This window comes from Lolium perenne, chromosome 5 (genome assembly GCF_019359855.2).
Source record: "Lolium perenne isolate Kyuss_39 chromosome 5, Kyuss_2.0, whole genome shotgun sequence".
Lineage (NCBI taxonomy): Eukaryota > Viridiplantae > Streptophyta > Magnoliopsida > Poales > Poaceae > Lolium > Lolium perenne.
Genome location: NC_067248.2, coordinates 118,069,904 through 118,214,082, shown reverse-complemented (window position 1 = coordinate 118,214,082; position 144,179 = coordinate 118,069,904). Strand labels below are relative to the sequence as shown.

The 144,179-nt window shown below is 44.0% G+C and overlaps 1 pseudogene; it reads right to left on the bottom strand.

Annotated features, from left to right (window-relative positions):
- Positions 1 to 30,647: 30,647 nt before the first annotated feature.
- Positions 30,648 to 116,073, bottom strand: LOC127303520 (pyruvate decarboxylase 2-like; annotated as a pseudogene).
- Positions 116,074 to 144,179: the final 28,106 nt, after the last annotated feature.

Genomic DNA, 144,179 nt, shown 5'->3' with positions numbered 1-144,179 from the left:
AAGAACATGCGCGCGGCACAAGCCGCCACAGAAGAGCTGAACCGCCTCGAAGGCGAAGAGTTACGCCGCCAGACCAAGCGGGTGACTGAGCTGCTCAACGCAGCCACCAGGCAGGCGGCCGACCCCAGGTATGTCAATGCCCCCAGAGCTTCTCACGCTCGTGGAGCTGTAGGCAACGACAGGGAAGGCGCCAGGGACACGGCCGAGTCCGCCTCCCCAGCACCAAGCCGGCACCGTGACTCCCGGGCCACGCACGCAAGCTCGAGCCGGCCGAGCCACCAGCCGGGCGGCAGCAGCCGCAGCCGGCCTCCTCCAAGCCGGAACCAGGAGCAAGATTCCGAGCCCCGCCGCCAGCACCGGCCGGCTCCAGAAGCAAGCGGCGCACGCCAGCCGGCACGCTCCCGGCTGGGCCCGCGCATCGAGCCCGACGACGCCCGAGATCGCCTCGACCGGCTGGTCGAATCCCGCATTGCGGAAGAAGAAGCTCCAGCCGGCCCAAAGTGCTTCGGGCCCCGCATCGCCAACGAGCCCATGCTCGACGGCTTCGTGCTCCCCCGCGACACCCCCAAGTACGATGGCACTGCCAAGCCGGAGGACTGGCTGCAGGACTACTCCACCGCACTCGGCATCGCCAAAGGCAACAAGCACTGGGCTGTGCGCTACTCCCCCCTCATGCTGGTCGGCTCCGCCCGCACATGGCTCAACAACCTGCCAGCCGGCAGCATAAACGGCTGGCTGGACTTCGAAGCGGCCTTCATCAGCAACTTCACCGGCACCTACCGCCGGCCGGGTCGACCCCAACAGCTTGAGATGTGTAAGCAGGGCCCCGACGAGACGGATCGCACGTACCTAACGCGCTGGTGCGAGATGTGCAACTCCTGCGAGGGCGTGCACGAGATCCAGGCCATCAGCTTCTTCATGGGAGGCTGTCGGCCCAACACCATGCTGTGGCACAAGTTGCGCCGCAGTGACCCCAAGTCGATCGCCGCCTTGATGGCCATCGCCGACAAGTACGCGCTGGCTGAGGAAGCCGGCAAGGCGCCGGCTGACATTTCGCCGGCCCCCGCCAGGCGGGACAACAACAAGCCGGCCGAGGGCGCCTCTCATGGCAGCCGGCGTGTCGTCGTGGTGAACAGACAGATGCCATAGGATGGCTTAGATTGGGGCCGAATGGATGCTAGAGGATTCGGGGGAGGGTTTGCGATTAGATGGGAAGAACTTCCGGATGCTTTCCTCAAGAACACAACCAAAGGCCGGTATGCAAGAAGAGAGACAAGAGGAAGAACACTTTACTAGATCGCTAGCTTCATTGATCTGAACATGGTTACAGGTGCTTGCTTACAAGTTCTATCGTCTAATCTCCTCTGTGGACTCGCACCTGTAAGAGGCAGTACCCCCTCTCCTTATATAGGGAAGAGGGTGGCTTACAGAACAAGAAACCCTAATGGCATCTTTGACTGGACAAACTACTTTACAAAGCTACTTTAATCATAGATGACGCCGGGGTCCTCTTTAATCAGGACTGCTGATGTCCTCCGGCTTCTTTTAGCGTCATTCCTCTCTTTGGTGCCAGGGCTCTGATTAAAGCCACTTTGCTTAGCTCATCCTTGTCTTCTTGCTCTGAAGAGAATCTTTGACCAGTCCCGCCGACAGGCCCTTCTTTCCGGTAACTTCTTTACCGGGTTCCGGCATGCCCCCTTGGGGATGCCGGCTTAGCTTCACTTAGCCCAAACTCCTACCTTTGTTTCCGGTAAGAATATTAAACCGGTATCTCGATGGCTCAAACCATCCGGATTGGCATGCCTTTGGCATACCGGGGGTTATCCCCCCAACATTAGTCCCCGAAGCTGGTATAGTCTGGCGGATTCTATCCTACAGACCATGCCAGGTTTTCATCTTTTCAGGATACCGGTTTAATCTCTCCGGCCTGAGCTTGGATCCGGCATCTTTGCCCTTTTTTGTCTTTTCTCTCTTTGCAAGGCCTCTTCCGGCATCTCTTTTCTCCGGCATCATTCGCATTTACTCTTTCCTCGGCGAAGTCGAGAATATTTTGGGCCCCGCGCCTGTCAGTGACATGCGCACTGTTAACTGTCACGCCAGTGTCAGTTGTCACTTCGCTTCGACTCCCGCGCGGTCATTATATGCACCACTGCGGATCCAACTAGCCACTTGGGATCCTGTGTGCGCTCCCGTGTGGCCTCCCATTTCTCGCGTGTTCCTCTTCGCCACGTGGCGGCCCATGGTGTGAACCGTCGCGGGCCGCGAGGCGAACCGCCGCGGCCCAGCGGTTTTCGGCCCACCTCCTCTCTCCTTTATAAGGACAACTGCCTCTTCTTCTTCCTCTTCTCGCATTCCCCAACCTTCGCGTACAGTGCTCCTCGCCTCTGCGCCTTCGCCGCTCTCCGTTCGCCGTCGCTTGCTTGAGCTCCGTCGCCCGGCGAACTTACGCCGTGCTTCCGCCGGACCTCGTCGTGCGGGAATCTTTCGCAGCACCTTCTTCGAGCGCGCTGCATTCTTGCTTCTTCGTGACCTTTTCCGCCTCACCGTCGACGGTGCTCGTCGGCGACCGCAGGTCCTCTCCTTCGCCGGCGAAGGTCTTCCTCAGTGACTGCGCCGCTCAAGGTTAGTACCAATCTTACTTTGCTCGCCATCTGCTTGCTTTTCAGATCTTGGGTCTACGGTGTTCTTATTTCCTCTTTTCCTTTGGTTTTCTTCTTACTCGTAGATCTTCACGCGGGGTTCAAGTGTGGGATTTCTGTTTTTTCGCCTACCCATCCAATGTCTGACGAGGAATCTTCCTCCGCATCTTCTTCTTCCCTTTCCGTTAAGCGTCGTAGACAATCTCCCGGCGAATCCACGGCTTCAGATCCGATGGACACCGATTCCGGCAACCAGCAGGAATCCGGTTGCCACCAAGAGTCCGGCGGTCATCTAGAATCCGGTAGCTTTAACCAAGCATCCGGTAGCCACCTTGAAACGAGTAGCTCTGGCAAAGCATCCAGTAGCTCCAGCCAATCATCCGGCGTGGAGCCTTCCCCAATCACCCGCGGAGCCTGGATGGGCTCCCATGTCACTGAATACGAGATCGATTGGTTATACCGGTCCCGCAGGATTCCGGAAGGAGTAATCTGCCGGATTCCTGGTGACGAAATCGAACCGGACCCCGAGCCCGGTGAATATGTTGTCTTTCTTGCTCATTTTGAGCGTGGCTTCGGCCTTCCTGCCTCTCCTTTTTTCCGGGAGTTCTTAGATTTTTATAAACTCCAACCTCACCACCTTCCTAGCAATGCCATCTTCTACCTTTCTTGCTACGCCACCTTCATGGAGGCCTACATCGGCATTCGTCCCACTCGTGAGACGTTTGCCCGCTTCTTTTGTCTGCGGATTAACTCTGTCCAGGGCAAGGAAATCCCTAAGCCCAAGCCGCCTGTGGAGTGCGGATCTTGCATCGTTGGCTCCCGCCAAGGGAGCACTTTCCTTAAGTTTGCCGGCCTCGAGTCCTGCCGCGCCTGGCAAGGAACCTTTTTCTATGTGAAGAACGACGGCCGCGCCAATCTTATCGATCTTCCTCCGTTCCAAGCGGGGCCTCCTAGCAGAGCCAATTGGAGCTACAACCCGAAGACGGATCACGCCGAAACCAACCGGGTGGTACGCTTCTTGGCCTCTTTGAAGAAGGAGACCAACATCTGCTCGGATGATATCATCCGCACCTTTATATCGCGCCGGGTGCTTCCTCTGAAGCGCCGCGTGCATAGGATGAGCGAGATGTACGGCCCTGGTGATCCTACCAAGATCACAAGCCGTCCTCTTAGCAAGAAGGATGTTGTTCGCAAGGCTAAGCAGATTTGCCAAACTGCTATGCCTTTTGAATGGGAATGGGGCCTCCTTCCCCTCAGCACTACTAACCCTCCGACCCAAGAAGTAAGGGATTACGCAATTGGGGTTGTCTTTGCCGGTAACTTTCTGCTCTTGTTAACCCTCTTTTTTTGTGTTTCGGGCCAAGGACCGCTTCCCCCTCATCCAAGCAGAGCGACGCGGGATCTGCGTGAAGCGCGCCCTTGATTCCTTCGACCCAGACCCCTACATCTTTTGGAAAGATCTGAAGATGGGCAAGACTCCGGCTGCGCGCCTTGGCCGGTCTCCGCCGGAGCCAACCGGGTCCTCCGATGACCTGACTATGCTTGAGGTACTTTCTTTTCCGGTTTCTTGTACTTTACCATTATTGCTTTGTTGCGAATTTTCTCTTAGCTATGTTTAACTTGTAGATCCACGAGCACGCGCCACCCCTGCGCGCTGAGGCCGGCCATGAGTTTGTGGACAAACTCATGGCCCAAGGCCAAAAGAACAAGCTGCCGGCATCTGATGCCGGTCCCAGCCAGGCCCCTCCCTCCAAGCGCTTCCGGACTGAGCCCTTGGGGGAGAAGCAAGTGGGCGTGCGCCGCTACGGGCGCAAGCAGATGCCGACTGCTTCCGGGTAAGTTTTTCATTTTCTTGCTTGCCTCTTTTTGCCAAGTTCTTTTTCCGGTTGCTTTTCTTCAACTATCTTTCTTTCTTTTTCTCAGCCCTGCGCTCAAGCTTGGCCCAAGGCCATCGGGCTCTGAAGGTTCCGCAAGGACCTCAACCTCTCCTCCTCGCTCAAGCCCGGCACCATCTGGTGCCGGCAACACCTCTGCCTCCCTTTCGGGGGGGCACAACAAATTCGGGGCGTGCGGCCCCTTCATCATCAGATCACCGCACGGAGGAGGATCTTTCCTTTCTCCCAGAGAACCAAGACACCGGTGCCAGCAACATTGGCGCCGAAGAAGAAGAAGCTGCCGGGCGGGCGGAGCCTTCGGCTCCTCCCGTCCTTGAAAAGATGACAACTTCCACGCCGGAAGGCTCCAACCTGGGTGACGCGCCTAGCGCTCCCCCTTCTCCACGAACCTTTCTCATGCCACCTCCAGATGCTCCTTGCACCAAGCCCTCCAGGGCTGCTCCGACTGCGCCGCCGCCCGAGGCCTCCAAGCTCATCAAGGGGAAGGCGACGGCCTCCAGCGCCCCTTCCGGCGGCCAGCAGCCCCTGGTGCTGCACGTCGCCAAGGCCGTCAAGGATACCGCCACGAAGGCCACCAGCCTCCTTGGCCGTATTACTGAGTTCCAGCGCAAAGGCCGGGACTTGGGGCATCTTCTGCCCTACGCCCAAAAGTGGAACGCCGTGGACATGACTCCGGCGACCCGCGGTTTGGGCAAGGACAGGCTGCCGGCGCCTGACCCTGTTGGGGACCGGTCTTCCGAGGAGCACTTCATGCGGCTTCGCAGCGCCGTGAAGGAGCTCGACAATGCGTGGTACGATGCCACGAACAACTTGATGGTACGCTTTGCTGACTGTTCTCAACTTTTACCGGTTTCCTTGCTTCCGGATTTTTCTTTAGTTTCATGCCGGTTTCTCTATTGTCTATCTTCCCAGTCCCCGAGTTTTGTGGTGAGAGCGCAGCTTTTAGCACAAAACTTTAACTTAAAAACTTAGCGCGAAACCGGCACTGCCAGTCCCCGAGTTTCGGGTTAAGAACTCTGTTCTTAGTGCAAAACTTATCTTAGAAATGCGCGAAACTGGCACTGCCAGTCCCCGAGTTTCGGGTTAAGAACTCTGTTCTTAGCGCAAAACTTAACTTAGCTCTTTTTCTTGAACAGCTCACGGCTGACGCTCGGAAGGTCCTCTTTGAGGAGCTTCTGTGGGAGCGTCGGGACCTCGCTGAGGCACATGATAAGTGCCAAGGTAAGTTTTTGTACCACCGGCATCTTCTTACCGGAAACCTTTTTTCCTCCTAACATTTATAATCTTTTCTTAACAGTGATCCCAGAAGCTTCCGTCGAGGCTCTCAAGGAGCAGCTCGCTGCCGCCCAACGTACAACTTTTTCTTTTCTCCTGCTAACTTGGTTTCGTTTTCATCTTTACCAACAGAATCTTGTTAACATCTTCTTTTCTGGGTTTCAGGGGAGAAGGACCAGCTCATCCGGCGGCATCAGGAAGAGCTGAGCGCCCAGAAAACCAGCTACCAGGAGCTCAAGTCCCAGCTCATCCAGCTGGGGCTTGACCATGCCAAGGCCCTCAAAGCCGCTGAAGCTGATGCAGCGGCCAAGATGGATGAGGCTCTGGAAGATGCCAGCAATGCCACCGTGGTATTGCGAGCTGAGCTGGAGGAGCTGGCCAAGGCCCAGAAGGGTGCCGAGGAGAAAGCTGCGCAGCTGGAGGAGGAGCATAAGTAGTGCAACCAGCTGATCCTGCAAACTGATACACTTGCCTACCGTAAGTCCTTTCCTTTTGCATTCTTTGACTACTGCATACGAGCCTTTTTTCTTGCAACCCCATTTTCTTTTCGTTATCTTTCCTTCCGGTCTCCTTTTCTTCCGGATTCTTTTCCTTAGCCTTTTTCTTTCTTTACACAGGCCTCTTTCCGGACTCTCAGAGGTATGCTGTCAAGAAAGTTGATGAGCGCCGCACTGCCCAAGGCCAAGCGAATCTTGCCGTGCCATGGACGCCCTATGACCATCTGGTCGCGCTGAACGCGCGGGTGTCTCACATGCGCGCGATAGATCGCAACTTATCTGACATTCCTGATGTAGCTACCCAGCTCTTCAGGACTTTGTGGCCTAGCGAGGAGGTGCCGGATACTTTTTCCCTCATCAGCGACCGTCTCAAGGGCGCCGGCAGGAGGATCCGCGAGTGGCAGTGCTCTGCTGCCCGCGCTGGAGCGGACTCTGCCCTCCGCGTTGCTTGCTCCTGGTACCCGGAGCTTAACCTGGATGCCCTCACCGGAGTGCGCGAAGGCGCGGAAACCGATCTGGACCCGATTCTTACCGCTAAGCGGCAGGATCGCGCGTACCACATCGCGGAGTACGCCGACATGCGCACCTTCATCCCTCCCCCTCCTGACGTCAAAGATTATCTTGATGAGGAGGAGGATGAAGCCGAGGAGGAGCCTCTGGGCGACGCTGGTGCTGGCGATGCCCCTCCTGAAGCTCCCGCTGCCTGATTACCTGCCTTAAGATTTACCTCTGTCGTGCTGTTTGGCCCTGTGTGCCTTAAAACAGTGTCCTGTTAAATTCTACCCCGGTATGCCGGGGTCTATGATGTAAAACTTTAAATTTGCTTTTGGTTGTGGCACAACAGTTTATGCCGGTATGTCATACCGGTGTTAATTATCTTATGTTTGCCTTAGCATACTTGCTCATGGTTTTGCTTTTATCCTGCACTGCAAAGATTTCCAAATTGTTTCCGCATCCAATTCGATGCACACTTGGTTCTTTTGCCTTGGCTCTGCCTGCCTTCTCTGGGCGTTCTTTGGCGTATGAGCACAAGGTTCTTTCACCAAACAAGCATTTTCTTGAACTTAGAAATAACTTCAAAATTTTGCAAAAAACCGGTTTAACCGGGGTTAGTTAAATTTTTCCGGATTGCTTGTTCCCACTCTCTCTTCTCGCAGTTCGCGTGCTTAGTTGCTACCGGTTTATCTTGCTTGCCATGAAGCCGGTTTGCAGACAGCAGCAGAGTCGAAGACTCCGGTAGGTTTAGCACGCTACTAAACTGGAAAGAAAAAATGTTCACTAAGCAACCGGTGAACTGAAAAAATAAACATATTGCATGCAACTTTAGGGGTAATCCCCGAGATTCATTCAAGGTTCCGACATCTTTTATTCATAGCATGTAAGGTACAAAAAGGAACTTCTTACACCACAACTTCAAGAGTAGAAAGGACGCAGCAGAGCTACGTTCCATGGACGCTTGCTCTCCTCTCCGGACCTGTCCGCCTTTCCTTTTTTCCACTCCTGTGCATCGATCAAGTAATATGCATCATTGTGAAGCACTTTGCTTACAATGAAGGGACCTTCCCATGGTGGTAAGAGCTTATGCCGGCCTTCAGTGCGCTGCACTAGGCATAGCACCAGATCTCCTTCCCGGAAAACTCTCGGGTTAACCTTCCGGCTATGATAGCGTCCGAGGTTCTGCTGGTAAATGGCTGTTCTTGCCAAAGCCAGCTCTCTTGCTTCTTCTAGCAAGTCCACATCATTTTCTCTGGCCTCTTTGACCTCTTGCTCAGTATAGAGCTGTACCCTTGGTGAATCATCAATGATGTCGGTTGGTATGACCGCTTCTGCTCCATAAACCATGAAGAACGGAGTGTATCCGGTAGACCGGTTTGGAGTTGTTCTTATACTCCACAGTACTGATGGTAGCTCATCGAGCCAACATCCCGGTGACTTTTCCACAGCATCAATGAGTCTTGGTTTGATACCGGAAAGTACCAAAGCATTCATTCTTTCCACTTGGCCATTGCCTTGTGGGTGTGCCACTGAGCACAAATCCAACCGGATGTTGTTGTCCTCACAGAACCTTTTGAACTCAGCTTGAGCAAAGTTGGTTCCATTGTCAGTGATGATGTTGTGTGGGTATCCATACCGCAAAATGACATCTTTCAAGAACTTCACCGCTGTCCGCCCATCACATTTTGTGATAGGTTTCACTTCTAGCCATTTGGTGAATTTATCCACCATAACCAAGATGTGAGTCATGCTGCTCCTTGCAGTTTTGAATGGGCCAACCATATCGAGGCACCAAACGGCAAACGGCCATGTTAATGGTATTGTCTTCAAACCGGACGCTGGGGTATGATTTTGCTTGGCGTACCTCTGGCACCCGTTGCATTTTCTTACCAGATCCTCGGCGTTTTCCAAAGCAGTGGGCCAATAAAACCCATGCCGGAATACTTTTGCTACCAGCGCCCTTGATGAAGCATGATGCCCACATTCTCCTTGGTGAATTTCCTCAAGCATTTATTTCCCTTCTTTCGGTTCCACACATCTTTGAAGGACACCGGTAACGCTTCTCTTGTACACCTCACCATTGATGAATGTATATGCTTTGGACCTTCTTTGTATTCTCCTTGACTCATTTTCGTCATCTGCCGTTGATTAGGAATTCCTTAATAGGTTTAACCCACGACGGTGTCTCTCGAACCAAAAACACCGGTGCATCTATCTCCATGCTATCTACCAGCATCATTTCTTCCGGTATGGGTACAGCAGTCCCCGAGCTTGCCGGAGCAGTCCCCGGGTTTACCGGTGCAGTCCCCGGGTTTACCGGCGCAGTCCCCGGGTTTCCTTCATCAATATCCATGGGTACTATATGCGATTCCGGTACAAAAATTGATTCCGATTCCGGGCTTGGTTTGATCGATGGTGCTCTTAAGTGAGCTAGAGCTATTCCGGGAGGAATTTCTTGCCTGGATGAGCCCAGCTTGGACAAAGCTTCCGTGGCTTCATTTTCTGCGCGCGGCACATGGTGAAACTCACACCCTTCGAAGAATCCGGCAATCTTTTGCACGTGAAACCGGTATGAGGCCATGTTGGCATCTTTTGCATCCCAATCCCCGGAACACTGCTGTACCACAAGATCTGAATCTCCATAGCAAATGATCCGGTGTGCACCGATTTCTTTTGCGACCTTAAGCCCATGGATCAAAGCTTCGTATTCAGCGACATTATTCGATGCCCTGAAATGTACTTGCAAAACGTACCGGAGGTGATCTCCTTTTGGTGAGGTGAGCACCACACCGGCACCTAGACCCTCTTTGAGTTTGGATCCATCAAAATGCATTTTCCAGTATTCTATCCTCTGATCTGGCGGTTTGTATTGCATCTCCGCCCAATCAACGAGGAAATCAGCCAAAGCCTGTGATTTTGTGGCATCCCTTCTTTCGTATGCTGGTACATATGGTGATATTTGGATTGCCCATTTTGCAATCCTTCCGCTAGCGTCCTTGTTGCACATGATATCGGAGATTGGTGCTTCACTCACCACCTTCATAGGATGCTCTTCAAAGTAGTGCTTGAGTTTTGTGGCGGCCATGTACACGCCATAAGTCATCTTTTGGAAATGAGGGTAGTTTTGTTTTGAGAGGGAGAGCACCTCGCTCAGGTAGTATACCGGCCTCTGGACGGTTTTTCCTTCCTCTTCTCTTTCAACCACAACCACTACGCTCACAACCCGGTTTGTTGCTGCTATGTATAATAGCATAGGTTCTCTCTCTAGCGGTGAAGCCAGTATAGGTGCTGTGGCCAGCATTGCTTTCAGTTCTTTAAACGCTGCGTCTGCCTGAGGGGTCCAGACGAACTTGTCGGATTTTTTCATCAGAGCATAGAGTGGCAGAGCTTTTTCTCCCAACCTGCTTACGAACCGGCTTAGCGATGCCAATCTTCCGGTAAACTTTTGCACATCCTTTAGCTCTCGAGGGACAGTCATTCTTTCTATTGCCCGGATTTTTACCGGATTGACTTCTATGCCCCGGCTTGATACCAGGAAACTGAGCAGCTTGCCGGCAGGGACACCGAAGGTGCATTTTGCCGGATTAAGTTTCATCCGGAACCGTCTTAGGTTATCGAATGTTTGCCGGATGTCATCGATTAAGGTGTTCTTTACCTTAGTTTTTATCACAATGTCGTCTACATAGACTTGCACATTCTTTCCGATTTGATCAAACAAGCATTTTTGCATACAGCGCTGGTACGTTGCACCAGCGTTGCGCAAACCAAAGGGCATAGTAACATAGCAATAAGCCCCATGCGGGGTAATGAACGCAGTTTTTATTTGATCTTCCTTTTTCAAGGGAATTTGGTGGAAACCGGAATACGCATCCAGGAAGGACAACAACTCACACCCAGCAGTTGAATCAATCACTTGATCGATCCGTGGTAAAGGAAAAGGGTCTCTTGGGCAAGCCTTGTTTAGGTTGGTGTAGTCGATGCACATGCGCCACACCTTCGGAGCTTTTGCCTCCAGGTTCTCATCTTTTTTCTTTTCGACCATTACCGGGTTAGCCAGCCACTCTGTGTGCGTGACCTCCACAATGAATCCGGCAACAAGCAGTTTGGTTACCTCTTCTCCTATGATTTTCCTTCTATCTTCAGCGAACCTGCGCAAGGGTTGTCGCACCGGCTTGGCATCCTTCCGGACGTTCAAAGAGTGCTCAGCCAGCTCCCTCGGAACACCTACCAAATCATCAGTTGACCAGGCAAAGATATTCCGATTCTCACGGAGGAAGCTGACGAGTGCGCTTTCCTATGCTTGATCAAGTCCGGCACCGATGCGAACGGTGCGCTCTGGGTAAGCCGGGTCCAGCACAATGTCCTTTGTTTCATTTGTTGGCTTGAATGCCGGTGAGCCCAAGTTTCCACTCATTGCCGCTAAGCTCAGCTGTGAGGACTGAGCCAGCGCAACCGCTGTTTGCATCCTTTTCTTTTCCTCCGCGATCACCAGCGATTCCGCTAGGTTCGATCCGGCAGATGCAGTTTCCAGTGAGACTTTATAGTTCCCCACCACAGTTAAGGGTCCACGAGGTGCCGGCATCTTCATTTTGAGGTAAGCCGTATGAGTGGTAGCCATGAAAGCTGCCAGTGCTGGTCTTCTCAACAACGCATGGTAAGGACTGTCTAGATCCACCACCTCAAACTCAACATTTTCAACCCGGCAATTATCACGTCCTCCAAATGCTACGTCCACCCGAACTTTTCCTATCGGGGCACAGGACAAGCCCGGAACGATTCCGTGGAATGTCGTACGCGTGGGCTGAAGCATGTTTTCTGTTATGCCCAGCGTATGCATGGTATGCTTGTACATGATGTTTATGCTGCTGCCGTTATCTATCAGCACCTTACTGAACTTTACTCGAGTTTGTGGCCCTTTCATGATTGGGTCCACAACAAGAGCGTATCCACCCGGATTTGGCATGATCTTAGGGTGATCCTTAAATGACCAGGTAATTTCCTGATCTGACCACAGCATGTACTTGGGGACTGCCGGCATCACGGCATTGACCTCCATGGAGCGGCGGTGTACACTTTGCCTATCTGTTGGCTCAGTGACAAAGACAACACAGCACATATGCGGACCCTCGTAAACATTCCGGCCTAAAGGTGCCGGTGGAGGTGGTTGATCATCATTTTGCTCCACCTGGTTAACTTGCTGGTACTGCTGCCGGTTTGGCTGCACCGGTAAGGCGTTTGCCCCGGTAAGCGGCGGTGGTGGCGGTAGCTGTTGTTGCCGCGGCATGTCTTTTGGTGGTTGTGCATCTTTTACTGTTCCCTTTTGCATCAAGTACTTGGTCCAGGTACAATCCTTCGTCAGGTGGTTTGACGGGTGTGCCGGATTTGGTGTGTGCCACCGGCAAGGTTGGTCCATGGCAGCTTCCATGGTGTACTTTGCGGGTTCTTGCCAGTTTCTTTTCTGGACCCAGGGTTTCTTTTCCACCCATTGTTTCTTAGGACCTGCCCACGGCTGCGATCCGGTTCTTTGCCTCTCGATCGCCACCGGCCTCGAGTTTTCCCGCACAAAGACAACTTGCTGTGGACCGTACCTTCGATCCGGAAAATCTTCTCTTCTTTTGTTATTCCGGTTATCCCGGTGTTGTTCGTGGCGCAGCTGTTCCGGCTCAGGTTGCACTGCCGGCTGCGTTGGGTCTCCCAACGCATAGCTATCCGCCACACGTATCATCTCTGCCAACGTTGTCGGCATGTTCCGCTGCAGCTTTTGCCACAACGGTGAACCTCTTCTGCACCCACTGCTAAACCAAGCAATGGCCTGTGCCTCGATTACCCCTTCACAGGAGTTCCTTGTAGTGTTCCACCGGGCCAGATAATCCCGGTCTGTTTCGTTTGTGCGCTGTATGCACAGAGCGAGTTGCTGCGGCCTATTTGGCCTTTGATACGTGCTGCTGAAATTGCTCACAAAAGCCTCCTCAAAATCCAGCCAGCCATTTATGCTTCCTGCCGGCAAGTTGTTTAACCAGATTCTTGCCGGTCCAACCAAAAATGATGGTATGATTCTCACGGCCCAACGCCGATTTCCTCCTCCTGCTACGGTTCCTCCACCGCCTGCGACGTATACCGCGGTCACGTAATCCGCGAGCCAGTCTTCCGGCTTCGTAGTGCCATCGTATGTTTTTGTGTCACGGGGCAACATAAAGTTGCACACTGGTGGTCTTTCTTTCATGATCCTTGGGCCAAAGCATTTTGGGCCTGGGGGACCTTCCTCCTCGATCATTTCCGACAAGTACACTCTATCCAGACGGTGCCTCGCATCCCGTTCCGGTAAGTATCTCTCTCCCAGGCGTTCTCCCAATGGATTCCGGAAAGCTGCCGGTCTTGCAGAATCAGCTTCATCATAACATTCCGGTACCGCGGCCCTTGCCTGCCGGTACCTTGGGGGATCTATTTCCTCCTCACCATACGCTGCCCTTGCAGCTCGATAATTTTGCCCGGTTTCGTATCTTGCGGCATGATTGTTTCCGGCATAGCCTCCTCTGGCGTAGCCTCGTTCTGCCCCTTGGCTTTTTCTACCGGCATCATGTTGCCCGGCTTGTTGTTTTCCGGCAAGAACCGGATCATACACAGTCATCTGCTGTGCGTTCATTTCTTTTTCTCTTCTTCTGTCCGGATGGGGGGACGACGCCTGCCCATGGGACTTGCTTCCGGCATGCTTTGTTGAACGCGCGGATTTTGAGGCCGCGGCCTTGTTTAGCTTAGCCAGCTGCTCAGCATTCTGCTGCTCAATAGTTTCCAGCAGCTCTCTAACACGCTCTTGCTGTTTTGCCAAAGCATCTCCGGAAAGCGACTCGCACAACTCTACTGCAGCTTTAGCAGCTTTTATAGTTTTATCCGGGCTACTGTACTTAGGTTTTTCCACGATGCTAACAGATGCAGAGGTACTTTTGCCGGCATGAATTTCTTTACGCAAATCCTGATCTAGGTTGCGAGCCTTTAGCCGGTTCTCCGGTATCCTAGCAGCATGCGCGCTAACAGAGGCAAAGCCATGGGCAGCGTTATACTCACGTAGGGTTAGGTTCAGCTCGCGCTGCGCCCGGATGATGTCCTTGCCGCTCTCGAGCACCTTTTGGCGCTGCGCCTCCAGCTCCGCCTGAGCCGCTGCCGAATCGATGTTCTGCATGATGGGGGTGGCGAGGACGTTCATCGCCGCTTGGAGCGGTGTTTCCGGTGGCGCGGATGATGCTCCCGCTGCGCCTGCGTCGCGCTCCAGCGGTGGCTTGGCCGCACGGGTCGAAACCGCATGACCAGCACCTTCACCCACAGCTTCTTTTCCTGCACCAACCACGCCGGTCATCATTACCTCGACGCTGCCGGTGGCGCGGCCAGCACAGAGCCATCTTGGCGGGTCCGGTGCCACCAGCACCGGCGAGAGGCGCTGGCGGACAGGGACGGTGCCGAAGTAGACGCGGTGGCTGCCAAACTCGATGATGCGGCCATTCTTGGGGAAGATGCCGCCGTTGGCGAAGCAGCCCGCGTTGTCGTTGATGAAGTCCATGGCGTAGATGCGCTGCACGAGCGCGGACACCGTACGCTCGCCGGAGATCTCGAGGACGCTCGCCCGAATGTGAACTCCTTCAAGCGCCACTTCATGCCCCACGGTGGGCGCCAACTGTCGTCGTGGTGAACAGACAGATGCCATAGGATGGCTTAGATTGGGGCCGAATGGACGCTAGAGGATTCGGGGGAGAGTTTGCGATTAGATGGGAAGAACTTCCGGATGCTTTCCTCAAAAACACAACCAAAGGCCGGTATGCAAGAAGAGAGACAAGAGGAAGAACTCTTTACTAGATCGCTAGCTTCATTGATCTGAACATGGTTACAGGTGCTTGCTTACAAGTTCTATCGTCTAATCTCCTCTGTGGACTCGCACCTGTAAGAGGCAGTACCCCCTCTCCTTATATAGGGAAGAGGGTGGCTTACAGAACAAGAAACCCTAATGGCATCTTTGACTGGACAAACTACTTTACAAAGCTACTTTAATCATAGATGACGCCGGGGTCCTCTTTAATCAGGACTGCTGATGTCCTCCGGCTTCTTTTAGCGTCATTCCTCTCTTTGGCGCCAGGGCTCTGATTAAAGCCACTTTGCTTAGCTCATCCTTGTCTTCTTGCTCTGAAGAGAATCTTTGACCAGTCCCGCCGACAGGCCCTTCTTTCCGGTAACTTCTTTACCGGGTTCCGGCATGCCCCCTTGGGGATGCCAGCTTAGCTTCACTTAGCCCAAACTCCTACCTTTGTTTCCGGTAAGAATATTAAACCGGTATCTCGATGGCTCAAACCATCCGGATTGGCATGCCTTTGGCATACCGGGGGTTATCCCCCCAACACGGCGAGACAACTACCGCGGCAAGCGTCACAGCGACCAGCCGGACCGCCGGTACGGCTCCGCCCACGTAGCCGCCGTGGCAGGCAACGCGGCAGGCGGCAGCCGCCGCCAGAAGCAAGACCGGCAGTGGAAGCCGAAGTACACCTTCGAGCAGATGCTCGACTCGCCGTGCAAGTACCACAGCGGCAAGAACCCCTCCAACCACACCACCCGCGACTGCCACTTCATGAAGCGGCTGACAAGCGGTGAACCTCTCCCGCCTCCACCCCCGCCTCCACCAGCCGGCGGGCCGGGTGGCCAAGCCGGCGCAGAGAACGCCAACCTCGAGCACAACGAGGCTAACCAAGTGCACCATGGCGGCCGATATCTGGCCGAAGATGCTACCTACATCATCTTCACCTCCGAGCCCGAGGACAAGACGAGCCAGCAGAGCCGTTCCCTCGAGGTCAACGCGGTCATACCGCCGGTCCCCCAGTACCTAAACTGGTCAGAGCAGGCCATCACTTTTGATCACCGTGACACACCGGCTGTCCTGCCGAAGCCGGGCAGCTACGCCATGGTCCTCGACCCCACCATCGGCACAACCCGGCGCAGCGTGCGTTTTTCGCGCGTCCTCATCGACGGCTGCAGCAGCATCAACATCCTCTACCATGACACCGCCCGCAAGCTGGGCATCCAGGAGGCCGAGTTGCGCCCCACCCCCACCGTCTTCCATGGCATCGTGCCAGGCCACTGCTGCCAGCCGATCGGCCGGATCACGCTGGAGGTGATGTTCGGGAAGCCGGACCACTTCCGCACCGAGAGAATCGAGTTCAAGGTGGTGGACCTCGTGAGTCCCTACCACGCGCTCCTGGGCAGGCCGGCCCTGACCAAGTTCATGGCGGTGCCCCACTACGGGTACCTGAAGATGAAGCTACCTGGCCCCAAGGGGGTCATCACCATAGCCGGTGACTATCGCCGCTCCATGGACTGCGCCACGCAGAGCTCCAAGATGGCCCAGACGCTGGTCATCGCCACCGAGAAGCAGCTCATCCACGACGCCGTCGCCCTCGCCAAGGCCGCGCATACAGACATGTTGGCTGCAGGCAACCCGGCTGGGACGACTCACTTCCAGCCGGCCGACAACACCAAGAAGATCCTGCTGGACCCGGCGCAGTCGGACAAGTACGTCACCATCGGTGCCGGCTTGAGCAAGAAATAGGAAAGCGAGCTCACCAGCTTCCTCCGTGAGAATCGGGACATCTTCGCATGGACTCCAAGAGACATGCCGGGTGTGCCGAGGGAGTTGGCTGAGCACCACCTCCACGTCCGGCCTGAAGCCAAGCCGGTGAAGCAGCCTCTCAGGCGCTTCGCCGAAGAACGAAGGAAGGCCATCGGTGAAGAAATCGCCCGGCTGCTAGCAGCCTGCTTCATCATGGAAGTGCTGCACCCGGACTGGTTGGCGAACCCGGTCCTGGTTTTGAAGAAGAACGGCTCCTGGCGCATGTGTATCGACTACACCAGCCTGAACAAGGCGTGCCCGAAGGACCCCTTCCCCCTGCCGCGCATAGATCAAGTTATAGACTCGACTACCGGCTGTGAACTGTTGTCTTTCCTAGATGCCTATTCAGGCTACCACCAGATTCCTTTGAATCCGGCTGATCAAATAAAGACTTCGTTCATTACCCCGTATGGGGCTTATTGCTACACGACTATGCCGTTCGGCTTGAAAAATGCAGGCGCCACCTACCAAAGGTGCATGCAAAAGTGCTTGCAGGATCAAATCAGCAGAAACGTTCACGCATATGTGGATGATGTCGTTGTAAAGACCAAGGAGACGGCTACCCTCCTTGATGACCTGAGAGAAACCTTCACCAATCTGAGAAGATTTCGGATGAAGCTCAACCCGGCCAAGTGCACATTCGGCGTGCCGTCTGGCCAGCTCCTCGGCTACCTCGTCTCTCAGCGAGGGATCGAAGCCAACCCGGAGAAGATCAGTGCCCTGGAGAAGATGGAACTGCCGCAGTGCCTCAAGGACGTCCAGAAGTTCGCTGGCTGCCTGGCTTCCTTGAGCCGCTTCGTCAGCCGGCTGGGGGAGAAGGCACTGCCCCTGTATCAATTGATGAAGAAGGCGGACAAATTCGTCTGGTCACCGCAGGCGGATGAAGCTTTCCGTGACTTGAAGCGCGTGCTCTCAACCGCGCCAATCCTTGCAACGCCGGCTTCAATGGAGCCGATGCTGTTGTACATCGCAGCCACCAACCGAGTGGTTAGCGTTGTCCTGGTGGTGGAGCGCAAAGAAGACGGCAGGGAGCAGCTGGTCCAGCGCCCAGTCTATTACCTTAGCGAAGTGCTCTCCCAGTCGAAGCAAAACTACCCCCACTACCAGAAGGTCACCTACGGCGTCTACATGGCGGCCAAGAAGCTCAAGCACTACTTCCAAGAGCACCCCATCAAGGTGGTTGCCACAGCGCCCTTGGCGGAAATCATCGGCAGCAAGGATGCCAACGGCCGGGTTGCCAAGTGGGCCCTGGAGCTAGCCGCCCACACCATCCTCTACGAGCCACGCACAGCCATCAAGTCACAGATCCTCGTGGATTTCTTCGTCGACTGGGCTGAGATGCAGTACCTGCCGCCTGTGCCGGATTCCACACACTGGAAGATGCACTTCGACGGCTCGAAGATGCGCAACGGCTTGGGAGCCGGCATCATCATCACCTCTCCCAAGGGAGACCGGCTGGACTATGTCCTGCAGATCCACTTCGCCGCATCCAACAATGTGGCGGAGTACGAAGCGCTCATTCATGGGCTGAAGCTGGCCAAGGAGATTGGCGTGCGTCGCATACTCTGCTTCGGCGACTCCGACTTGGTCATACAACAAGCATCTGGCGACTGGGACGCGAAGGACGCCAACATGGCCTCATACCGCTTCCATGTCCAGCAGCTATCCGGCTTCTTCGATGGCTGCGAATTCCACCACGTGCCACGAGCAAACAACGAGGCGGCTGACGCCTTGTCCAAGATTAGCTCAACCCGGCAAGCCATTCCGCCGGGCATCGCCTTGGCGGTTCTCAAGAAGCCGTCCATCATACCGTCACCGGACTCGGATTCAATATTCGAGCCGGCTGACCCGGGGGCTGCTCAGCCGAACCCGGGGGCTTCATCGCCCAAGTCGGGGGCTTCAAAGCCAAACCCGCCGGCTACCACGCCGAACCCGGGGACTTCTCAGTCCAACCCGGGGGCTTCATCGCCAAACTCGGGGGCTAGCAAGCCGAACCCGCCGGCTAGCAAGCCGAACCCGGCGACCATGCAGTCGAATCCGGAAGCTCCCACGCAGGAGGCCCTGTTGGTCAGCATATTCGAGATAAGATGCGTACCTTCATGGGCACAAGAATTCCTCTCCTACCTCACCGACGGTGTGCTGCCTGATGACAGAGTCCAGGCCAGGCAGATTGAGAGAAGGGCCAAGGCCTACACAATCATCAACCACCAGCTGTACAAACGCAGCGTAAGTGGGGTGTTCCAGCGGTGCGTCGAGCCGACTGAAGGGATTGAACTCCTACGGGAAATCCATCAAGGAGAGTGCGGACATCACGCCTCATCCAGAGCCATAGTGGCCAAAGCCTTCCGGCACGGTTTCTACTAGCCGACTGCGCTCAGAGACGCAGAAGAGTTGGTGAAGAAGTGCAACGGCTGTCAGCGCTTCGCAAAGAAGAGACACCAGCCGGCTTCCGCCTTGAAGGCCATCCCCATCACATGGCCATTTGCCGTGTGGGGCTTGGATATGGTGGGTCCGTTCAAAACAGCGCGAGGCGGCATGACACATCTCTTGGTGATGATTGACAAATTAACCAAGTGGATCGAAGCCAAGCCAATCAAGAAGCTGGATGGCTCCACAGCCGTCACATTCCTCAAGGAAATCATTGTGAGATTCGGCTACCCCCACAGCATCATCACCGACAACGGCAGCAACTTCTCCCAAGGCATCTTCTCTCGCTATTGCGGGGAAATGGGGATCCGGATGGCCCTAGCCTCTGTGGCGCATCCAAAGTCCAACGGACAAGTGGAAAAGGCTAACGGCTTAGTCCTAGCCGGCATTCGGCCCCGGCTGGTGGAGCCGCTTGAGCGAGCAGCCGGCTGCTGGATTGAAGAATTGCCCAATGTGCTATGGAGCCTGCGCACAATGACAAACCGCTCAGTCGGCTTCACACCATTTTTCCTCGTATACGGGGCCGAAGCCATCCTGCCGACTGATATCGAGCACGACGCGCCAAGGATCAAGCTCTACACAGAAGCCGAAGCCAAAGAAGCTCGCGAAGATGGAGTTGACCTGGTCGAAGAGGCCCGGCTGCTGGCTGCGTCCAGATCTACTATCTACCAGCAGAGCCTCCGACGCTATCACAGCCGGAAGGTCCAGCCCTTAGCATTCCGAGAAGGAGACCTAGTGCTCCGGCTGATCCAGCGGACAGCCGGACAGCATAAACTGTCATCCCCATGGGAGGGTCCCTTCATCGTGAGCAAGGCAGTAGGCAACGATTCCTACTATCTCATAGATGCCCAAGAGGCTAAGAAAAACAAGCCGGACAAGGCTGACGAGGAGACTAAACGTCCCTGGAATGTCAACTTACTCCGCCCATTTTACACATGAGAGCAAGAATGTATGTATCCCTTGTATCCCTTTTGTAAGCTATGAAAAAGCACGCGCCAAGAGCGCCATTTCCGACAAGTTTTTCGCGTACTCTACTTTGTTTCGCCAATTGGCTTGAACCCTCTCACGCGGTCGGCTCAGTAACGTGATCCGGTTTCCGACAGCCGGCTTCCGATCCAGCTACAGACCGCAACCCGGCTGTCCGGCTGGCGGGAGTAAGGCCTAGGGAACCGGCACGCGAAAAACGACTAAGGGAAAGAGTAAAAGCGAGTTGACTTGCAACTTTTCATAAAAGTGCCGGATTGCCGAATTCAGCTCGTTCGACCGAAATACTGTCGGCCTCACCCAGCGGCCCGCTCTTGATCCGGCGACGGATCGCAAGTCGGACGTACGACCGGCAAGAGCACAGCCAAAGAGTGGGGCGGATGGGAAAAAGCGAACGAGTCGAAAGAAAGCAACTCGGCACACAAATGATTAACAAACACATTAAAATGTGACATAACGAAAGGACGATAATATTCATACATATGCACCCGGCATCCCGGGGATTTAATAAATTGTCTTGCATGAGCAACAAAAGAAGCAGGTAAACTAAGCCGGAGGGGCGTCAGCGGAGCCGGCTGCCGGGTCGTCCTCGGGCGCGTCTTCCGCCTCCTCATCTTCCATATAGTCCTCATCGGATGGAGGGTTCGGGTCCGCGATGAAGACGCCCTTGTCGACGAAGTCGGCGATGGCGCTGGCTCGGGCAAGCCGGGCGGTCTTGTGTTCGGCTGGGAGCTTGTCCTCCACGCCGGCTCGCCGGAACTCGAGCTGCCCCAGGTCCACCTCGTTGTACCAGGAGAGGACAAAGGACAGCGCCATGTCGGCACTAGCGCGCGTGGCCGACTCCTTCCAGTCGAGGAAGCGATCCGGCGCCCGTTCCATCAAGGAGGTGAGGCTGGAGATATCTTGCGGCACCGCCTCCGCGGGCCACAGCATCGGGACCAGCTCCTCAGCCGCCTTCCGGAGCTCCCAGCCAAGCTTGGTGATGGGCTCGACGTGGGCAGCCATGGACGCCATGTAGTCCTCCATGGTGAAGTACTCCGAGCTGCCCTCGTCAGTCGCCCGCCTCCTGGACTTGCGCGCAACGCCAACGGCTGCCAACGCCGCATCCTGCGTTTCCGGGAAGGCCGCTGCAAGAAGAAGCAAGTCAGAAATCATCGAAGCCGAAATAAGCTGAAAAATGCAAATTTTTGAAGTCCTAAGACAAAAGGAAAAGCCTGGCGGCAGCCGGCAAGAACCGACTGCCCCCAGCCCAAAGATGAGATAGCGAAGAAATCAGAGTTTCAGCCGCCGGCTGCCAACGAAAGCCGGCAGCCGACAGCCGAAAGCCGGCAAAGGGAAAGGAGCAAAGAAGCGCACTCACCCGACAAGCCACGGTCAAGCGCGCCAATCTCGTCCGTCCAGCGCTTGGCAGTAGCCGTCAACTCCGTAGACTTGGTGGTGACCTCCTCCTGAAGCGCAAGCCGCTGCTTCTCCACCTCAGTCAGCCGCCGGCTCAGATCCTCCACCTTCTCCTTCTCCGCCGTCCTAAGGGAGGCGAGCTCAGTGAGATGGTTCGGCTCCAGCAGGCGCAGCCGCACCAGCTCCCCCTCAGCCACCTTGAGCTTGGCGGGTGCAGATCGGCCCGCCTCCTCGCTCTCGGCGCACTGGGCGTGAGCAGCCCGGAGATCCGCCTCCAGCCGCGGAACCTTGGCGGCTTCAACTGCAAGGCAGCCGGAAAGAAACGTCAGCCAACGAAGACTAAAAAGAGAGAAGACATCGAGTCGAAAGAAGCAAGATCCTACCCTTGACGGCCTCCAGCTCGCGAGCCAAGTCGGCCCGGTCCAGCTTGGCCTTGTGGTAGTGGGTCACGGCGCGGTTGTACAGAGTGGTGCGCCGATCCATCACAGCCTAAGGAAAAAAGAAAATCAGTCAGCTAGGCAAAACCCGGGCCGGCTCCAAGCAGCCGGCCCATGCCTCGGAGGGCTACCAGGATGATAACCAAATCAAAAAACAGATGAAGCTTACCTTGCCGGCCTCCTCCACCTTGGCGACGTTGGCCGCGGCCTCAGCAGCCCTGGCCTTGAGGTTGGCCTGCAGGCTGGAGAAGAACATCTCCACCGATGCTTGGCCGGGGTTCCCCTCCCGGCTGGTCACCTCGTAGGAGTCGGAGCGGAGCCACGCCTGCTCCATAGTGCCAGCCGAGCCAAGGCTGGAGTCGGAGGCGGATGGCACATGCAGAAGCATGGCACCCTTGGCCACGTGCAGGCCCTGCTGCGGCGCCGATGGGGCTCCCGTCCTCACCAGCACGCGCGAGTCGGCGCCCTCTGGGCGCGCCGGCTCATCCCTTGCCGGCTCCTGCCTGGCCGGCTCCCTCGTCGTCGGCTCCGGTGGTGGCGGCGCTCCGGGCAAAGCAGATGGCCCAGTCGGCGCAGCCGTCTCCGGCGCCTGAGGTGCCCCCTCCGGGCTCTCATCCAGCACCACCACGCTTGGCCTGGCTCCAGCTCCGGTCGCGGGCGGCGCAGCCCGCCAGCTCACGGCTCCGGTCGCGGGCGGTGCAGCCCTGCCGGCTCCAGCTCCGGTTGAAGGCGGCATGCCCGGCCGGCCCTGCCGGCTGGGTCCGGAAGACGAGTCCGGCGCGGGAACATGTCGTCCAGCGTCGGCTGCCGCGTCGGCTTGGCCCGCGTGCCGCGATCAGGCGCGGAGGCCAGCGGCACGGCGAAGGAAGGCGCCCCTGCGGGAGGCGGAGTACCCGCAGGCGGCGGCGGCGTAGGAGCGCGCGATGGAGGCTGCGGCGTCGGCTCCCTCCTTTGGCGCGGAGGCGGCGACATGACGTGCGGAGTCTGCCAGGAGCCGCCGCCCTGGGCAAACTTGATGGGGGCCCTAGCCGGACAAACAAGGAGAAGATAAGCATAAAGAGTAAGGAAAGAAAAGGAATCAAACAAGAGAAAAGAAGAGAGCTCACCCGGCCTGCTCCGGAACCTTCTTCGGCTGCTGCCGGCGGAGCTTCTTCGCCTTCGCCTCCAAGGCGGCAGTAGAGCGAGGCTCGCTGGCCCGCTTCTTCCCCTTGGGCGCCGAAGTCGCCGTGGTGCTTGGCGGCCTCGCGCGCAGAGGCACGGCGGGGATTGGCCCCGTGGCGGACGTCGCCGGCTCCTCGTCCTCCTGCTGCTCCGGTGAAGGGGGCGGATTGTGCTCCCCCTGGCCGCCTAGATCAGGCGCCTGCAGCAGGTCGTCGTCGCCGGCCTGGTCGCCAGCTTGGTCAGCCGGATCGACATGATCCGGCGTCCACCTCCTCGTCGCCGGGTCGCCGTCCTCGACGTTCTGGCGCTCAAAGAGCTAGAAAAACAGAAAACATGAGCAAACAACAAGCCGGAAGTCGGCAGAAGCAAAAGGAAGTCGGCCTCACAGTCGCAAGCCGGAAGCCGGCGAAAACACAAAGCTTACCCGCTCGGGTTGGTGGTCCCTGTCGTGGGACGCCAGCCCGTAGTTCCATTCGTCCGGCATATTCGCCTTGGTGATGTTATTCACCCGGCTGGCCACCTGGGCCTTGGAGAGCAGCGCCTTGGACGTCCGGTTCGGGTCGAACCGGCCGGACATATGCCCTATTTTGTGGGTGCGCATTTGGAGCGGCAGCACCCGGCGCTCGGCGATGGTGCAGAGGAGGTCCTCGGTGGTCAGCCCGTTCGCGACGGCCGCCCCCAGGAAGTCCCAGAGCTGATTCACTTCAGCGTCCGGGTCCGCCGTGCGGGCGTTGTAGCTCCAGTTGATCCGGCCGACTGGAGGAGCCAGGTTGAACTCCGGCAAGTTGATCCGGTCGACGAGTTGGCCCTCGTTGCGCACGTAGAAGAACGACATCTGCCAGTTCTTCACCGAGTCAACGGTGGGGATTTTGGGGAAAGGCGTACCAGGCCGGGTGTAGATCGAGGCGGCGCCGCAGGCCCGCAGGCGGCCCTCGGTGGTTTGCGCCTTGAGGTAGAACAGCCGGCTCCAGAAGTCGATATCCGGCCACAAGCCGGCGTAGGACTCCATGAAAGCCACATAGCAGCTGAGGAGGATGCAGGCGTTGGCCGGCAGGTGGTGCGGCTGCAGGCCAAAGTTGTCGAGGAACTGCCGGAAGAAGGTGGAGGCCGGCAGGCCCAGCCCGCGATCGAGATGCGAGCCGAAGACGATGCGCTCGCCGGGCTCCGTCTCCTCGCTGGGCACCCGCGTGACCACCGACCGCGGGATCCTGCGGAGGCGCACCAGCCGCTCGATGTCGTCCTCCCGCATGTACGAGCCCCTCCACGATCCGCTGGCGGAGGCCATCGTCGAGGAAGAAGAAGAAGATGACCACGAAAGGCGAAAAGGCGAGGAAGAACCTTGCGACGGCGGCGGCGACGACGGCAGCGGAGGACGCTCCGTTGAAACGCGGGGCCCCGTGGCGCCGGCTCGACGGAGTAGCGGCGGCGGATCGGTGGAGATTCGCTCGCCGGAGTTCGCCAGCGGGAGGCGTTCGCCGGAGCAGCAGCGGGCTCGAGCGCGAAGAAGAGAGCGAGGGGAGCGGGAGCGCGAGGAAGACGAAGTGAGGCAAGTGGCCGCCTTGATGCCCTCCCCCGTGGCATTTATAGCCGACCGCGGCGGACGGTTAGCCTCCAAGTGGCGATCGTGGCCACGTCGCCCGGATCTTCTGCGCATTAACTCCCCCCACGACCGCTACCGTTACCAGAAACTGCCACACCACGTCGCCCACGACCGCATCGAATCCGGAGGGGACATTGATGTGACCAGACGAACCGGCGGCAGAGCCCAGGCGTCAGACCGGTCAAGTCGGGTGCAGGACCCGAGGCGGCGGAGACTCCGGCGCGCCGCAAGCCGGAGCCGGACAATAAGTTCAACTCGGACCAAAAGTCATCCAGCAAGGCGGAGACATCACTAAAACTTGCGAGAAAGCAAAAGCTGCATAAGTGTAAATAGCGGCCGGCTAGAGGCAGCCGGCAGGAACGAGCCGGATGAGGGCGCAGCCGGCTGAATGGAAATTCTCAGTCGGCCCCTCCAAGTGCCGTCAAATATATTCGAGAAGCCAGGAAAACCTGCCTAGGTCCTTCTAAACGCAGGACCTTGCCAGCTTCGGGGGCTAATGTCGGGGGGAAGACCCCGGGTAGGGCAATGGACGCGGAGCAGCCGGCTGGCCACTGGCCGGCTCGCGGCAAAGGCCGGCTGAGGAGCAGCCGGCTGGCGTCGTGGCCGGCTGGTCCGGAAGCCGGCTGGCTCTAGGTCCTAGTCGGCCTGGCTACGGCCACCGATGCTGTAGCTGGGCCGGCTTCTACAAGCCATATCCGACTGGGGGTTTGTACCTCAGACCGACTCGAGGCTGGCGAGTCTTGCACCGGAAGGAACCGGGTTGGTGATCCGGGTTCCCAAAGTCCACGCTGACTTCATCCTCCGTAAAGCGCGGGGCACTGTGGAGCAATAGTGCCATGCGCCAGACAGGCCATCATGGTCTACGACGATCCGTACTGGCTACAGTGGCTGACGGCGACAGGGACACCTCCTCTCCATACCGCTGACCTTGGCAGCCGGATGGGACAGGCCATGATGCCGCAACGGCTCCTGACGTCACCGCCTCGGGAAGGAGCGGAAGCCGGAGCCGGCCAAGCCGGCCAGTAGACTATAGGGTCTTATATGTAAAGTGCCGGCGCCTATATAAGCCGCACTACCCCCTCTTGTGCAGGGGATCGATCATTCTCACTTCACTCCACCCTTAGCGCTGCCCTGTGAGAGAGACCATCGTCTCCCTTAGCCTCCCAGGAGCAGCCGGACACAGCTCTAGGAGCACCATTGTATTGTGTGATCATCATATACACTCTAGCAGGAGTAGAGGTTTTACCTCCATCGGAGGGCCTCGAACCTGGGTACGTCGCCGTGTCGCTCGTCCCCATACCCGCATCCGGATACCGCCGTGAGATCTCTCAGGAACCACTTCGATTAGCCACCCTATGGCATATGCCGTGACGATACCACGACATTGATTGCTATATTTGTGCTAGAGCTTTGATTTTAAAAACAAGAAACAATTTTGTCAACGGTAGTAATAAAGCATATGTATCATGTAAATTCTATCCTACAAGTTGCAAGCCTCATGCATAGTATACCAATAGTTCCCGCACCTTGTCCTAATTAGTTCGGATTACCTGGATTATCATCGCAATACATATGTTTTAACCAAGTGTCACAAAGGGGTACCTCTATGCCGCATGTACAAAGGTCTAAGGAGAAAGCTCGCATTGGATTTCTCGCTTTTGATTATTCTCAACTTAGACATCCATACCGGGACAACATAGACAACATATAATGGACTCCTCTTTAATGCATAAGCATTTAGCAACAATTAATATTCTCATATGAGGTTGAGGATATTTGTCCAAAACTGAAACTTCCACCATGAATCATGGCTTTAGTTAGCGGCCCAATGTTCTTCTCTAACAATATGCATGCTCAAACCATTCAACTCATGGTAAATCGCCCTTACTTCAGACAAGACGAACATGCATAGCAACTCACATGATATTCAACAAAGTTAGTTGATGGCGTCCCCAGGAACATGGTTATCGCTCAACAAGCAACTTATAAGAGATAAGATGCATAAGTACATATTCAATACCACAATAGTTTTTAGGCTATTTGTCCCATGAGCTATATATTGCAAAGACAAAGAATGGAAATTTTAAAGGTAGCACTCAAGCAATTTACTTTGGAATGGCGGAGAAATACCATGTAGTAGGTAGGTATGGTGGACACAAATGGCATAGTGTTTGGCTCAAGGATTTGGATATATGAGAAGTATTCCCTCTCAATACAAGGCTTAGGCTAGCAAGGTTATTTGAAACAAACACAAGTATGAACTAGTACAGCAAAACTTACATAAAAGACATATTGCAAGCATTATAAGACTCTACACTGTCTTCCTTGTTGTTTAAACCCTTACTAGAAAATATCTAGACTTTAGAGAGACCAATCATGCAAACCAAATTTTAACCAGATCTATGTATTTCTTCACTAATAGGTGCAAAGTATATGATGCAAGAGCTTAATCATGAGCACAACAATTGCCAAGTATCAAGTTATTCAAGACATCATACCAATTACTACATGTAGCATTTCCCGTTTCCAACCATATAACCATGAACGAAGCAGTTTCAACCTTCGCCATGAACACTAAAAGTAAAGCTAAGAACACATGTGTTCATATGAACAAGCGGAGCGTGTCTCTCTCCCACACAAGCATTTATTCAAACAAAAACAAAAAAACAAAAACATATAGACGCTCCAAGTAAAATACATAAGATGTGACCGAATAAAAATATAGTTTCAAGGGAGGAACCTGATAACGTTGTCGATGAAGAAGGGGATGCCTTGGGCATCCCCAAGCTTAGATGCTTGAGTCTTCTTGAAATATGCAGGGATGAACCACCGGGGCATCCCCAAGCTTAGAGCTTTCACTCTCCTTGATCATATTGTATCATCCTCCTCTCTTGACCCTTGAAAACTTCCTCCACACCAAACTCAAAACAACTCATTGGAGGGTTAGTGCATAATCAAAATTCACATGTTCAGAGGTGACATAATCATTCTTAACACTTCTGGATATTGCACAAAGCTACTGAAAGTTAATGGAATAGAAAAATCCATCAAGCATAGCAAAACAGGCAATGCGAAATAAAAGGCAGAATCTGTCAAAACAGAACAGTTCGTAAAGATGAATTTCTAAGAGGCACCAGACTTGCTCAAATGAAAATTCTCAAATTGAATGAAAGTTGCATACATATCTGAGGATCACTCACGTAAATTGGCAGAATTTTCTGAGTTACCTACAGAGAATTCTGCCCAAATTCGTGACAGACAGAAATCTGTTTCTGCGCAGTAATCCAAATCTAGTATGAACCTTACTATCAAAGACTTTACTTGGCACAACAATGCAATAAAATAAAGATAAAGAGAGGTTGCTACAGTAGTAACAAATTCCAATACTCAAATATAAAATAGAGGTACTGTAGCAAAATAAACACATGGGTTATCTCCCAAGAAGTTCTTTCTTTATAGCCATTAAGATGGGCTCAGCAGTTTTAATGATGCACTCGCAAGAAATAGTATTTGAAGCAAAAGAGAGCATCAAGAGGCAAATTCAAAACAAATTTAAGCCTAACATGCTTCCTATGAAAAGGAATCTTGTAAATAAACAAGTTATGTAGGCATAATGCAACAAGCATAGGAAAACTAGACAAGCACAATTTCAAAATTTTAAGCATATAGAGAGGTGTTTTAGTAACATGAAAATTTCTACAACCATATTTTCCTCTCTCATAATAACTTTCAGTAGTATCACGAGCAAACTCAACAATATAACTATCACATAAAGCATTCTTATCATGAGTCTCATGCATAAAATTATTACTCTCCACATAAGCATAATCAATTTTATTAGTAATAGTGGGAGAAAATTCAACAAAGTAGCTATCATTATTATTCTCATCATCAAATATAGGAGGCATATTGTAATCATAATCAAATTTATCCTCCATAACAGGCGGCACCAAAAGACTACTATCATTATAATCATCATAAATAGGAGGCAAAGTATCATCAAAGAAAATTTTCTCCTCAATGCTTGGGGGACTAAAAATATCATGCTCATCAAAGCCAGCTTCCCCAAGCTTAGAATTTTCCATATCATTAGCAACAATGGTGTTCAAAGTATTCATACTAATATGTTCCATGGGTTTTTTAATTTTCGCATCAAACCATCCATGTCTTAACTCAGGAAATAATTTTAAAAGCTCACTGTTGCTTTCCATTATGCCAAACTAGTGATAAACAAGAAACAAAAAGATGCAATTGCAGGATCTAAAGGAAATAGCTTCGAGTGCTTACAATGGCGCCGGAAAATAGCTTAGTAGCCGAGATCCGGAGTGTGAGTACCTTTTACCTTTCCTCCCCGGCAACGGCGCCAGAAAATACTTGATGCTGTCCAGGACTGGCGCGTAGTTGACGAGGGAGGAAATGGTGTAGCTTTCCTTCGTTCCCCGGCAACGGCGCCAGAAAATAGCTTGATGTCTACGCACACTCCTTTTCCTGTAGACAGTGTTGGGCCTCCAAGAGCAGAGGTTTGTAGAACAGCAGCAAGTTTTCCCTTAAGTGGATCACCCGAGGTTTATCGAACTCAGGGAGGAAGAGGTCAAAGATATCCCTCTCAAGCAACCCTGCAACCACAAAGCAAGAAGTCTCTTGTGTCCCCAACACACCTAATAGGTGCACTAGTTCGGCGAAGAGATAGTGAAATACAGGTGGTATGAATGTATATGAGCAGTAGTAACGGTACCAGAAAATAGCTTGATGCTACAACTGGCGTGTGGTTGATGGTGGTAATATTATGCAAAGTAGAGATGCAAAGAAAACAGTAAACAAGCAGTGATAGCAGTATTTGGAAACAAGGCCTAGGGATTATACTTTCACTAGTGGACACTCTCAACATTGATCACATATAAGAATAAATAGATAAATGCTATACTCTACACTCTCTTGTTGGATGATGAACACCACTAATTGTGTAGGGCTACAAGAACCCTCAATGCCGGAGTTAACAAGCTCCACAATATCCGATATTCATATTTAAATAACCTTAGAGTGCATGATAGATCATTGCAATTACACCAAGTACTAACATAGCATGCACACTGTCACCATCACACTATGAAGGAGGAATAGATCACATCAATACTATCATAGCAATAGTTAACTTCATAATCTACAAGAGATTACAATCATAACCTACGCCAAGTACTACACGATGCACACACTGTCACCATTACACCGTGGAGGAGGAATAGAGTACTTTAATAACATCACTAGAGTAACATAGATGAATAGTGATACAAAACTCATATGAATCTCAATCATGTAAGGCAGCTCATGAGATCATTGTATTGAAGTACATAGGAGAGAGATTAACCACATAGCTACCGGTACAGCCCTTAGCCTTGATGAAGAACTACTCCCTCCTCATGGGAGACAGCAGCGGTGATGAAGATGGTGGTGGTGTCGATGGAGAAGCCTTCCGGGGGCATTTCCCCGTCCCGGCGGCATGCCGGAATAGAGACTCCTGTCCCCAGATCTTGGCTTCGCGATGGCGGCAGCTCTGGAAGGTTTCTCGTACCGTGGCTTTTCCGTATCGAAGATTTAGGTCAGGGACCTTTAAATAGGTGAAGAGGCGGAATCGGAAGGTCAACGAGGCGACGACACAATAGGGGGGCGTGGCCCACCGCCTGGCCGCACCAGCCTATCATCTGGGGCCCACAGGGCCCTCCTCTGGTGGCTCTCGGGTGTTCTGGAAGCTTCGTGGGATTCTAAGATTTTGGGCGTTGATTTCGTCCAATTCCGAGAATGTTTCCTTACTAGGATTTCTGAAACCAAAAACAGCAGAAAACAGGAACTGGCACTTCGGCATCTCGTCAGTAGGTTAGTTCTAGAAAATGCATAAAATCATCATAAAGTGTGAACAAAACATGTAGGTATTGTCATAAAACAAGCATGGAACATAAGAAATTATCGATACGTTGGAGACGTATCAGTTAGTCTCGTTCATCCCCTCGTTGCTCCCGTCTTCTAGATTGCATCTTGGCTTGGATTGCGTTCTCACGGTAGGAATTTTTTTGTTTTCTATGCTACGAATCCCTACACCTCGCGCTAACTCTGCACAAATCACTACATTACCTAGAAATTAACTCACCCAAGGCGCTTACGCTAACCTCTCTCCCTCGTCCCTAGCGGCGTGTAACTAACCCTATCCACTAGTCTCTCTGGCGACGCGGTGAGCTCCTGTCGGGCGAGCAACGGCAGGCGGCGACCGGGCTAGCTGCAGCGGCACGCGGCGGCAGGGCGAGCTGCGGCAGTCGGCGGCAGGGCGAGCTGCAGGACGTGGTGTCCGGGCAAGCTGCAGGGCAAGCTGCAGGAGTCGGCGGCAGGCGAGCTGCAGACGCGACGTCCGGCAAGCTGCAGTGGCGAGCTGCAGGAGGCGGCGGCCGGGCAAGCTGCAGGGCGAGCTGCAGGAGGCGACGGCCGGGCGAGCTGCAGCAGTCGGCAGCAGGGCGAGTTGCAGGACGCGGCGGCCAGGCAAGCTGCAAGGCCGGGCGAGCTGCAGGACGCGACGGCCGGGCAAGCTGCAGACGGTGGCGGCTGGGCAAGACACAGGGTGGTAGCCGGTGCGAGTGTAGGAGCAGACCGATGCGAACAGTAGCACGGCAGGGGCTGAGCAGCAGGACATGATTAGTACTCGTTCCATCTCTCAAACTAAACACTCGAATAGAAACATTCCATTCCATTTTTCTGTCCAACCGAACATAGGAATGGAACCAACCCATTATTTTGGAATGGAACTATTACATTACATTCCACTTCGTTCCCCAACCGAACACACCCAAATCTTGCAAAGTATAATGCTAAAATTTTGAGTGACCGTACTAGTACTTATGTGCAAGCCCGAGTGCAACATCAAATCATCATCACATTGAAAATTTGTTTACCATGATCATGATCGATCTCTGAATTTGGCGCATCCGCTAAATGTTGCAAAGTATAATGATTAAAAAATTGTGAGACCGTACTAGTACTTATGTTCAAGGTCGAGTGCAACATCAAATCATCATCACGTTGACGATTTCTGTTACCATGATCATGATCTATCTATAAGAGAATCTCCACCGGCAGGGGCGCCGGCACCTCCGTTTAGGGGGCTCAAGCACAACATCCTCTATTTGGGGATGCTGCTCCCACACCGGCGGCCCCAAAACGGCAGCCCCGATAGATTTTACAATTTAAATTGACATTTAAAAACCCAAACTCATACGAAATTTATACCAAAGTAGCTCGAATTTAAACATAACTAAACTTAAAATTAATCCTGGTCTGCTGGCCGTCGGTTGGGGCGCTCGACGGCCCTGCCTCGTCGTTGTTCTTCGCCATTGCCACCTGCGTCCGTGCCCGCTTCTCCTCCGTTGCTTCGCGCATCTAGCGGTGGAGCATGGCAGCCGGCATCGCAGGGGCTTTTCGGTGGCACTGTCCCCGCGCTTCCAGCCTTTCCCGAGAAGTTTCGATCTCAGCACGCCTCGCCTGCTGGCGAGCGAACGTGTCGTAGTGGCGATGAGCGTTGAGCTCTGCGAGCTTCTGTCGCTCCGCCTCCAAGAGGCGGCGTCCCGCCTCCTCCGTGGCCACTCGCTGGCGCGATATCTCGAGGACGCGCTTGAGGTTCACGTTGTTGACGAACTCGCGCTCCTCCTCCCTCAACCGCTGGTATCGTTGTGCGTTCAGCGACGCGAGGATCGCCGCTTGCTCCGGGTCGGCGGGGGCCTGCGGCGGCTCGCCCGACTGCGCTGCCTCCTCCACTGCCTCTGCTTCCGCTTCTACTACGTAGACATCGTGCCACGCCTCGAACCATGCGTCCTCGTCCTCGTTGGAGTTGTGCTCGTCATCGGCCTGCGGCTCCGGCTGCGGCTGCGGTGGTGGTGGAGGCAGCGCGCGGCCGTTGAGGCCAAGCATCGAGTAGGTGGTCTTCAGACGGCGGGCATCTTGATGTGGAGAGTAGAGAATGGAGCAGCGGTGGTGGAGAGGATAGAATGGAGCGGCGGTGGTGGACGGCGTACGTCCTATCTAGCGGTGGCAACTACCCACATTTACGCCGACTGGATTCCGCGTGGCCAGTCGCTGCCTCGGTTTCCGCGTGGGAGGCCATTAAATGCCGACGACCAACCTTCCCGCGTCGTGGCCGATGCGAACCGTCGCGTCCTCTCGCTGCCAAGGTGCCCCCACCAGCGAAAACCGTCGTTCCGCGAGGCACCCGGGGCGCCTGATTCGCGCCCTTGGCGAAGGGGCCGACACGGGGATGCCGGTGATTCTATTGGGCTCGACAAGTCGCCGGCGCCGTTTGGACGCACCGGTGCGAGCCCTAAAACGATGCCGGCCCCCAAATCGCTATCGGGGCCGCCAGTGGAGATGCTCTGAATTTGGAGCATCCGCTAAATCTTGCAAAGTATAATGATAAAAAATTGTGAGACCGTACTAGTAGTTCTGTTTAAGGCCGAGTGCAAGATCAAATAATCATTACATTGAAAATTTGTTACAATTATTGCAAACTATGGCAATAACAGGAAAAAAAAGCTCAAGTATTACAATAACAAGAAAAATTCTCAAATACCACAAGAAGTCGAAATAACTCAAATGATACAAGCCATACAAATGGCATCATCGGCAAAACTGCATTTCTGTTAGGTAGAATTCATCGGAGTGAAAGTAACAGCTGGCTTTCCATTAGATCTGCAGAGTAGATTATTAAGGATCTGCTCAATCCAAGCTTGCCTATTTTTAAATTCATGTATCTCATTGACTGTTATGTCGATTTTTGAATCTCTTTCATCTCTTTGCTGCTGAATTATATCAATTGATTCGTGTGCAAAGGCAGCAATTGTTTGCGCTGGAATGGCTCGGATAGTAGATATCATCTGACTATCAGATGAATTGGCATTGTCCCAAATTTGTCTTTGTGGAAAGACCTGGACACTTGATGTACATGCCCTGCCATCTGCCTTCCTTGCTCTATTCAGGGGCTGAAATCAAGACAGTGCAAGTTACAGAATCATACAATTTGAGAAAACAACCATATTAGTTGTCACAGATTTTTGCAAAGCATCAAAATAGATGGCAGATTTTCACAAATCATAAGGCATAATATAACAAAGCAAGATATCAACCCCAATGCAACAGGCAGAGCAACCGGATGGCAAATATGAACAAAATAAATCAAGTAACTAGACAGTCTGTGCCTAACAGAATAAGCCAGGAAACTGCATAACAGACTGTCAATTAAAATTGACACTTGGAAGGGGTGCTTCAGATCCCTTAAGTTCCACAAAAAGCGGTCATGTGGACAAAACTAGCCAGACATTGTGCAGTTGGACAATCTCCAACCCCCTAAATTTTATTATTTTAATCATCGGCCAGCCATGGGAATGCCTCAGATAAACGAGAAATATATCCATTTGGTGCCAAATATAAACGAGCAGGACCAATTAAGACAGATTAGACAGCAACCATTCTGGGATTCATATAAACTGACATATAATTTCAATGTTTAACCCATGGGCCCAATATTGTCACATCCCAAAATTTTCTAAATTTCGGAATGTAAAATAAAAATAAATTTAATGCTTGATTGTTTGAATTTGATTGAATTTTTCACAAGGAATTAAAACTTTTGTGTTTATTTAAAAGTTATTTGAAAAAATATAGAGTTTACATAAACTGGTTTTCAAAATATTTACCAACAATACTCTATTTTGTTCGAAGATTTTGAAACTTATAGAATTATTGTTTTAAGAAAACATTAAACCCTAAAAAGACACTATAGCCACATAGACATGTATATAAATTTTTGGTTTTATAATGTTTACATTTTGTCCCAAATTTCATCTCATATTAAAGTATTTTTCATAACGAATCCAACGATACCTCATTTGCATTTTTCTGATTTTATTTGAAGCCCCTAAGTAAATTTCCAATTTCTGTTAAAAAAATAAAAGAAAGCCGCGCCAGCCCCCGGCCCACTCCGTGGCCCAGCCCACTCGGCCAGACCACTGCCCCCAGCCTTCCTTTGTTTTCTTTTCCAGCCCAAACCTGGGCCATCTAGGCAAACCGGACGAGCCGCTTCCCTCGTTCGTCTTCCTCCTCACGTACAGGCACTTACGTTACAACCATGGATATGACTAGGTTTTTCTTCCCTCTCTCATCAATTCTAGTGAACGTTTCCACTCACCATCAACACGAAAATTACTCAATATTTGATGGAGAATCCGTTCAGGCAATTTATATTCTATTTAGTTGTCTTAATCTCCCAAACCGTCCAGGTGCACCGAATGCCACCGGCCGGCATTGCCATCCCGATCTCCCTCCACAGCTCATACCAACACAAACCGAGATGTCCTCCGTGTACCTATTGTCCTCCTCCACCAGTTCGCTTCAGAAAGTTCGTACTGAGATGCCCTGTACAACACACACCGACCATGCCAACATCAGCCACAAAATCGAGTTCATCGCTAGGTTACGTCGCTCTCGGTGATCATCTCGTCAAATACTTGCACCAGAAGACGTTCCTCGTCGAGGGATACCTCCAGGACATGGTCGGGCATGATGTTGTCGCTGTTGGCCACGACGTATTCGGAGTTCGTCGGATTGGTACGTCTCGTACGTTGATCCTTTCTTCTATTCCTTCTACTGATGGACTCCCCTCACCGTCGCCTACTTCCAGGACATGATGGTCCATCATTTGGTCGCCGAAGTTCCACACCCCCGCCACATGTTCTAAACAATTTCCGGAGACACAGTAAGCATTGCCGCCTAATTTCGATATCCAGCGACTCATCTTGATCTTGCCCATCTCCTTATACACTTCTTTAATTCTACATTATCCTGCAGAAAATCTTCGTGCTCGTCTTTCGACTAAGAGACACCGTTGCTGCACCAACGTTGGCTTCCTCTCTCTGCGCTTCCCCGGAAACAAACGACGTCGCCGAGAAATTATTTGTCACGTACAGCGCACGTTGCACCTCGTGGCGTACGTCGCTGACATAGGACACCGTCGGAACGCCGGTCCCGACAACGCTCGAGTCTGCCACTGACGGTAATACTATTTTGCTGAAGTATGAAGTGTTCATAGCTTGGATTAGATTAAGGCAGGTCCATCTTTTTCCCTTAGATCTAAATCCAAGGGCCGCTAGCCATTTATCTGAACCACACTTCTATTTGTTTTTCTCTCACGCACGGTGTACGTGCATGTGATCGATCGATCGGTTCGTGCTCGTGCTTGCTAGCTTATAGCGCATGTCTAAATTCAAAATTCCATTTCTTAAAATCTATAGCTCGATTTTAGATGAGATTTTCTCTGTTGAGTTTATCACTAAATTCGCTACAACTTTCATGTAGAAAGTTTTTCCATCCAAGAAACCTTTTCGGACAACTTTTCGGACGTCATTAAAATTTAACCCCTGAATGTTTAATCTTGTAAAATCAATATCTTTTCATCTGTCTATTTAAATCGTGCAAAAGTTATACCCTTGAACTCAAAAAAATATGAACAACATATTGGTATATTAAAATTTAACTTTTGAACTATTTCAAAACATGTCAATTTGAGTATTTTTGTCATAACTTAAATTGTAGAATCTTTTCAATATGAACCTTTTGGCAAATAGCTTATGATCATACATATCCGCACAAACACATTTTAACACTTTACCATTACCCAATATCATAACTATCTCAATGCCATATCTTGCAAGCCCTGTCTCTTGCCATACATTCTTTCCGATTGACCCATAAGATATATAAAGTTCAAAATGTAAAATGAATAACCAAACATGCAATTGTATTTTTTGTTTTGCTTGATGATTTTGTTATGGAATGTTGTGTTTATGGTGGGTTACTTTTATCTTATAGTTTGTACGGAGTGCAACGCGTGTGATTGTGAGAAGTGTACGATCATCAATTACAAAAAGGCAAGTGTCACTCATGTCCTATGTTTTCTATGCATGTAGTTTTTTTACTTAGTAGATATTGCATGTGTAGGATGTTTTCAAAGTATATGCTACGCTATGCTATGCTAATCCTATAGTCTCAGGATTCCTTTAGTTTTCCTTAAGTTGCCATCGTAAGTAGTTTTGCTTAGCCATGCTACTAGATACGTGGTTGGGATATTGATGTCTACGCCCCCTCCTTTTCCTGTAGACAGTGTTGGGCCTCCAAGAGCAGAGGTTTGTAGAACAGCAGCAAGTTTCCCTTAAGTGGATCACCCAAGGTTTATCGAACTCAGGGAGGAAGAGGTCAAAGATATCCCTCTCATGCAACCCTGCAACCACAAAGCAAGAAGTCTCTTGTGTCCCCAACACACCTAATAGGTGCACTAGTTCGGCGAAGAGATAGTGAAATACAGGTGGTATGAATATATATGAGCAGTGGCAACGGCACCAGAAAAGTGCTTTGCCCAGGACAGTAAACAAGCAGTAGTAACGCAGCAGTAGTAACACAAGAAATGTAAACAAGCAGCGATAGCAGTATTTAGGAACAAGGCCTAGGGATTACACTTTCACTAGTGGACACTCTCAACTTTGATCACATAACAGAATAGATAAATGCATACTCTACACTCTTTTGTTGGATGATGAACACATTGCGTAGGATTACACGAACCCTCAATGCAGGAGTTAACAAGCTCCACAATTCAATGTTCATATTTAAATAACCTTAAGAGTGCATGAAAGATCAATATGACTAAACCAAGCACTAACATAGCATGCACACTGTCACCTTCACACTATGTAGGAGGAATAGATCACATCAATACCATCATAGCAATAGTTAACTTCATAATCTACAAGAGATCATAATCATAGCCTACGCCAAGTACTAACACGGATGCACACACTGTCACCATTACACCGTGCAGGAGGAATAAAACTACTTTAATAACATCACTAGAGTAGCACATAGATAAATTGTGATACAAAACACATTGCAATCATAAAGAGATATAAATAAGCACTTCACTATGCCATTCATAACAGTGAATAAGTATTCTGTGAAATATAGTCTAAGAGACCCACACGGTGCACACACTGTCACCTTTACACACGTGGGACAAGCACTTCACTATGCCATTCATAACAGTGAATAAGTATTCTGTGAAATATAGCCTAAGAGACCCACACTGTCACCTTTACACACTAGAGTAGCACATAGATAAATTGTGATACAAAACACATTGCAATCATAAAGAGGTATAAATAATCACTTCACTATGCCATTCATAACAGTGAATAAGTATTCTGTGAAATATAGCCTAAGAGACCCACACGGTGCACACACTGTCACCTTTACACACGTGGGACAAGGAGTCTCCGGAGATCACATAAGTAAAATTCACTTGACTAGCATAACGACATCTAGATTACAAGCATTATCATATGAATCTCAATCATGTAAGGCAGCTCATGAGATTATTGTATTGAAGTACATAGGAGAGAGATGAACCACATAGCTACCAGTACAGCCCCGAGCCTCGATGGAGAACTACTCCCTCCTCATGGGAGACAGCAGCGTTGATGAAGATGGCGGTGGTGTTGATGGAGAAGCCTTCCGGGGGCACTTCCCCGTCCCGGTGGCGTGCCGGAACAGAGACTCCTGTCCCCCAGATCTTGGCTTCGCGATGGCGGCGGCTCTGGAAGGTTTCTCGTACCGTGGCTTTTCCGTATCGAGGTTTTAGGTCTGGGACCTTTATATAGGCGAAGAGGCGGCGTCAGAAGGTCGAAGGGGCGACGACACCATAGGGCCGCGCGGCCAGGGGGTGGGCCGCGCCACCCTATCATCTGGGGGTCCTGTGGCCCCCCTCTGGCGGCTCTCGGGTGTTCTGGATGCTTCCGGAGAAAATAGGAACCTGGGCGTTGATTTCGTCCAATTCCGAGAATATTTCGTTACTAGGATTTCTGAAACCAAAAACAGCTAAAACAAAGAATCGGCCCTTTGGCATCTCGTCAATAGGTTAGTTCCAGAAAACACATAATTATGACATAAAGTGTGCATAAAACATGTAGATATCATCAATAATGTGGCATGGAACATAAGAAATTATCGATACGTCGGAGACGTATCAGCATCCCCAAGCTTAGTTCTGCTTGTCCCGAGCAGATTAAACGATAACAAAGATAATTTCTGAAGTGACATGCCGTCATAACCTTGATCATACTATTTGTAAACATATGTAATGAATGCAGCGATCAAAACAATATATATGACATGAGTAAACAAGGGAATCATATAGCAAAGACTTTTCATGAATAGTACTTAAATACAAGCATCAATAAGTCTTGCATAAGAGTTAACTCATAAAGCAATAATTCAAAGTAAAAGCATTGAAGCAACACATAGGAAGATTAAGGTTCAGCGGTTGCTTTCAACTTGTAACATGTATATCTCATGGAAATTGTCAACATAGAGTAATATAACAAATGCAATATGCAAGTATGTAGGAATCAATGCACAGTTCACACAAGTGTTTGCTTCTTGAGGTGGAGAGAAATAGGTGAACCGACTCAACATAAAGGTAAAAGAATGGTCCTTCAAAGAGGAAAGCATCGATTGCTATATTTGTGCTAGAGCTTTGGTTTTGAAAACAAGAAACAATTTTGTCAACGGTAGTAATAAAGCATATGTGTCATGTAAATTATATCTTACAAGTTGCAAGCCTCATGCATAGTATACTAATAGTGCCCGCACCTTGTCCTAATTAGCTTGGACTACCGGATCATCGCAATACACATGTTTTAACCAAGTGTCACAAAGGGGTACCTCTATGCCGCCTGTACAATGGTCTAAGGAGAAAGCTCGCATTGGATTTCTCTCTATTGATTATTCTCAACTTAGACATCCATACCGGGACAACATAGACAACAGATAATGGACTCCTCTTTTATGCATAAGCATGTAGCAACAATTAATTTTCTCATATGAGATTGAGGATATATGTCCAAAACTGAAACTTCCACCATGGATCATGGCTTTAGTTAGCGGCCCAATGTTCTTCTCTAACAATATGCATGCTCCAACCATAAGGTGGTAGATCGCTCTTACTTCAGACAAGACGAACATGCATAGCAACTCACATGAAATTCAACAAAAGGTAGTTGATGGCGTCCCCAGTGAACATGGTTATCGCACAACGAGCAACTTAATAAGAGATAAAGTGCATAAGTACATATTCAATACCACAATAGTTTTTAAGCTATTTGTCCCATGAGCTATATATTGTAAAGGTGAAGAATGGAAATTTAAAGGTAGCACTCAAGCAATTTACTTTGGAATGGCGGAGAAATACCATGTAGTAGGTAGGTATGGTGGACACAAATGGCATAGTGGTTGGCTCAAGTATTTGGATGCATGAGAAGTATTCCCTCTCGATACAAGGTTTAGGCTAGCAAGGCTATTTGAAACAAACACAAGGATGAAGCGGTGCAGCAAAACTCACATAAAAGACATATTGAAAACATTATAAGACTCTACACCGTCTTCCTTGTTGTTCAAACTCAATACTAGAAATTATCTAGACTTTAGAGAGACCAAATATGCAAACCAAATTTTAGCATGCTCTATGTATTTCTTCATTAATAGGTGCAAAGTATATGATGCAAGAGCTTAAACATGAGCACAACAATTGCCAAGTATCACATTATCCAAGACATTTTACCAATTACTACATGTAGCATTTTCCGTTTCCAACCATATAACAATGAACGAAGCAGTTTCAACCTTCGCCATGAACATTAAAAGCTAAGAACACATGTGTTCATATGAACCAGCGGAGCGTGTCTCTCTCCCACACAAGGATGAACTTATTCAGAGAATGAAAATACCAAAACAAAAATAAAAACAAACAGACGCTCCAAGTAAAGTACATAAGATGTGACCGAATAAAAATATAGTTTCAAGGGAGGAACCTGATAATTTGTCGATGAAGAAGGGGATGCCTTGGGCATCCCCAAGCTTAGACGCTTGAGTCTTCTTAAAATATGCAGAGGTGAACCACTGGGGCATCTCCAAGCTTAGAGCTTTCACTCTCCTTGATCGTAGTATATCATCCTCCTCTCTTGACCCTTGAAAACTTCCTCCACACCAAACTCGAAACAAACTCATTAGAGGGTTAGTGCATAATCAAAAACTCACATGTTCAGAGGTGACACAATCATTTCTTAACACTTCTGGACATTGCCCAAAGCTACTGGAAGTTAATGGAACAAAAAAATCCATCCAACATAGCAAAAGAAGCAATATGAAATAAAAGGCAGAATCTGTCAAAACAGAACAGTCCGTAAAGACGAATTTTATTGGGGCACCAGACTTGCTCAAATGAAAATGCTCAAATTGAATGAAAGTTGCGTACATATCTGAGGATCACTCACGTAAATTGGCTTAATTTTCTGAGTTACCTACAGAGAATTTAGCCCAGATTCGTGGCAGCAAAGAAATCTGTTTCTGCGTAGTAATCCAAATCTAGTATGAACTTTTCTATCAACGACTTTACTTGGCACAACAAAACACAAAACTAAGATAAGGAGAGGTTGCTACAGTAATAAACAACTTCCAAGACACAAATATAAAACAAAGTACTGTAGCAAAATAACACATGGGTTATCTCCCAAGAAGTTCTTTCTTTATAGCCATTGAGATGGGCTCAGCAGTTTTAATGATGCACTCGCAAGAAATAATATTTGAAGCAAAAGAGAGCATCAAGAGGTAAATTCAAAACACATTTAAGTCTAACATGCTTCCTATGCATAGGAATCTTGTAAATAAACAAGTTCATGAAGAGCAAAGTAACAAGCATAGGAAGATAAAACAAGTGTAGCTTCAAAAATTTCAGCACATAGAGAGGTGTTTTAGTAACATGAAAATTTCTACAACCATATTTTCCTTTCTCATAATAACTTTCAGTAGTGTCATGAGCAAACTCAACAATATAACTATCACATAAAGCATTCTTATCATGAGTCTCATACATAAAATTATTACTCTCCACATGAGCATAGTCAATTTTATTAGTTGTAGTGGGAGCAAATTCAACAAAGTAGCTATCATTATTATTCTCATCATCAAATATAGGAGGCATATTGTAATCATAATCAAATTTATCCTCCATAACAGGTGGTAACAAAAGACTACTATCATTATAATCATCATAAATGGGAGGCAAAGTATCATCAAAGTAAATTTCCTCCTCAATGCTTGGGGGACTAAAAATATCATGCTCATCAAAGCTAGCTTCCCCAAGCTTAGAATTTTCCATATCATTAGCAACAATGGTGTTCAAAGCGTTCATACTAATATGTTCCATAGGTTTTTTAATTTTCGCATCAAACCATCCATGTCTTAAATCAGGAAATAGAATAAGAAGCTCATTGTTGTCCATTATGCCTAACTAGTGTAAACAAGAAACAAAGAGATGCAATTGCAGGATCTAAAGGAAATAGCTTCGAGCAAACACACAACGGCAACAGAAAAGTACTTAACCTGGGACCGGAGTATGAGTGCCTTTTACCTTTCCTCCCCGGCAACGGCGCCAGAAAATAGCTTGATGTCTACGCCCCCTCCTTTTCCTGTAGACAGTGTTGGGCCTCCAAGAGCAGAGGTTTGTAGAACAGCAGCAAGTTTCCCTTAAGTGGATCACCCAAGGTTTATCGAACTCAGGGAGGAAGAGGTCAAAGATATCCCTCTCATGCAACCCTGCAACCACAAAGCAAGAAGTCTCTTGTGTCCCCAACACACCTAATAGGTGCACTAGTTCGGCGAAGAGATAGTGAAATACAGGTGGTATGAATATATATGAGCAGTGGCAACGGCACCAGAAAAGTGCTTTGCCCAGGACAGTAAACAAGCGAGAGTAACGCAGCGGTAGTAACACGAGAAACGGTAAACAAGCAGCGATAGCAGTATTTAGGAACAAGGCCTAGGGATTACACTTTCACTAGTGGACACTCTCAACTTTGATCACATAACAGAATAGATAAATGCATACTCTACACTCTTTTGTTGGATGATGAACACATTGCGTAGGATTACACGAACCCTCAATGCCGGAGTTAACAAGCTCCACAATTCAATGTTCATATTTAAATAACCTTAGAGTGCATGAAAGATCAATACGACTAAACCAAGTACTAACATAGCATGCACACTGTCACCTTCACACTATGTAGGAGGAATAGATCACATCAATACCATCATAGCAATAGTTAACTTCATAATCTACAAGAGATCATAATCATAGCCTACGCCAAGTACTAACACGGATGCACACACTGTCACCATTACACCATGCAGGAGGAATAAAACTACTTTAATAACATCACTAGAGTAGCACATAGATAAATTGTGATACAAAACACATTGCAATCATAAAGAGATATAAATAAGCACTTCACTATGGCATTCATAACAGTGAATAAGTATTCTGTGAAATATAGCCTAAGAGACCCACACGGTGCACACACTGTCACCTTTACACACGTGGGACAAGGAATCTCCGGAGATCACATAAGTAAAATTCACTTGACTAGCATAACGACATCTAGATTACAAGCATTATCATATGATTCCCAATCATGTAAGGCAGCTCATGAGATTATTGTATTGAAGTACATAGGAGACAGATGAACCACATAGCTACCAGTACAGCCCCGAGCCTCGATGGAGAACTACTCCCTCCTCATGGGAGACAGCAGCGTTGATGAAGATGGCGGTGGTGTTGATGGAGAAGCCTTCCGGGGGCACTTCCCCGTCCCGGCGGCGTGCCGGAACAGAGACTCCTGTCCCTCAGATCTTGGCTTCGCGATGGCGGCGGCTCTGGAAGGTTTCTCGTACCGTGGCTTTTCCGTATCGAGGTTTTAGGTCTGGGACCTTTATATAGGCGAAGAGGCGGCGTCAGAAGGTCGAAGGGGCGACGACACCATAGGGCCGCACGGCCAGGGGGTGGGCCGCGCCACCCTATCATCTGGGGGCCCTGTGGCCCCCCTCTGGCGGCTCTCGGGTGTTCTGGATGCTTCCGGTGAAAATAGGAACCTGGGCGTTGATTTCGTCCGATTCCGAGAATATTTCGTTACTAGGATTTCTGAAACCAAAAACAGCAGAAAACAGCAACTGGCCCTTCGGCATCTCGTCAATAGGTTAGTTCCAGAAAACGCATAATTATGACATAAAGTGTGCATAAAACATGTAGATATCATCAATAATGTGGCATGGAACATAAGAAATTATCGATACGTCGGAGACGTATCAGATATCATGATGAGATGAGATGAAGAAATATGTTTTTGTTATAAATAAAAACAACTTGATAAATGAAACACCTGGGCGGATTGGTATGAGTGGAGCGTCTGCACGGTGAAAATTGGTGGGGTCCGCCGCCCAGGAACAAAAGAGATTGGACATGTTTCATGTTTAGTAGCTTCTTGTACAGCCGCATGTCATATGGGCTCTGTCTTGACTAAGTAGGTGGTAGGGACCTATCCCGACGTGACCAGCAGATGTAGTTGTGTAGGTTGGAACGGGTCCGTTCTGAGGGCTCGGGGTCTTACTTCCGAAAATAGTCTCGTCTTAGTCTTCTCCCAACCATTTGAGCAAAATGAGCATCATGGTGGAAAAGGGGTTGACTAAGTCGTGCGGGTAAAGTGTACAAACCTCTGCAGAGTGTAAAACCTAAGTACTTAGCCGTGTCCCCGGTTACGGACAACTTTGAGCAACTGGACCTGGAGCTGTTGGAAGATCTCTCTCATCCCAATTTCATAATAAAACTTGATGGGTAAACTTGGGTAGTAATGTATGAAGCTGGATCGTCTGGTGTCTATCCTGGTGAGCCAGTGTGATGAGAACTTGGGTTCATGCTTTTATACAATCTGAAATGTTTAAAGAAGGATCGATCGTATCCTTCCCTGGTGAACCAGTGTGATGAGAACGTGGGTTCATGCTCTTAGACATTTATATTTTCAAAGACAAATGATGTTTACAAAAGATAGGAAAAAATGCTCGCTTTTCTGCAAAGAGCCTAAACTCCACCAGCCAAATATACATGTAGGTATTAGGCGTCATTTGTGTCCACTAAATAGTGTCATCTTGCCAATACATTCAAAGTATTGACCAAATGTTTTTGGCTGTAACTTTACCTGTTGCAGATATTTTGATAGACGAGTGAGTTACGATGATTAGGGTTACGAGTCTATCCTCAACATGCTCGCCTGTGGCACATGAAGACGAATGACTCCATGCTATATGTTTGTTCGTTGAAAAACTCTGATGTAATGCTAGCCTTGTGCTATGCAATTTGTAATTCATTATGTATATATGGATCATGCGATGTAATAAAGACCTTTGTTTCTTGGTATTACATCTTAAACTGTGTGTGCTAGCGTTTGATCCAGGGACTAGCATAATAAAGCACAGGGATCGGCACCCTACCGGGTGAGGTCACTACAGATGGTATCAGAGCATTGTGTTGACCGTAGGTTCGTGGCCCTATGTTTGGATTAGAAATAGGAAGACCCTAGGATGAAATTTTTGTCTAATCCTATTTCAATTAAAAAGATGTTTCCTTTGTGAAATTCTAGTATTCTCACCTACTCCATCTTGAAAAATGGTTTCCTCTTTCCTTAGATGATCTACCCCTTGAAAACCATCGAGAAAGGATAGATAATGACTATTCCTGGAGTGAGACTAATGATTCACATGATATTCTTCGACTCCACAATAAGTTTTACACGGAAGGACAATGAAGAATTTTAAGGAAGACTCATATCAAGAATGCACAACACCGAGAAATACCTCATATAAGTAATTAATAGAGGAAACTTGAAACACTCAAGACAAAAATAGATTTGACCACCATCATTTTTTGTTTTATTGACCAACGATGTCGTAATAACATATTGATCATACCAAATTGTGGTATGACCATACTGAATATTGTGTGTGTGTGTGTTTAAACCATGTTGCTTGATGCTTGTTAGATGTTGTTTGTATACTGAATTGCCTTGATCTGTTGTGTTTGGGTAGGAACCTTCTTTAGAATCTTATATCCCTTCTCATCCATGCTAAGCCCTAAACGTAATCCCAAACTCAAACAGATGGACCCTCCTAGAAGAAACAACAACAACAATAACCCGCAGATGGAGTTAGCAATGCAGCAGATGATAGATGCACAGTCTCAGTTGACCCAGCTGCTGACTCAGAATGTGATCAACAACAACATCAATGAGATACACTCGGGAGTGCAACAACTTCTAGATGCACACACTCAGATAGTGCAAATGATGCATCAGAACATCGCTAACAATAATGGAAACCTTCCACACCAGAATCAGGGTAGTAAGGAATTCGAAGAAGGGGTTGTGACAAGTCGTCGAGCTTGCAAAATTTGTGGAGAAATAGGACGCATATCTAAGGTGTGCTATGAACTGTGCCCACACTGTGATACAAGCCATCCAAATGGAGAATGCCCCGCAACTCATGTTTCATGTTTCCTATGTGAAGGAACCACTCATGTACTTGCTCGATGTCATCTTTTCCCCTTGGTGCAGCGAATGAAACAACAAGCAAAGGATGGAATATGTCAATCCATTGGGAAGATCCATGATGATACAAGAATGAAAATGAAGGGGGAAGTGAAGCTAAGCTTCACGAAATAACACTTTCTTTCACCACCAAGTGTTGTTACACTTGCGGAGAGGAAGGGCATATATCTAGTAATTGTACTAGAAAGCGAGAAAGACTTCCCACATATGTGGTGGAATATGAAGACCAGGAACTAGAAGATCTCCTAGCCTTGGAGAAACCCAAGAAGAAGAAGAGGCTCAACAACTCCAAGGAGAAGAAAATTAGCCAAGTGTTGTGTTACAACTGCAAGGAACCAGGACATTATGCATCACATTGTCTAGAAAAGAAGAAGAACAAAGCAAAAGAGCAGGAAGAAGAAAAGGGTACCTTAAAAAAACCAATTAGCCAAGTTGAGTTCCATGAATGTCAGACGTTTGGACACTATTCATGGGACTGCCTAGAAAAGATGAAGGGCAAAGGAGATGCTACTAGAGAGTATGTTGTCAGTAAGAATTCTAAGAAGGATATCAGTAAGGTAGTATGTTTCAAGTGCAAGAATAAGGGGCACTACTCCCGAGACTGCCAAGAGAAGAGGGTTGGCAATGGATATAGAAAAACTGCTATCTACGAGTAACCAATAAATCTTGGAAAATGGAGGATGCCCCCATTATAAGAGGATAGTATAATTCATGGTTGAGTAGGAAACTATGATGCAAACTATACGCAAGCGTTATGTCGGTATGAAGTCACAAGCATAAATAAGCGTTACTATAAGCAACTATAATGTACGGATGTTATTCACTTATGCAATGACAAGTGATATAAGGATGAATAAAAAGAAAATTCATCTCGTGGATGCATATCAACTTATATGTATCGTGAAGAAGGATTGTAGAAGGTCCTACAACTTGAAGGTTAATGTCATATAGAGTTTTACATAAACCTTTAGCTAAGGAATCGATAGAAAAAAAATTCTTTTTTTGCAAAGGGTTTCAAAATATTAACACATTTATTTTCATGAAAGTTTTGTCAAACTAGTGAGGTTGACCAAGTGTTAGAATGCGAGATTCAATAAACCATTTACAGAGTAATGATCAGAAAGGAGGATGGACTGATCACCCTTCCTACCATTCTTATTGTTCACCCTTGTATGTGGATATTGCGAATCTAGAGAGACATACCTACCATAGAGACGACGTTGATAAGCCTGAGCTTTAGAATGGTAGAATAGTAATCCTTTAAACAGGTAAGTGTTGCCAAGCGTAAGAATACGCCGAGGATGACCACCATGTACGTTTGGATGTGTAGTGAAAGATTTTTGAAGACGCCAACAAGAAGTATAAGGAATGATGTCATGAAGTTTACTCATATTGACTTTCTAATTGCCTAGAGAGTGACCTTTCAGCGTCAAAATAGTTGAACAACCATCCGGATCAGAAGCCCTATAAAGCAAGAAACGTCTACTCAAGCCGTCTTGAGGAGTGTAGAATATCAAGATATATGATTATACACCCACATTTTGGAAATAAAGTTAGAAGCTACAAATGGTATCAGAAAACTATGAATGATACTGAAATGAAGACATAAGTTATAGTTTGTACAAAAGGTGACCCAATATCGAGTCATACCCAGATATGCCTAGTTTAAACCCAAGACCTAAGATTACCTACAAAAATTTCTTTTAAGAGTGGTAGCCCACCCCGACATATGTCAAAACCATATTTTTCTTTCTAGCCTTTCTTCGAATCTCGGGGACGAGATTCCTTTTAAGGGTTGTAGTCTGTAACATCCCAAAATTTTCCAATATTAAAATACATGCATTGCATTCGTAAGCATCATCATATATTTGCATTCTCTAGAAAAATTTGAATAAACCTTAATTCTGTAAATAAATCTTAAACCGAAAATAAGCCATATAGGCCTAGGTGCCAAATTCGAATTTATTAAAATATTCTCTTTTAAACTAAAAGTGGTTACAAAATATTCTACACTCAATAAGAAATCTAACGGTATTTTATTTAAAATTTTCAGACTTGGTTTGAGTCACTTTTGAAGTATTTTGGTTTTCTAATCAATTCCAAATATTAATTCAGAAAAACAATAAAATAAAGAAGAAAATAAAATAAAAAAATGCCACCACATGCAGCTCGTACGAGTCAGCCCAACCGTGTGATGCATACGCGCACGTTCACGCGAAAGCTAGCGACGCAGAAGGCAGCGCATCCGCCTTTCATTTCTTATTGTGGCTGACAGGTGGGTCCGAAGGCCACGTTAGAGTCGTCATCATCTCCAGCCAAAGAGTTTATTCGTGCGTCGCATCAGTTTTCCGTTTCCATGCGTTTCTTCGTCGCTTGATTGTGGGCGATTTAAGCCACCAATTGACGTACTTAAGCTTCATTCTCTCCTCTTCATTTCCTCTCACTCACCACAGACCAAAAGCCCCCAGGCTGCTCGAATTCGGTCTCGCAAGTCTGCTGTACCATCACAGTAAATCGTCGAATTCGGTGAGCACAGTCCATATTTTGATCTCTAGTTTTTTTCAAAACTTCCTATCTTTTCATGGCGCATCTCTCAGACTTTATTTCGTAATTTTTGGTGCACCACAGCGACGGCGCTATATTTCGACCGTAGTCTCCGGCGAGCGATTTCCGGCGAACTACTGCACCTCGACGTCCGCAACTTCACCATCGAGTTCCCTTTCCAAGACGAGCTCCATTGTCTGCTACACCATCGCCAACAATCACGGGGACATCAATCGCAGTGACCACGCGACGACAATTCAAGTGACCTGTGTGTTTCCCTACGTGAGCTGCTGCCTCTTTTCATTTGTTTTTTTTTTTAATCTCATCTATTCCCTTTCATTGCAACCATAAGATCCAGATCCTAAGGCTACTAGTAGTTCACTTAGATGAAGGGGTACTGACCAATTAGAATCGGCCACTTGTCACATCTATTGTAATTTTCGGATATTAGAACAGGACATACTCCAATTTTTGAAAAAATCATATCTTTAGTTCTACTTATCAAAAATTAGCAAATAAGATGTCCCTGGATTCACAAAAGTATGAAGAATACGTTAGTGTCATAATATTATACTTTTACATCATGTTCATTCACAGTTTTTACAGAAACTTAATTATAGTATTTGGCTATAAAATGAGTTCTACAAAATATTTTTGAGCAATTCTTTTTACTACTAGCAGCAAATGAACTTCTCTGTACAGTACTATAATAAAAGAATTTATTATTCTCTGTTATTCTATTTATATATTTTATATAGTGTTGTAGACCTTTCTAGTGTTAGAAAATGTTTTAAATATATTAAACAACACTAAAATTATGACCATGGCATCATGCATATAGAATACAACCAGAGTACTACGATAAGTGAGTTTTGTTATGTTTAAACACATATGTATGAATATTCTATTTCTTGTGCTTGTCTATGTATGTGTGTTTATATAGTGTTTTGGTCTGTAGATTGTTTGAATTGTCAAGAGTGCTTTTGTGACGAGTGCACCAATCCCTCAACTCACCACTAAGGCAAGTGTCACTCACGATTTCCTAATGTTTTTTAACGCATGTAGTTTTTCTCTTAGTAGATGTTGCATGTGTAGGATGTTTTATTAAAATATATGCTATGCTAATCCTATTATGGTAGTTTTAGGATCCCCTTTGTCTTCTTTGTCGCCACCATAAGTAGCTTGCTTAGCCATGCTTGTAGATTCGGGGTTGGGATCTCATGATAGGTTTAGTTGATATGAAAAAGAAAGTTATGATTTTCTCTAAGGAAAAACAACAAGATGAATGAACCACCTGGGCGGATTGGTACGAGTGGAGCGTCTGCACGGTGAACATTGGTGGGGTCCGCCGCCCAGGAACGAAAGAGATTGGACAAGTTCTTTGTTTAGTAGCTTCTTGTACAGCCGCATGTCATATGGGCTCTGTCTTGACTACGTAGGTTGTAGGGACCTGTCCCGACGTGACCAACAAATGTAGATGTGTATGTTGGTACGGGTCCGTCCAGAGGGCTCAGGCCTTACTTCCGAAAACAGTCTCGTCTTAGTCCTCTCCCAACCATTTGAGCAAAATGAGCATCGTGGTGGAAAAAGGGGCTGACTAAGTCATGCAGGTAAAGTGTACAAACCTCTGCAGAGTGTTAAAAACTAAGTACTTAGCCGTGTCCCCGGTAACGGACAACTTTGAGCAACTGGATCTGGAGCTGTTGGAAGATCTCTCTCATCCCAATTTCATAATAAAACTTGATGGGTAAACTTGGGTAGCATTAAGCTGGACTCTAGTGTCTATCCCTGGTGAGCCAGCGTGATGAGAACTTGGGTTCATGCTTTTAGGGTTATATTTTCAAAGACAAATGATGTTTACAAAAGATAGGGAAAATGCCCGCTTTTCTACAAAGAGCCTAAACTCCACCAGCCAAATATACATGTAGGTATTAGGCGCCATTTGTGTCCACTAAATAGTGACATCTTGCCAATACATTCAAAGTATTGACCAAATGTTTTTGGCTGTAACTTTACCTGTTGCAGATATTTGATAGACGAGTGAGTTACGATGATTAGGGTTACGAGTCTATCCTCAACATGCTCGCCTGTGGAGGACTCCATGCTGTCTTTATTTCGTTGTAATCTCTGATGTTATGCTAGCCTTGTGCTATGCAAAGTTGTAGGTTATTATGTAACTCTGGATCATGCGAATGTAATAAAGACCTTTGTTTCTTGGTATTACATCTTAAACTGTGTGTGCTAGCGATTGATCCAGGGACTAGCACAATAAAGCACAGAGATCGGCACCCTACCGGGTGAGGTCACTACAAATATAAGGGAATGAGAAACAAACAAATGAACCATTTTGTGCCTAAAAATAAAAGATGGGTCAGCCAAAAAGTAACAACAAATCTTATTTATGATACCTACTGAAGGTGGATTTCCTACTATAGAAGGTGACATTGGATTAATCAAAAGTGAAATCAGAAAAAAGTCTTACAAAAAACAAATATGCGCATTATATCCCACAAGAAGCATGCCAGAAAGTGGCAAGGTTTATATGTTTTAATCATCAGTCAACTCAATGAATCAAGGACTAATAACCAATTGAATCATCATCTGACTCATATTCACCAAGAAAAACATTCTTATCATGTATGGATGAAATCCAGAAGACATAATGGTATGAGGAAGTGCATGAGCAATCAAACATTATGTGGCTGGAATAAAATGCCAGATCATTTAAGTTAAGCAGAACAATTAAATTGTTTTAATCATGATCAAACAACAAAAAGATTAGACAGACAATAGAACAAATTTGAGAAGCTAGCAGGAAAATGAACGAAGACGTGCAGTCATATAAATAGCATGATTTATTTCAAACCACTTATCCTATCTATATGGAGAGTAAATGTGTTCAACACAAACTGGTTCCAGCATGATAAGCATATCAATAAAAAATGAAAGGTACTTACTGGATTATAGGGGTGATTCACTCCATGATTTGCTGTGTTCCATGTGATAGGGCAACATGAAATTACAGCAAAGAGTTAGGGTTGGAGCTCTTGAAGAACAAAAACAATGAAGAATTTAAATGTACCAGAGCAATGAGTTCACACATGTACTACATGATGGCGAAAGGATAGCAGCAAGGAAATAGTAATTGGCATTTACCGTCATTGTTTACAACAAAATAGATGGAAATTATAATGTAAAACCTTGTGAACACAAAAGAGCACAGAATGGCGGAATATAAAACAACATTTTGCAACGAACAAAACAGACGGCGGCTATGGTCCCAGCACGCAACCTGTCACCTGAGAATAATAAAAGCAAACAAACATGTAGGTTTCCTATCAAAAATAGATGAATTACATATCATGCAATTACTGTTCTAACATTAGGACGAACTAGATAGATATTATAGGGGTGTTTCTGGAGAGTTTATAGAGTAGGGAACACTTTGCTAGTCTTAGTATGAACAAGATAAAAATTAATACTATTTTTTGCAACACACAGTACAATCATAGACGCTCACATGTACATACATACACTCATCGCTCACGCACACACACTCTACCCCTTCGAGCACCTCCAGGAAACTGCATCCAAGAAACTGATCCGACGGGTATTGAGATTGACGAAGTCACCACTAGCACCACAATGTCATCGGGAACGCCGCATCCCACACAAGAATATTCCTCCATTTTTGAGACACCAAAGCGTCAAATCTGGGAGTGCCACTACCCTCCTAACCATCCAACCACAGGTTGGTTCTCAGTGATTTGGTACTTGACATGTACTACATGATATCTAATATGAAGTCGGTGTGAGGCTAACAAGCAGGGTGCGGCGTCGTTGATTGACGGGAGTCAGTGTGATGCCATCACAAGATGAAGTGCATGGTCCATGTGATCTGGATTAGGGGATACTAGCATAATACTCGTGTGTTGCAACGGGTTAATAACGAAAGATGGCTCTCTCCAAAAATAGAATAAATGGAATATAATCACAATCTCTATGTCCAGGATGTGTGGCCACATGGTCCTCATTTTTATTTAGAATCTGTGGTACGCCAGTCTCATACAATGTGCATTATTTTTTGTCACCACTGAGACAACTCTGATGCTCGACCGACCGATCCAAGTTGATCAATCGACCGATCTAATTGACATGTTTGAACAAACGATCGAATAATTCATAGTATTTATTGGATGATACTCCCTCCGTGCCAAAAATAAGGCGTCTAAGGATTAGTTAAAAGTCAATGTTTTTAAAGTTTGACCAAGTTTATACACAAAAATATAAATATTTACACTACTAAATCATTATCAATAGATTCACCCTAAAGTATATTTTCTTAATATGTCAATTTGATATTGTAGATGTAAATATTTTTTAAAATATTTGGTCAAAGTTTGTAAGGTTTGACTTTTGACCAATCCTTAGACGCCTTACATTTTGGGACAGAGGGAGTATATCATAAAAGGTGCCCATTTTACACCATCTTTTTTTACAAAACACGGTACAATATAAATGCTCACTTAGTACATACACTCGCTCCTATGAATGCACAAATGCACATGCTAACTCTATGAACACCTTCGAGATACTTTTTCTGAGAAACTGATTCGTCGAGAACACACGTCGAAACGTGGCCCCAACTGAACAGATATTTCTCTTTATTAATGAAACACCCACACGTGAAACATGGTTTTTTTTAGCGAGAATGTCCGTGCGCTCTGATGTCTATGCACGCTTCTATTCCTGTAGACATTGTTGGGCCTCCAAGAGCAGAGGTTTGTAGAACAACAGCAAGTTTCCCTTAAGTGAATCACCCAAGGTTTATCGAACTCAGGGAGGTAGAGCTCAAAGATATCCCTCTCAAGCAACCCTGCAATTAAGATACATGAAGTCTCTTGTGTCCCCAACACACCTAGTACACTTGTCAGATGTATAGGTGCACTAGTTCGGCGAAGAGATAGTGAAATACATGTAATATGGATGTCTATAAGTAGTAATTGCAATCTGAAATAAAAATGGCAGCAAGCGAACATGTAGCAGAACTTGTTGGAAACGGTGTTTCAATGCTTAGCAACAAGGCCTAGGGATCATACTTTCACTAGTGGACACTCTCAACAATGATCACATAATTGAATAAATAAATGCTACTCTCAAACACTCTCTTGTTGGATAACAAACACCATTCATTGTGTAGGGCTGCAAAAGCACACCTTAAGCCGGAGTAAACAAGCTCCACAACGTCATAATGGAATCACACACGATGCGCACACTGTCACCATCACACCGTGGAGAGTGACTTCGGAGTTCATATTAAAGTAACCACTAGAGTGCATAATAGACAAGAGCTACATCTACATATTCAACTAGATTACAAAGCTCATGATGACATAAAGATTACACCATGGGAGAGAGAGATGAACCACATAGCTACCGGTAGAGCCCTCAGCCTCGGGGGAAAACTACTCCCTCCTCATCATGGAGACAGCAACAGCGATGAAGATGGCGGTGGTGTCGATGGAGATGACTCCGGGGGCAATTCCCCGTCCCGGCGGCGTGCCGGAACAGAGACTTCTGTCCCCCGAAACTTGTCTTCGCGATGGCGGCGGCTACGTAACTTTTCGTGTAGGAAGGCCAATCTCCTTAGGGTTTTTGTGACCGAGGGATTATATAGGCAAAGGGGCAGAGTCGGGGGACGCCCGAGGGGCCCACCCCATATGGCGGCGCGGCTAGGGGTGGGGCCGCGCCCCCCTATGGTGTGGCCGCCTCGTGGCCCCTCTTCGTCTCCTCTTCGGTGTTCTGGAAGACTCCGTGGAAAATAAGATCGTGGGCTTTTCTTTCGTCCAATTCCGAGAATATTTCCTGTGTAGGATTTCTGAAACCAAAAACAGCAGAAAACAGGAACTGGCGCTTTGGCATCTTGTTAATAGGTTAGTGCCGGAAAATGCATAAAAATGATATAAAGTGTATATAAAACATGTGAGTATTGTCATAAAATTAGCATGGAACATAAGAAATTATAGATACGTTTGAGACATATCAAGCATCCCCAAGCTTAGTTCCTACTCGCCCTCGAGTAGGTAAACGATAAAAAGGATAATTTCTGAAGTGATATGCTAGCATCATAATCTTGATCAATACTATTGTAAAGCATATGAGATGAATGAAGTGATTCAAAGCAATTGTCTATAGTTTGTTAACAAATAGATAATGACTAAACAACTGAATCATATAGCAAGGACTTGTCATGAATAGTACTTTCAAGACGAGCATCGACAAGTCTTGCATAAGAGTTAACTCATAAAGCAATAGATTCTTAATAGAAGGTTTTGAAGCAACACAAAGGAAGATTTAAGTTTTAGCTGTTGCTTTCAACTTTCAACATGCATATCTCATGGATAATTGTCAACACAAAGTAATATGATGAGTGAAAATAAGCAAGTATGTAAGAATCAATGCACACAGTTGACACAAGTGTTTGCTTCTAAGATAGAAAGAAGTAGGTAAATTGACTCAATATAAAGTAAAAGAAAGGCCCTTCGCAGAGGGAAGCAGGGATTACTCATGTGCTAGAGCTTTTTATTTTGAAAACATGGAAACAATTTTGTCAACGGTAGTAACAATTCATATCTGTTATGCATAAAACCTCCTATAAGTTGCAAGACTCATGCATCGAATACTAATAGTGCCCGCTCCTTGTCCAAATTAGCTCGGATTTCCATGGATTATCATTGCATTAGATATGTTTCAACCAAGTGTCACAAAGGGGTACCTCTATGCCACCTGTACAAAGGTCCAAGTAGATAGATCACATTTGATCTCTCAATTTTGATAGATCTCAACTTGAGGACATCCATACCGGGACAACATAGAAAACGGATATTGGACTCCTCTTTTATGCTTAAAGCATTCAACAACAGATAATATTCTCATAAGAGATTTGAGGATTAATGTCCAAGTTGAAACTTCTACCATGATACATGGCTTTGGTTGGTGGCCCAATGTTCTTCTCTAACAATATGCATACTCAAACCATTTAACTCATGGCAAATCTCCCTTACTTCAGACAAGACGAACATGCATAGCAACTCACATGATATTCAACAAAGGTGTGACAGGTTGATGGCGTCCCCAGAAACATGGTTACTGCTCAACAAGCAACTTATAAGAACTAAGATGCATAAGTGACATATTCATTACTACTAGGCTACTTTCCCATGAGCTATGTATTGCAAAGACAAGAAATGATTTTTTTTAAAGGTAGCACGCAAGCAATTTACTTGGGAATGGAACAAAAATACCACATAGTAGGTAGTTATGGTGGACACAAATGGCATAGGTTTTGGCTCAAGGTTTTGGATGCACGAGAAGCATTCCCTCTCAGTACAAGGCTTTGGCTAGCAAGGTTGTTTGAAGCAAACACAAGTATGAACCGGTACAACAAAACTTACATAAGAACATATTGGAAGCATTATAAGACTCTACACTGTCTTCCTTGTTGCGCAAACACTTTTACCAGAAAATATCTAGACTTTAGAGAGACCAATCATGCAAACCAAATTTCAACAAGCTCTACGATAGTTCTCCACTAATAGGTTTAAACCACATGATGCAAGAGCTTAAACATGATCTACTTGAGAGCTCAAAACAATTGCCAAGTATCAAATTATTCAAGACAATATACCAATTACCACATGAAGCATTTTCTGTTTCCAACTAAATAGCAATAAATGAAGCGGCTTTCAACTTTCACCATGAACATTAAAAGTAAAACTAAGAACACCAGTGTTCAATATGAAAAAGAGGAGCGTGTATCTCTCCCACCCAAGGAATTCTAGGATCCCAATTTATTCAAACACAAAAAAAAGCACACAGACGCTCCAAGTAAAGCACATAAGATGTGACGAAATAAAATTATAGTTTCACTAGAGGTGACCTGATAAGTGGTTGATGAAGAAGGGGATGCCTTGGGCATCCCCAAGCTTAGATGCTTGAGTCTTCTTTAAATATGCAGGGATGAACCACGGGGGCATCCCCAAGCTTAGAATTTTCACTCTTCTTGATCATATTATATCATCTTCCTCTGTTGATCCTTGAAAACTTCCTTCACACCAAACTCAAAGCAATCTCATTAGAGGGTTAGTACATAATCAAAAATTCACATGTTCAGCAAGGACACAATCATTTCCAACAATTCTGGACATTACCCAAGGTTACTGAAATTTAATGGAGTAAAGAAATCCACTCAAACACAGTAAAAGATTCAATCTGAAATAAAAGGCAGAATCTATCAAAACAGAACAGTCCGTAAAGACGAATTTTTTCGAGGCACTTAACATGCTCAGATGGAAAATCTCCAGTTGAATGAAAGTTGCGTACATATCTGAGGATTACTCATGAATTTTTTCAAGATTTTAAGATTTTTCTACAGAGAGAAAAAATGCAAAACCGTGACAGCTAGAAATCTGTTTCTGCGCAGAAATCCAAATCTAGTATCAACTTTCTATCAAAGACTTTACTTGGCACAACAATGCAAGAAAATAAAGATACAAAGGTATTGCTACAGAAGTAACAAGCACCTTGACTCAAAACAAAAAGAAAAGCAAAAATAACTGAAAATAAAAACGATGGGTTGTCTCCCATAAGCGCTTTTCTTTAACGCCTTTTAGCTAGGCATAGTGATTTTAATGATGCTCACATAAAGACGAGAGTTGAAAAGAGAGCATCAAGAAGCATATATAAAACATGTTTAAATCTAACACTCTTCCTATGCATAGGAGCCTTGTAAGAAAACAAGTCAATGAAGAACAAAGTGAGTAGCATAGGAAGACAAAACAAGTGTAACTTCAAAAATTTCAACACAAGGAGAGGAGACTTAATATTATTGTGATATATGAAATCGTGTCTCCCTCTCTCATAATAATTTTCAGTGGTATCATTGATAAACTCAACAATATAGCTATCGCATAAAGCATTCTTATCATGAACCACATACATAAAAGTATCATTACTCTCCACACAAGCATAATCAATTTTATTAGTAATAGTGGGAGTAAAACTATCACATCAATCATTATAATCATCATAAATTTGAGGCATAGAATAATCATAATGAATTGTATCCTCAATAGTAGATGGACTGAAAATATCACAATCACCATAACGAACTTGAATATGATAGACAAGCTGTATATTAGAGAGATGGTTTTGGGTAATCCCTCCATAACTATGACAAGTTTCATGAGGATGACTATAATTATAACCTATGTCATAGTATTCTTTATAATAATTGTCAAAGATTGGAGGCATAGTGTCATCATAAGAAATAGAACAGTTATCTTCCAAAGTGTGCTCATCTGTAAACATACCATCGTGGTTACTAGAAGGAGATGTATCAAACATATAATCATCAGTAGCAAAATGATTTTCAAACACCTCATCCCTAAGCTTAGAGCTTTCTATATCATCATGGGAAGAAACATGGATAGTACTAATACTATGGCAATTATTAACATCATCATTTTCAGAATTAGTGTCCCAGAGATCTTCAATATCAAAAGAAGTGTGCTTTTTCCAATCATGATCACTAATATAAATAACAGGCATAGGTTTATCATCAAGTTCAGAATCATCGAATTCAGAATTATAAGTATCAATGGTAATAGGAGCAACAAGTTTGGGAGAAGATACCGTTTCCTCTCTCCTTTTACTCCTCCTCTTCTTCTTCTTCGTTCCCTTCTTCTTCTTCTTTTCCTCTTTAGGAGGGAGAGGCTTGAAAGGAAGCTTCTCCACATAACCTGGTTTATTATTAGAAACAATAGAAGAAACTTGGGAGGATACCTCTCTTTGATTAACGAGAACAAAACACATATTAGTCCTTTCATATTTTGGTAAAGTCCCATCCTTTATAGCACTTTGTGTGTAGGTGCTGGCATGGCAATTATTAACACAATAGAGATAACATCCATGCAACACACTATTCATATCAAGATCACTCATATCTAAAAAAAAAAAAATTCTTGGTAAATCTTCACACCCCAAAAATAAAGTAAGTTCATCATGCTCATTAGAAGTGATCTTGTTATCACAAGATAGACCTGAAGTACTCATTAAATTCGAAATACTATCATCATGACTAGAACATTGAAAATTAAAATAACCCACTTCATAGCAAAGTTCACAAATAAAAGGATGGAGGTCACAAACTTTTTCACCAAGATTTTTTAGAGCCTTGTACCACATTCTAGTTTTTTCATTCCTATGATGCATACAATATTCATCTTCGATTTGATTAATTCCACAAGGTCTATGCATTCCACAAAAATTAACATGCTTATAAGAAATAGTATTTTCAGAAGTTTGAGCATGTTTGTTGCAATCATTAACAACAATTTCATTTTCCATGCAATCATTAACACAAGGTCTTTGAAAGGTTCATGATACACATCCCAATTTTCTTTAGGAACACTAATATGAGAAGCAAAGGTTCTACAACAATCAACAATAATTTGAGAATCAAGACCATAATTATCACTAAGCTTTTGAAAACCAGCAGTTTCAATGAAAGACTTAATGCATTCATATTCATAGTTTATACCTGATTCTTTACCTTTGTCGTTCTCCCAATCTTCAGTATTGCTTTGAATTCTTTCAAGAAGATCCCATCTAGCTTCAACCTTCTTACTTGTGAAAGAACCCTGTGAACATGCATCTACATAATCCTTATAATGACTTGAAAGCCTTGCATAAAAATTAGTAACAATTATTTCCTCAGAAAGCTCATGGTTAGGACATTTGAGTATTAATGTTTTTAGTCTTCCCCAAGCTTGAGCAATGCTTTCTCCATCATGAGGGTAAAAATTATAAATGCGATACCTATCTAGATGCACTTCATGAAGAGGATAAAATTTAGAGTAAACGAGAGATTCAAGCTGTTTCCAATTCGATGGTCATTCATCCAGCAGCCTATACCATTCCTTTGCTTTGTCCTTAAGTGAAAATGGAAATAGTTTCCTCATAACATTTTCTCTTGATACACCTGCAATCTCAAATAACTCACAAAGTTCTGTAAGTTTAGACAAGTGAACACTTGGATGGACTGATCCATCCCCTACATACTGATCATTCATAACCCTTTCAACAATTTTCATAGGTATTTTAAAAGAAATACTTTCAACAGGTGGATTTGGAATATCACAAGCATCATTCGAGTTATCGCATATGGGAGATAAAGTATTATCAAGGCAAAATACTTCTTCCAAAGCCGAGGAGCAAAAAAGATTATTTTTATATAAACTAGCTTCCCCAAGCTTGGGTTTTTCCATAGCATTAAAAATAATGGTGTCCAAAGAATTTATTCTAATAACATTACTACCACTATTATGCAGACAAACTTCTATAGGTTTTTAATTTTCTCTTCAAAAGCATCATGTCCTAATTCAATATAAATTTCATAAAGATCTGTAATTTTGTTGTTGTTTTCCATTAAGCCTAACTAGTGAAATAAAAACAAGAAACAAAAAGATATAATTGCAGAATCTAAAGGAAATAGCTTCGAGCACTCACACACCGGCAACAGTGCTAGGAAATAGCTTAGTAGTCGGAGGATGTGAATATCTTTTACCTTACCTCCCCGGCAATGGCGCCAGAAAATAGCTTGATGTCTACGCACGCTTCTATTCCTGTAGAAAGTGTTGGGCCTCCAAGAGCAGAGGTTTGTAGAACAGCAGCAAGTCCCTTAAGTGAATCACCCAAGGTTTATTGAACTCAGGGAGGTAGTGGTCAAAGATATCCCTCTCAAGCAACCCTGCAATTAAGATACAAGAAGTCTCTTGTGTCCCCAACACACCTAATACACTTGTCAGATGTATATGTGCACTAGTTCGGCGAAGAGATAGTGAAATACAAGTAACTAGCGAAGAGGCCCGCACATTTGTGCGGCTAGATTTGTCATGAGTTATTCGTGTAATTAATATTGAATTTATATGTTTGCTTCCCTTATTTTCTTTAAGCTTTTATAGATTGTAGTAAATTATTGAATACAATGTCTTGATGAGATTATTTAAATCATTGAGTAATAAATTATTTGAGCATTACAAAACTAAATGTATGTACTTCTTTTATTCGATTATCTCGAATTTCAACAAATCGCTTTAATAGTTTTATAATTGAGCTATATGATGTAGGTGGTTATACGATCAATAAAAGAGTAAAACAATATTTAACTATCTACAATAGTTGCAATGAAAATAACAACTACATATATTATTTAAAGGTAGTGTAATGTTTCAAGAATTAGTTTCTCCATAGCCATTTATACCTCTTGCGGATACTTCTTTAACAAATATGTAAATAATTTTGAGTAATAAGGAGACTTAAGGCTTTTGTTCTTTATATTATTTGAGGTAACTTTTGTTCTTCATCTTACTCTAGCATGTTCTTAACGAACTAAATATTGGCACTTGCTCACATATAATGAAATCCCCTTACAGTATATGTCGATTCTATATACCATGCCCCGGAGAAAAAAAACTATATACCGTGATTCAGAATACAAAATAAAGAGTACATGCACTGGAAAAAAAAACAATTGTTACTACCTAACTTTATATAAAAGTAAATGTAAGGTGATTCTTACACCAAGGAAACAATTCGACTTGTTCACTCATGGTATGTCTAGAATATTAAGTGTGACACTATTATACGCAATATTAAGTGTGACACTATAATCACCGCTGCATAGGAGCTAAAAGGAAGGTAAATAAGCGAGAATCAATTTGCAGCATAAATATTATACACAGTAAAGAAAAATAAATAGTTTCAGCTGCTGCCTCTCATATATGAACAACCAAAGTAGTACTTCATGGCTGGTGATCTTGGGCAGTGCCCTTGCCCCTCACGAATTAACTTACATACATATTTTGCATGGGTAGACTTAGATATTACATCGTCTGAATCTAATGAGAAGACTGAAACACAATAAACCGTCTTGCCCAACTTCTCTAGCATTTCTTAATTTTCTGAATAATGCTGGTTGCAATGTGTGTATGCCTGACCTCCATAGCTTTATTCTTGTCTGCAAACAAAATTCGGTTAACGTTCATGAACTCAATCTAGAACGTCAAAGAAAGATATGTAAAGTTTATATGTATCACTCCAGATATGTTGCGGAGTACCACCAACTTGTGAATTAGAGTCGAAGAGGCCAGAGTCGATGCCCTTGAGTGGCCCACCTCTGCCCATGAGGCCATGCAACTATTCTCTGATGCCTTTGTGGACTATTTCCATTGCCTTGTTGAGTGCTCCGAGGATGAAGACTTCCTCTTAGATGCCCTTTTGCAAGCCTACAATGCTGCACCTCGTAGGCGTGGCTGACACCATTGACATAGCAGTGCAAGCTGGTGTGGTAGAAATGTCATTGGTACGCGTACAAAAGGAGATCACCCCGGTATGCCTTGTCTGTGTGGCAATTCATTATCAGCTAGAGAGATAACATGTAATAGTAGATATATAATTGATCGATGGAATTACCTTATGAAAATATATGCTTCTTTCATCTTTATAGTTAACCTATGGAGCATGGGTCGATTTCCTACCTTGAACCTATTTGTCTTTCATACACGCATCAACAACCTCTTGCATAGTTCCATATGCCTTCAAACTTCATCGAATCTTCCGGATGCAAATACTTGACGAGAGGACACAACCTCTTGAATCATCACAAATAATAAAAGCCCAACTATGCAAATGGCATGCCAAATACTACCGTCAGGCACCGCACCGCTGAAGGTCCAGCGAAACCATAGTACTTTCTTCTGACATTTATTTCCTTGGTTACTTAAATCATTGATGTTATTATGCCCTGAATTAAATAGTGACAAAAAAACAAAAATTGTGAGCATTACCTTTATTATTATACTGATACCTTTCGAAACTCTTTGCTGATGGAAGCTCACCCAACAAACCTAAAAAAAATCATAAAATTCATTCTTTCATGTCTAGCTGGGGAGAGATCAAATTATTTGCACATGGAACTGAAACTATAAAATGTTGATTAGAAGTCCCCAAATATATAGGTTCTGCCTTTCAGAAAAAGTAATACTATGAGGAGAACCAAAATTGCCAGACAGATCTGGTAGCAATTTTGATAATGATGAATTCTTAGGGGAAATCAATCAAGCACTGAACATTACTGAAAAAAGAAGGTTTCTGTAGTCTTTGTTCAAAATAGCCACCGACTGTCTAGTCCAAAAATAGCTAGAGCCGCTTGATCTGCTCCATGTTTCGAAACAGTGTGCAATTCACTGTGAGTTCAATTTAGAATCGCCATGTCTTGCTCGTGATATGGCGCACTGTCTGCCGCATATCCTCCACTTTGAATTGCTCAGCTAGTTCCAGGACTTGATATCAAAGTAATTCGTACCAGGAAAATAATCAGTTAACAATGTTCATTAGCATTACTAACCCAGGAAAAAATATTTCACTGCACCAAGTAGAAGTACCTCGTAAGCTCATTTAGCTCAATCTTAAACTGATATATATTCTTTGGGGAAATCAATCAAGCACTGAACATTACTGAAAAAAGAAGGTTTCTGTAGTCTTAGTTCAAAATAGCCACCGACTGTCCAGTCCAAATAGCTAGAGCCGCTTGATCTGCTCCATGTTTCGAAACAGTGTGCAGTTCACCATGAGTTCAATATAGAATCGCCATGTCTTGCTCGTGATATGGCGCGCTGTCTGCCGCATATCCTCCACTTTGAATTGCTCAGCTAGTTCCAGGACTTGATATCAAAGTAATTCGTACCAGGAAAACAATCAGTTAACTATGTTCATTAGCATTACTAACCTAGGAAAAAATATTTCACTGCACCAAGTAGTAGTACCTCGTAAGCTCATTTACCTCAATCTTCAACTGATATATACTTGTACCAAAACTAATGCACAGACGGAAGAATAGTATTTCCATGGCCAATTCTTTGATGTTCTATGTTCAGTTCAAAGGAAGATACAAAGATTAAAATAAGCATACTGCTGTTCTTACCTTTAATGTCCAACTCTATGAAACCAAACAACGTTCCTGCAAGAATAATGTACAGCTTCGACCTGGACGTCAGTAGTATTGAATCGATCTATGAAGATCGGTGAATAACAAATTCCAACCTCTTTGGCGGTCAGCACCATCGGTGAATAGAGCTATTATGTGATGCATCTCAGTGTCTTTTTGAGTGCTCTAGGCTGACGGCCTCCTTTCCATCTTGTCCGCATGACTGACACCCTAGATCTTGGTGCTCTAGTTTCTTGGGCGTCGGGACTGTGGGCGGAGATGAGAATACGGGACAACATGGAGAAGAACCGGGAGAAAGAGCTGCAGGACTCGCAGTAGCCAGGGACACAGATGATAAAAATAGGCGATGCAAGGTCCATCGGACCCGCGCGGAGCGGCGGCAATGGCGGCCGCAGGAGTGGTGGCGGCGGGCCCGGTGGCGGCCGACTATAGTTGGAACGGGATTTTCTTTGAGCTGAGGAACGGATCGTTCAAATAAACCTAGGCTAGTATGCAGTTATTGTTGGGAAGATAATCTTGGCCACTATTTTTTATTTACGTAATATTAGCTAATCTAAGCCATTGTTTGTTTGTTGTTTTAATAATATAATAGATATGGATGATTATAAGTAGTAATTGCAATCTGAAATGAAAATGGCAGCAAGCGAACATGTAGCAGAACTTGTTGGAAACGGTGTTTCAATGCTTAGCAACAAGGCCTAGGGATCATACTTTCACTAGTGGACACTCTCAACAATGATCACATAATTGAATAAATAAATGCTACTCTCAAACACTCTCTTGTTGGATAATAAACACCATTCATTGTGTAGGGCTGCAAAAGCACACCTCAAGCCGGAGTAAACAAGCTCCACAACATCATAAAGGAATCACACATGATGCGCACACTGTCACCATCACACCGTGGAGAGTGACTCCGGAGTTCATATTAAAGTAACTTCTAGAGTGCATAATAGACAAGAGCTACATCTACATATTCAACTATATTACAAAGCTCATGATCAAATAAAGATCGCACCATGGGAGAGAGAGATGAACCACATAGCTACCGGTAGAGCCCTCAGCCTCGGGGGAGAACTACTCCCTCCTCATCATGGAGACAGCAACGGCGATGAAGATGGCGGTGGTGTCGATGGAGATGACTCCGGTGGTAATTCCCCGTCCCGACGGCGTGCCGGAACAAAGACTTCTGTCCCCCGAAACTTGTCTTCATGATGGCGGCGGATACGTAACTTTTCGTGGAGGAAGGCCGATCTCCTTAGGGTTTTTGCGACGGAAGGATTATATAGGCGAAGGGGCAGAGTCGGGGGACGCCCGAGGGGCCCACCCCATATGGCGGCGTGGCCAGGGGTGGGGCCGCGCCCCCTATGGTGTGTGATACGTCTCCGACGTATCGATAATTTCTTATGTTCCATGCCACATTATTAATGATATCTACATGTTTTATGCACACTTTATGTCATATTCGTGCATTTTCCGGAACTAACCTACTAACAAGATGCCGAAGTGCCAGTTGCTGTTTTCTGCTGTTTTTGGTTTCAGAAATCCTAGTAAGGAAATATTCTCGGAATTGGATGAAATCAACGCCCAGGGTCCTATTTTGCCACGAAGCTTCCAGAAGACCGAAGAGTCAACGAAGTGGGGCCACGAGGTGGCCAAACCACAGGGAGGCGCGGCCCAAGCCCTGGCCACGCCGACCTGTAGTGTGGGCCCCTCGTGATGCCCCTTGACCTGCCCTTCCGCCTACAAATAGCCTTCGTCGCGAAACCCCCAGTACCGAGAGCCACGGTACGGAAAACCTTCCAGAGACGCCGCCGCCGCCAATCTCATCTCGGGGGATTCAGGAGATCGCCTCCGGCACCCTGCCGGAGAGGGGAATCATCTCCCGGAGGACTCTACGCCGCCATGGTCGCCTCCGGAGTGATGTGTGAGTAGTCTACCCCTGGACTATGGGTCCATAGCAGTAGCTAGATGGTTGTCTTCTCCCCATTGTGCTTAATTGTCGGGTCTTGTGAGCTGCCGAACATGATCAAGATCATCTATCTGTAATTCTATATGTTGTGTTTGTTGGGATCCGATGAATAGAGAATATTTGTTATGTTGATTATCAAAGTTATGTCTATGTGTTGTTTATGATCTTGCATGCTCTCCGTTACTAGTAGATGCTCTGGCCAAGTAGATGCTTGTAACTCCAAGAGGGAGTATTTATGCTCGATAGTGGGTTCATGTCTCCGTGAATCTGGGGGAGTGACAGAAACCTCTAAGATTATGGATGTGCTGTTGCCACTAGGGATAAAACATTGGTGCTATGTTCGAGGATGTAGTTACTGATTACATTACGTGCAATACTTAATGCAATTGTCTGTTGTTAGCAACTTAATACTGGAGGGGGTTCGGATGATAACCTGAAGGTGGACTTTTTAGGCATAGATGCATGCTGGATAGCGGTCTATGTACTTTGTCGTAATGCCCAATTAAATCTCACTATACTCATCATAATATGTATGTGCATGGTTATGCCCTCTTTATTTGTCAATTGCCCAACTGTAATTTGTTCACCCAACATGCTGTTTATCTTATGGGAGAGACACCTCTAGTGAACTGTGGACCCCGGTCCAATTCTCTTTACTGAAATACAATCTACTGCAATACTGTTCTACTGTTTTCTGCAAACAATCATCTTCCACACTATACATCTAATCCTTTGTTACAGCAAGCCGGTGAGATTGACAACCTCGCTGTTTCGTTGGGGCAAAGTACTTGGTTTGTGTTGTGCAGGTTCCACGTTGGCGCCGGAATCCCTGGTGTTGCGCCGCACTACATCTCGCCGCCATCAACCTTCAACGTGCTTCTTGGCTCCTACTGGTTCGATAAACCTTGGTTTCATACTGAGGGAAAACTTGCTGCTGTACGCATCACACCTTCCTCTTGGGGTTCCCAACGGACGCATGTTGTACGCGTATCAAGCTCTTTTTCTGGCGCCGTTGCCGGGGAGATCAAGACACGCTGCAAGGGGAGTCTCCACATCCCAATCTCTTTACTTTGTTTTTGTCTTGCTTAGTTTTATTTACTACTTTGTTTGCTGCACTATATCAAAATACAAAAAAATTAGTTGCTAGTTTTACTCTATTTACTATCTTGCACTCTATATCAAAAAACACAAAAAAATTAGTTACTCGCATTTACTTTATCTAGTTTGTTTTATTTACTACTGCTAAAATGGGTACTCCTGAAAATACTAAGTTGTGTGACTTCACAACCACAAATAATAATGATTTCTTATGCACACCTATTGCTCCACCTGCTACTACAGCAGAATTCTTTGAAATTAAACCTGCTTTACTAAATCTTGTTATGCGAGAGCAATTTTCTGGTGTTAGTTCTAATGATGCTGCTGCCCATATCAATAATTTTGTTGAACTATGTGAGATGCAAAAATATAAAGATGTAGATGGTGACATTATAAAATTAAAATTGTTCCCTTTCTCATTAAGAGGAAGAGCTAAAGATCGGTTGCTATCTCTGCCTAAGAATAGTATTGATTCATGGACTAAATGCAAGGATGCTTTTATTGGTAGATATTATCCCCCTGCTAAAATTATATCTTTGAGGAGTAGCATAATGAATTTTAAACAATTGGATACTGAACATGTTGCACAAGCATGGGAAAGAATGAAATCTTTGGTTAAAAATTGCCCAACCCATGGACTGACTACTTGGATGATCATCCAAACCTTTTATGCAGGAATGAATTTTTCTTCGCGGAACCTATTGGATTCAGCTGCTGGAGGTACCTTTATGTCCATCACTCTTGGTGAAGCAACAAAGCTTCTTGATAATATGATGATTAATTACTCTGAATGGCACACGGAAAGAGCTCCACAAGGTAAGAAGGTAAATTCTGTCAAAGAAACCTCTTCCTTGAGTGATAAGATTGATGCTATTATGTCTATGCTTGTGAACGATAGGACAAATGTTGATCCTAATAATGTTCCGTTAGCTTCATTGGTTGCACAAGAAGAACATGTTGATGTAAAGTTCATTAAAAATAATAATTTCAACAACAATGCTACCGGAACAATTCTAGTAACAACTATAGGCCATATCCTTATAATAATGGCAACGGCTATGGTAATTCTTATGGGAATTCTTACAACAATAATAGGAACACACCCCCTGGACTTGAAGCCATGCTTAAAGAATTTATTAGTACACAAACTGCTTTTAACAAATCTGTTGAAGAAAAGCTTGGGAAAATTGATATACTTGCTTCTAAAGTCAATAGTCTTGCTGCTGATGTTGATCTTTTGAAATCGAAAGTTATGCCTAATGAAAACCATCATAGTAAAATTTTTACTACAGCAAATGCCATCCAAGTTAGAATTAATGAGAATATAAGATTGATGGCCGAATTGCGTGCTAGGTGGGAAAGAGAAGAAAATGAAAAAGAAGATAATATAGCTAAAGTTTGGACTATAACCACCACTAGTAATGCTAATGCTACACAAGTTGCTGCACCTCCTACTATTACTAATAAAAGAATTGGTGTTAGCAATGTTTTCACTTCTAATGCAAAGCGTGAGAAACTGCCTGAAACTGCTAAAACTGCTGAAACTGCCTGTGATAAAACTGCTGAAATTTTTTCCAACATTGGGGATGATGATCCCATTGCTTTAGATTATAATGGTTTGAATTTTGATGATTGCCACATCTCTGAAGTTATAAATTTCTTGCAAAAACTTGCTAAGAGTCCTAATGCTAGTGCTATAAATTTGGCTTTCACGCAACATATTACAAATGCTCTCATAAAAGCTAGAGAAGAGAAACTAGAGCGCGAAGCTTCTATTCCTAGAAAGCTAGAGGATGGTTGGGAACCCATCATTAAGATAAAGATTAAAGATTTTGATTGTAATGCTTTATGTGATCTTGGTGCAAGTATTTCTGTTATGCCTAAGAAAATCTATAATATGCTTGACTTACCACCACTGAAAAATTGCTATTTGGATGTTAATCTTGCTGATCATTCTACAAAGAAACCTTTGGGGAAAGTTGATAATGTTCGCATTACCGTTAACAATAACCTTGTCCCCGTTGATTTTGTTGTCTTGGATATTGAATGCAATGCATCTTGTCCCATTATATTGGGAAGACCTTTTCTTCGAACTGTTGGTGCTATCATTGATATGAAGGAAGGTAATATTAAATATCAATTTCCTCTCAAGAAAGGTATGGAACACTTCCCTAGAAAGAGAATGAAGGTACCTTTTGATTCTATTATTAGAACAAATTATGATGTTGACACTTCATCTCTTGATAATACTTGATACACACTTTCTGCGCCTAGCTGAAAGGCGTTAAAGAAAAGCGCTTATGGGAGACAACCCATGTTTTTACTACAGTACTTTGTTTTTATTTTGTGTCTTGGAAGTTGTTTACTACTGTAGCAACCTCTCCTTATCTTAGTTTTGTGTTTTGTTGTGCCAAGTAAAGTCGTTGATAGAAAAGTTCATACTAGATTTGGATTACTGCGCAGAAACAGATTTCTTTGCTGTCACGAATCTGGGCAAAATTCTCTGTAGGTAACTCAGAAAATTATGCCAATTTACGTGAGTGATCCTCAGATATGTACGCAACTTTCATTAAATTTGAGCATTTTCATTTGAGTAAGTCTGGTGCCTCAATAAAATTCGTCAATACGAACTGTTCTCTTTTTGACAGATTCTGCCTTTTATTTCGCATTGCCTGTTTTGTTATGTTCGATTAATTTTTCGATTCCATTGACTTTCAGTAGCTTTGTGCAATGTCCAGAAGTGTTAAGAATGATTATGTCACCTCTAAACATGTATATTTTGATTATGCACTAACCCTCTAATGAGTTGTTCTAAGTTTGGTGTGGAGGAAGTTTTCAAGGATCAAGAGAGGGAGATGATACAACATGATCAAGGAGAGTGAAAGCTCTAAGCTTGGGGATGCCCCGGTGGTTCACCCCTGCATATATCAAGAAGACTCAAGCGTCTAAGCTTGGGGATGCCCAAGACATCCCCTTCTTCATCGACAACATTATCAGGTTCCTCCCCTGAAACTATATTTTTATTCCATCACATCTTATGTGCTTTTCTTGGAGCGTCGGTTTGTTTTTTTTTGTTTTGTTTGAATAAAATGGATCCTAGCATTCACTTTGTGGGAGAGATACACGCTCCGCTGTAGAATATAGACAAGTATGTCCTTAGGCTCTACTCATAATATTCATGGCGAAGTTTCTTCTTCGTTAAATTGTTATATGGTTGGAATCGGAAAATGATACATGTAGTAATTGCTATAATGTCTTGAATAATGTGATACTTGGCAATTGTTGTGCTCATGTTTAAGCTCTTGCATCATATACTTTGCACCTATTAATGAAGAAATACATAGAGCATGCTAAAATTTGGTTTGCATATTTGGTCTCTCTAAGGTCTAGATAATTTCTAGTATTGAGTTTGAACAACAAGGAAGACGGTGTAGAGTCTTATAATGTTTACAATATGTCTTTTATGTGAGTTTTGCTGCACCGGTTCATCCTTGTGTTTGTTTCAAATAGCCTTGCTAGCCTAAACCTTGTATCGAGAGGGATTACTTCTCATGCATCCAAAATACTTGAGCCAACCACTATGCCATTTGTGTCCACCATACCTACCTACTACATGGTATTTCTCCGCCATTCCAAAGTAAATTGCTTGAGTGCTACCTTTAAATTTCCATTCTTCACCTTTACAATATATAGCTCACGGGACAAATAGCTTAAAAACTATTGTGGTATTGAATATGTACTTATGCACTTTATCTCTTATTAAGTTGCTCGTTGTGCGATAACCATGTTCCTGGGGACGCCATCAACTACTCTTTGTTGAATATCATGTGAGTTGCTATGCATGTTCGTCTTGTCTGAAGTAAGGGAGATCTACCACCTTATGGTTAGAGCATGCATATTGTTAGAGAAGAACATTGGGCCGCTAACTAGAGCCATGATCCATGGTGGAAGTTTCAGTTTTGGACAAATATCCTCTATCTCATATGAGAAAATTAATTGTTGCTACATGCTTATGCATAAAAGAGGAGTCCATTATCTGTTGTCTATGTTGTCCCGGTACGGATGTCTAAGTTGAGAATAATCAATAGCGAGAAATCCAATGCGAGCTTTCTCCATAGACCTTTGTACATGCGGCATAGAGGTACCCCTTTGTGACACTTGGTTAAAACATGTGCATTGCGATAATCCCGGTAGTCCAAGCTAATTAGGACAAGGTGCGGGCACTATTAGTATACTATGCATGAGGCTTGCAACTTGTAAGATATAATTTACATGATACATATGCTTTATTACTACCGTTGACAAAATTGTTTCTTGTTTTCAAAATCAAAGCTCTAGCACAAATATAGCAATCGATGCTTTCCTCTTCGAAGGACCATTCTTTTACTTTTATCTTGAGTCAGTTCACCTATCTCTCTCCACCTCAAGAAACAAACACTTGTGTGAACTGTGCATTGATTCCTACATACTTGCATATTGCACTTATTATATTACTTTACATTGACAATATCCATGAGATATACATGTTATAAGTTGAAAGCAACCGCTGAAACTTCATCTTCCTTTGTGTTGCTTCAATGCCTTTACTTTGAATTATTGCTTTATGAGTTAACTCTTATGCAAGACTTATTGATGCTTGTCTTGAAAGTACTATTCATGAAAAGTCTTTGCTATATGATTCATTTGTTTACTCATGTCATTTACATTGTTTTGATCGCTGCATTCATTACATATGCTTACAAATAGTATGATCAAGGTTATGATGGCATGTCACTCCAGAATTTATCTTTGTTTATCGTTTACCTGCTCGGGACGAGCAGGAACTAAGCTTGGGGATGCTGATACGTCTCCGACGTATCGATAATTTCTTATGTTCCATGCCACATTATTAATGATATCTACATGTTTTATGCACACTTTATGTCATATTCGTGCATTTTCTGGAACTAACCTATTAACAAGATGCCGAAGTGCCAGTTGCTGTTTTCTGCTCTTTTTGGTTTCAGAAATCCTAGTAAGGAAATATTCTCGGAATTGGACGAAATCAACGCCCAGGGTCCTATTTTGCCACGAAGCTTCCAGAAGACCGAAGAGTCAACGAAGTGGGGCCACGAGGTGGCCAAACCACAGGGCGGCGCGGCCCAAGCCCTGGCCGCGCCGACCTGTAGTGTGGGCTCCTCGTGACGCCCCTTGACCTGCCCTTCCGCCTACAAATAGCCTTCGTCGCGAAACCCCCAGTACCGAGAGCCACGATACGGAAAACCTTCCAGAGACACCGCCGCCGCCAATCCCATCTCGGGGGATTCAGGAGATCGCCTCCGGCACCCTGCCGGAGAGGGGAATCATCTCCCGGAGGACTCTACGCCGCCATGGTCGCCTCCGGAGTGATGTGTGAGTAGTCTACCCCTGGACTATGGGTCCATAGCAGTAGCTAGATGGTTGTCTTCTCCCCATTGTGCTTAATTGTCGGGTCTTGTGAGCTGCCGAACATGATCAAGATCATCTATCTGTAATTCTATATGTTGTGTTTGTTGGGATCCGATGAATAGAGAATACTTGTTATGTTGATTATCAAAGTTATGTCTATGTGTTGTTTATGATCTTGCATGCTCTCCGTTACTAGTAGATGCTCTGGCCAAGTAGATGCTTGTAACTCCAAGAGGGAGTATTTATGCTCCATAGTGGGTTCATATCTCCGTGAATCTGGGGGAGTGACAGAAACCTCTAAGATTATGGATGTGCTGTTGCCACTAGGGATAAAACATTGGTGCTATGTTCGAGGATGTAATTACTGATTACATTACACGCAATACTTAATGCAATTGTCTTTTGTTAGCAACTTAATACTGGAGGGGGTTCGGATGATAACCTGAAGGTGGACTTTTTAGGCATAGATGCATGCTGGATAGCGGTCTATGTACTTTGTCGTAATGCCCAATTAAATCTCACTATACTCATCATAATATGTATGTGCATGGTCATGCCCTCTTTATTTGTCAATTGCCCAACTATAATTTGTTCACCCAACATGCTGTTTATCTTATGAGAGAGACACCTCTAGTGAACTGTGGACCCCGGTCCAATTCTCTTTACTGAAATACAATCTACTGCAATACTGTTCTACTGTTTTCTGCAAACAATCATCTTCCACACTATACATCTAATCCTTTGTTACAGCAAGCCGGTGAGATTGACAACCTCGTTGTTTCGTTGGGGCAAAGTACTTGGTTTGTGTTGTGCATGTTCCACGTTGGCGCTGGAATCCCTGGTGTTGCGCCGCACTACATCTCGCCGCCATCAACCTTCAACGTGCTTCTTGGCTCCTACTGGTTCGATAAACCTTGGTTTCATACTGAGGGAAAACTTGCTGCTGTACGCATCACACCTTCCTCTTGGGGTTCCCAACGGACGCGTGCTGTACGCGTATCAGTGTGGCCGCCTCGTGGCCCCTCTTCGTCTCCTCTTCGGTGTTCTGGAGGACTCCGTGGAAAATAAGACCGTGGGCTTTTGTTTAGTCCAATTCCGAGAATATTTCCTGTGTAGGATTTCTGAAACAAAAAACAGCAGAAAACAGGAACTGGCGCTTCGGCATCTTGTTAATAGGTTAGTGCCGGAAAATGCATAAAAATGATATAAAGTGTATATAAAACATGTGAGTATTGTCATAAAATTAGCATGGAACATAAGAAATTACAGATACGTTTGAGACGTATCACGCTCCTAAACATGTGGTTGATTCTTGTCACTAACCTCTTAAAAGCTGCAGGGTATGAAAGTTTCTTTTTTGAAGGATTGTTAGTTGCATAAGTGTTTAGATTTGTATGTTCTACGGATTTTAAAGGGAAAATGCATGCACGTGCAAAAATTAGGAAAAGAAAACTAGAGTCATATAGGTTGTCACTGTATGTTTGCGAATGAAAGAAAAGTTAGAAAATTTAAAGTAGCACAGCAAGAGGAGCCTAATCAATGGGTCTCTTTTGGCCTTTTTCTTTTTTGCTGATTGTGCCGGTCTAACCGGGATTTCCGGACACGCGTTGATGAACCACGACAGAGGAGAAAGGACGGATAACCTGCCGATCTTTTAAAAAATATGCCAAAAAGGATATAAAAATTGACCGGTACAAAAGCCATCTCCATCAACCTACGCTCGTTAAAGAGAGGGTTCCTTAGAGAATAAAAAGGGGAGCGAACGAAAAAGATGTGTGCCTGAACCGATCTATGTTTGTTTTACCGATTAGAATTAGGAAAGGGATGCTGATTTTGCTACCTAGTGCTACGGATTGGATTTTGGTCGTGACGTAACTAATCCCGATATGAACTCCTTATGGAGCCGGTCACGCTGACCTTAATTTTTATGTTCGGGGTGAGTTGTATACACGTTTGACGTACCATCACCAACCACCGCGACCTATTTTAAATTTAATAGTAAAGATAGTTTATATAACAAGATTATGGGGGAGATTGTTACTAGTAATCCTATCAATGTGGTTGGCTAGTAAAGGAGTGATACGTCTCCAACGTATCTATAATTTATGATGTTCCATGCTAGTTTTATGAAAATACCTACATGTTTTGCTCACACTTTATAATGATTTTATGCATTTTCCGGGACTAACCTATTAACAAGACGCCGAGGTGCCAGTTCCTGTTTTCTGCTGTTTTTGGTTCCAGAAAAGCTGTTCGGGCAATATTCTCGGAATTCGACGAAACAAAAGCCAAACCTCCTATTTCTCCGAGGGGCACACGGAGCCAGAAGGACAAGCCACGGGGAGGCCCACGGCCTCCAGACCACAGGGGGCGCGGCCAAGGAGGGGGGCGCGCCGCCCTATTGGGTGGCCCCCCGGGCACCCCCTCGCACCGCCCTTTCACCTATATATTCCCTCGCGACGCGAAAACCCTACATCAGTCGATCATATTCCAGAAAGACTCCAGGGGCGCCGCCGCCATCGCGAAACCTAGTTTCGGGGGTCAGAAGTTCCTGTTTCGGCACCCTGCCGGGACGGGGATTGACCCCCGGAGCCTTCTCCATCGACGTCACCGCCTCCATCATGCTCCGTGAGTAGTCCCCCCATGGACTACGGGTTCTAGCAGTAGCTAGTTGGTACTCTCTCTCCCATGTACTTCAATACAATGATCTCATGAGCTGCCTTACATGATTGAGATCCATCTGATGTAATCGGCGTTGTGTTTGTTGGGATCCGATGAATTGTTACATTATGATCAGTCTATCTATAAAGTTTGTGAAGTTATTGTTGCTGCAATCTTGTTGTGTTTAATGCTTTTCACTAGTGCACGAGTGGCATGATCTTAGATTTAAGCTCTATAATTATTGCTTAGATTGTATCTACAACTTGTTTGCACATGTCTATGTCCAGAACCCGAGGCCCCAGAGTGACAGCAACTGGGATGGCTTAGATATGAGATCACATGTTTTCACCAAGTGTTAATGCTTTGCTCCGGTGCTCTATTAAAAGGAGTACCTTAATTACCAGTAGATCCCCTTGAGGCCCGGCTGCCACCGGCTGGTAGGACAAAAGATGTTATGCAAGTTTCTCATTTCGAGCACGTATGACTATATATGGAAAACATGCCTACATGATTAATAAACTTGATGTTCTATCTTAATGCTATTTCAATCCTATCAATTGCCCAACTGTAATTTGTTCACCCAACACTTGTCACTTGTTATTGGAGAGTTACCACTAGTGTAGATAGCTGGGAACCCCGGTCCATCTTTCATCATCAAATACTCACTCGGTCCTATATGCCATTAGAAGTAGTATCAACTATTTTCTGGTGCCATTGCCTCTATGTTACTGCTACTGCTCCTGTGTTACTGTTACTATTGCTCTCATATTACTGTTGCTTTCACATCACCCCTGTTACTAGTGCTTTTTCCAGGTGTAGCTGAATTGATAACTCAGTTGTTAAGGCTTATAAGTATTCTTTGTCTCCCCTTGTGTCGAATCAATAAATTTGGGTTTTACTTCCCTCGAAGACTGTTGCGATCCCCTATACTTGTGGGTTATCAAGACTATTTTCTGGCGCCGTTGCCGGGGAGCATAGCTCTACTCATAAGTTCACCTGGGGAGTACATTCTACCTCTCTCTCTTTTTTTATTTTATTTTGTTTTTCTTAGTTTACTTTTGTCTAGTTTATTTGTGCTTAGTTTATTTCTGTCTAGTATTATTTTGCTTAGTTTACTTTTTTTCTAGTTTGTTTTTGTCTTGTTTTATTTTTCTTATATACCCGAAAATCCATAAAAATTTGAACAACCAAAAAATTAAAAACTGTTGTTATGGAAGAACCCATAACCTGTATGGATCTTATAGAATTATATATGAATTATAGAGAATCAAGAAAGGGTAAAGTGATGAGTGCCGTGTTAGAAAAATTGAATACAATTGCTAAAATCTTGCTTAAACGATATGATATAAACTGTTGCTCTAAACAGGATACTTAACATCTTAAATTCCAATGTGGCTTTAGTGAAGAAGTTTTAATTGTGAACTATCATTGGAATAACTATATTCATCTTGGGTTCTAAGAAGTAGAACAATTTGTTTTATTTATGGGAGCTTCTCAAATAGAATCATTCATGTCTAAAAATTCTGAAACCTGTGTTGCTTGTAAGGACCTTAAAGATTATGTCTCTTCTATCCTTGATTATTGCATAGAATATTACAGCAATAATCCTTATATCATTGATTATAAAGAGATACTCATTCATGCACAAGAATGCACTCACAATTTGCAAGAACCTGTGAAAGAAGAAATTGATGAACCTGAAAGCTCATTGGATGAAAAGGAGGAGGAGAGTGATGAACAAAATGAGGAAGAATGGATTAGCTACCCATGCCAACCTTCTAATGAGAGTAACTCTTTATCTCTTACACTATTTGATTGTCCTCCATGCTTACCAAAGGAGGATGGATGTTATGTTCCTGTGGATTCTCTTGAAATATTCCCTATGTGTAAAACTTGTGAGAATAATTATGCTACTGTTATCTATGATAATCCATGCTATTTTGATAAATCTTATGATAATGCTTTGTTTGTGCTTGATATCGAAATGCATGGTACTAAAGAGTTTTGCTTGGCAAATGTTTATGATAAAGCTCTAGATGATGGTCCTATGTTACTTGATAATATTAATTGTACTACTAATGAAAATGGGATTGGAGAGGTCTTGACTTTATCTAGTAGCCCCATATCTTTTGAGATTGATCAATCATCTTGTTATATTATTGATAAAAGTGGGTTTGAAAGTTTTAATCCCATTATTTTTGAGCTTGTTAAAAATTATGTGTTTGTGGATCATGAAAAACATGCTTTATGTGATAGTTATATTGTTGAGTTTGTTCATGAGGCTACTAGAAATTATTATGAGAGAGGAAAATATGGTTGTAGAAATTTTCATGGTACTAAAACACCTCTCTACATGCTGAAAATTTTGAAGTTACTCGTGTTTTATCTTCCTATGCTTGTCACTTTGTTCTTCATGAATTTATTTGTGTACAAGATTCCTATGCATAGGAAGCGGGTTAGACTTAAATGTGTTTTGAATTTGCTTCTTGATGCTCCTTTTGCTTCATTTTCTATTTTCATGTGAGCATCATTAAAACCTTTTGCGCCTAGCTGAAAGGTGTTAAAGAAAAGCGCTTATGGGAGACAACCCATTATTTTATTTCTGCAATTTTTATTTTATTTTTGAGTCAAGGTGCTGTTTACTTATGTAGCAATGCCTTTGTATCTTTATTTTATCGTATTGTTGTGACAAGTAAAGTCTCTAATAGAAAGTTGATGCTAGATTTGGATTTATGAGCAGAAACAGATTTCTAGCTGTCACCAATTTGAGTAGGTCTCTCTGTAGGAAACTCAGAAAAATCTGCAAAAATTCATGAATGATCCTCAGATATGTACGCAACTTTCATTAGTTTTGAGTTTTCTGATTTGAGCAACGGAAGTACCTCGAAAAAATTCGTGTTTACTGGCTGTTCTGTTTTGGCAGATTCTATCTCTGTTTTTTGCATTGTCTCTTGTGGACTTTAAGTAAGGCTTTCTAGACGTGGAGAGTTGTAGCTAATATTTTATTGAGTTCTTGCAATGTGTCAGTACAGGGCTAAAGTGGATTAAAGTTTTTTGAGTACTAACCCCCTAATGAAGTTTATGAGAAGTTTGGTGTGACCGAAGTTTTCAAGGGTCAAGAGAGAAGGGTGATATAATGTGATCAAGAAGAGTGAAGAGCCTAAGCTTGGGGATGCCCCCGTGGGTCACCCAAGCATATTTCAAGAAGACTCAAGCGTCTAAGATTGGGGATTCCCAAGGCATCCCCTTCTTCATCAACAACTTATCAGGTCATCTCTAGTGAAACTATATTTTAATTCTTCCACATCTTATGTGCTTTACTTGGAGCGTCTGTGTGTTTTTATTTTTGTTTGTGTTTGAATAAATTCGGATCCTAGCAATCCTTGTGTGGGAGAGAGACACTCTCCGCTTTTTCATTTGAACACTTGTGTTCTTAATTTACTTTAATATTCATGGCGAAAGCTGAAAGCCGCAACACTTATTGTTATTTGGTTGGAAACAGAAAATGCTTCATATTGTCTTGAATAATTTGATACTTGGCAATTGTTTTGAGCTCTCAAGTAGATCATGTTTAAGCTTTTGCGTCATGTAGTTTAAACCTTGTGGGGACCCTGGACTAACTGTCCGAAATACCCTGTTATGCATTCAACTCACGATCCCATGATCAGTGCACCGTGAGCACATAACCGAACCGAATATCCAGATTACATCATCCATTACAATACCGAATAAATAAGTCTTACAACATCGGGGTCACATGCCCCCGGTCTTACATAAATGCCACGATGGGCAAGTTCACAAACATAGCAGCGGATACACGTCAACGTCGTCGGGCCCAAGTCATGCCTTAGACCTACAGGCGGCTGACTTGGAGATCGTCCTAGGTCACATAGTCGTCCTGGTATCCTCCATCGTCTTCGTAGTCCTCCTCATAGTCTGGCCAAGTTAATAGCTAGGGACAAAGCCATGAGTACATTTGGAGTTGTACTCGAAAACCATCAAGAAGGTGAATACAAGTCTAACTAGAGAAGACAAGAGGGAGAGAACAGTTTCTCTTGTGGATATAGCATGCCAGCATCTCAAGTGATGCTGACACTATGGTGTTTTTAAGGTCATCTAGCTAACCTAATAAGAGGAAAGGTAGCATACCGCCATCTCAATTGATTGGGACGCTAGGGAAGTCCTATGATATATCTATATCTTTATTGAAGAAGAGTTAGCATACCGCCATCTCATTTGATGGGAATGCTAGAGAAATCCTATGACATATCTATATCTTTATTGAAGAAGATACTTCAAAAGATATCTATGACATCTCTATATCTTTATTGAAGAAGAGTTCCTCTTCATGAAACACTAGGAAAGAGTTCCCCACTTGGTCTCAGTTTTTCCACGACCATCTCCATATGGTCAACACACGCCCTTTTTCCATACCTTTCCGGTACACATAAACACAACACTTCCTTTGCAAAGCATTTGTCAAAACAAAACTCAAGCCCAGGTTAAGGTAGGCCTCTGCAACCCGTCCATGACCACGGACGCGGCTATTCGAATAGATTTGACTCTGCAGAGTTTGCGCACTTTCCCCACAAGAACTGATAAATCCGCCAGGATCATCCCCGGATCGTCATACGAAATTATGCGAGTCTCGAATAACCAGTCATAGTCTTTCGCCTGTCTCCCTTGGCACAAGTCCTTCCCTGCGGGCTTACCCCTTCCCGGCACCCCGGCAGCATACCTCCTTTTGAGCGTATCTCCAGCGCCATGACAGAATACCCTCAGTAATCGTCCGGCTATAGGCAACTACAGTGTATTGCCTCCTCCAGAGCGCAACCCGGCATCGGAGGTCGTCGTGACCCTCCCTAGAAAGTTGTGAAGGGTGCTCATGCCAATTTCAACAGACTACGTACTAAGCCCGTGCCCACTTTGGATAATGTGGTTGCGCGAATAAAAGTTGGGCTGGTGTACACTTATACGAAGTGCTCCTTTGAAAACAAAACGCACACACTTCCTTTGTTTGCCAACAACCAACCATATTCCTTCGAACAACCTTTTTCAAAACATTTGCTTTTCCAAAACATACACTTGGGTAGAGTTAACTTACCCAAGGTATATTCCTCCAACATCCTTGTCAAAAAACTTTGCCTTTCCAAAACATACGCTTGGGTAGAGTTAGCTTACCCAAGGTTTTCACAAACATTTACAACAAGGTAAGCCTTGAGGGGTTCCCAACCTATAGTTTCATGAGTGAAACTACTATTGCACTACGGCCGAGATGAGAGTCATCACGCCATAGATGGTGTAAAAAGGGGGTAATGGAGTGGATCATACTTGCTTACGTTAAGCATGTACTATGACAACACACGGAGGATTATACTTTCAGATTTGTGGTGCTAAATATACAACTTAGATAGTGGAGTATCACTATCCAACAAACTCTCCAATAGGGTACACGACATACTCCTCTCAAGTTGAGAATTACACCAAGATCATGACATTGATACCTCAAAACTACAAAAGTGGTGGGTGTGGTGTAGCTTCTATCTTGGAATGAGACATGCTCATGTTGAGCATACAAGTTAACCAAGTGGAATAGCACGGCCATGATACCATGCCTCCCAAAAACACAAGGGCAAAGGTGGAGTGGCACCACTAGGGAGTACCCCACTTGCAACCATACATAGACATCATAAATAGAGAGAACAACACACATAGAAACAAGGTGCTTTGGACATGAACAAATGACATCCAACTAGACACCAAACAGAGATCAAAGATGGCTTGCCTTGGTTGGCTTGTCCCTGGTCCTCCTCAAATCCTTCTCCAAAGTCCTCCCCTTCAACTTCACCCTCGTTCGCATCTAGCGTCGCAAAAGTAAACGATGCATACCATCAATATATAACTCAAGAACAATGTTGAGAAAATCGCTTATCGGGTTCAACTCGGTCGGCTGACGATTAGCGATTAATAGGCAAATCGGACGATTAATCGGGCGATAAATGAGTTAATCAGACGATAAATGAATTTATCGGCTAATCGGTGACCACTAAATAGGGATTAATCGGGCGATTAATCGTTGAATCGGACGCTTTTTTGAACAGTGCTCAAGAACCAAGAGTAAATAAATGAAAGATGAAAATATGCAGGGGAGTTGTTTGGCAGTAACAAAACATGGTTTGGCCATTTTGATAAAAGAAAAGTAACAAGGTTTAATTAAAACCATCAAACTTTCATCCAATCATTGCATGTGACACACATACAATCATAACCAGAGACAAAATATCAAGAACAGAGGCTACTGGTATTTTTCCTAGATGCATAGTAACAAAACAAGATCAACACAATTGGAATCATTCAAAAATATTTATTTTTCAAATTTTGAGACTCAAAATACCAACCAGAAACAGTGATCAAGTTTTATTTTTATTAAAAATCGCATAAAAATACTAAAATACAAGGTCAGTGGCATCTGAAATATAATTTCAAGCTAGTTCTAATGCAATTGGAATCACATCAATCGGAGCTACCAAACTATTTTTATTAGCAAAACAGTACACTGGCAGATTTCCATTTTTAATTTCTATAGCAATTTTTCAAACGAAATTAAAAAGGGCAGGAAGATTTGGGCCGTGCGGTGCTGTGCAGTTGGGCTGGCCCATTGGGGCTCTCCGGTGGTCGGAGAAAAAGAAAAAGGGAAAAAGGCCGGGGCCCGTGGCGGGCCAGACCAGCCGACGTGGCCATGCATGCGCCATGCGGCCGTCGGATCTGGATCGGACGGCCTGGAGCCGTCGCGTCCACGACGTCTGCGCGGCGCTCGCCAGCGTAGAAGAAAAAGGGGCGGCCAGGGAGCTTACCGGCGACTGGCGGTGGCGTGGCTTGGTGTAGGCGGCGCGGTGGCGTAGATGTGCGTCGTGTGCGTGTATTGGCGGTGTCCAGGGGCGTCTGCTCTTCCTCCCGCAACGACAACTGCAACACGGTCGGCATCGGCTCATCGTCGGTGTCGTCGCTCCGCTGCCGATCTGCACGTCAGGGGCAGAGAGAAGGGGTTAGGGGATGCAGGAGGGGGTGCTGATGACGAGGGAGCAGGGAGGGAGGCGTCGATGGCATCGCGGCGGTGACCACCTGCGCGTCACCCATGCGGTGACCGTGGTAAGCGCCTCGGCGCGTCGCAGCAGTGGCACGGGCTGCTGCTCAAGCAGCTAGGGAGTGGGAGGGGCAGCCTGGCGGCGTTGCGAGTGGGGAGCTGAGGGGGAGTGGAGTGCCTTTGGGTGGGGTTTTATAGGCGGAGAGGGGCGCGGGTAGTGGGAGGGCGGTGGCGACGGCCAACCGGTGGCCAAGGGCTGGCGTCACGCGTCGGCCCCACCGTGATGTCGCCCTGGTGGCGTCAGCGAGGGAGGGAAACGAGGGGGCGCTCGACAGACGAGGCTGATGGCGCGTCGAGCGAGGCTCCGTGCCATCATGTCTCTAGCTAGGCGTGCGTGGGCTGGGGAGGGCTAGGGTTTGGAGGGAGAGAGGGGGCCAGTGGCCTGCGGGCCAGAAAAGAGAGAGGGTGAGGGCCAGGGTTGGGCCAGGGCAAAGGAGGGAGTGGTGGCGTCGGCCACGGCCCAAACCAGAGAAGAAGAGAGGGAGAAAGGAAAGAAGAGAGAAGAGAGGGGGAAGTTTCCCTCCTTCTTGCCTCTCGGCCAAACTCCAAGAGAGAAAAGGAGAAAAAGGAAAAAGAGGCAGGGGTGAAAAGAAAGAAGGGGGCTATGCCAAGTGCATGTGCCAAGTTTTGGTATCAAGTGCATAAGCTCATGTGTTGAAGAAAAACAAAATAAATGGATAAACAAGGGGTGTTGGTGTTGGTGGTGTAACCCTAGGTGATGAGGTGGCATCAACCAAACAAGCAGAGCTAGGGTTTTTAGAAGTGAGGAGAAAAAAATAAAAAAGGGTGGTCTCACAACACAAGAGGGCAAACCCTACTGATTTTAGGTGAGGTACTAAAATATCACTCAAGGTAACTCTCTAATTTAGAAACTTAGTGAAGGTTTTATACGCGTACAGCACGCGTCCGTTGGGAACCCCAAGAGGAAGGTGTGATGCATACAGCAGCAAGTTTTCCCTCAGTAAGAAACCAAGGTTTATCGAACCAGTAGGAGCCAAGAAGCACGTTGAAGGTTGATGGCGGCGATGTGTAGTGCAGCGCAACACCAGGGATTCCGGCGCCAACGTGGAACCTGCACAACACAACCAAATTACTTTGCCCCAACGTGACAGTGAAGTTGTCAATCTCACCGGCTTGCTGTAACAAAGGATTAGATGTATAGTGTGGATGATGATTGTTTGCAGAAAACAGTAGAACAAGAATTGCAGTAGATTGTATTCGATGTAAAAGAATGGACCGGGGTCCACAGTTCACTAGAGGTGTCTCTCCCATAAGAATAAGCATGTTGGGTGAACAAATTACAGTTGGGCAATTGACAAATAAAGAGGGCATGACCATGCACATACATGTTATGATGAGTATTGTGAGATTTAATTGGGCATTACGACAAAGTACATAGACCGCTATCCAGCATGCATCTATGCCTAAAAAGTCCACCTTCAGGTTATCATCCGAACCCCTTTCAGTATTAAGTTGCAAACAACAGACAATTGCATTAAGTATGGTGCGTAATGTAATCAACACGTACATCCTTAGACATAGCATCGATGTTTTATCCCTAGTGGCAACAGCACATCCACAACCTTAGAACTTTCTGTCACTGTCCTAGATTTAATGGAGGCATGAACCCACTATCGAGCATAAATACTCCCTCTTGGAGTTACAAGCAAAAACTTGGCCAGAGCCTCTACTAGCAACGGAGAGCATGCAAGATCATAAACAACACATAGGTAATAAATTGATAATCAACATAACATAGCATTCACTATTCATCGGATCCCAACAAACACAACATGTAGCATTACAGATAGATGATCTTGATCATGTTAGGCAGCTCACAAGATCCAACAATTAAGCACAATTAGGAGAAGACGGCCATCTAGCTACTGCTATGGACCCATAGTCCAGGGGTGAACTACTCAGTCATCACTCCGGAGGCGACCATGGCGGTGAAGAGTCCTCCGGGAGATGATTCCCCTCTCCGGCAGGGTGCCGGAGGCGATCTCCTGAATCCCCCGAGATGGGATTGGCGGCGGCGGCGTCTCTGGAAGGTTTTCCGTATCGTGGCTCTCGGTACTGGGGATTTCGCGACGAAGGCTATAAGTAGGCGGAGGAGATAGGTCAGGGGGCCACACGAGGGCCCCACACGCTAGGCCGGCGCGGCCAAGGGCCAGGCCGCGCCGCCCTATTGTGTCGCCACCTCGTGGCCCCACTTCGTATCATCTTCGGTCTTCTGGAAGCTTCGTGGCAAAATAGGCCCCTGGGCGTTGATTTTGTCCAATTCCGAGAATATTTCTTTACTAGGATTTCTGAAACCAAAAACAGCAGAAAACAGCAACTGGCTCTTCGGCATCTCGTTAATAGGTTAGTGCCGGAAAATGCATAAATATGACATAAAGTATGCATAAAACATGTAGGTATCATCAATAATGTGGCATGGAACATAAGAAATTATCGATACGTCGGAGACGTATCAGCATCCCCAAGCTTAGTTCCTACTCGTCCCGCGTAGGTAAACGATAACAAAGATAATTTCTGGAGTGACATGCCATCATAACCTCGATCATACTATTGTAAGCATATGTAATGAATGCAGCGATCAAAGCAATGGTAAATGACATGAGTAAACAACTGAATCATAAAGCAAAGACTTTTCATGAATAGTACTTTCAAGACAAGCATCAATAAGTCTTGCATAAGAGTTAACTCATAAAGCAATAATTCAAAGTAGAGGTATTGAAGCAACACAAAGGAAGATTAAGTTTCAGCGGTTGCTTTCAACTTATAACATGTATATCTCATGGATATTCTCAATCTAAAGTAATATAACAAGTGCAATATGCAAGTATGTAGGAATCAATGCACAGTTCACACAAGTGTTTGCTTCTTGAGGTGGAGAGAAATAGGTAAACTGACTCAACATAAAAGTAAAAGAAAGGCCCTTCACAGAGGGAAGCATTGATTGCTATATTTGTGCTAGAGCTTTGGTTTTGAAAACAAGAAATAATTTTGTCAACGGTAGTAATAAAGCATATGTGTTATGTAAATTATATCCTACAAGTTGCAAGCCTCATGCATAGTATACTAATAGTGCCCGCACCTTGTCCTAATTAGCTCGGATTACCTGGATTATCATCGCCATACATATGTTTTAACCAATTGTCACAAAGGGGTACCTCTATGCCGCCTGTACAAAGGTCTAAGGAGAAAGCTCGCATTGGATTTCTCGCTTTTGATTATTCTCAACTTAGACATCCATACCGAGACAACATAGACAACAGATAATGGACTCTTCTTTAATGCATAAGAATTTAGCAACAATTAATGTTCTCATATGAGATTGAGGATATTTGTCCAAAACTGAAACTTCCACCATGAATCATGGCTTTAGTTAGCAGCCCAATGTTCTTCTCTAACAGTATGCATGCTCTAACCATTCAACTCATGGTAAATCGCCCTTACTTCAGACAAGACGGACATGCATAGCAACTCACATGATATTCAACAAAGAGTAGTTGATGGCGCCCCCAGGAACATGGTTATCGCACAACAAGCAACTTATAAGAAATAAAGTGCATAAGTACATATTCAATACCACAATAGTTTTTAGGCTATTTGTCCCATGAGCTATATATTGTAAAGGTAAAGAATAGAAATTTTAAAGGTAGCACTCAAGCAATTTACTTTGGAATGGCGGAGAAATACCTGGTAGTGGGTAGGTATGGTGGACACAAATGGCATAGTGGTTGGCTCAAGGATTTTGGATGCATGAGAAGTATTCCCTCTCGATACAAGGCTTAGGCTAGCAAGGTTATTTGAAACAAACACAAGTATGAACCGGTGCAGCAAAACTCACATAAAAGACATATTGTAAGCATTATAAGACTCTACACCGTCTTCCTTGTTGTTCGACCCTTACTAGAAATTATCTAGACCTTAGAGAGACCAATTATGCAAACCAAATTTTAGCAAGCTCTATGTATTTCTTCACTAATAGGTGCAAAGTATATGATGCAAGAGCTTAAACATGAGCACAACAATTGCCAAGTATCACATTATCCAAGACATTTTACCAATTACTACATGTAGCATTTCCCGTTTCCAACCATACAACAATTTAACGAAGCAGTTTCAACCTTCGCCATTAATATTATGAGTAAAGCCTAAGGACATATTTGTCCATATGCAACAGTGGAGCGTGTCTCTCTCCCACACAATGAATGCTAGGATCCAACTCTATTCAAACAAAATAAAAACAAAAACAAACCGACGCTCCAAGCAAAGTACATAAGATGAGATGGAATAAATATATAGTTTCACTAGAGGAACCTGATAATGTTGTCGATGAAGAAGGGGATGCCTTGGGTATCTGATACGTCTCCAACGTATCTATAATTTCTGATGTTCCATGCTTGTTTTATGACAATACCAACATGTTTTGTTCACACTTTATATCATTTTTATGCATTTTCCGGAACTAACCTATTGACGAGATGCCGAAAGGCCAGTTGCTGTTTTCTGCTGTTTTTGGTTTCAGAAATCATAGTAAGGAAATATTTTCGGAATCGGACGAAATCAACACCGAAAGTCTTAGAAATACGCGAAGCTTCCAGAGCACCGGAGAAAGGCCAGAGGGGTGCCAGGGGGGCCCCACACCCCAGGGCGGCGCGGCTCAAGGGGGGGCGCGCCCCCCTATGGTGTGGGAACCCCGTGGCCCCTCCGACTCCGACTCTTCGCCTATTTAAGCCATCGTGACCTAAAACTTCGACACCGCTTGACGAAACTCCAGAAAGACTCCAGGGGCTGATACGTCTCCGACGTATCGATAATTTCTTATGTTCCATGCCACATTATTGATGTTATCTACATGTTTTATGCACACTTTATGTCATATTCGTGCATTTTCTGGAACTAACCTATTAACAAGATGCCGAAGTGCCGATTCTTGTTTTCTGTTTTTGGTTTCAGAAATCCTAGTAAGGAAATATTCTCGGAATTGTTCGAAATCAAAGCCCAGGGGCCTATTTTTCCACGAAGCTTCCAGAAGTCCGAAGGAGAGACGAAGAGGGGCCACACCCTAGGGCGGCGCGGCCCCCCCTTGGCCGCGCGGCCCTGTGGTGTGGGGCCCCCGTGCCGCCTCTTGACCTGCCCTTCCGCCTACAAATAGCCTCCGTGACGAAACCCCCAGTACCGAGAACCACGATACGGAAAACCTTCCAGAGACGCCGCCAACGCCGATCCCATCTCGGGGGATCCAGGAGATCGCCTCCGGCACCCTGCCGGAGAGGGGAATCATCTCCCGGAGGACTCTACGCCGCCATGGTCGCCTCCGGTGTGATGTGTGAGTAGTCTACCCCTGGACTATGGGTCCATAGCAGTAGCTAGATGGTTGTCTTCTCCCCATTGTGCTATCATTGTCGGATCTTGTGAGCTGCCTAACATGATCAAGATCATCTATCTGTAATTCTATATGTTGCGTTTGTTGGGATCCGATGAATAGAGAATACTTGTTATGTTGATTATCAAAGTTATATCTATGTGTTGTTTATGATCTTGCATGCTCTCCGTTATTAGTAGATGCTCTGGCCAAGTTGATGCTAGTAACTCCAAGAGGGAGTATTTATGCTCGATAGTGGGTTCATGTCTCCGTGAATCTGGAGGAGTGACAAGAACCACTAAGGTTACAGATGTGCTGTTGCCACTAGGGATAAAACATTAGTGCTATGTTCAAGGATGTAGTCACTAGTTACATTACGCGCAATACTTAATGCAATTGTCTGTTGTTAGCAACTTAATACTGGAGGGGGTTCGGATGATAACCTGAAGGTGGACTTTTTAGGCATAGATGCAGTTGGATGGCAGTCTATGTACTTTGTCGTAATGCCCAATTAAATCTCACTATACTCATCATAATATGTATGTGCATGGTCATGCCCTCTCTATTTGTCAATTGCCCAACTGTAATTTGTTCACCCAACATGCTGTTTATCTTATGGGAGAGACACCTCTAGTGAACTGTGGACCCCGGTCCAATTCTCTTTACTGAAATACAATCTACTGCAATACTGTTCTACTGTTTTCTGCAAACAATTATCATCCACACTATACATCTAATCCTTTGTTACAGCAAGCCGGTGAGATTGACAACCTCACTGTTTCGTTGGGGCAAAGTACTTTGGTTGTGTTGTGCAGGTTCCACGTTGGCGCCGGAATCTCTGGTGTTGCGCCGCACTACATCCCGCCGTCATCAACCTTCAACGTGCTTCTTGGCTCCTACTGGTTCGATAACTTTGGTTTCATACTGAGGGAAAACTTGCCGCTGTACGCATCACACCTTCCTCTTGGGGTTCCCAACGGACGCGTGTTGTACGCGTATCAAGCAGCTTTTTCTGGCGCCGTTGCCGGGGAGATCAAGACACGCTGCAAGGGGAGTCTCCACTTCTCAATCTCTTTACTTTGTTTTTGTCTTGCTTAGTTTTATTTACTACTTTGTTTGCTGCACTAAATCAAAATACAAAAAAATTAGTTGCTAGTTTTACTTTACTTGTTATCTTGTTTGCTATATCAAAAACACAAAAAAATTAGTTTACTTGCATTTACTTTATCTAGTTTGCTTTATTTACTACTACTAAAATGAGTAATCCTGAAGTTGAAGTTCGTACGTTTACGCAACGAGGGGGAGAATGTTTGAGAGATGCTTGGTATAGAATTAGCGATGCCCATAATAGATGCACTAAGAAGCACTCCACCATTATTCTACTCAGGAATTTTTATGTTGGTATCTCTAGCTGGAATAGATATGTTCTTGATAGTCTCGCAAAAGGCGACTTCCTAAGTACTCCTGCATTAGAAGCTAGTTGCATTATTGAGAGTTTATTTGGAATACCCCCTGTTGATAAAGTTAAAACTGAAATCTCTCTTGAAGATGTTATGAAAAAATTGGAAACCATAGAGAAAAATTCTCCAAGTATTGAAGCTAAATTGGAAATATTACTTGATAAAACTGATGAACTTGATAAATCCTTAGGAGGAATTGATGAAAGAATTAGTGTCCTAGGAACTAGTGCTGTCCATGATGATCAAATCAATAGGATTGACGAACTTGAAAAAGCTATGGGAACCTTGGGTTCAACATTTTCTTCTCTTAAATATAAGGAGAAAGCTTACGTGGGTAAGGAGCAAAAGTTTATGTATGTCTCTAAAGTGCCTAGACCAAAGAAGTATTATTATAGGCCTAAAATTGACAAAGCCCTTATTACCACTATGGATGGGGGAGCTCATGATAACGATGCACCACCCTTCGATAATACTTGATACACACTTTCTGCGCCTAGCTGAAAGGCGTTAAAGAAAAGCGCTTATGAGAGACAACCCATGTTTTTACCTACAGTACTTTGTTTTTATTTTGTGTCTTGGAAGTTGTTTACTACTGTAGCAACCTCTCCTTATCTTAGTTTTGTGTTTTGTTGTGCCAAGTTAAGCCGTTGATAGAAAAGTAAGTACTAGATTTGGATTACTGCACAGTTCCAGATTTCTTTGCTGTCACGAATCTGGGTCCACCTCCCTGTAGGTAGCTCAGAAAATTAAGCCAATTTACGTGCATGATCCTCAGATATGTACGCAACTTTCATTCAATTTGAGCATTTTCATTTGAGCAAGTCTGGTGCCATTTTAAAATTCGTCAATACGAACTGTTCTGTTTTGACAGATTCTGCCTTTTATTTCGCATTGCCTCTTTTGCTATGTTGGATGAATTTCTTTGATCCACTAATGTCCAGTAGCATTATGCAATGTCCAGAAGTGTTAAGAATGATTGTGTCACCTCTGAATATGTCAATTTATATTGTGCACTAACCCTCTAATGAGTTGTTTCGAGTTTGGTGTGGAGGAAGTTTTCAAGGATCAAGAGAGGAGTATGATGCAACATGATCAAGGAGAGTGAAAGCTCTAAGCTTGGGGATGCCCCGGTGGTTCACCCCTGCATATATCAAGAAGACTCAAGCGTCTAAGCTTGGGGATGCCCAAGGCATCCCCTTCTTCATCGACAACATTATCAGGTTCCTCCCCTGAAACTATATTTTTATTCCATCACATCTTATGTGCTTTTTCTTGGAGCGTCGGTTTGTTTTTGTTTTTTTGTTTTGTTTGAATAAAATGGATCCTAGCATTCACTTTATGGAAGAGAGACACGCTCCGCTGTAGCATATGGACAAGTATGTCCTTGGTTTCTACTCATAGTATTCATGGCGAAGTTTCTCCTTCGTTAAATTGTTATATGGTTGGAATTGGAAAATGATACATGTAGTAATTGCTATTAATGTCTTGGGTAATGTGATACTTGGCAATTGTTGTGCTCATGTTTAAGCTCTTGCATCATATGCTTTCCACCCATTAATGAAGAAATACATAGAGCATGCTAAAATTTGGTTTGCATATTTGGTTTCTCTAAGGTCTAGATAATTTCTAGTATTGAGTTTGAACAACAAGGAAGACGGTGTAGAGTCTTATAATGTTTTCAATATGTCTTTTATGTGAGTTTTGCTGCACCGGTTCATCCTTGTGTTTGTTTCAAATAAGCCTTGCTAGTCTAAACCTTGTATCGAGAGGGAATACTTCTCATGCATCCAAAATACTTGAGCCAACCACTATGCCATTTGTGTCCACCATACCTACCTACTACATGGTATTTTCCGCCATTCCAAAGTAAATTGCCTGAGTGCTACCTTTAAAATTCCATCATCACCTTTGCAATATATAGCTCATGGGATAAATAGCTTAAAAACTATTGTGGTATTGAATATGTAATTATGCACTTTATCTCTTATTAAGTTGCTTGTTGTGCGATAACCATGTTTACTGGGGACGCCATCAACTATTCATTGTTGAATTTCATGTGAGTTGCTATGCATGTTCGTCTTGTCTGAAGTAAGGGTGATCTACACTGAGTTGAATGGTTTGAGCATGCATATTGTTAGAGAAGAACATTGGGCCGCTAACTAAAGCCATGATCCATGGTGGAAGTTTCAGTTTTGGACAAACATCCTCAAATCTCTAATGAGAAAAGAATTAATTGTTGTTGAATGCTTAAAGCATTAAAAGAGGAGTCCATTATCTGTTGTCTATGTTGTCCCGGTATGGATGTCTAAGTTGAGAATAATCAAAAGCGAGAAATCCAAATGCGAGCTTTCTCCTTAGACCTTTGTACAGGCGGCATAGAGGTACCCCTTTGTGATACTTGGTTAAAGCATATGTATTGCGGTGATAATCCAGGTAGTCCAAGCTAATTAGGACAAGGTGCGGGCACTATTGGTACACTATGCATGAGGCTTGCAACTTATAAGATATAATTTACATGATGCATATGCTTTATTACTACCGTTGACAAAATTGTTTCATGTTTTCAAAATCAAAGCTCTAGCACAAATATAGCAATCGATGCTTTTCCTCTATGAGGACCATTCTTTTACTTTCAATGTTGAGTCAGTTCACCTATTTCTCTCCACCTCAAGAAGCAAACACTTGTGTGAACTGTGCATTGATTCCTACATACTTGCTTATTGCACTTATTATATTACTCTATGTTGACAATATCCATGAGTATACATGTTACAAGTTGAAAGCAACCGCTGAAACTTAATCTTCTTTTGTGTTGCTTCAATGCCTTTACTTTGAATTATTGCTTTATGAGTTAACTCTTATGCAAGACTTATTGATGCTTGTCTTGAAGTGCTATTCATGAAAAGTCTTTGCTTTATGATTCACTTGTTTACTCATGTCATATACATTGTTTTGATCGCTGCATTCACTACATATGCTTTACAAATAGTATGATCAAGATTATGATGGCATGTCACTCCAGAAATTATCTGTGTTATCGTTTTACCTGCTCGGGACAAGCAGAACTAAGCTTGGGGATGCTGATACGTCTCCGACGTATCGATAATTTCTTATGTTCCATGCCACATTATTGATGTTATCTACATGTTTTATGCACACTTTATGTCATATTCGTGCATTTTCTGGAACTAACCTATTAACAAGATGCCGAAGTGCCGATTCTGTTTTTCTGCTGTTTTTGGTTTCAGAAATCCTAGTAAGGAAATATTCTCGGAATTGGACGAAATCAAAGCCCAGGGGCCTATTTTTCCACGAAGCTTCCAGAAGTCCGAAGGAGAGACGAAGAGGGGCCACGAGGGGGCCACACCCTAGGGCGGCGCGGCCCCCCCCTTGGCCGCGCGGCCCTGTGGTGTGGGGCCCCCGTGCCGCCTCTTGACCTGCCCTTCCACCTACAAATAGCCTCCGTGACGAAACCCCCAGTACCGAGAACCACGATACGGAAAACCTTCCAGAGACGCCGCCAACGCCGATCCCATCTCGGGGGATCCAGGAGATTGCCTCCGGCACCCTGCCGGAGAGGGGAATCATCTCCCGGAGGACTCTACGCCGCCATGGTCGCCTCCGGTGTGATGTGTGAGTAGTCTACCCCTGGACTATGGGTCCATAGCAGTAGCTAGATGGTTGTCTTCTCCCCATTGTGCTATCATTGTCGGATCTTGTGAGCTGCCTAACATGATCAAGATCATCTATCTGTAATTCTATATGTTGTGTTTGTTGGGTTCCGATGAATAGAGAATACTTGTTACGTTGATTATCAAAGTTATATCTATGTGTTGTTTATGATCTTGCATGCTCTCCGTTATTAGTAGATGCTCTGGCCAAGTTGATGCTAGTAACTCCAAGAGGGAGTATTTATGCTCGATAGTGGGTTCATGTCTCCGTGAATCTGGAGGAGTGACAAGAACCACTAAGGTTACGGATGTGCTGTTGCCACTAGGGATAAAACATTAGTGCTATGTTCAAGGATGTAGTCACTAGTTACATTACGCGCAATACTTAATGCAATTGTCTTTTGTTAGCAACTTAATACTGGAGGGGGTTCGGATGATAACCTGAAGGTGGACTTTTTAGGCATAGATGCAGTTGGATGGCGGTCTATGTACTTTGTCGTAATGCCCAATTAAATCTCACTATACTCATCATAATATGTATGTGCATGGTCATGCCCTCTCTATTTGTCAATTGCCCAACTGTAATTTGTTCACCCAACATGCTGTTTATCTTATGGGAGAGACACCTCTAGTGAACTGTGGACCCCGGTCCAATTCTCTTTACTGAAATACAATCGCCGGCACTACTGGTCTACTGTTTTCTGCAAACAATCATCATCCACACTATACATCTAATCCTTTGTTACAGCAAGCCGGTGAGATTGACAACCTCACTGTTTCGTTGGGGCAAAGTACTTTGGTTGTGTTGTGCAGGTTCCACGTTGGCGCCGGAATCTCTGGTGTTGCGCCGCACTACATCCCGCCGTCATCAACCTTCAACGTGCTTCTTGGCTCCTACTAGTTCGATAACTTTGGTTTCATACTGAGGGAAAACTTGCCGCTGTACGCATCACACCTTCCTCTTGGGGTTCCCAACGGACGCGTGTTGTACGCGTATCAGGGGCGCCGCCACATCGCGAAACTCCAATTCGGGGGACAGAAGTCGCTGTTCCGGCACCCTGCCGGGATGGGGAATTGCCCCCGGAGCCATCTCCACCGCCGTCTTCACCGCCATCTTCACCGCCATCGCTGCCTCCATGATGAGGAGGGAGTAATCCACCCCCGAGGCTGAGGGTTCCGCTGTAGCTATGTGGTTCATCTCTCTCCCATGTACCTCAATACAATAATCTCATGAGCTGCTTTACATGATTGAGATTCATATGAGTTTTGTATCACTACTATCTATGTGCTACTCTAGCAATGTTATTAAAGTAGTTTTATTCCTCCTGCACGATGTAATGGTGATAGTGTGTGCATCCGTGTTAGTACTTGGTTTATGCTATGATCATGATCTCTTGTAGATTATGAAGTTAACTATTGCTATGATAGTATTGATGTGATCTATTCCTCCTACATATGCATGAAGGTGACAGTGTGCATGCTATGTTAGTACTTGGTTTAGTCTTTTGATCTATCTTACACTATAAGGTTACTTAAATATGAACATTTAATTGTGGAGCTTGTTAACTCCAGCATTGAGGGTTCGTGTAATCCTACGCAATGTGTTCATCATCCAACAAGAGTGTAGAGTATGCATTTATCTATTCTGTTATGTGATCAATGTTGAGAGTGTCCACTAGTGAAAGTGTAATCCCTAGGCCGTGTTCCTAAATACTGCTATCGCTGCTTGTTTACTGTTTTACTGCGTTACTACTGCTCCAATACTACCACCATCAACTACACGCCAGCAAGCTATTTTCTGGCACCGTTGCTACTGCTCATATATATTCATACCACCTGTATTTCACTATCTCTTCGCCGAACTAGTGCACCTATTAGGTGTGTTGGGGACACAAGAGACTTCTTGTTTTGTGGTTGCAGGGTTGCATGAGAGGGATATCTTTGACCTCTTCCTCCCTGAGTTCGATAAACCTTGGGTGATCCACTTAAGGGAAAACTTGCTGCTGTCCTACAAACCTCTGCTCTTGGAGGCCCAACACTGTCTACAGGAAAAGGAGGGGGAAGTAGACATCAAGCTATTTTCTGGCGCCGTTGCCGGGGAGGAAAGGTAAAAGGTACTCACACTCCGGATCTCGGCTACCAAGCTATTTTCCGCCATTGTAAGTACTCGAAGCTATTTCCTTTAGATCCTGCAATTGCAACTTTTTGTTTCTTGTTTACACTAGTTAGGCATAATGGAAAACAACAAAAAAATTGGTGAGCTTTTTAGTCTTTTTCCTGATTTAGAATTGTTTGATGCAAAAATTAAAAAACCTATGGAACCTTATTTGCATGCTAGTAGTGATGTTATTAGTATGAATGCAATTACTGCTAATACTATGGATAAGTCTAAGCTTGGGGAAGCTAGTTTATATAAAAATAATCTTTTTTGCTCCTCAGCTTTGGAAGAAATATTTTGCTCTGATAATGCTTTATCTCCCATATGCGATAACTCTAATGATGCTTCTGATATTTTAAATCCACCTGCCGAAAGTATTCCATATAAAATACCTATGCAAATTATTGAACGCGTTATGGATAACCGTTATACAGGGGATGGAACTGTCCACCCTGGAGATCATTTATTGTTCTTGCATGAATTATGCGGTTTATTCAAGTGTGCAGGTATTGCTATGGATGAAGTGAGGAAGAAACTATTCTCTATATCGCTGTCTGGTAAAGCGGCGCATTGGTATAAATTACTGGATAATGGGGATTCTCTTGAATGGAATGATATTGTGCCCCGGTTTTATTCTAAATTTTATCCTCTGCATGAAGTACATATTGATAGGAATTATATTTATAACTTTTATCCTCGTGATGGAGAGAGTGTTTCTCAAGCGTGGGGGAGATTGAAATCACTAATGCTCAAATGTCCCATTCATGAGCTCCCCCGTAATGTTATTGTTAACAATTTTTATGCGAGAATTTCAGGACAACACAAGGACTATCTGGACGCCTATTCGGAGGGATCTTTCACAAGCAAGGAGGTTGAAGCTAGGTGGGACCTCCTTGATCGGATTGAGGACAACGCTGAAGGATGGGAGAACGACAAAGGTAAAGAGTCAGGTATAAATTATGATTATGAATGCATTGAAGCTTTTATGGATACCGATAAATTTCGAAATATGAGTGCTACTTATGGTCTTGACTCTCAAGTTGCTGCAAATCTTTATAAAGCCTTTGCTTCTCATTTTGAATTGCCTAGGAAGAATTTTGATAAATATCATGAACCTTTTAAAGAGGCTTGCATGAAGAATGAAATTGTTGTTAATTATTGCCATAAGCATGCTCAAACTCCTAAGAGTGCTATTTCCTATAAGCATGTTAATTTTTGTGGAATGCATAGACCTTGTGGAATTAATCAAGTCAAAGATGAATATTGCATCCATCATATTAATGAAAAAACTAGAAAGTGGTTTAGGGCTCTAGATGATCTTGGTAAAAAAGTTTGTGCCCTCTATCCTTTTATTTGTGAAGTTTGCCATGAAGTGGGTCATTTTAATTTTCAATGCTCCTCCAATGATAATTTGAACCCAATGAGTGCTGCAAATTTGTATTGTGATGATGAAATTACTCCTAATCAGCGTGATGAACTTACTTTATTTTTGGGGTGTGAAAAACTGTCGAGAAAAATCTCTTTGTTACATATGAGTGATCTTGATATTGATGATGTCCTGCATGGGTGTTTTTCTTATTGCATTGATAATAGCCATACAAATACTTACATACAAAATATTTTAGAAGATGACACCTTGCCAAAATATGATAGGACCGCCGTGTGTTTTGAACTAATTAATGAAAAGGAGGGATCCTCCCAAGTTTCTTCTATTGTTTCTAAAAGTAAATCAGGTTATGCGGACAAGCCACCCTTCAAGCCTCTTCCTCCTAAAGAAGGAAATGAGGAGAAGGAAGAGAAGAAGAAGAAGAAGGGAACGAAGAAGAAGAAGAAGAAGAAGGAGGAGAATAAAAAGAAAGAGGTAACGGCGTATCCCCGCGTGAATGAGATAACGCTATGTAACCGTAAGTATGTTGCTCCTAATGATTATTGTGACAATGAATCTGAATATGATGATCTTCCTATGCCCTTTACATACATTAGCAATCATGATTTGAATGAGCACACTACTTTTGATATTGCAAATCTCTGGGAAACTAATTCTGAAAATGATGATAATAATTGCCATAGTGTCAGTGCTATCCATGCTTCCTCCCATAATAATATAGAAAGCTGTAAGCTTGGGGAAGAGGTGTTTGAAAATCCTTTTGCTACTGATCATTATGTGTTTGATACATCTCCTTCTAATAACAATGATGGTATGGTCATAGATAAACCGACTGTGAAACATAACTATTCTATTTCCTATGATGACAATGTGCCTCCGATCTCTGATGATTATTACAAAGAATGCTATGATATAGGTTCTAACTATCCTTATGAAACTTGTCATAGTCATGATTGGGTTACCAAAAACAATTCCCTTAATATGCAACTTGTTTACCATGTTCAAATTCTTGATAATAATCTTGCTCCAATTACTATTAATGAGAATAACTCTTCTTATGCCAAATTTAATGATACTTCTATGCATATGAACCATGATAAGAATGTTTTAAGTGATGGGTATATTGTGGATTTCATCAATGATGCTACTGAAAGTTATTATGAGAGAGGGAAATATGGTCGTATGCATCTTAATAATATTAAGTTTCCCCTCTTTATGTTGAGAATCTTGAAGTTACTCGTGTTTTATCCTCTTATGCTTGTCACTTTGTTCTTCATGAATTCATTTGTGTACAAGATTCCTCTTCATAGGAAGCATGTTAGACTTAAATTTGTTTTGAATTTGCCTCTTAAAGCTCTCTTTTGCTTCAAATACTATTTCCCGCGAATGGATTATTAAAACTGCTGAGCCCATCTTAATGGCTATAAAGAAAGAACTTCTTGGGAGATAACCCATGTGTTATTTTGTTACAGTAATTTGTTTTTATTTTGTGTCTTGGAAGTTTTTTACTACTGTAGCAACCTCTCCTTATCTTAGTTTTGTGTTTTGTTGTGCCAAGTGAAGCCTCTAATCGAAGGTTGACACTAGATTTGGATTTCTGCGCAGAAACAGATTTCTATCTGTCACGAATCTGGGCTGTTTTCTCTGTAGAAAAATCAGAAAATTATGCAAATTTACGTGCGTGTTCCTCAGATATGTACGCAACTTTCATTAGTTTTGAGTTTTCTGATTTGAGCAACGGAAGTATTTATTAGAAATTCGTCTTTACGGACTGTTCTGTTTTGATAGATTCTGCCTTTTATTTCGCATTGCTTCTTTCGCTGTGTTGGGTGGATTTCTTTGTTCCATTACCTTCCAGTAGCTTTGAGCAATGTCCAGAAGTGTTAAGAATGATTGTGTCACCTCTGAACATGTGAGTTTTTGATTATGTACTAACCCCTCTAATGAAGTTTATGAGAAGTTTGGTGTGAAGAAAGTTTTCAAGGGTCAAGAGAGGAGGATGATATACTATGATCAAGAAGAGTGAAAGCTCTAAGCTTGGGGATGCCCCGGTGGTTCACCCCTGCATATATCAAGAAGACTCAAGCGTCTAAGCTTGGGGATGCCCAAGGCATCCCCTTCTTCATCGACAAATTATCAGGTTCCTCCCCTGAAACTATATTTTTATTCCATCACATCTTATGTGCTTTACTTGGAGCGTCTGTATGCTTTTATTTTTGTTTGTGTTTGAATAAATTGGATTACATCATGCTTGTGTGGGAGAGAGACACGCTCCGCTGTTGCATATGAACACATGTGTTCTTAGCTTTTAGTATTCATGGCGAAATTTCTCCTTCGTAAAATTGTTATATGGTTGGAATTGGAAAATAATACATGTAGTAATTGCTATAAATGTCTTGGGTAATGTGATACTTGGCAATTGTTGTGCTCATGTTTAAGCTCTTGCATCATATGCTTTGCACCCATTAATGAAGAAATACATAGAGCTTGTTAAAATTTGGTTTGCATGAGTGGTTTCTCTAGAGTCTAGATATTTTCTAGTGAGGTGTTTGAACAACAAGGAAGACGATGTATAGTCTTATAATGCTTGTAATATGTATTTTATGTGAGTTTTGCTGTACTAGTTCGTGCTTGTGTTTGCTTCAAATAACCTTGCTAGCCTAAACCTTGTATCGAGAGGGAATACTTCTCATGCATCCAAATCCTTGAGCCAAACAACACTATGCCATTTGTGTCCACCATACCTACCTACTACATGGTATTTCCTGCCATTCCAAAGTAAATTGCTTGAGTGCTACCTTTAAACAATTCAAAATTTATCACCTCTGATTTGTGTCAATGTTTTATAGCTCATGAGGAAGTATGTGGTGTTTATCTTTCAATCTTGTTGGGCAACTTTCACCAATGGACTAGTGGCTTCATCCGCTTATCCAATAATTTTGCAAAAAGAGCTGGCAATGGGATTCCCAGTCCCAAATTAATTAACAAAAATAGACACTCCTCCATGGTATGTGATTGTTGGACGGCACCCGAAGGATTCGGTTAGCCATGGCTTGTGTAAGCAAAGGTTGGGAGGAGTGTCATCATAATAAAACTAAAATAAAAAGGCACTCCTTCATGGTATGAGATTGTTGGCAGGCACCCGAGGATTCGGTTAGCCATGGTTTGTGAAAGAAAGGTTGGAAGGAGTGCCACCCAAAATAAAATAAAATGGGAGCCTCTCTTTGAAGGTTTGTCTGGCAGGGGGGTTAGAGTACCCGCTACCATTCGTTGACAACAACATACACCTCTCAAAACTTTATTTTTATGCTCTCTTTATGTTTTCAAAATAAAAGCTCTAGCACAAATATAGCAATCGATGCTTTCCTCTTTGAAGGACCATTCTTTTACTTTTATTGTTGAGTCAGTTCACCTATCTCTCTCTACCTCAAGAAGCAAACATTTGGGTGAACTGTGCATTGATTCTTACATACTTGCTTATTGCATTTGTTATATTGCTTTGCATTGACAACTATCCATGAGATATATATGTTACAAGTTGAAAGCAACCGCTGAAACTTAATCTTCCATTGTGTTGCTTCAATGTCTCTACTATGAATTTATTGCTTTATGAGTTAACCCTTATGCAAGACTTATTGATGCTTGTCTTGAAAGTACTATTCATGAAAAATCTTTGCTATATGATTCAATTGTTTACTCATTGCATTCATCTCATATGCTTTACAATAGTATGATTAAGATTATGTTGGTAGCATGTCACCTCAGAAATTATCTTTTATCGTTTACCTACTCGAGGACGAGTAGGAACTAAGCTTGGGGATGCTGATACGTCTCCAACGTATCTATAATTTCTGATGTTCCATGCTTGTTTTATGACAATACCAACATGTTTTGTTCACACTTTATATCATTTTTATGCGTTTTCCGGAACTAACCTATTGACGAGATGCCAAAAGGCCAGTTGCTGTTTTCTGCTGTTTTTGGTTTCAGAAATCCTAGTAAGGAAATATTTTCGGAATCGGACGAAATCAACACCGAAAGTCTTAGAAATACGCGAAGCTTCCAGAGCACCGGAGAAAGGCCAGAGGGGTGCCAGGGGGGCCCCACACCCCAGGGCAGCGCGGCCCAAGGGGGGGCGCGCCCCCCTATGGTGTGGGCACCCCGTGGCCCCTCCGACTCCGACTCTTCACCTATTTAAGCCGTCGTGACCTAAAACTTCGACACCGCTTGACGAAACTCCAGAAAGACTCCAGGGGCGCCGCCACATCGCGAAACTCCAATTCGGGGGACAGAAGTCGCTGTTCCGGCACCCTGCCGGGACGGGGAATTGCCCCCGGAGCCATCTCCACCGCCGTCTTCACCGCCATCTTCACCACCATCGCTGCCTCCATGATGAGGAGGGAGTAATCCACCCCCGAGGCTGAGGGTTCCGCTGTAGCTATGTGGTTCATCTCTCTCCCATGTACCTCAATACAATAATCTCATGAGCTGCTTTACATGATTGAGATTCATATGAGTTTTGTATCACTACTATCTATGTGCTACTCTAGCAATGTTATTAAAGTAGTTTTATTCCTCCTGCACGATGTAATGGTGACAGTGTGTGCATCCGTGTTAGTACTTGGTTTATGCTATGATCATGATCTCTTGTAGATTATGAAGTTAACTATTGCTATGATAGTATTGATGTGATCTATTCCTCCTACATATGCATGAAGGTGACAGTGTGCATGCTATGTTAGTACTTGGTTTAGTCTTTTGATCTATCTTACACTATAAGGTTACTTAAATATGAACATTTAATTGTGGAGCTTGTTAACTCCGGCATTGAGGGTTCGTGTAATCCTACGCAATGTGTTCATCATCCAACAAGAGTGTAGAGTATGCATTCATCTATTCTCTTATGTGATCAATGTTGAGAGTGTCCACTAGTGAAAGTGTAATCCCTAGGCCTTGTTCCTAAATACTGCTATCGCTGCTTGTTTACTGTTTTACTGCGTTACTAGTGCTGCAATACTACCACCATCAACTACACGCCAGCAAGCTATTTTCTGGCACCGTTGCTACTGCTCATATATATTCATACCACCTGTATTTCACTATCTCTTCGCCGAACTAGTGCACCTATTAGGTGTGTTGGGGACACAAGAGACTTCTTGTTTTGTGGTTGCAGGGTTGCATGAGAGGGATATCTTTGACCTCTTCCTCCCTGAGTTCGATAAACCTTGGGTGATCCACTTAAGGGAAAACTTGCTGCTGTCCTACAAACCTCTGCTCTTGGAGGCCCAACACTGTCTACAGGAAAAGGAGGGGGAAGTAGACATCAGTATCCCCAAGCTTAGACGCTTGAGTCTTCTTGAAATATGCAGGGGTGAACCACCGGGTCATCCCCAAGCTTAGAGCTTTCACTCTCCTTGATCATATTGTATCATCCTCCTCTCTTGATCCTTGAAAACTTCCTCCACACCAAACTTAAAACAACTCATTAGAGGGTTAGTGCATAATCAAAATTCACATGTTCAGAGGTGACATAATCATTCTTAACACTTCTGGACATTGCACAAAGCTACTGAAAGTTAATGGAATCGAAAAATCCATCGAGCATAGCAAAACAGGCAATGCGAAATAAACAAGTTCATGGATCATAATTAGGAGAAGACGACCATCTAGCTACTGCTATGGACCCATAGTCCAGGGGTGAACTACTCACTCATCACTCCGGAGGCGACCATGGCGGTGAAGAGTCCTCCGGGAGATGATTCCCCTCTCCGGCAGGGTGCCGGAGGCGATCTCCTGAATCCCTCGAGATGGGATTGGCGGCGGCGGCATCTCTGGAAGGTTTTCCGTATCGTGGCTCTCGGTACTGGAGTTATTATCGACGAAGGCTTAAGTAGGCGGAGGAGGTAGGTCAGGGGGCGCCACGAGGGCCCCACACGCCAGGCCGGCGCGGCCAGGGCTTGGGCCACGCCGCCCTGTTGTGTGGGCGCCTCGTCGCCCCACTTCGTTTCCTCTCCGGACTTCTGGAAGCTTCGCGGAAAAATAAGATCCTGGGCGTTGATTTCGTCCAATTCCGAGAATATTTATTTACTAGGATTTCTGAAACCAAAAACAGCAGAAAACAGCAACTGGCACTTCGGCATCTTGTTAATAGGTTAGTGCCGGAAAATGCATAAATATGACATAAAGTATGCATAAAACATGTAGGTATCATCAATAAAGTAGCATGGAACATAAGAAATTATTGATATGTTGGAGACGTATCAAGGTTTTAAAACTAGACCAAGCATGAAACACACTTAAGAACCCTAACAAACATAAAAGGAAGGTTTTTGTTGGTTCAAAATTTTAAGCAGGAGGAAAAATGCAGGTTCTGAAAAATGGGGTGTTACAAACCTATTAGTGGAGAACTACCGTAGAGCTTGTTGAAATTTGGTTTGCATGATTGGTCTCTCTAAGGTCTAGATATTTTCTGGTAAAAGTGTTTGAGCAACAAGGAAGACAGTGTAGAGTCTTATAATGCTTGCAATATGTTCTTATGTAAGTTTTGCTGTACCGGTTCATACTTGTGTTTGCTTCAAACAACCTTGCTAGCCAAAGCCTTGTACTGAGAGGGAATGCTTCTCGTGCATCCAAAACCTTGAGCCAAAACCTATGCCATTTGTGTCCACCATAACTACCTACTATGTGGTATTTTTCTGCCATTCCAAGTAAATACTTCATGTGCTACCTTTAAACAATTCAAAAGTTATTATCTCTTATTTGTGTCAATGTTTTATAGCTCATGAGGAAGTATGTGGTGTTTTATCTTTCAATCTTGTTGGGCAGACTTTCACCAATGGACTAGTGGCTCATCCGCTTATCCAATAATTTTGCAAAAAGAGCTGGCAACGGGGTGCCCAGCCCCAATTAAATTAACCTTTACTAATAATTCTCTTCACATGTTTTGCCCTGATTCATCAGTAAGCAACTTAATTTTGCAAACAGACACTCCTCCATGGTATGTGAAATGTTGGAAGGCTCCCGAGGATTCGGTTAGCCATGGCTTGTGAAAGCAAAAGGTTGGGAGGAGTGTCATATACAAATAAAACTAAAATACATGTGTAAACAAAAGAGAAGAGGGATGATCTACCTTGCTGGTATAGATAACGTCCTTCATGGGAGCCGCTCTTTGGAAGTCTGTTTGACAAGGGGGTTAGAGTGCCCACTACCATTCGTTGACAACAACAAACACCTCTCAAAACTTTATTTTTATGCTCTCTATATGATTTCAAAACTTAAAAAGCTCTAGCACATGATTTAGGGGGTGTTTGGTGTGGCTTTTTTTGGCTTTTGGCTTTGGCAAAAGCCACCAAAAGCACCTAAATAGGTGCTTTTTTTGGCTTTTGGATTTTGGAAGCCAAAAACAAAGATCCTATTCTTTTGGCTTCCAAAATCCAAAAGCCAAAAAAAGCACCTATTTAGGTGCTTTTGGTGGCTTTTGCCAAAGCCAAAAGCCAAAAAAAGCCACACCAAACACCCCCTTAATCCCTGCTTCCCTCTGCGAAGGGCCTTTCTTTTACTTTATGTTGAGTCAGTTTACCTACCCCTTTCTATCTTAGAAGCAAACATTTGTGTCAACTGTGTGCATTTATTCTTACATTCTTGCTTATTGCACTTATTATATTACTTTGTGTTGACAATTATCCATGAGATATGCATGTTAAAAGTTGAAAGCAATTGCTGAAACTTAAATCTTCCTTTGTGTTGTTTCAAAACCTCTTATTAAGAATTTATTGCTTTATGAGTTGACTCTTATGCAAGACATTTTGATGCTTGTCTTGAAAGTACTATTCATGAATTTTTTTTGCTATATGCTTAGTCATTATCTATTTGTTAGCAAACTATAGATCATTGCCTTGAGTCACTTCATTCATCTCATATGCTTTACAATAGTATGATCAATATTATGTTAGTACCATGTCACTTCAGAAATTATTCTTTTTATCATTTACCTACTCGAGGGCGAGTTGGAACTAAGCTTGGGGATGCTTGATACGTCTCCAACGTATCTATAATTTCTGATGTTCCATGCTAGTTTATGAAAATACCTACATGTTTTTCTCACACTTTATAATGATTTTATGCATTTTCCTGGAATAACCTATTAACAAGATGCCGAGGTGCCAGTTCCTGTTTTCTGCCGTTTTTAGTTCCAAAAAAGCTGTTCGGGCAATATTCTCGGAATTCGACGAAACAAAAGCCAAACCTCCTATTTCTCCGAGGGACACACGGAGCTAGAAGGACAAGCCAGGGGGAGGCCCACGGCCTCCAGACCACAGGGGGCGCGGCCAAGGAGGGGGGCGCGCCGCCCTATGGGGTGGCCCCCCCGGGAACCCCCTCGCGCCGCCCTTTCGCCTATATATTCCCTCGCGACGCGAAAACCCTACATAAATCGATCATATTCCAGAAAGACTCCAGGGGCGCCGCCGCCATCGCGAAACCTAGTTTCGGGGGTCAGAAGTTCCTGTCTCGGCACCCTGCCGGGACGGGGATCGACCCCCGGAGCCTTCTCCATCGACACCACCGCCTCCATTATGCTCCATGAGTAGTTCCCCCATGGACTACGGTTTCTAGCAGTAGCTAGTTGGTATTCTCTCTCCCATGTACTTCAATACAATGATCTCATGAGCTGCCTTACATGATTGAGATCCATCTGATGTAATCGGTGTTGTGTTTGTTGGGATCCGATGAATTGTTACATTATGATCAGTCTATCTATAAAGTTTGTGAAGTTATTGTTGCTGCAATCTTGTTGTGTTTAATGTTTGTCACTAGTGCACGAGTGGCATGATCTTAGATTTAAGCTCTATAATTATTGCTTAGATTGTATCTACAAGTTGTTTGCACATGTCTATGTCTGGAACCCGAGGCCCCAGAGTGACAACAACTGGGATAACTGGAGGGGACGGCTTAGATATGAGATCACATGTTTTCACCAAGTGTTAATGCTTTGCTCCGGTGCTCTATCTTTACTATTAAACACACATCTGTGGTGTCCGTACGTAAATTAACCATCGTCCGTCAGGAAAAACCATGTCGTTCGCCCTAAGCATCGGGAGAAAAACCGGATGAAAACCGTGTGCGCCCTTACTCCCGCGACGTAAAAAAAAAGCTGACCAGAGAAATAAAAATCTCCAGCTGAGACCCACGCGCACGCACGACTTCTCGCTTGGCCCTTGCGCCACAGCCTTGTTCGGGAACTGGACAGTTGCCTCCACTGCAGCCTCGAGCCCCATCTTGTTGCTGATCCTAGGAGCGAGGAAGAAGGGGACGGGGACACGGGTAAAGGTGGGGTGAGGTATCCCGGCCTCCCGGGCAGGTTGCAGCTGATGCTGAGGTAGACGGGCTTGCTCTCGCTGAGCGCCATCGCGATCGCCGTGTCGATCTGCTCGTGCGCGTCGTCCAGATTGGTCACCACTGCCTGGTGCACGTGACGGTCTAGAAGCAGCGGAGCTCCTGCGAGAAGTTGGCGACGCCGATGGTGTGGTGGAGGATGCGGTTGGTGCCGTAGCCGTTGGAGTTGGGCCCGCCGGCAATGCAGATGACGTGGAGGTTCACGCTGTAGGCCTCCGCGATGGCGTTGAGCACGCTGAGCCCACTGACGGTGAAGGTGACGGCGCAGGCCCCCACGACGCGGGCGCGTGCATAGCCGTCGGCGGCGTACCCGGCCGGCGTTGAGCTCGTTGCAGCAGCCGACGAGGCGCAGGCCGGGCGCGGCCACAAGGTAGTCGAGCAGCGTGAGGTTGAAGTCACCGGGGACGGCGAAGACGTCGCCGACGCCCATCTGCACGAGGCGGCGCGACAGGTGCCGCCCCAGCGACGCTGCTCCGGCCGCCAGCGGCGCGGGGTGGGAGGGCATGATCGGGCACCCTGGCGCCGACGCCGGGCAGCCCACGGCGCCGTTCACCGCCGCCGGCGACGGCCTGTCGACGGAGCCGATTCGGGCGTGAAAACGCGAGTGGTGGTGGCGGTGGAGTGGCGGGCGGAGCGGAGACGGTGTGGGGGTTTGGGGAATATTCTAGGACTCGCAGTAGATTTTGGTTTGACGTGTGTTGGGGCTGGTGCTGCTTATTGAGGAGGAGGATAGCATACTTCGGTTAACTTGAGATTTTCACAGGTGATGCAAGCAGTAAGCCACCAGGATCATCCAGGCTGGCGATCCAAGCGTCTGCTGGCTGGGTTATTAGCCAAATCTGACATTGCCGGTATTCTTTGCTTGCACATCCTTTCAAAACAATTTAGGAACCAATGCAGCTAAGAAAATTACTGTGGGCTGGACTAAACATGTGGACAAGTTATTTGCTGCCTTTTCCTTTTAGATGCAAGTCTATGTAGTCCTGATGATATACTTGGGGTCATGCTTTACAATGGTATATATGTTCCCCTATTTTTTGTAGTTAACAAAACCATCTTAAACGGGATAACCTTGTTCTCTAAATAGTATGTTGCTTATTTGATTAAGTTTTTTACTAATTTAAATGAATTTTTATGTGTGTTATGTCTACTACCGCACATGAATGAAATTATTCGAGAGAGACGCAGCAACGCGCAGGCATTTTGCTAGTTAAAAGGAGTACCTTAATTACCAGTAGATTCCCTTGAGGCCCGGCTGCCACCGGCTGGTAGGACAAAAGATGTTATGCAAGTTTTTCATTGTGAGCACGTATGACTATATATGGAAAACATGCCTACATGATTAATAAACTTGATGTTCTATCTTAATGCTATTTCAATCCTATCAATTGCCCAACTGTAATTTGTTCACCCAACACTTGTCACTTGTTATTGGAGAGTTACCACTAGTGTAGATAGCTGGGAACCCCGGTCCATCTTTCATCATCAAATACTCACTCGGTCCTATATGCCATTAGAAGTAGTATCAACTATTTTCTGGTGCCATTGCCTCAATGTATTCTGCTCTGCTGCTGTATTCTTTGTTACTATTGCTCTCATATTACTGCTGCTTTCACATCACCCCTGTTACTAGTGCTTTTCCAAGTGCAGCTGAATTGACAACTCAGTTATTAAGGCTTATAAGTATTCTTTGTCTCCCCTTGTGTCTAATCAATAAATTTGGGTTTTACTTCCCTCGAAGACTGTTGCGATCCCCTATACTTGTGGGTTATCAAGGAGCTAGCTTAGTCATGAAGTATCCAAGGTATGTAGAGAGAATTGTAGAATGGGGAATGTTCTAGAGTAAGATATTTACGAGTAGTATGAAATATCTAGAGTTTGTAGAGTATTCTAGAAGTATGGTATAGGGTTTGGATTCAGGCACATGGCAACAATCTAAAGGGTCATGTACAAAAGTATAAATAGAGTATCACCCCTCCCATGTAAGTAATGATAAGGGGTGGCCCGATCTTCTCAGTAAGCAATGGTGGTGATGATGATCACGGGGTGATGGCAGCGGAGAAACACGATGATGTAGTGGATGATAACTTGTATGACGCAACGAGATCTCTTGATTGGTCCTTGTCGCCAATGCAACAGCTCTCAACCCTGCAAGATATTCGCAACTCCACACACTTGCGCACGTAGCCGCCGATCATGAAGCGGTAAGTTGCAACCGTCTAATTCCCAATGGAACAGCAGATCACACGAGACTTTATCAGGGTCTACACAATATCAAACAATATGGTGTAGGGAATTCAATAGTTTTGCAGAGCAAACAACTAAAAACTAGGGTTTATCTTAAACGTGGTCTAAAGCACCTAGGGGGCGTCTTGGGCACTTATATAGGCGTCCGGGACGACTTCTGGTCGAAAAGATACAAGAATAACCGACCCAGAATTGATCTGGTCGAGACAGACTCGGACTAGGCCGGTCTGGAGCCCGGTTGACCGGGTCTAGGACCGGGCTGGCTGGTCTAGACCGGGCCAAGGATTGGGCGGCAAGCGGAAGTGTCGCAGATGCTCTTCCGGTTGGCCCCAGTAGGACGCCCGGTTGGGACCGGGCGCGCCGGTCTGGCGGCCGGTCTGACCGGGCGCTGGGCTGGCCTGGACGTCAACTTCTCCTCTCGCGCATGCCTCCCGCTCCTCCCTCGCGCGTCCATGAGATTTCTTCATGTCCAGCTCCATGCCCAGCTTTATGTCCATCTTGACGTCCGTCTTTACGTCCAGCTGCTCCTCTATTCCTCGTGCGATGCTCGTCTCCTCTTGATACCTGATGATACATAAGTAATAGGACTTAGGCAGTATAAAGTTCTCATCAATCAAAGTATCGTTTAGAAACAAGTTCACCTGTTGTTTAAGTAGTTTCGCACGAGCCCTTGTAATTGGTCCAATCCGAACTTCATTGGACTTGAGCTTCACAGCAGGTTCATCTTCATTTGGCAATGACGGAGATGGTAGTGAGGTAGGGATGTCCTCATCATCTCCCCCCACTTCAAAAGGCGTCGACCTCGACGCTCCAAGGTCTTCTCCGTCATATGGTGTCAAATCAGCAACATTGAAAGAATTACTGACACCAAACTCATCAAGTGGAAGATCTATCGAGTATGCATTATCATTGACCTTGGCAAGCACTTTGTAATGACCAGCACCACGAGGAAGCAACTTGGACTTCCGCAGCTTCGGGAACCTATCCTTGCGAAAATGTACCCAGACCATATCACCAGGCTTGAACAACATCTCTTTGCGCTTCTTGTTCATCCCTGCAGCATTGCTCTTGCCTTTCTTCTCTATCAACTCTTTAGTCTTCACATGGATCTTTCGTACAAAATCTGCCCTCTTGGATGCCTCCATATTAACTCTCTCATGTATGGGCAAAGGCAACAAATCAAGTGGAGTAATGGGTTTGAAACCATACACCACCTCAAAAGGACACAACTCCGTGATAGAATGTACCGCCCTGTTGTAAGCAAACTCCACATGCGGCAAACACTCTTCCCACTCCTTTAGGTTCTTCTTTATCATGGATCTCAATAGTTGTGACAATGTTCTATTCACCACTTCAGTTTGTCCATCAGTTTGAGGATGACAAGTAGTACTGAAGAGTAGCTTCGTTCCCAGCTTTCTCCACAGCGTCTTCTAGAAGTAGCTCATAAACTTCACGTCATGATCAGAAACAATAGTCTTTGGGACTCCATGTAGTCGTACAACCTCCCTGAAAAACAGGTTAGCAATATGCGACGCATCGTCGCTTTTGTGGCAGGCAATAAAGTGTGACATCTTAGAAAATATGTCCACTACCACAAATATAGAATCATGGCCTCTCTTAGTACGCGGCAAACCCAATACAAAATCCATACTAATATCCTCCCAAGGTGTAGTAGGTGCCGGTAAAGGAGTATACAAACCGTGAGGCTTCAGCTTGGACTTGGACTTGTTGCAAGTAATGCACCTCTTCACATACCTGTCCACATCCCGCCCCATCTTTGGCAAATAAAAGTGGTCAGCTAGCATGAGTAGCGTCTTCTCACGCCCAAAGTGACCCATCAAACCTCCAGCGTGTGATTCCTGTAATAAGAGCAAACGCACAGACGATTCTGGAACACATAGTTTCTTAGCTCTAAACAAGAACCCATCATGTATGTGATATTTTTCCCATGTTTTACCAATAGCAAACAAGAAATATGGTTCAGCAAAATCATGATCAGTAGCATACAAATCACATAGCACTTCTAATCCAGGAATTTTAACATCAAGTTGAGTTAATAGCATATTCTTCCTAGATAGAGCATCAGCAACAATATTATCTTTTCCCTTCTTATGCTTAATAATGTATGGAAAAGACTCAATGAACTCGACCCACTTAGCAAGACGCTTATGCAAAGTAGATTGAGCTTTCAGATATTTCAAAGCTTCATGATCAGAATGTATGATAAATTCTTTTGGCCACAAGTAATGTTGCCAAACCCCAAGAACTCTAATTAAAGCATACAATTGTTTATCATAGATAGGATAGTTCAACTTAGCACCAGAAAGTTTCTGAGAAAAATATGCAATTGGGTGACCCTCTTGCATCAACACACCACCAATTCCAATACCACTAGCATCACATTTAATCTCAAATTGCTTATTGAAATCAGGAAGTGCAAGCAACAGTGCAGAAGTTAACAATCTCTTAAGTTCATCAAAAGCATGATCATGGGCTGCACCCACTCAAACACAACACCTTTTTTAGTCAAGTCATTCAAAGGTGCATCAATAGTACTAAAGTTGGGCACAAATCTTCTATAAAACCCAGCTAGACCATGAAGACTTCTTACTTGACTCACATTCATGGGAGTAGGCCAATTTTGAATAGCTTCAATTTTAGACACATCTACTTCTACTCCATGCTTAGAGACAACATAACCCAGAAGTATGACCTTATCTTTGCAAAATGTGCACTTCTCAAGATTACCATAGAGTTTATTATCACACAACACTTGCAAAACATGTCGAATATGTATAGTATGATTAGATTCATTGCGGCTGTAAATTAATATGTCATCAAAATACACAACCACGAACTTGCCAATAAATTCACGCAAAACATGGTTCATCAGTCTCATGAAAGTGCTAGGTGCATTAGTCAAACCAAAAGGCATTACTAACCACTCATATAAACCAAATTTTGTTTTAAAGGCTGTTTTCCACTCATCCCCTTCTTTCATCCTAATTTGATGATAACCACTACGCAAATCAATTTTAGAGAACACAGCAGCACCACTCAATTCATCTAGCATATCCTCTAAACGGGGAATAGGGTGACGATATCGAATAGTAATGTTGTTTATAGCTCTACAATCTACGCACATACGCCATGTACCATCTTTCTTAGGAACTAAAATAATAGGAACAACACAAGGACTAAGGCTTATGCGAATATAACCTTTGTCGAGTAGCGCTTGTACTTGCTTCTGTATCTCTTTCGTCTCCTCGGGGTTTGTTCTATATGGTGCCCGATTGTGTAGCGAAGCTCCGGAAATCAAGTCAATTTGATGCTCAATACCACACAATGGTGGAAGTCCTGCGGGTACCTCATCCGGAAACACGCCGCCAAATTCCTGCAAAACATTAGAAACACCAAGAGGAAGAGGGGTCATGTCGTTAGAAACCAAAACTGTACCCCTGTACAAGAGAACAAGAGGCATGGCTGTAGGATCCTCGCTAAATTCTCTCATGTTTTCTTTGGTGGCTAATGAGACTAAGGAATTCACTCTCTCACTTTTCGTTATATCACTCACGACATTACAATTCTCTCGCCTATCTAAAGAAGCATCCTCCAAGTTTACTTCAACTTTCTGACGAGATTCATTGACAATTTGCTGCGGTGACATAGGTTGTACATTGATTTTCTTGCCCTTGAACTCCAAGTGATATGTATTGGCACGACCATTGTGTTGCCCAGAACGGTCATAGAGCCAAGGCCGACCCAATAGTAGATGACACACCGTCATAGGAACCACATCAAAGTCAATGCAATCCTTATACGGTCCAATAGCAAACTCAACACGCACCATGTGGTTTACCTTCATCTCAGCATTGTCGCTCAACCACTAAATATAGTATGGATGTGGGTGCGGTAGATACTTCAATTTCATCTTGGTACACAACTCCTTGCTTGCTAAATTGCGGCAACTCCCGCCATCAATAATGACCTTGCAAGCCTTGTCAGGACCAACTAAAGCCTTTGTTTGGAACAAATTGCAGCGCTGAGTAGATGCACTAGGCACCACATTAAGAGCACGCTGCGACACAACAATGGTGCGAGCTTCAGACGGATAAGCATCTTCATCATCAGTGTCATAGTCATCATCTTCTGGAGCATTAGGATCAACATCATCTCCAGTCTCATACTCATTGTCCTCATTGATAATCATGACTTTACGGTTAGGATAATCTCTCTTGAAGTGACCTTTGCCACTGAGATATCCAATAAAGCTTCCTAGTAGTAGAAGCCCTGTGTGTAAGTGTATGTGAGGCACAAGCTTCCTAGTATTATAAGCCCTGTGTGTGAAGCACATCAAGTTGTGTGAAGCACATCAAGACAGAGAGCTCGAGGAGTGGCATGGGCAAATGCGCAGGTTCCTACCATTTGCCACACGCATTGAGAGCAGGGCGGAGCTGGATCTATGGGACTTCTCTGTCGATGCTTTTTTAGACGGACGAATCAATATTAACTCGCGGGGGGGGGGGGGGGCATAGGTGTAATTTTTCGGAAATTTATGGGTAGTTTGAAGTTGGACGAAAATTTTAGCAGAAACCTTAGTTTCTTTATTATTATATTATTAGGTATAGATATAGATTGACACGGGTTTAACTAGATTGGATTGCATGACAGTAAACCAAGTCTAGATACTTACGTGCTAATATAAATCTCAGTTATGTCTACATTTGGATGTATATAGACACATTCTAGTTGACCAAGACATGCTTGAACCTTCTATGGTAACAGACCAAAACGTGTAGGGGGAGGGGGTCTGGTTACCTCGACGGCGGCTTCGTGTAGTCATACTCGGAATCCTTGCGGGTCACGTCGATGACGGCGGGGGTGTTGCGGTTGCGGTGGGCGTCGGCGTCGTGGAAGAAGATCTGGGGCGGTCGATGATGGGTTCGGGGAAGCAGATCTGAAACGAGGGAGTCGGTGAAGCAGATCCGGTGCTGTGTACGGCGTCGTTGGTGAAGCGGATCAGGTACGGCAGACGAGGGAGTCGGTGAACTCAGATAGTGCAGTGCACGACGACGTTGGTGAAGCGGATCTGGTGCTGCGGATGAAGCAGTTGGTGAAGCAGATCCGATGCAGTACACATCGGCCTTGGTGAAGCGGATCTGGTGCTGCAGACGAGGGAGTCGGTGACCTCAGGTAGGTGAGGTGGTAGGCTGGCTAAGTACGGCTGGGATATTCCGGTGCGGTGGTCCGGCAGGTGAGAGATGATTGGCCTGGAGTATTGCGACAGATTTTTGGCGGAAATGGGGAAGACGAAAGGAAGGCGATAGACTATATATATCAGAGGGGATGTGTAAATTACGAACGAGACCCCAGGCCACACCGGCTTCACTTGTCTGTCATTGCGTCATTGGTAATATGGGTCGAATGGAAATTCGAAATATGTGTATGAAGGCGGGAGTTTTGGCGCTCAACTCGTATTTTAAATCTCCCTGGTGTATATGCAGTACAGTATACTAGATACTGAATCATAGACCAGGGAAGACAAGTACATTAGTACAAAAATACTGTAATGTCTACATTGCATGATGCTGATCTACCTTGCATTAGTGTTTGTAGTGGTAGCTAAGTGGTGCAAGGAAGACATATTTGTAATTTCTACAACTAAGATATGTCTATATACATCCGTATTAGACAAAACTAAGACACCTCCTTTTAGACGAAAGTAATATTACTTTTGAATCTCTTTGTACTAATGTTGATGATTTTTAATAGATCTTCAGAGTTTCGCAGAAAAAACTAGGCTCCTCTCGAGAAACAAATAATCATCCAATTAATTAAGTACGTGGGCGGTTATTTTATTATTTTAACAGGAAAACTGCATTCGTGCCCTACGGCCCGTCATCTTCAAAACCGTCCAAATGCATGCATCTAGCGGTTTCCAGGCCCTGGCGTGGCGGTTAACATTCGTCTTCCTCATTTCGTCTTCTCCCTGACACTCTCGCCTGTGCCCCTCTCGCTACCCTCCATGGAAGCGTTCTACCACGGGCACACTTTTCTCGCTCATGGAAAAACCACCATTACGGCGAACTATACCAATATGGCGTCTAAGGTGGAGGAACACATCAACAAAATTGAGTTGATCCTGGAGAAAAAAGACTCGTACAAAATTGTTGGCCTAGACGTAGAGTACACCTATGGGCACGAACGAAGGCTGCCCTCATACGGTTGTGCATGGGCACAGATCGCCTCTGTACCAGTTTTCCTCGGCCGTCCAGCCATGCCCCAAACTCGCTGATTTCTTGTCAAGCCTGACATTACATTTGCAGGTGTCGACATCGGCAACGACATTACCAGGATTGAGCGTTGCAACCTCTCAGTGGCGAACTTCGTGGACATCCAGAAAAGGTGGAAGCCTGCCGATTCCACTAACAATAAGAATTCGTTGGCTGACTATGCTGCAGCCACTGTGGAAGCAGGTGCTCATGTTCATGAAGTATATCCTGTATGCAAGCATCGACGCATACGCGACATATGAGGTATACAGGCGAATAGTGAACTTTGAGAAAGGTCAACAAAAATTGGCAGAATTCCAGGATAGCGGGAGTTATAATAATAATAATAATAATAATAATAATAATAATAATAATAAGAAGAAGAAGAAGAGCAGCATGGTACAGGCTGTGGAAGCTGAAGAGGAAGATCACTGAAAAGGATAGCCTAGTGTTAAAAGTAGTACAATACTAGTATGTATACGATCGTGTGTGTATGCACCCAGTGATAAGTAGTTCTGTACATCCAGCTATACTTTATCTTGCAAGTAGTGTTAAAATTAGTACAGTACTACTGTAGTATATACGATCGTGTGTGTATGCTCCCAGTGTCGTGAGTCCATAACTGATGAGTATAAAATAAGATTCGCAAAAAAGTATATAATAATAATAAGTATGGTAGATCTTTTTTTATCTTGCATACTCCCTACGATCCATAGTAAGTGTGTCGTTTCACTCTAACAGCATCCACTGTGTTGTCCACAACAGCTATCCTCATCCACAAGCAATAAGTGTAGTCCATGCCTATATATATAGTGGACACGTACAAGGTTTTGGTTTCCATAAGTAAATAGTAATTATTTTACTCTGTGCTCTGTCTTGCATGTGTGTACTTCTAACAAATATGTGCGTCCCAGCGTGTGCCAAAGTTAACCTTATACTGAGTATACTGTATTATATTACTCACTCCGATCCATATTACTTGATGCTAAAATGGAAGTATCTATAGCTACAATATGTCTAGATACATCTACATTAGCGTCAAGTAATGTGTTGTTGTTTCAGTAATCTTGTGGTTTCCATAGGTGGTGCCTTAAATGACAAAATTCGTGGCCATATCTAAACCATGATTAAGCCAAACCTCTTCCCCAAGACATGACATGTCTTCTAGAATGCTCTCCGTTCATAATAAAATAATCAATGGGTCTGACTGGATACCTTCGTTGGGAAGGTATCGTAACCTGCCAAGTAGGGTGTATGTAGGCATCCTATCACGTCAGGACAGCTATCTAGTAGTAATTTCCATCTCCCAGTGACCCAGTCTATGTGTGTGTCTTGTCTTGTCGATCAATGGAAATGGCACCTATCGAGGTACTGCTGATGATTTTGTACGTATATTTATATGAGCACGATGCTTTGTACAAAGTTTTCCCTATCACCTCAAGGTTGCATTAGCAGGACGAAAAACAGTTACTCCCTTTCTTGTTCTTTTTCTTTTATTGTCACAGATTTGAAACCAATAAGTTCAAGTTATGTTCCTGATGATGTTTCCCAACAATAGAAGCGAAACTGAAATAATAGTACTCATACAGTGTTAGTACTAGTACTTTACTAGAGGTTACATCCGCATTAGCACTATACTACGAATCATCATATAGAGTAGGAGTACTTGTTTTGATGATTAATTGTTCTCCTTCTCCATGCGAATGTAGAAACGTAGTAGCTTGAAGGTCCACCAAGCACCAGGTACAGCGGAGGCACCGAGAGGAACGGCGTGAGTTCATCAAACGCGACGTCGCCCGGCAAGGTGCAGCTCGACGCCTCCAATGACACATTCACGGTGTCCGCCCTGCTCCTCGCGTGCGCCAACGAGCACGACGCCGGCCCATTCGCCCACATCTTTGCCGTGTACAGAGGCCACACGCACGCTGCCCTAACGCACACAGTAGACACGCTGGTGGTCGAAGTCGAACCGAGCACGCAGATGATCAGGACGAACACGACGCCATCCTCCCCTTCGGCGATGATCCACATTCACGGTGAACCCGGCACCGGCACCAGCACCTGGAACACTTTGGTCGTGTTGTACGGCGGGAGCTTGTGCACTTGGATCAAGTGGGCCGTTGCGAAGTGGGCAACGTGCGCCGTTGGCAGGGCTGCGAAGTCGTAGCCGGGCTCCATCCAAGCGCAAGGGGTGTGCGTCATGCAATCTTGTGGTCGTGGACCTGGTGGTAGGCCACCAAGCTCCCGCAGCTGCTGTGGGGGCACTCAACCGTCGCCGCTGATATGACCGCGTTCATTGCCGGGTCGTGCTCGAATCCGCCGTGGGGTTCCACGCACCTATGGCACCCGTTCCTGGGAAGCTCGCTGAGGCAGCGGCCGCGGGCCAAATGATTACCCTTGCACTGCACAAATGAAAGTTCGTGGATTGCCATTTTTGCAGCAGTGAACCCACAAAAGAAACATCAATGGAGTGTGGGAGGGAAAGGGATCGACCTTGAAGACGGGGGGCTTGAGGGGCTGGGAGCAGAAAATGCAGTGGATCACAGTGGATTCCATCTTCAGGGTAACGATGACAGTTTCCAGCATTGCCAGCGCGCAAGGAGTATGGCCTCTCTTATCTCCTAGCCTCGAGGGATTGTTTACTTCTGGAGTACTCTATTTAAGGGGATGGGAAGGGATTTTGCTTAAGCCAAGGAAAAGCTAATATAGTACCTCCATCCCAAAGCTTAAGGCTTATATTATTTTTAGAAAGTCAAATTATGCCAAAATTGACTAAGCATTTACCAAAAATCATGGTAGTTAAAAAATGTGTATCTCCACCATCATACTATTTGAGACTATATTTGTGATGGTAATAGGCACAACTACATACACAAAAATTGAGAGCATCTGATTATTAGTTATTTGGACTGCGGGATGAACTCTTTGGAACTGTGCATTAAGCACTGGTAACCACTTAGGGCTTGTTTGATTCATAGGATTGACATAGGAATTATGGTGGATTTGATTCCTATGGGAAAATTTCAATCCTACAGCTTTCCTATTTCTACACTCTCCACATTCCTTTGAATCAAAAGAGCCCTTATAGTGCTTCTTTGTTTTTTATAGTAAGTGAAAGGACATCTAAAAAACGGGAGAAATGATCCGGAAGTGCACATAGTTTTATACCCCTCTGTCTCGGTTCACAGGGCCTAATCTGAAAAAATATTTGTCTCATATTACCTCTCATCTAAGGCCTGCATGCATTTAAATTAGAAGTACTAGTAACCTTCTCGAATTAGTCTCCACCTTCCTTTTTTTCCTTTTTCTATTCTCTGGGAACATGATGACCCACAAGTATAGGGGATTGCAACAGTCTTCGAGGGAAGTAAAACCCAATTTATTGATTCGACACAAGGGGGGCCAAAGAATATTTGTAAGCCTTAACAGCGGAGTTGTCAATTCAGCTGCACCTGGAAACAGACTTGCTCGCAAGAATTTATCAGTAGCAACAGTTTTATAGCAGTAGTAGTAGTGAAATATAAGTAGAAGTGTAACAAAGACAGCAGTAGTGATTATAGTAAACAACATGATTAAAATACTGTAGGCACAGGGATGGATGAACGGGCGCTGCATGGATGAGAGAACTCATGTATCAATCAAGGCATGGCATTTGCAGATAGTAATAAATCAGTATCCAAGTACTAAACAACCATAGGCAAGTGTTCCGTATATAGTCGTACGTGCTCACAATGAGAAACTTGCACAACATCTTTTGTCCTACCAGCCGGTGGCAGCCGGGCCTCTAGGGAATCTACTGGTAATTAAGGTACTCCTTTTAATAGAGCACCGGAGCAAAGCATTAACACTCCGTGAACACATGTGATCCTCATATCACAGCCTTCCCCTCCGGTTGTCCCAATTTCTGTCACTTTGGGGCCTCGGGTTCCGGACAGCAATATGTGTATACAACCTGCAGGTAAGATCATAAAGCAATGAATATCATCATGAATTGATAACATGTTCAGATCTGAGATCATGGCACTCGGGCCCTAGTGACAAGCATTAAGCATAACAAGTTGCAACAATATCATAAAAGTACCAACTACGGATATTAGGCACTATGCCCTAACAATCTTATGCTATTACATGACCAATCTCATCCAATCCCTACCATCCCCTTCAGCCTACAGCGGGGGAATTACTCACACATGGATGGGGGAATCATGGATGGTTGATGGAGAGGCGTCGGTGGTGATGATGGCGATGATCTCCTCCAATTCCACATGCCGGCGGAGTGCCAGAACGGAGTTTCTGGTCCCGAGACGGAGTTTCGCGATGGCGGCGGAGTTCTGGATGTCTTCTGGCAATTTTCGTCGAACCCCCTCGCGTTTTAAGGTCAGAGGGATTAAGTAGTCGAAAGGGGACCGTCGGAGGCTGGCCGAGGCGCCGCCACCATAGGTTGGCGCGGCCCAGGGGCCCACCGCGTCGCATGGTGTGGTGGGCGCCTCGTGGCCCCCTCTGTCTTGTCTTATGGCTCCGTAAATCTTCTGTGAAAATAGGCCCAAAGCAATTATTCCCGGGGATTTTCCTGAAAGTTGAGTTTCTGCACAAAAATAGGACACCAGGGCAATTCTGCTGAAAACAGCGTTAGTCCGTGTTAGATGTATCCAAAATACACAAATTAGAGGCGAAACAATAGCAAAAGTGTTCGGGAAAGTAGATACGTTTTGGACGTATCAACTCCCCCAAGCTTAGCTTATTGCTTGTCCTCAAGCAATTCAGTTAACAACTGAGTGTGATAAAAGAACTTTCACGAACACATTTGTTCATATGATGTAAATATTCTCATGATATGGACAAGTACTTAGGCGATTCATAATAAGATACATGCAAATAAAGTCATCTAATAGCTATGTCAATCATGGAAAAGGTACCAACAAATTAATAATAAGCATCATGAATCATGTCTATCAGCAAGATTGCAATTCTCATAAAACGATATGATAAAGTGGTATCTCGCTTGCCCGTATTTGTACAGCAAAACATAAATGCCCGGGCACCTTTGAAGTTCATGGTAAGACTGGAAGTAGAGATTATCAAAGATAAAAGCATCAAAGTTATACCACAGTTAATCACATTTTGGGACAAGCATATTATACTAAGAATGACAATTGTGCTCTCAAGAAGGTGCTCAAAGAAAGGGTGGTGACTCAACGTAAAAGTAAAAGAATGGCCCTTCGCAGAGGGAAGCAGGGATCAACATGTGCTAGAGCTTTTCATTTTTTAAAACAGAAGTAAAATTATTTTGAGAGGTGTTTGTTGTTGTCAATGAATGGTAGTGGGCACTCCAACTACCTCGTCAACCAGACTTTCAAGAGCGGCTCCCATGAAGGACGTTATCTCTACCAGCAAGGTAAATCATCCCTCTTCTCTTTTGTTTACACACGTACTTTAGTTTTATTATGGATGACACTCCCCCCAACCTTTGCTCACACAAGCCATGGCTAACCGAATCCTCGACATTCACATACCATGGAGGAGTGTCTATTTGCAAATTAAGTTGCTTACTGGTAAATCAGGGAAAACCATGTGAAGAGAATTATTGATGAAAGTTAATTAATTGGGGTTGGGAACCCCGTTGCCGGCTCTTTTTGCGAAATTATTGGATAAGCGGATGTGCCACTAGTCCATTGATGAAAGTCTGTCAGGAGTAAATGACAAGGTTGAAAGATAAACACCACATACTTCCTCATGAGCTATAAAACATCGACACAAATTGAGAAGTATTTTGAAGGTTTAAATGTAGCACATGAGAATTTACTTGGAATGGTTTGAAATGCCATGCATAGGTATTTATGGTGGACACTTTGGAATAACTTGGTTTTCAGGGGTTTGGAAGCACGAGCAGCATTCCCGCTCAGTACAAGTGAAGGCTAGCAATAGACTGGGAAGCGACAATCAAGAGAGCAGTAACTGTCATAATCATGCTTGCGACAAAATAAATTAACGGAGGCATAACAGTGATACAAGAACTCTGAAGCAAAGTAAATCATCAAGGCTTAATTGACTTTGTTTAGTTATATGCATGCGTGAGCATGTGCCAAGTCGATTCAAGTGAATTATTCAGAGGAGGATACCACAATGTCATACCTATCTATGAATAAAACAATGCAAACAAATATTTATGACATGCTACTCATATTAATAAATTGGAGCTAAACATGAGAGATCATAAACTACTAGACTTTCATTAAATGACATATACCTCACATGAACCAACTAAGCATGCTCACATGGATGAGTATATGTACAAAAATGAAAACAAATAGAGTTCATACCAGCCTCTCACCACAGTCGAGTTGTCGTAGATCGTCATTATTGCCTTTCACTTGTGTAGCTTGAATAATATGGAATGAAAACCAAGCTCCAGGCACAGAAGACCGCTGAACTCCATAATAAACTTTAAAAAACCAAAGAAGAACAAAAAATATTTTTGGTGTTTTCGAATTGGAAACAAGAACAAAAGGAAACAGGCAAACAAAGCAACACCTTTTTGGATTTTCTCATAGCAAACCAACGATAGTAAATAAAGCAAAATAGGAACAAGAAACCAAAATAAACAAATGGTAAGAGAAACAGCAGAAATATTTTTGGTCTTTTTGCGTTTTAGGAAAGAAACAAAAGCAAAAACAAAAGAATGAAAACTAAAAGAGTCACATAAACACAAAGTAGCAGAAATCCGTCAAACTTGACAGCAGTACAGTAATCAATTTTTACGAAAATCTTCCGCTGCTCAACTCGAAAAGTGCTCAACTAATGAAAGTTAGATAATAACGTTCTGGCTGTTTTTAGGAATTTTTTTGGTATCAGTCCATAATCTGTTTTTAGACAACACTTCCCCAAATATCATCTCCCTCTTATTAGAAACCACCTTAAGAAGAGAAACAAGTATGTACAAGTATCCGGCAATTGTAACATGCAATGAATGAGTGATGTCGGCATACCTCCCCCCAAGCTTAGGGTTTTGGCCTAAGTGGAGATCAACCCCAACGAGGGTCAGGGTTCCACGCCGGTGGATCATACATGGCGTGGTCATAATAAGGTCCCTGTGCAGAAGAAAAGGGTGAAGGCTCCACATGCCCAAAATGTTGATGTGAAGAACTCGCTGCATCAGATGACAAGTCAAGGGGTTCCTCGGCCTCCTCCGTGCCGTCCCCTGCATGATGGCCACCCCCTCTATGTATGCATCAAGTTCATCTTCTGTGACCGACCAATTTTTCCTGGAATCAAGGTTAAACAAAGCAGGTGCAGGCAATCCTACTAGCCTTTCAGTTTTTTTAGTTGTTCTCCACTTTTTCTTGTAAAAGGTTATCTCGTAAGACAGGTTATTCAAATTAGACCAATCAGAAACAAAGTCATGTTTTATCATGGAAACAATATCAAGTTTCTCTATGGAGAGCTGAACATCAAGAGGGTGAGGTTCTATACCATGCATAGCTAGCAAACGAGAGGCGATGAGACCTCCACAAATTCCTCCTTTATCACGGTTAGTAGCAAGTCTAAAGGCTATCAAAGCACCCAAATTATAAGTCCTATCACATTGCAATGCAGCAGCTAGGAAAACCAAATCCTGGATAGATAACTTATTTGCATTCTTTCTAGCAAGTACGCACTTGGTGATAAAGTAAGCAAAATAGCGAATAGCTGGGAGTTGAATACTACGAATTTTACCACTCTCATCTGAGAAGCTTCTCCCTTGACAGATCATCTTGTATAGACTCAAGAGCTCCTGCGGCAGTCCCCTAACCTTCTCGCATAATCCCCATTGTGGCACTCTAATAGCTGCACAAAAATCATCAAAGGGCAGGTTGATAGTTTTATTGTAAATTTTATATCGAACCATGGGGTTAGGTTGGGACCAATGGAATTCAAAATCCTGCACCACTGACATTGTTAGTTTTGCATATTGGTAAGGTGCACCAACAACAAAACCTTCCAACCCTGCATTGGAAATCAGATTTTGAACATCTTGCAAGATTCCTGCACTCCTCATGAAATCGGTGCATGGGTATGATACGTCTCCGACGTATCGATAATTTCTTATGTTCCATGCCACATTATTGATGATACCTACATGTTTTATGCATACTTTATGTCATATTTATGCATTTTCCGGCACTAACCTATTGACGAGATGTCGAAGAGCCAGTTGCTGTTTTCTGCTGTTTTTGGTTTCAGAAATCCTAGTAAGGAAATATTCTCGGAATTGGACGAAATCAACGCCCAGGGGCCTATTTTCCACGAAGCTTCCGAAGACCGAAGAGGAGACGAAGTGGGGCCACGGGGCGCCGCCACACTAGGGCGGCGCGGACCAGGGGGGCCCGCGCGGCCCTAGCGTGTGGGGCCCCTGTGACGCCTCCTAACCTGCCCTTCCGCCTACATATAGTCTTCATCGCGAAACCCCCAGTACCGAGAGCCACGATACGGAAAACCTTCCAGAGACGCCGCCGCCGCCAATCCCATCTCGGGGGATTTAGGAGATCGCCTCCGGCACCCTGCCGGAGAGGGGAATCATCTCCCGGAGGACTCTTCACCGCCATGGCCGCCTCCGGAGTGATGAGTGAGTAGTTCACCCCTGGACTACGGGTCCATAGCAGTAGCTAGATGGTCGTCTTCTCCTAATTATGCTTCATTGTCGGGTCTTGTGAGCTGCCTAACATGATCAAGATCATCTATCTGTAATGCTATATGTTGTGTTTGTTGGGATCCGATGGATAGAGAATACTATGTTATGTTGATTATCAATTTATTACCTATGTGTTGTTTATGATCTTGCATGCTCTCCGTTATTAGTAGAGGCTCTGGCCAAGTTTTTGCTAGTAACTCCAAGAGGGAGTATTTATGCTCGATAGTGGGTTCATGCCTCCATTAAATCTGGGACGATGTGAGAAAGTTCTAAGGTTGTGGATGTGCTGTTGCCACTAGGGATAAAACATTGATGCTATGTCCGAGGATGTAGTTATTGATTACATTACGCACCATACTTAATGCAATTGTCTGTTGTTTGCAACTTAATACTGGAAGGGGTTCGGATGATAACCTGAAGGTGGACTTTTTAGGCATAGATGCATGCTGGATAGCGGTCTATGTACTTTGTCGTAATGCCCAATTAAATCTCACTATACTCATCATATCATGTATGTGCATGGTCATGCTCTCTCTGTTTGTCAATTGCCCAACTGTAATTTGTTCACCCAACATGCTATTTATCTTATGGGAGAGACACCTCTAGTGAACTGTGGACCCCGGTCCATTCTTTTACATCGAATACAATCTACTGCAATACTTGTTCTACTGTTTTCTGCAAACAATCATCATCCACACTATACATCTAATCCTTTGTTACAGCAAGCCGGTGAGATTGACAACCTCACTGTTACGTTGGGGCAAAGTACTTTGGTTGTGTTGTGCAGGTTCCACGTTGGCGCCGGAATCACTGGTGTTGCGCCGCACTACATCCCGCCGCCATCAACCTTCGACGTGCTTCTTGGCTCCTACTGGTTCGATAAACCTTGGTTTCTTACTGAGGGAAACTTACTGCTGTACGCATCACACCTTCCTCTTGGGGTTCCCAACGGATGCGTGTTGAACGGAAAGACATACGTCAACTACGCGCAGCAAGTAAATTTCTGGCGCCGTTGCCGGGGAGATCAAGACACGCTGCAAGGGGAGTCTCCACAATCCAATCTCTTTACTTTGTTTTTGTCTTGCTTTATTTTATTTACTTTCTTGTTTGTTGCATTATATCAAAATACAAAAAAAGTAGTTGCTAGCTTTACTTTATTTACTGTCTTGTTTGCACTCTATATCAAAAACACAAAAAAATAGTTACTTGCATTTTACTTAGTTACTTGCATTTTACTTTTGTTACCATGTCTAGCTCTGCACCTGTTACTTCTTCACCTGAAGAATTAGTCTTCACTTTTAAGCAAGGGGATGAGGAGAGTTTTAAAGATGCTTGGTCCAGAATTTTTACTTCTTATCGTAAAGCTGAACCTCAAATGACTCTAAGTTTGCTCCTTAGTAACTTTTATTTTGGTCTTATGATTCGCTATAGATATGCCTTGGATGCTGTAGTGGGAGGAGATTTCCTTCATTGCAATGGGGATCAAGCTTTTAATGCCATAAAGAAGTTGGTTGCATCACATGATTCAGCTAATAACTTTGATTCAGCCCTTATTAGCATTTATAATAGATTAAACACTCTTGAGACAAGTGCATCTCGCTTGAATGAAAATTATAGATATGTTCGTAACCGTCTTGATCAAGTTTTAGTGAACTCTGAACCTTCATTATGGGACCCCACTATTAAAATTGTTATCGGTAATCAAACTCTTCATGCCAATTGTGATATTATGTCTGAATTTTGCCTTATGCCTAAGAGTATTCATGAATCTTTGACACTTTGGGGATTCGTTGAAGGGGGAGAAGGAATAACTCTTATTGATAACTCTGTTATAACTCCTAAGGGAATAGCTGCGGGTGTGCATACAGCCATTCTTGGAAGAACAATATCCATTGATTATCTTGTTATTGAATGTGTAGGAACAGGACAAATCACACTCGGAAGATCCCTGCTGAAACTATTGGGAGCAGTCATAGATATGGGAGAAGGCACCCTGAAATTCACCTCTACACCGGGGGGAAGACATGTATTCCCTAAATCAAAGAGTAAGAAAAAGAACAAGAAAGGTAAGGGTAAAGCCCAAGGTAATGTTGATACACCACCTCTTGATAATACTTGATATACACTTTCTGCGCCTAGCTGAAAGGCGTTAAAGAAAAGCGCTTATGGGAGACAACCCATGTTTTTACTACAGTACTTTTATTTTATTTTTGAGTCTTGGAAGTTGTTACTACTGTAGCAACCTCTCCTTATCTTATTTTGTCGCATTGTTGTGCCAAGTAAAGTCGTTGATAGTAAGGTTCATACTAGATTTGGATTACTGCGCAGAAACAGATTTCTTTGCTGTCACGAATTTGGGCAGAATTCTCTGTAGGTAACTCAAAAAATTATGCCAATTTACGTGAGTGATCCTCAGATATGTACGCAACTTTCATTAAATTTGAGAATTTTCATTTGAGCAAGTCTGGTGCCTCAATAAAATACTTCTTTACGAACTGTTCTGTTTTGACAGATTCTGCCTTTTATTTCGCATTGCTTGTTTTGCTATGCTCGATGGATTTTTCGATTCCATTAACTTTCAGTAGCTTTGTGCAATGTCCAGAAGTGTTAAGAATGATTATGTCACCTCTGAACATGTAAATTTTGATTGTGCACTAACTCTCTAATGAGTTCTTTTGAGTTTGGTGTGGAGGAAGTTTTCAAGGATCAAGAGAGGAGGATGATACAATATGATCAAGGAGAGTGAAAGCTCTAAGCTTGGGGATGCCCCGGTGGTTCACCCCTGCATATTTTAAGAAGACTCAAGCATCTAAGCTTGGGGATGCCCAAGGCATCCCCTTCTTCATCGACAACATTATCAGGTTCCTCTAGTGAAACTATATTTTTATTCCATCACATCTTATGCACTTTGCTTGGAGCGTCGGTTGTTTTTGTTTTTGTTTTGTTTGAATAAAATGGATCCTAGCATTCTTTGTGTGGGAGAGAGACACGCTCCGTTGTTGCATATGGACAAATATGTCCTTAGGCTTTACTCATAGTATTCATGGCGAAGGTTGAATCTTCTTCGTTAAATTGTTATATGGTTGGAAACGGGAAATGCTACATGTAGTAATTGGTAAAATGTCTTGAATAATTTGATACTTGGCAATTGTTGTGCTCATGTTTAAGCTCTTGCATCATATGCTTTGCACCTATTAATGAAGAAATACATAGAGCTTGCTAAAATTTGGTTTGCATAATTGGTCTCTCTAAAGTCTAGATAATTTCTAGTATTGGGTTGAATAACAAGGAAGACGGTGTAGAGTCTTATAATGTTTACAATATGTCTTTTATGTGAGTTTTGCTGCACCGGTTCATCCTTGTGTTTGTTTCAAATAACCTTGCTAGCCTAAACCTTGTATCGAGAGGGAATACTTCTCATGCATCCAAAATCCTTGAGCCAACCACTATGCCATTTGTGTCCACCATACCTACCTACTACATGGTATTTCTCCGCCATTCCAAAGTAAATTGCTTGAGTGCTACCTTTAAATTTCTATCCTTTACCTTTGCAATATATAGCTCATGGGACAAATAGCTTAAAAACTATTGTGGTATTGAATATGTACTTATGCACTTTATCTCTTATTAAGTTGCTTGTTGTGCGATAACCATGTTCCTGGGGACGCCATCAACTACTCTTTGTTGAATATCATGTGAGTTTCTATGCATGTCCATCTTGTCTGAAGTAAGGGAGATTTACCACTTATTTAATGGTTAGAGCATGCATAATGTTAGAGAAGAACATTGGGCCGCTAACTAAAGCCATGAATCATGGTGGAAGTTTCAGTTTTGGACATATATCCTCAATCTCATATGAGAACATTAATTGTTGCTACATGCTTATGCATTAAAGAGGAGTCCATTATCTGTTGTCTATGTTGTCCCGGAATGGATGTCTAAGTTGAGAATAATCAAAAGCGAGAAATCCAATGCGAGCTTTCTCCTTAGACCTTTGTACAGGCGACATAGAGGTACCCCTTTGTGACACTTGGTTAAAACATGTGTATTGCGATGATAATCCAGGTAATCCAAGCTAATTAGGACAAGGTGCGGGCACTATTAGTATACTATGCATGAGGCTTGCAACTTCTAGGATATAATTTACATGATGCATATGCTTTATTACTACCGTTGACAAAATTGTTTCTTGTTTTCAAAACCAAAGCTCTAGCACAAATATAGCAATCAATGCTTCCCTCTGCGAAGGGCCTTTCTTTTACTTTTATGTTGAGTCAGTTCACCTATTTCTCTCCACCTCAAGAAGCAAACACTTGTGTGAACTGTGCATTGATTCCTACATACTTGCATATTGCACTTGTTATATTACTTTACATTGACAATATCCATGAGATATACATGTTACAAGTTGAAAGCAACCGCTGAAACTTCATCTTCCTTTGTGTTGCTTCAATACCTCTACTTTGATTTATTGCTTTATGAGTTAACTTTTATGCAAGACTTATTGATGCTTGTCTTGAAAGTACTATTCATGAAAAGTCTTTGCTTTATGATTCATTTGTTTACTCATGTCATTACCATTGTTTTGATCGCTGCATTCATTACATATGCTTACAATAGTATGATCGAGGTTATGATGGCATGTCACTCCAGAAATTATCTTTGTTATCGTTTACACCTCGGGACGAGCAGAAACTAAGCTTGGGGATGCTGATACGTCTCCGACGTATCGATAATTTCTTATGTTCCATGGCCACATTATTGATGATACCTACATGTTTTATGCATACTTTATGTCATATTTATGCATTTTCCGGCACTAACCTATTGACAAGATGCCGAAGAGCCAGTTGCTGTTTTCTGCTGTTTTTGGTTTCAGAAATCCTAGTAAGGAAATATTCTCGGAATTGGACGAATTCAACGCCCAGGGGCCTATTTTCCACGAAGCTTCCGAAGACCGAAGAGGAGACGAAGTGGGGCCACGGGGCGCCGCCACACTAGGGCAGCGCGGACCAGGGGGGCCCGCGCGGCCCTAGCGTGTGGGGCCCCCGTGACGCCTCCTGACCTGCCCTTCCGCCTACATATAGTCTTCGTCGCAAAACCCCCAGTACCGAGAGCCACGATACGGAAAACCTTCCAGAGACGCCGCCGCCGCCAATCCCATCTCGGGGGATTCAGGAGATCGCCTCCGGCACCCTGCCGGAGAGGGGAATCATCTCCCGGAGGACTCTTCACCGCCATGGTCGCCTCCGGAGTGATGAGTGAGTAGTTCACCCCTGGACTATGGGTCCATAGCAGTAGCTAGATGGTCGTCTTCTCCTAATTATGCTTCATTGTCGGGTCTTGTGAGCTGCCTAACATGATCAAGATCATCTATCTGTAATACTATATGTTGTGTTCGTTGGGATCCGATGGATAGAGAATACTATGTTATGTTGATTATCAATTTATTACCTATGTGTTGTTTATGATCTTGCATGCTCTCCGTTATTAGTAGAGGCTCTGGCCAAGTTTTTGCTAGTAACTCCAAGAGGGAGTATTTATGCTCGATAGTGGGTTCATGCCTCCATTAAATCTGGGACAGTGACAGAAAGTTCTAAGGTTGTGGATGTGCTGTTGCCACTAGGGATAAAACATTGATGCTATGTCCGAGGATGTAGTTATTGATTACATTACGCACCATACTTAATGCAATTGTCTGTTGTTTGCAACTTAATACCGGAAGGGGTTCGGATGATAACCTGAAGGTGGACTTTTTAGGCATAGATGCATGCTGGATAGCGGTCTATGTACTTTGTCGTAATGCCCAATTAAATCTCACTATACTCATCATATCATGTATGTGCATGGTCATGCTCTCTCTATTTGTCAATTTCCCAACTGTAATTTGTTCACCCAACATGCTATTTATCTTATGGGAGAGACACCTCTAGTGAATTGTGGACCCCGGTCCATTCTTTTACATCGAATACAATCTACTGCAATACTTGCTCTACTGTTTTCTGCAAACAATCATCATCCACACTATACATCTAATCCTTTGTTACAGCAAGCCGGTGAGATTGACAACCTCACTGTTACGTTGGGGCAAAGTACTTTGGTTGTGTTGTGCAGGTTCCACGTTGGCGCCGGAATCCCTGGTGTTGCGCCGCACTACATCCCGCCGCCATCAACCTTCGACGTGCTTCTTGGCTCCTACTGGTTCGATAAACCTTGGTTTGTTACTGAGGGAAACTTACTGCTGTACGCATCACACCTTCCTCTTGGGGTTCCCAACGGACGCGTGTTGAACGGAAAGACATACGTCAACTACGCGCAGTAGGGTAGTAGGAGGGGTATACTCCCTCTTCGCGGTGAACTCTCATAACTTCATGCACCTCCAATTCATGTTGGTTGAGTTGGTGCCTATTCCACTCCATTTTCTGAAATTTTTCAACAAACATTATAAAAGTTGATTTTGAGACATATAAATGAGGGTAACTACTATAGGAACTTGGTAGAGTACTAAACATGCATCAAAACTATTTTTTACAACTTAGAACAAGCATGCAAGCTCACTTAACATGTTACCTACATCAGCAAAATACTCAAGATATACTCAACCAAGCAAAATTCTATTTGGATAATCGGAGGAGTCACATACCGGAGAGCAAATGTGCCAAATTTCAGACAGAAATCTGGGCTGAGCAAAGAGATCGAGAAATCCTGAGCTCTTGAGCAAAAACGCGAGTGAGAGAAAGTTGGTACGAGTTTTTTCGAGAGAGAGAGTAGAATGGGAGGAAGGGATGACTAAGTGGGGCAAGGAGGGTCCCACACCACAGGGTGGCGCGCCCCCTCCTTGGCCGATTTGGCACATGGGGGGCAGCCCTGGGGTGCCCCACTGGTCAGCCCCAGGCACTCCCAGGTTGCTTTTCGAAAAATAAGACCATCGGTATATTTTTTGTAAATTTTTGAAAACTTTGGAAAATGCACATTTCTGGGTATTAAAATTATTATTACAGGGCAGAAAAAGATTTTCAAACCTCTAAACAACTAAAGCATATGGCAAAACAAGTAGTACTACATCAAGTAAAACAAGTGTGGGAAGAAAGAAATGTTGTTTAGCTCTTCCATGCATATAAAATGTACTTGTTAACAAGGTTGATCAAGTCTTTCCACCAAATAAATTTTACATGACACAAGAAGAAATAAACCTCAAATCAATCATGTTACCTTGTATTGTATTGATATGGATCCAATCATAATATTTTGATATCCTTGTTTAGGCTCATATATAGGACAATCAATAACTCCCACTTTGATAGTTCTCAAATTAGAAATTGTATTAACTCCACATACTTTATCAATCCGCTTGGGAAAATAAACAGTATGCTCCTTGTCATCAACATTGAAAGTAACCTTTCCTTTATTGCAATCAATAACAGCCCCTGCAGTGTTAAGAAAAGGTCTTCCAAGAATAATAGACATATTATCATCTTCAGGCATTTCCAACACAACAAAATCAGTTAATATTAAGCAATTATTAGTAACTTGAACAGGAACATCCTCACATATACCAACAGGAATAGTAGTAGATTTATCAGCCATTTGCAAAGATATATCAGTAGGTATCAACTTATCTAAATAAAGTCTCTTGTAAAGAGAAAAAGGCATAACACTAACACCTACTCCCAAATCACATAGAGCAGTTCTAACATAATTATTCTTGATGGAACAAGGGATAGTCGCTATACCTGGGTCTCCCAGCTTCTTTGGAACTTTGCCATTGAAAGAGTAATTAGCAAGCATAGTGGAAATCTCCTCATTAGGAATTTTCCTTTTGTTAGAGACAATATCTTTCATAGACTTTGAATAAGGAGGCAATTTAATAGCATCAGTCAAAGGGATTTGCAGGATCAAAGGTTTCATCCAATCACAAAATTTATTATAGTGTTCCTCTTCCTTTGATTTTAGTTTCTTAGCAGGAAAAGGCATTTGCTTTTGAACCCAAGGTTCCCTTTCATTACCATGTTTCTTAGCAATAAAATCTTCATTAGTGTACTTTTTATTTTTAGCATGCTTTTCAGGTTCATCTTCAACCACTTCTTTATCAGAAGCATCATTCTTATCATTATCTTTATCATGTTCATTACCACTTTCAGTTTCAGCATCAGAAATAGAAATACTATTAGGATCATTAATAGGCTCAGAGGATTCTACAACAGTTTTATGTTTCTTCTTCTTTTTCTTAGAAGGAGACTAGTTTCAGTTCGTTGAGAATCTTGTTCAACTCTTTTGGGATGCCCCTCAGGATATAGAGGATCCTGAGTAGAAACACCGCCTCTAGTTATTACTTCATAAGCATGTTTTTCTTTAGAACTATTTTTTAACAAGTCATTTTGCACTTTAGTGAGTTGATCAATTTGAGTTTGAACCATATGAAATTGTTTAACAAGCATCTTAACATCATTGGAGGTTCTCTCCACAATATCATGCAAATTACTAATAACTTGATAATTTTCCATTAAATGATTGTCTACTCTCATATTAAAATTATCTTGCTTAACAACATAATTATCAAACTCATCTAAACATTGATCCGGAGGTTTTGAGTAAGGAATATCTTCCCTACTAAAGCGTTGAAGAGAATGTACCTCAATCATGGATGAAGGGGGAGTTATCTTACATAAATCTTCTATGGGAGGTAAATTCTTCACATCTTCAGATTTAATACCTTTCTCCTTAAGAGATTTCTTGGCTTCCCTCATATCTTCATCATTTAATTTAATCATACCCCTCTTCTTCAATATTGGCGTTGGGGTTGGTTTAGGTGTAGTCCAATCATCGTGATTTCGGCCTATTCTAGCCAATAATTCTTCAAACCGTCTGGAGTTCTTTTCTGAAAACACAACCAGCACAACTATCCAGGTATGCCCTAGACTCGATGGTTAGTCCACTATAAAATATATCAAGTAAATCATGTTTTTCCAGATCATGTCCAGGCCGAGTTCTGATAAGAGAGCAAAACCTTGCCCAAGCTTCAGGCAATTTCTCTCCATCTTCCTGGTCAAAACTATAAATTTTCTGCAAAGCAATATGTTGAGCACTAGCAGGAAAATATTTTCGAAAGAAAACATCAAGCAAACCACTTGGACTGTCAATAGAATCAGGAGGCAAACTATTATACCAAGTTTTAGCATCATCCTTTCATGAGAAAGGAAAAAATTTAGCAACAAAATAAGTACGCTTCTTAATATCATCAGAAAACAAGCTACTCAAAGTAGAAAGCTCATTCATGTGTTCTACATCACTTTCTTTTTCAGTACCACAAAAAGGTGTTTTCTCAACAATAGATATATGAGATAAATCAAGAGAAAAATCATAATCCTTATCCTTAATGTTTATAGGAGATGTGGCAAATTTAGGATCAGGAGACAATTTATATCTAACAGTATGTTGTGCAAGAAGCTTTTTAATATTACTTGTACCAGTAGTAGCATTGCATTTATCAATAAAATCATCATCAAGTTCCACATAATCTTCATCAAGATCATCACTAGAGTATTCAACAGACTCAGGTGAATTAATAGTTGTAACAGTATTTTCATTAGGAATTTCAGTATTTTCAATTTGTCTAGACCTAGCAATTGTAGCATCTAGAAAAGATCCTAACGAACCACTATCATCAAGCACAGCAGAAGCATCATTAAAATTATAAGAAGAATTTTCAGATTCAGCAGAAGTACCAGCATGTGAAGCTTGTGGTGGTGAAACAAGTTGACTTATCACAGATGGTGAATCAAGAGCAGCAGAGGTACTCAGAGTTGTACCTTTTCTTGTAGTGGATGGTAATATGGCGACTTTAGTATCGCGAGGTTTACCCATGATGGAGAATTTACAGCGAACAATATAAATCCAAGTGAACTTGCAAATAAAGCTATGCTCCCCGGCAACGGCGCCAGAAAATAGTCTTGATGACCCACAAGTATAGGGGATCACAACAGTCTTCGAGGGAAGTAAAATCCAATTTATTGATTCAACAAAGGGGAGCCAAAGAATATTTGTAAGCCTTAACAGCGGAGTTGTCAATTCAGCTGCACCTGGAAACAGACTTGCTCGCAAGAGTTTATCAGTAGCAACAGTTTTATAGCAGTAGCAGTAGTGAAATATAAGCAGCAGTGTAACAAAGACAGCAGTAGTGATTATAGTAAACAGCAAGATTAAAATACTGTAGGCACATGGGTGGATGAACGGGCGCTGCGTGGATGAGAGAACTCATGTATCAATCAAGGCAGGGCATTTGCAGATAGTAATAAAACAGTATCCAAGTACTAAACAACCATAGGCATGTGTTCCGTATATAGTCGTATGTGCTCACAATGAGAAACTTGCACAACATCTTTTTTCCTACCAGCCGGTGGCAGCCGGGCCTCTAGGGAATCTACTGGTAATTAAGGTACTCCTTTTTATAGAGCACCGGAGCAAAGCATTAACACTCCGTGAACACATGTGATCCTCATATCACAGCCTTCCCCTCTGGTTGTCCCAATTTCTTTCACTTTGGGGCCTCGGGATATCATCATGAATTGATAAAATGTTCAGATCTGAGATCATGGCACTCGGGCCCTAGTGACAAGCATTAAGCATAACAAGTTGCAACAATATCATAAAAGTACCAACTACGGATACTAGGCACTATGCCCTAACAATCTTATGCTATTACATGACCAATATCATCCACCCTACCATCCCCTTCATCCTACAGCGGGGGAATTACTCACACATGGATGGGGGAATCATGGATGGTTGATGGAGAGGCATCGGTGGTGATGATGGCGATGATCTCCTCCAATTCCCCGGCCCGGCGGAGTGCCAGAACGGAGTTTCTGGTCCCGAGACGGAGTTTCGCGATGGCGGCGGAGTTCTGGATGTCTTCTGGCAATTTTTGTCGAACCCCCTCGCGTTTTTAGGTCAGAGGGCTTAAGTAGTCGAAAGGGGAGCGTCGGAGGCTGGCCGAGGCGCCGCCTTGTGGGGTGGGCGCCTCGTGGCCCCCCTCCGTCTTGTCTTCTGGCTCCGTCAATCTTCTGTGAAAATAGGCCCAATGCAATTATTCCTGGGGATTTTCCTGAAAGTTGAGTTTCTACACAAAAATAGGACACTAGGGCAATTTTGCTGAAAACAGCGTTAGTCCGTGTTAGTTGTATCCAAAATACAAAAATTAGAGGCGAAACAATAGCAAAAGTGTTCGGGAAAGTAGATACGTTTTGGACGTATCAGAACAGCCTTGTGCATGCTGGTGGAGTGTGAAACCAAACAAGTTTTCGTGGGGGCATGTGATCGGCTGCATGCACGCTTTGTACACCATTAGTACTAGTATTAGAAGTAGCAAGAGGAGGCAGCGCTCCGGAGAGTTTTCGTCATCCAATGAAACAATGCCTTGGTCCTGCTGCAAAATAAACCAAGCCCTCTAAACCGAGACGGAGGGAGTAAATCAGATGGAGGGGTTACAATTACATATAATTGGAGTATTCACTTCCGATTCACAAAAAAAGGAGTATTCACTTCCACGCTACATTATTATTAAGTATAAGTACTACTACAAACAGTTCGGCACAAATATGAAACAAAGACCCCATAAAAAATTAGCAGCCGTACGAACACTCTAGTACTTTGCAGCGAAATTTATCATTCCTCATGACAAATTGACAGTTTTTCAACTACGCAAAGTAGGAGTAGCTAATCTGCTTGCAGATGCGAATGTAGAAACGCAACTCCTTGGACGATCCAGCACCAACGAGGTATGGCCCCGGCACAACGAGGAACGACGTGAGCTCCTCAAACACGACAGCGCCCGGGGACACGCTGCCATAAGCATCGGCAGACATCTTCACGACATCCCGCCTGCAGTCCGATTTCGAGGACGGCGGCGGGCCGTGCACCCAGATCTTCACCCTGTAGAGCGGCCACACGGATGTGGCCGACCTGACAAATACCAAAGACAAGACAATGGCCAGGCCGAGCGCGTCGATGTACAGGACGAACACGGAGCCATCATCCCCTTCGACGACGAGCCGCCTGGACGGCGAGCACGGGTGCGTCATGGTCACCCAGAACTCTATGGACTTGCCATACTCTAACATGTGCACCTGAATCGAGTGGGCCACTGCGAGGTCAACGAGGAGCGCTGACGGTGGGGCGGCGAAGTTGTAGCCCTGCTCCGTGCAGTTGCTCCGGCTGTGCGGGCACGGGATCTGGTGGCTTAGGGACTCGTGGTAGCTGACGATGACCCCGCAGCCATCGTGGGAGCACATGACCTGCGTCGTTCCAACGATGTTGTACGCGATGGCCTCCAAATTCGTAGCGTTTATTTCCATGGTGCCGTCCATCGCCGCCTCGTGGTTGAATCTGAAGCCGCGCTACTCTTCTTCTGGCACCGTTTACTTGGAACCTCGCCGACGGTGGCAGGCGGCAGGCCTCATACCACGCTGCAACTCCGATCAATATTAATTGATGGTAAAATGGATGTATCTACAACTAAAATGTGTCTAGATACATCTATATTACCATCAAGTAATATGAATCGGAGGGAGTACAAGGAATGATAGGTTAGCACAAGTGAAACCAGCAAATAAAAATCAATGGACTCTCAGAGAAAAAGGGAGCGGCCTTGTTGAACTTGGGGAAAATCAATGGAGTCTGAGAGACAAATGATGCGATATCTAAAGCGGGTTAGTGGAGAGAGAGAGAGAGTGTGTGTGTGTGTGTGTGTCACGGCGGGGGGGGTGAGTTTGTTCACTTCTTCTTGGTTTAAAATGAGGATTCGTACAAGGTAATGGAGCCCGCATGCTCGGCTGGGTAGATAGCCATAAGTGAACCCCAACATGGTCATGCCACAAGGATTCTATTTGAATTTTTTGGGGGGTAGCAAAATGGCATGGCCAACAAGTTTCAAGTAAATTTTGGTACTATTGTTCACAGTGGAAGTATGTAAACCATGAAGTATATCACTCCATCATTTCTTTCGACCTTTTTATATCGAGCCCCACAATAACTTTGGCTTGTTTACAAATTTAGGTCGATCAATCTCACGACGCTCTCCTTTATAACAAAATAAGTTGAACTACTATTCCAATGAAAATCATTTTCGCATGCATTGTTCGGTACTTTTCATAACTGAAGTGCTTACTCCCTCCGTTAGGGATTATAATGCCAGCGTGCATCCCTATATCATTAATTTGATTACAAAATAATATGAATTTTATGGTACAAGAAATATATCATTAGGAACTAGATGTCCATTTGAACTTTTTAATCGTATATTTTGCATAATATATATATATTGTGTATTATGTTGCTCATTTTTACAACATAGGTATACTTGTCAGCCTTGTAATATCCTAACGGACATATAGTACATCAGAAATTTATAACTTCATGCTTTGTTTTGCCATTTTACGATTTTTTCGAACCACCTTCGGCTTGATTTCAAATTTAGGTCAAACAATCGGTGCATGCTATGTGTTATACTTGGATGCACCGCACATGTTTGGCCATTGTTTTAGGCTTCCACATCTTGGGGGGGGGGGGCATGTCATGTATTTACCTAGCTTTTTAATTCTAATTCATGTACCCTTCCTCCCAATTGCATTTGAAATAAAACTTTTAGCCCAAAAATAATTCAGTATATGGTTGCACACAAAGATAATTCATGGATCGTTGGAAATTGCCATCGTACGTAGCTACCATGTCTCTTATGCAGACATGTGAAAATTGTATTGATGGTAGTGTGTACACTTCATGCGGTAGGAACTTCATAGAAAACATCCATTTAATATAATTTTTCTCCTTTTGGCAGTAATCAAAAGAAGAAGAAACACATGATTCAAAAGTTTTAACATGCATGGTTCTTGTGTAGTGGTACCAAGCTCACATGTGTGAGGAAAATACTCCCACGAGCTTCATTTTGAAGTGACTAGAAGGATCGATACATGCTTACTTTTTCATATTCATGTTTTTAACTTATTTCAATCTTGGTCAAACCTAAGATTTGACCAAAATTCAAATAGGCATAAAAATTCAAAAAAAAAAGAAAAAAAATGAAAAACCAAAGCACATAGTCTTCTTATGTCATACAGTAAGCATTCAAGTTGATAAAGAAGATCTAGACATATTTGAACCAGAAAATTACGTATCTACCCCCTAACCCTAAACTTTGTCTTATGAAGTAAAGCATGAAGAGAAGTGGTTTTTGGTTTCAAACATAGAAATTTTAAAAACCTCCTAAGTGCTTCATTTTGGAGTGAATAAAAAGGATACAGGCTTACTTTTTCATATTCATGTTTTAAACTTGTTTACCTCTTGGTCAAACCTAGGATTTGACCAAGATTCAAATGGGCATAAAAATTCAAAAAAAATAAAAAAAACCAAAGCACATAGTTTTCTTATGTCACACAGTAAGAATTCAAGTTGATAAACAAGATCTAGACATATTGAACCAGAAAAATCATGTATCTACCCCTAACCCTAAACTTTGTCTTATGAAGTCAAGCATGAAGAGAAGTGGTTTTTGGTTTCAAACATATATAGAAATTTCAAAAACCTCCCAAAAGCTTCATTTTGGAGTGACTAAGAAGGATCGATACATGCTTACTTTATCATATTCATGTTTTTAACTTCTTTAAATCTTGGTCAAACCATTGACCAAAATTCAAATTGGCATAAAAAATCATAAAATTCAAAAAATGAAAAACCAAAGCACATAGTCTTCTTATGTCATATAGTAAGAACATTCAAGTCGATAAACAAGGTCTAGACATATTCAAACCAGAAAAATCACATATCTACCCCTAGCCCTAAACTCTATCTTATGAAGTCAAACATGAAGAGAAGTGGTATTGGCTTTCAAACATGGAAATTTCAAAATACTCCCACGAGCTTCATTTTGGAGTGACTAAGAAGGATCGATACATGCTTAATTTTTCATATTCATGTTTTTAACTTGTTTCATTCTTGGTCAAACCAAGGATTTAACCAAAATTTAAATGGGCATAAAAATTCAAAAAATAAATAAAACCAAAGCACATAGTCTTCTTATGTCATACACTAAGCATTCAAGTTGATAAACGAGATCTAGACATATTTGAACCAGAAAAATCATGTATCTACGCCCTAACCCTAAACTTTGTCTTACGAAGTCAAGCATGAAGAGAAGTTGTTTTTGGTTTCAAACATAGAAATTTTAAAAACCTCCCAAGTGCTTCATTTTTGTGTGACTAAGAAGGATACATGCTTACTTTTCCATATTCATATTTTAAATTGTTTACCTCTTGGTCAAACCTAGGATTTGACCAAGATTCAAATGGGCCTAAAAATAAAAAAAAATCAAAAAATTAAAAAATGAAAGAACATAATCTTGTCATATAGTAAGCATTCAAGTTGATAAACAAGATCTAGACATATTCAAACCAGAAAAATCATGTGTCTACCCCCTAACCATAAACTCTATCTTATGAAGTCAAGCATGAAGAGAAGTGGTATTGGATTTCAAACATGAAAATTTCAAAATACTCCCTCGAGCTTCATTTTGGAGTGACTAAGAAGGATCGATACATGCTTACTTTTTCATATTCATGTTTTTAACTTGTTTCAATCTTGGTCAAACCTAGGATTTGACCAAAATTCAAATGGGCATAAAAAATCAAAAAAAATCAAAAAATGAAAAACCAAAGCACATATCATAGTCTTCTTATGTCATATAGTAAGAACATTCAAGTCGATAAACAAGGTCTAGACATATTCAAACCAGAAAAATCTTATATCTACCCCTAGCCCTAAACTCTATCTTATGAAGTCAAACATGAAGAGAAGTGGTATTGGGTTTCAAACATGGAAATTTCAAAATACTCCCACGAGCTTCATTTTGGAGTGACTAAGAAGGATCGATACATGCTTAATTTTTCATATTCATGTTTTTAACTTGTTTCAATCTTGGTCAAACCAAGGATTTAACCAAAATTCAAATGGGCATAAAAATTCAAAAACAACAAAGCACATAGTCTTCTTATGTCATACACTAAGCATTCAAGTTGATAAACGAGAACTAGACATATTTGAACCAGAAAAATCATGTATCTACCCCCTAAGCCTAAACTTTGTCTTACAAAGTCAAGCATGAAGAGAAGTTGTTTTTGGTTTCAAACATAGAAATTTTAAAAACCTCCCAAGTGCTTTATTTTCGAGTGACTAAGAAGGATACATGCTTACTTTTTCATATTCATGTTTTAAACTTGTTTACCTCTTGGTCAAACCTAGGATTTGACCAAGATTCAAATGGGCATAAAAATACAAAAAAAAATCAAAAAATTAAAAAAATGAAAGAACATAATCTTTTCATATAGTAAGCATTCAAGTTGATAAACAAAATCTAGACATATTCAAACCAGAAAAATCATGTGTTTACCCCCTAACCATAAACTCTATCTTATGAAATCAAGCATGAAGAGAAGTGGTATTGGACTTCAAACATGGAAATTTCAAAATACTCCCTCGAGCTTCATTTTGGAGTGACTAAGAATGATCGATACATGCTTACTTTTTCATATTCATGTTTTTAACTTGTTTCAATCTTGGACAAACCTAGGATTTGACCAAAATTCAAATGGGCATAAAAATTATAAAAAAAATCAAAAAATGAAAAACCAAAGCACATATCATAGTCTTCTTATGTCATATAGTAAGAACATTCAAGTCGATAAACAAGGTATAGACATATTCAAACCATAAAAATCATGTATCTACCCCTAACCCTAAATTCTGTCTTATGAAGTCAAGCATGAAGAGAAGTGGTATTGGGTTTCAAACATGGAAATTTCAAAATATTCTCACGAGCTTCATTTTGGAGTGACTAATTAAGAACGATCGATACATGCTTACTTTTTCATATTCATGTTTTTAACTTGTTTCAAATTTGGTCAAACCAAGGATTAGACCAAAATTCAAATGGTCATAAAAAATCAAAAAATAAAAAAAATGAAATACCAAAGCACATAGTCTTATTATGTCATAGAGTAAGCATTCAAGTTGATAAACAAGATCTAGACATAGTTGAACCAGAAAAATCATGTATCTACCCCCTAACCCTAAACTTTGTCTTACGTAGTCAAGCATGAAGAGAAGTTGTTTTTGGTTTCAAACATAGAAATTTTAAAAACCTCCCAAGTGCTTCATTTTGGAGTGACTAAGAAGGATACATGCTTACTTTTTCATATTCATGTTTTAAATTTGTTTACCTCTTGGACAACCCTAGGATTTGACAAAGATTCAAATGGGCATAAAAATACAAAAAAAACCAAAAAAACAAAAAACGAAAGAACATAATCTTGTCATATAGTAAGCATTCAAGTTGATAAACAAAATCTAGACATTATTCAAACCAGAAAAATCATGTATCTACCCCCTAACCATAAACTCTATCTTATGAAGTCAAGCATGAAGAGAAATGGTATTGGATTTCAAACATGGAAATTTCAAAATACTCCCTCGAGCTTCATTTTGGAGTTACTAAGAAGGATCGATACATGCTTAATTTTTCATATTCATGTTTTTAACTTGTTTCAATCTTGGTCAAACCTAGGATTTGACCCAAATTCAAATGGGCATAAAAATAAAATCAAAAATCAAAAAAATGAAAAACCAAAGAAAACAGTCTTCTTATGTCATACAGTAAGCATTCAAGTTGATAAACAAGATCTAGACATATTTGAACCAGAAAAATTATGTATCTACCCCCTAACCCTAAACTTTGTCTTATGAAGTCAAGCATGAAGAGAAGTGGTTTTTGGTTTCAAACATAGAAATTTTAAAAACCTCCCAAGTGCTTCATTTTGGAGTGACTAAGAAGGATACAGGCTTACTTTTTTATATTCATGTTTTAAACTTGTTTACCTCTTGGTCAAACCTAGGATTTGACCAAGATTCAAATGGGCATAAAAATTCAAAAAAAATAAAAAAAACAAAGAACGAAAGCACATAGTCTTGTCATACAGTAAGCATTCAAGTTGATAAACAAGATTTAGACATATTCAAACTAGAAAAATCATGTATCTACCCCCTAACCATAAATTTTGTCTTATGAATTCTAGCATGAAGAGAAGTGGGTTTTGGGTTTGAAACATGGAAATTTCAAAAACCTCCCAAAAGCTTCATTTTGGAGTGACTAAGAAGGATCCATAGGAAACTTTGTAATAATACAGTATAATAATCACCCGGGTTATTAGACCAACATGTCTGTCACTTACGTGTGGTTCCCATACGTGAGGTCCCACACTTCAGTGAGCACAAGTCACGTGCGGTAGGTATGCAAACTCACAGCCATCTTCTTTATCAAGAGAAGACGCATTAGGATGCGTATCGGAAGTCTCTGGGTCCTTCAGGATCCTTCGGTTGTCCCGCTCACCAAAAAAAACATCTCTCTCAGTCTCGGCCTCGCTCGCTCACACCTCCTGCGCACTGAAAAACCCTGCACAACAGTCAACATCATCACCGGAAAAAGGAGAGACACCATAAATAAGATGGGCCCCGTGATTGCTCTCCCTTCGTCTCCTCCTGTGCGATCTCTCTTCCTCCGAGTTTCACTGGACGGGCAAACACATGTGCTGCCTAGTAATAATAATAAAAACTTAAAAAAAGGTACCTACGAATCTATGTTTAAATAAGTTAAACTAGGGTTTTGCCCAGTACTACAGATCAATTTCAAAAAATCCAACTACGGGGTTCGATTTTGGCCTGCTAATATAAAATTCAATAATCTAAACTAGTATTCCTCTAAAAAAATAATTTTGGTATGCATTGTTTGGTACTTTTCATAGCTAGAGTGCTTACTCCATCTGTTAGCAAATAGTCTTCTTATGTCATATATTAAGCATTCAAGTTGATAAACAATGTCTAGACATATTCAAACCAGAAAAATCATGTATCTACCCCCTAACCCTAAACTCTATCTTATGAAGTCAAGCATGAATAGAAATGGTATTGGATTTTAAACATGGAAATTTCAAAATACTCCCACGAGTGTAACGGCCCCGGATAGTACCCCTATTAGTTTTGTTTGTGCTTTTCTTTGTGTGCATCATCATGACATCATGCATCATATCATCCATGTTTTTTTCACAAATTAAATTTTTATAAAACCTAATTATTTTGTTTTCCCTCTCATATGGGTTTATTAATAACCCTCCCTCGCTCTTTCTTATTTTAACTGTAAGGGTATATTGCCCCTATGTGTGGTTTTGGTAATCAATGACAACCCCTATGGACTAATGTTTTCATTGAGTTTATATGAAGAAATATTCCATAGGATCTACTTGCTCTCCATGTGTCAGATTCAGGTATGGATGCCATGAAGATAAAGATATACCTTGTGATTTGGCATCAAGATCATCGGTATGAAGATATATATGTGATATGATCAAGAAGAAGAAATGAAGATGGAGTTCTTATGTGGAACTCAATATTAGCCATGCTCTATCTCAAGTGAGTATGAGAAGATACAAGGTTGAGTTGGGCAAGTTCAAGATGAGCATCTTGAGTGGATCACATGCTTGAAGCTTGCCGTCCATTTGGTGATAGTGGACATGTGAAGATGTGCATCAATGAAGCTTTCCCATCATTGTGTATGGGGGGGCATTTGTGAGTATACACGAAGCGACAATGATCAAGTGATGGGATGCACAAGGCAAAGGTATGACCTAGATAGGTTTTCCTTTTACCGGTCTCGAGGTGGTTGATGGGAGACCGGATTATAGGATAGATAGCCACACTATCAAGAGGGGCTTTCTGTTGGGTAACTTGATCACATCGTCTTAGGGAGCTCAATCCTTTGCATACTTTGCACATTCTTATTGCTTCTTGGTATTTCTCGGTGTGAGGTTCTTGAGCTTGTTGCTAGCTTTACAACAAGTCCAAGTTCATTGAAAATGGAGTTCGCATGCATCTTCTATTGCGTTTTCAAGGTTGGGTGATTTTACCGGTTATTCATGATATAAGGTTGTACCTTTTATATTCATGATAAAATCCCCTCCTACAGATTCTTGGGTTTCACTTTCCATAAGATAGCATTTGTTGTTATCTTCCAAACAAAATTGGTTTCATGCGATTCGGAGTTCGGGAGCATTTGTTATTAAAGAAAAGATAAAAAGGGAAAAGAATAAAAAGAAAAGAAAAGAAAAAAAAAAGAAAAAGGGGGAGAGGCTGCCGGTCGGCCGCCCGGCCTGCCGGGCCGCGCGCCGGCCCACCCGGCCGAGTCCGGCCTGGCGGCCTGTGCCATCCGGGGGCAGGTCCCGTGGGCCTGCCGGTTTACTCCGGCCCAAGTGCCGGTTCCGCACCGGAGCCGCCCAGCCTGCTCACCCGGCCCGACCGGGGCCTCCTCCGGACCGCGCGTCGCCCTCTTACGCGCGCCGCCCATGCGCTGGGCGCCCGGCTTGCCCCGCCTGGGCCTGGCTGCTCGAGCGGCCCACGCGCCCGCCCGGCTGGCAGGCCGGCCTGACCGGACCGGCCACCGGCCTCCTCAGCGCTGGTCGGCCGGCTGGGCCGCCGGCTGGGCCACTTTTTGGAGCTTTTTTCTGCCCGTTTTTCTGTCTTTTTCCCCCAACAGTTATTTTTCCACTTGGGCTATAAATACCTTTCTTCCACCTTGAGCCCAGGTAGTTCTTCTCTCTCTCTCATCTCCATTGTTGCTATTTGAAGAACTCGCTCTCCCTCTTGAAACCTCCAACCATTCTTGCTCATATTTGAGGATTTGAGAGAGGGGATCTAGATCTACACTTCCACCAAACCATTTCTTCTCTAAGTGAGGGAATCTCTTGGGATCTAGATCTTGGAGTCTTTGGTTGACTTTCCCCCTTGTTCTTCCTCTCCAATCTCATCCTAGCATTCGTTGCTTTGGTGGGATTTGAGTGTGAAGGACTTGAACACCTCCGGTGTTCTTGCTTTGCATCATTGCATAGTGTTGAGCTCTCCACCACGATTTGTTCGAGTGAGAGACCGTGAGCTTGTTACTCTTGGAGGGTGACCTCCTAGTTGGCTTGGTGATTGGTGTCCCGGTGATCTCTTCGTGGAAGATTGTGAAGGGGCCCGGGCTTCTCCTTCGTGGAGCTTGTGAAGTGGTTGTGGAGCTTGCCATCTCCGGAGCGGAGGAAAAGCTAACCATAAGGAAAGGGCCATTATCCTTCGTGGGTGTGGTTCGGAGAATAGGGTGAGCCTTCGTGGCGCGGGGAATCCTTCGTGGGACCTCCACTCCTCCAAACGTGACGTACCTTGTTGCAAAGCAAGGGAACACGGGAATACATCCTCGTCTTCGCGTGCCTCGGTTATTTCTATACCCGAGCTCTCTTTCCTTGTGATAGCCATCGTGCTTGAAGTACATATATCTTGCTATCACTTGTGCTACATATATCTTGTGCCTATCTTGCTTAGCTCTAGTTTCTATTGTTACACTTAGTTGAGCTTAGCATATTTAGGGTTTGTGCTTGTAAACTAAACGATAGTTTAATTCCGCATTCTTACAAGACAAATCCGCAAGAGTTTGTAATTGCCTATTCACCCCCCCCCCCTCTAGGCGACATCTCGATCTTTCAATTGG